A 144,179-nucleotide genomic window follows, 5' to 3' on the forward strand; every position below is an offset into this window, starting at 1 on the left:
GAAACAAGGCCATCATCTTACTGTTTCTTTATTTTTAGATGAGGCTCTTGTAAGAGTGAACACTTTTCCCCAAAATTTCCCACTAAAGAGGTCTCAATTTCTCATTATTGATGGAGAAAGAGGCAGTGATTTGCCCCTTCTCTCAGTTGATCCCTAGGAGGATTCAATGAGTTATTTCATGGAAAGCACTCACTCAACTCAATAAAAAAAAAAACTTCAGCTATTGTGTTTTCATCACTTTTGCTGCACATACCTCATAGACACAAAAACGGAAGTTCAGAAAGCTCTTACTTGTTGACATTTCTAGTGATAAAAATTTACATCATATGGGGGCAGGATGGCATGGTAGAGGGGACAGCAGAGGGTGATGAAACTGTCTGTGGTGGTGATCCAATCAATGCCTGCTCTGGTTTGTGCTCTGTGAAGTCACAGTGACCTCACTACCAAGACCTGAGCCCAGCACATGCCCTGTTGAGTTCCCCTCTGTACCTCTCTTCCCTTTTCAGTTTCTCTGTCTTTTTAACTCTTTCTCTCCTCTAGAATTCTTCATTTTTTTCCAATGTATCCTCCTCCCGGTTTACTAGTTTTCCTCCAGCTGTGGTAGCTCCAGCTCTCCTCTGGTGTCTATGGCTCTCCCAGCCTCCTGTTTATACATTTCTACTTCTAGGTGTGAATGTAAGAGGGCACATTCAAGAAATATGCTGGGTGTGGCGGCTCTTGCCTGTAATCCTTGCACTTTGGGAAGCTGAGAAGGGAGGATCACTTAAGCCCAGGAGTTCAAGACCAGTCTGAACAACATGGTGAGACTCCATTTCTACTAAAAATATAAAAACAAAAAATAACTGGATGTGGTGGTGAACGCCTGTAGTTCCAGCTATTTGGGAGGCTGAGATGGGAGGATCACCTGAGTCCAGGAAGTCAAGACTTCAGTGAACCATGATCATGCCAGTGCCCTCCAGCTTGGGCAATGGGAAAAAGACCCTTTCTCGAAAAAAAAAAAAAAAAAAAAAAAAAGAAAAGAAAAAAAATAAGACAAGAAAAAAAGAAATATGTTGGTGCAATGTTCTATTCCAGGTATACAGCTGACTTTTTATTTTCCTTTATCATCTCAAAGATCTGAGAAATAAATTCAAAATACCTCTGACTGCCTAATATTTTTGTCTGCATTAAAAATTGATACATGATATTTCATGCATTTCTAGGGTACATGTGATACTTTGTTACGTGCATAACATGTAATGATCAAGCAGGGTATTTGAGGTATCTAGCACTTTAAGTATTTATCATTTCAGCCTATTGAATGGGAGAAAATATTTACAAATTGTTTATCTGACCAGAGACTAATTTCCAGACCATACAAGAAACTCAAATAACTCAATAATTAAAAAAATCAAACTGGCTGGGTACAGTGGCTCATGCCTGTAATCCCAGCACTTTGGGAGGCCAAGGTGGGAGGATCACTTGAGCCCAGGAGTTACAGACCAGCCTGAGTAACATAGGGGTCTCCCATCTCTACAAAATAAAAAATAAAATCCCATTAATAAATGAGCAAAGGTCACGAATAGACAATTCTCAAAAAAAGGCCTAATGTTGTATTTTAATCTACATGCAGTCCTACCTAGTAGAATACCCATAGCCTTGTAACATATTTGTCCGTTTTCTGGCCTTTGGATATATAAAAACTGCAGTTTTGCAATTGCTTTTGCACCAACCGGTACAACAAGTTCATTTTGAATTAACCTGATATTGGAAGACAACTTCGGACTGTAATAGAGTACAGAGGTGCACGCACAGGACGGGAGGTGGTAAATACCTTCCTAGCAGATTATAGTTAGGGCTTACTGAATTGGAGGCTTTACCTCCCATTGCTATTTCAACTCATACTGGTAGCTCTCTTCTCCAAGATAATGGCACCATTTTTATGTAGTATGTCACATTATTCACTGATTGATTGCTATGCTTTATGCTTAACAAAGCAACTAGATTGTAAACTCTCCAAGAACAGTGACTATTTCTTTTTTTGAGACTGAGTTTTATTCCTGTTGCCCAGGTTGGAGTGCAATGGCATGATCTCAGATCACTGCAACCTCTGCCTCCTGGGTTCAAGCGATTCTCCTGCCTCAGCCTCCCTAGTAGCTAGGATTACAGGTGCCAACCACCATGCCCAGCCAACAGTGCATTTTTAGTAAAGATGGGGTTTCACCATGTTGGCCAGTCTAGTCTTGAACTCCTGACCTCAGGTGATCCACCCACCTTGGCCTCCCAAAGTGCTTGGATTACAGGCATTAGTCACTGCACCTGGCCAACAGTGGCTATTTCTTCTCTGTGTGTGTGTCCCACAGTGTGCCCAGAAGTTTTTGGCTCACAATGAGTTTGAACACATGACAGGCTATTGTATATGGGAACTTCACCACTTTCAAATTGTTGATAATGTTTATTAGTGATTTTTGTCTGATACCTTTTTTCTACCTTGTTAAATCGTTTTTCTTTCTTGAGGCCTGAGACCCCATTAAAGCTTATCTGTCCAGTCCTGCCATCTTCAGCTCTGTTTCTTTTGCATTCCTTAATTTAATTATTGGAAAACCATGCTATCAAGCCATTTTATTTCTAAATGAGATCATTTGCCATTTCTAAGACCAGACTTCACGTGCACTCTCTGAAGCCAGATTCTCTTTATTTTTAAAGAATAATCACCACTATACATGTTGGCTTCAGAGAGAAATTCTTTAGAAATTGGGCCCTGAGAGAGCAGTCGTAAGATTCTGGGGAGTGGTGCCAGTTACAGGGTAGTTGGTTCCAAATCCCAGACTAAAGGGAGTCTCTGGTTTAGTGCAGAAGGTCTTCACAAAAACTTCACAACTGTCTATATTTGAAAGAAGATGCAAAGAAGTGGAGGCTTAGGGTTTGAGTCCCAGGTGAGTTGAGGCTAAGGTACATAAACCATTAGCTTATGTGCACCAGTGGCTCAGACCTTAGAGCATGCCAGTATTGTTGGTCAGTCACACCTGAGTTAACTGGGTCCTAGGTGTGTTCATCCAGAGAAAGCCAGACGCTTGAATGGAGAAGGGGGCTCAGGGGTCTAGTTTTAGCTTTCACTCAGCCCTGTGATGACCCAGCTGGGACAGGGGACAGGTCACACCATTTATCTGAGCCTCATTTTATTGACATATAAATAAAATGAATTTAAGATTGGGTTTTAAAACTAGGTGATCTCTAAAGTTATTTTATTGGGGGACTGTTAATAACTTATGCCCAACCAAGCTTGTAGAGAGGAACAATATTTGGTTCCAATAACTGCATGTTGCTCTCTTGGAGACACCTTGGTTGTGATAGATACAATTCAAAGATAGTTTCCAGATCATTTAATGTAAGACTTCATAGTGAAAGTTATCCAAATTCTTATAGCTGTGATTCTAAACTTTTGGAAGTCAAGGATCACTTTGAGAATTTGATGACATCTGTAGACCCCCTCTGGCCAACACACACACACACACACACACACACACACACACACATGCACACACACCTTTTTAGATAACACTGGGAGGGTTGCTCATTGTTGGACCCTGTAAAGGTGGTAGACCCTTTGTTAAGTGTTCCTGCTCTATGATGAATAATGAAGTGGGCTGCACATAAGGCCAATCTCTTCCTCTAATTTATGGTCCGTTGTTACTGTAGGTCTCTTCCTTCGGACTGAAAATCACTCTAATTCAGCAATGTAGTGTAGGAGTAAAGGAGGAGACAAAAGAAGTCTGTGAGTTGTTCTTACTCTAACAAGTTTCAGGGCTGTCCAGAGCATGGCTTAGGTAAGTCACTTAACCTGCCAGGGCCTCAGATTTCTCATCTCTACAGTAGGGATCATAATCATATCTACTTTATGGAACTGTTGAGAAAATTCAACAGGGTGGGACTAGCATGAATACCTGTGGCACTCATCTAGGTTGCAAAATCTAAAGGAATACCTCAAAACCAGTAATTTAGATAAGTAATACTTTACCCCAATATTTTTTAAAATTAAAATTAATGCAAAAAGATGAACAAAATATCACAATTTTGTTGTAATATTTTAAGTGAAGACAAGATATCAGTATTGTTGGTGTTTCCTTTTTCCTCAGTCTCCAATATGGCCAGCACAGCACTGTTACTGATTCTGAGAATGTGGTGGCTAAAAAATATGTGAAAATGTTTTATCTAACCCAGCTTTCATCTGGAGCCATAATCCTGTCTAGTCCCTACTTGCACACCGGTGGAGACAAAGCTTAACTCCTCTAGAGGCAGCACAGTTGTGGGACAGTCCTCCAAATATTTCATTCCTGCAAGTCATATTTCCACCAGGATAAATATTCCCAATCTTTCTAGCTGTTTTTCACAAGAATATTGTCAAGTCTAAGAGCTTGTAATGTTGGCCAGTGTTCATTTTAAAGGTGGATCCTAGAACTGAGCTCACTTCTGATATGATCCCCTAAAACCCAGAAAAGATATTGGGGGAAAGAAATAGCAAAACTTGGCTCTCTTCCTTGCAAAGCTTGAAAGCTTGTTTAGAGAAACCAAGTCTTCAAGACAGCACGGGTTGTAATTTTTTTTTCTTGTGTTACTTTCATGACATACCTAGACAGTCATATATAGGTAATTACCATCTGAAGCGAGTGTGAATTATGATTCTCGATGGTACTTCCATGTGATTTGTTGCAATATAAATAACGATGATTTATTGCGGCTTTGCCGACTGCTCCGTTGGTGATGGATCATAATAGTAGATCATGATAATTATGAAATCAGCACAGAGCTGTTTCCCCCCTTGTAATTCAATTGTAACACGGCCGCCGAGGCTGCTGAACATCACAGCCTGTCTGCTGGATGCTGGATTGCGTTCAAGAGGGGTACAGTGGTCTTCCCTGTGACTCACAGCAGTTCATCTCTAATAATTGTCCAGGTGGTTGTAGCATTACAGGTTGAGGGCATTTTACTCATAGATTTTTATTCCAGATGCAAATTCTAGAGTTTGTCATTTCTAGGCCAGAAGCATTAACAGAGAAATGCTGAAAGTCCGGGGAGGCCTGAGCAGGTGACAAAACCCAGATCCCCTTCCTTCCCTCTTTGCTGAAGGCCCCTCCCTGTCTCAGGTCTGGGCTTTGTCATGCAGACTGTGTCGCAGTGTTTATGAATTTTTCTGATTTATACAGAAGAACTTTTACTCCAAGGAACACAAGATAGCTGTCATTTGGACCCTGCTTTAAGCAACTCAAAACTACAAAAATCTATTTCATTTAAAACAGACATTTCTCAAACTGAGTGCAAAAATGCTAGTTCTAGGCATTCTGTGAATAAAAAGAGTACGTTGGTCAACTAACTTTGGAAAACACTGGGTTATAAAAGTAAAAAATATATACAGGTTGAAATAAGTGAAACATATTTGTATAAAGGTAAGTAAAATAACGGTCTTTACTTCAGGACTTCTTAGAAACTTCATTTTGATAATAAGCATGGTTAGTATCTAAGAAAAAGACATGGTACCCAGTGTTTCTCAAGTACAAGCGATCCTTACCTCTGGGTGGTGGACTGAAGGTGGCCATCAATTCTTTGTATGTCTTTCCATGAACAGGTAGAGCCGTATTTCTGTACCTTTGAATCTGGGATGGGCCCATGACTTATTTTAATAAATAGAATGTGGCAAAAGTGACCCAGTGTCATTTTGGGGCTGGACCTTAGGAGGTACAAAGCTTCCATCTTTTCTACTTGGGACACTCCTTCTTGAACCCAACCACCATGCTGGTGAAGCTCAGGCAGCCTCATAAGTAGGCGTTTGTGGGCAAGAACTGGGGCCCCTGGATGGTAGACCCAGGTGACGTCCCAACTGGCAGGCAGCACTAACTGCCCAGCTTATGAGTGAGGCCACTTTGGACCTTCCAACCATCTCCACACCCCAATCAACACCTCAGAAAGCAGAACCATCCAGTCAACCTACAGAACTGTGAGACATAGTAAAGTTGCTATTTTAAGACATTAAATTTTGAGGTAGTTTATTATACACAATAGACAACTGAGGCTCTGCCACTTTAAAATATGAGATTTTTACCATATGTTATATAATACACCTTCTATTGTTTGCATTTTGCCTTATTCACTCTTAGTTTTTGGGATTTATCCACCTAAAATCATATATATATGTTTAATAAATAAAATTATAACACCGTATTCATTTCTTTCACAGAATTTAGCATAATTTACTTGTTAATTTTTTCCCCAACTATAAGCTTTCAGAGTGCAGGATCCATATTTATTTCATTTATCTCTGTATGCCTCTCTTAGCCCAGTGACTGGCACAGTTTGCCTTCACTAAATATACATTGAGTATCTTTTGGAAATGAGTATCTTTTGGAATGAGTATCTTTTGGAATTGAGTATCTTTTGGAATGAGTATCTTTTGGAAAACAGTTTTGAACTATTAGTCTAAGCTATAGACAGAATCAGGGGCTGACTACATAACAGAAGGATTCTTTGCTAAGGCTGAAATTATCAAAGGTTCCTTTAAATATTGATCTTTCATGGTACATCTAAAATAGGATTCAGCGTGAAAAACCCCAAATTACCGAAACTTTACTAGAGACATGAACTGGACCTAAAGGCAATCATGTACTGCTTATATCAAAAACATAACGTTTCTACTCATGTGCCTTTACTTTTTTCCCTCCACAGAGGAAACAATATCAGTAGGTTGTTGAATATCATTCACAACCATACTTTTATTCTTTTAGTAGATAGACACAGAAACATTAAAATATGGGCTATATGCCATATATTATATTTTGCTGTGTTCACTCCTGGGTTGTTAGATATATCCACCTAATTGTATCTATCATCTCTATCTATCTATCTATCTATCTATCTATCTATCTATCTATCTCTCTATCTCTCTATCTCTCTATCTATCTCTGTCTATTATCTATCTATTATCTATCTAGTGTGTTCATTTTAAATGTGGCAGAGTATTCCATCTTATGACTAAACATCAGTCTATTTGTTCAGTCTCCTACTGATGTATAATTACATTGTTTCCTGTTTTTAGTATAGTAAACAAGATTGTGACCAACATCTTTGTACATTTTTCTCTGTGCATGGTAAGAGTTTATCGTTGCCATTTTCCAGAAAAGAAAACTGTGGCTCAAAGCATTTAAGGAGCTTGTCTAACATCAGGCAGTTAATCAGGTTAGGACCAGAGTTCAAATCCAGTCCATGTTCATTGCTTTGCTGCATTTGGCTTCCTGGAAGGCTGGAAGGCCCTCCAGACAGCGAGGGTACTGCTTGGTGGGGGATCTGAAAAAGGAAGTTTCGTGGATACTTCATTGGCCTGAAATTCGCTCCTCAGTTTCCCGGTGCAAGTTACTGAGCAATGACACATCAGAGGGGCCTATGGTGTCGGGCCAGAACAGGATTGACTCTCATAAGTCATGGAGTCAAGACCCAGCTTTGCGACCTCCCAGCTTTGGAACTTAAGACCTGTTGTTTCACCTTTCCGAAGGTCATCTCTGAAACGGGGATTATAACATTCTCAGCTCATAGGCTGGTTGTAAACTTCAGGGAAGATAATGTACAGGGGAAAATTTTATAATAAAAATGTGCTGTATTCATGGACATTGTTAAATCTGTTGGTTGGAATTCAGAAAATGTCACTCAGTTTTTGACTCTTGACAATTTGTCACCTGTAAGCTGGAGAGAATGTTAAATTTAAGGTCTGAAAGAGTAAATTTACTCTGAAAGAGTAAATCTGGTTTCCTTGAAAATGGAGAGTTAAGGTCCAAAAGCAGAAAGAGGGCGCTGTCTCAGGGACTGGCAGCCTTGAGTTCTGTGAGATGCGAGAGTATGGCTTACCCTGCAGGGGCGTCTGGTGTGGCTTGTGGCAGAATTCTGGTCCTGGCAGCATGGAAGCGTTTAACTGCAGAGACAAGTGACCAAGGTTCTGGGCTTTTCTGATAAAGTGAATGTGGGTCCTTGTTTCTTGGCTTTAAGACAGATGCTGAAAGGCAATGAATCCATTTGCTTAGAACAGGTGAGGCCTTGAGTTCTAGATTGGAAGAAAGGTGGGCTGGTTAGTTGGAAGGAGCAAGATGTGCTTGGAGGGATGCTGAAGTGAAGGGAGTTTAAGAGACTAAGTGTCTCCAGCACCACAAGGTGCATTTGGTTCCTCTGAATTTGGGGGTAAATGCTACTAGGTGTGTGCCAACCATCAAAGACAACATGGAGACCTTCACACTTGCACTTGCTTTTCTCCTATTGTCCTCAGCATTCTTCAGTTTGATCCACAAACCCAGCTCTGTGCTCCCTTAGCTAGGTACCAGAACAATCTTCATTAGCACCTTCATTTTACTGATTGGAAGAGACCCAGCCTTCGGTGGCTCCACGTGCATCCAACACCAGCAGCAGCATTGGAACATTAGACAGCAGAACTGGAGGGACCCCAGGGGCCCTGATCCCATCTTCCTCATTTGGCAGAGGGAGAAAGACTAAGGGCCAGATAGGCAAGTAACTTACTCAGGATCTCACAGCCATTGAATGGCATGCAAGGACTCAGAACCAGTTAGATTAACCCCTGCCCGGAGTTCTTTTTACTTTTTCTTGTGGCCTCCTTGCCCCTTGCAGGGTCGTGGCCTGTTCCTCTTGCCCATCCCCTGGGACTAACTCAGATGTGGTTTAGATCTGTGTCCCATCCAAATCTCATGTTGAATTGTAATCCTCAATGTTGGAGGTGGGGCCTCATGGGAGGTAATGGGATCATGGGGTCAGGTGGTTTCTCCTGGTTTAACACCATCCTCCTTGGTGCAGTTAATTGGCGATAGTGAGTTCTTGTGAGATCTGGTTGTTTAAAAGTGTGTGGTACCTCCTCTCCCTCTCCTTGCTGCTTCGGCCATGTGAAGTGCTGGCTCCCTCTTTGTCTTCCGCCATGATTGTAAGCTTCCTGAGGCCTCCCCAGAAGCTGAACAGATGCCAGCATCATTCTTTCTGTACAGCCTGCAGAATCATGATCCAATTAAACCTATTTTCTTTATAAATTACCCAGCCTCAGATTGTTTTTTACAGCAGTGCGAGAACAGACTAATACCAGCTCTTTATGTTCTTACCAGGACGCAATAATGTGTCTCATTGGGCAGGACGAGCGGGGTCAGTTAGAGTCGGGCAGTGTCCTGATTGTCCCTTTGAGATAGTGCCAAGAGAGAAAGAGCTTTTTAATCTACAGCTTTCCCCATCCCACTGGTCAATCCCACAGCATAGTGATGGATGGAGAGTTGTTCGCATGAGTTAGAAATATCAAGCCACCCACTCTCACTGGTGCTTTCCTCCTACTTGAGAGAGCAACAGTTGGTAATGCCTACCTGGAACACTGTATCAAGAAGGATTCAGAGTCTGGCGCTGAATCTGATCAGTTACTGTCTGCCATAAGCATGTGCGTGGGGTGTAGTCGTCTATGTGGCACATGCTTACATTTCTACCTTCCCCTTATCTGCTGCCAGTATTGTCTCCAGAGCTCTCCTGTGAGCCTGGAAAATGCAAAAGTGGAGTTGTGAAGCCTTGTAGTGGTTGTTAGAGGAACCACCACTCACATAAGGAATTTCTTTATCAACCCCAGGGCACACACTAGGCAGGCTGTGCAACCCTTTTGCCTTTCTCCTCCTCCCAGTAGAGTAGTTGACACACTTCCTGGCTGCTGAGATCCTGACTAATCCCCAGCCCTTCAAGTAGAACTTCACGGAATCTTAGAAGCAGAAAAATTCAGAAACAAAAGCAAGAAATAAAAGAGCTGTCAGAAAGGATCTACATAGAAGCCTGAAGCTGTGCTTTCATAACTGAATAAATACCTCCTTGAGCAATAATTTGTTTGCAAGCTGTTAATTAGCAGCATAATTAATTTCTGCAGATTATAAATAACAGAGCACAAAGTGGCATTCCCAGTAGAGTCAATGAAAAATTACCTAAGCCATTTTAAGAACCAAAAATAGTTCACAATATAACAGATTTAAATGGGCTCTAGAATCTACATGGTGCCGTTTTCTTTTTCCCATGGGTTAAAAATTTTTTTATTAATTCAAAAAACTCGGCAACTCTGAGCTCGTATCTGAAGTCAGAAATTTATTGGTGAAAAGCAGAGTTTCATTAATCACCCTGTTCTCTTATGCCTGGCATGTTGAGAAGGAAAAAAAAAAAAAAAAAACTCTGTTTATCTCTGCTTCAAACAAACAGCGGCATAAGTAGATTATTCCCAACAGAAAGATTTTCCCTACACTCTAATCTCAGAGCAATCATTCACTGCTCTAAATGAGCAGTTACTTAAAATGTTAAGAAGAGATGCTAATTAGCTCAAGGAAAACCCTGCCAAGTATTTAATTTTGAGAAAATAAAATAAAGAAAGGCCTGTCACCTTTTGCAATCATAAGGCCATCGGTTTATACCTAGACTTTTGCTTGGTTACCTCTCTAGTGTTACTATCTGTACTGTGGGATGCTGGCCGAGTGGTATGAATTGATCTCTAGGTTCAAAAACAAACTTGAAGGTAAGAGTATTGTTACAGCTTGGGGAGAAAGAGCCTTAACTTTATTTGTAATCTGGAATCATTTTTCAAAGAAGTTGCGACTTATCAAAAGCAAAAAAAAAAAAAAAAAAGATAAAAATGAATTTAAGAGAAAGTACAGGGTGGGTGGATGTTAGAAGGAAACTGACCCAAGAGGAATGAAGCTGATATTCCAATAATAGTCAATAGATGATGTAATTTAGTATCATTTAGCTCTGAGCTTCCTGGTAGCCAAGGTGAGGAACAACATGGAGCAAGCTCCTTAGGTTGTGTTATTTGAGAGGAATAATGGTGAGAAATTGAGAGCATGGCCTGTAAGTAGTGTAATGGTAGTTAACGCATGGGCTCCAGCCAGGTGAATGGACCCACCCCTTCACATTTGAGCTTTATGATCTGGGCAAGCTATTTAACCTCCTTGTGTCCATCCCAGGATTTGCTTTTGTTAAAAAACAAAAACAAAAACAAAAACAAAACACTTTATTTTGAAATGATTCTGGACCCATAGAAAGTTATAAGAAGAGTAGAGAGAGTTTTCTTGCACCTTTCTGCCAGCTTCCTAACCTGTAATATATTAGATAAATTAGTACATTATCAATACCAGAAACTGACATTGGTACAATACTATCAGCCAAACTATTAGGCAGTATTCAGACTTCACCACTATCAGGTTTGGCGTTTTCTTTTTTAATATATGTAAAATACTACATGGTTAATACACGTGGCTCACTTAACATATTATTGGCACTGGTCACATAGTATGCACTTAATAAATAGAAGCCACCACCTTCCTCCTTATGATGAGTTATGAGTTAATGAGAAGGTCATTAGCCCCAGCAACTGCAGGATGCTTCCTAGACACTAACCTAGCTTACCTTTGTTTTCAGCCCAAATTTCCAGTGGAAAAAGATATATTTGGTCAGGTATGACAAGGCTTAGATTAGAAAGAGAGTCTATTGAAGAATAAGGAAATGCAGACAGGCACACTTAATCAGGGATCTGGTAATAAAATGAAAATAATTCTAGCAACTTCATTTTTGTTTCACATGGTGGTTTATTTTCTGTTTTTCCAGCCACCCAGAAAGTAAGAGCTCCTTTCTTATACTGCGGATATAAAAAGAACAAAATCCTAATTATAGATAGTGCTTTTCTAAGATCCGAGCCAATGCTGCAGAGGAAGCGGGTATGAGTTTGCAGTTTTATTGTTGCCTCTTGCGGGTGTTTGAACATTTCTGCAGACGCTTGTGCTATCCTGTTCAATACCGTTTGACATAGCTAAGCTCTTATTATAAAAGTGTATTTCATGGTACTTGCTGGGCACTACAGGAAGCACAGCAATGAAAAAGAGTTGACTTGTACCCCCAAGGAGCTTATAATCTAGTGAGAATATGCCAAGGATTCAAATCCTAACAATACTTCCCATTGAATTTAGTTATTGCCAGCTATTTTATTCAACTGTTGAGTAATATTGTCTCGAGCACAGTAAATTGACTACAAAAGTAATACCTGTTCTAGATGGTATTGTCCTGAAGCTTCTAATAATATTTAAGGAAAAAGCAAAAATTATTTATTTACCCAGTAACTATTTATTGGGCTCATTCTATATGTTAGGTAATGTTCTACATGCTGTGGGTACACGTACAGCAATGAATAAGATAGACAAGATTCCTTTTTTTTTTTTTTTTTTTGAGATGGAGTCTCACTCTGTCGCCTAGACTGGAGTGCAGTGACACAATCTCGGCTCACTGCAACCTCCACCTCCTGGGTTCAAGCAATTCTTCTGCCTCAGCCTCCCGAGTAGCTGGGACTACAGGCATGCGCCACCACGTCCAGCTAATTTTTGTATTTTTAGTAGAGACGGGGTTTCACCATATTGGCCAGGCTGGTCTCGAACTCCTGACCTCATGATCCGCCTGCCTTGGCCTCTCAAAGTGCTGGGATTACAGGCTTGACCCACGGTACCCGATCCACAAGATTCTTATTCTAATGAAGTTTACCTTCCAATAGGAAAGAAATATGGAAAAATGAAAACAAATGAGAAAAGCAGATTGAGCTGGGTATGGTGCCTCATGCCTGTAATCCCAGCACTTTGAGTTGCTGAGGTGGGAGCATCTCTCGAGTCAAGAAGTTCAAGGCTGCAGTGGGCTGTGATTGTGCCACTGCACTCCAGCCTGAGCAACAGAGGCAGACCCTGTCTCTAAAAAGTAAATAACTAAATAATTTTTAAAAAAAGAAAGTGAGAAGATTGAAGAGTAACTGGTGGAGAGGTGGGGAATGCTACTGGAAGAGCAGAATAAAGGAAGGCTGCTCTGCAGAGGCAACACTTAACCTGACATCTGCCACACTGAGAAGATCCAACCACATGAATTTGTGGGGGAGGCAGGAAAATACAGCAAAGAGAGACCAGCAAATCAAAGGCCCAAATGCAATCTCACTTGATAGCAGAGAGTGTGATTATAATGCTTAGCACAACATGGGCATGTAATAAGCATATGTGGACTGAAAGAAATGCAAGAAGGAATATGGTACAGAAGATCAGAAACAAAGGGCATCTCTTAGGTGGTGAGAGAGAGCTTCCCAGAAGGAGACATTGAACTTGACTCTCCAGAGGACATCTTATGGCTAGCTGGAGGAAGGATGGCTTTTGTCTGAGAAATGGAATGAAATAAAGCTAATATGGGAAAGTTTGCAATGAATGGGTTGCAAGGGTGGTGAAGGTAAGTGATTATGGCAGCTGAGGGAGACAAGCAAATGTCTACTACTATTACCAGTGGCAATAGTAGAAATTATTACCATTCATTACTTTTTACTCTTAATATGAAAATATTTAAAAATATTAAGCATTCATGAAAAGTTTACTATATGCCAAGAATTATGCCTCATATCTTACTTTCATTATCTCATTGTTACCCACATTTTATTTTACAGTTGAAGCACCTGAGACTCAAAGAAGTTAAGTTACTTGTCTAAGGTCACATAATTAAGTGACAGAGTCAGGATGTGCATCCGTGTTTCTCTGACCTCAAAGTCCAGGCATATTTATTAACTATAAGCTGTTGAATTTTTTCCCCAAGTCTCTCTCTCTGATATTACAGAGCATATGGCAAATGGTGATTAAATTCTATGAAGCAGTGGAGGAACAGAGTGCCCATTAGTTAGATAACTTTAATGTCATCACCAATGGCAATCTCATATCTATGCCATAATCTTGTCACGTATCAGCAGTGGCGATGGTGGTAATGTTTTGTGTCAGGGAGAGGATTAGATAGTGTCTGGTAGACCAGCTGGGTTATACTGAGCTGCTCATTTTCTTATTTGGCTCTTTGTGATAAAGGGTAGTTCTTGGCCAAATTGGAAAATACAGTACTTTTCATTAATACAACATGTGGTTCTAGAGCAAGATTTTCTAGGCCGAGCTAACTGACTCTCATACATATTAAGTCTGTACATGGCTGAGCTCATTACCGGATGAGGCATAGCAGCTTCCTTTAAGAGTGCCATTCTTTCTGGGCATAGGCTCAAAGTCATAATGCTGAAGTAGAAGTGGGTGATGAGAGCACAGAGATAAGGGGAATGAGGTTGTGGCTTTCATCACACTGCATTCATGTCTAGTTAGCACATTCAGCCTCTGGCTACAGCTGGAGCCATGATCTTGGCACTTTGTCTTGTATATCTGTGCTGTTGTCTGTAAAGGACATTGATCAAGAGAGTAACTAATGAAGCACACTCAGAGTAGAACTGTCTTCTGTCTTGAGATAACATGTTCAAAACCGCAAGAACAACACCTCAATAAACATGGCACAAACACACTCAGTAACTTGAATTTCTTCCCTTTTCCAAACATCTCCCTATGCCATTCTCCCTGGTTCTACTGTTTACTTCTTTTGTGCTACTAGACATTTTCCCCTCTAATCCTCACCTTTACCATCTCTATAAAAAGTTGGTCAGGGAAGGCAAATTGTATTCATCTCACATATGAAGTTGGATCCATTTTTAAAGAGCATCAAATGAAAGAGAAATTTGGAGCTATATTCAGGCTCTAAAGAAGAGAGTTCTGTGGTCAATTGGTGATGTCTGCCATGGATGTGGACAGGAAGAGTGTGTGTGTGCACGCACTATGTATTGACCTGGCTGGTTTCTAAGTTTCTTCCATATCTAGTATCTGTGATTATGTCTCAACAACCCATTTTACATGCAGGAAACCAATTTAAACTACCATATTAAGAAGGGAGGATCAGTAAGGTTATCTTTATATTGAAGAATGGTATATTGTCATGGTAACTTGAACAATGTAAGACAGACTGGCAATGAGCAAATCTTAGCAGCTATAGAGGGAGTGGAGGAGGCTCTGAAAGTTGCTGCAAACACTTTTGTGACTCTGGTCTTCTTACCAAGTGTACAGATCACAAAGGTGTTCTACCTTTTAGATCTGCTGTGGAATAACAAGCAAGTGAAGACCTGGGCCTCTGCACGGTGTAGTTGATGAGATGCCCCCACTGTGGTTAAAAGTGGTGAACAGCATAGGAGGCACAGAATAAAAGGGTGGGGGGTGACCTTTATCAGACTGAGATTCACTCCTGCCCTTGACTTTGAGCCTGAATAGCCCTGCCTTGGCTCATTATTATTTACAGCTGCAGCCTCTTCTTTTCTCTTCATCATTTTCAGTTCACATTTCCTATTCTGTTCTCATTTTTGGAATGAACTTTCTCTTCTTCACTGGGCTTTTCATTGGGTTTCCAAATTCTTCTCAAATATGCTGTTGTGACAGTTATAGAATTTTGAGCAAATCAACCTGCTTTTTTATTCTTCTCCATGCCATGTTCCATTGTCTAAGGGCAAAAGTTTAGAATCACAAAGACCCTCTTAGTATGTTATAAGGATTGGCCATTTATCTGTCCTACACACATACACACACATATACACATACATATGTATGTTGCATATTTTCCTAAAATAGTGTGATTTTGATTGCATCTTGTGTATCATCACATTAATAATAAAGAAAGACAGCTCAATAGAAAAGTATATGAATAGCTTATTTAGAGAAGAGCAAATCCAAATGGTCAATAAGCATATGAAAAGATGCTTAACCTCAATACTAATGAGGAACATTTCTAATTAAAGATATAATGCAAATATTTTAAGTGTATTATCACTCAGACCTGGTGATATGCCAAAGAGAAAGAGGCATCACACATTGCTGATGGAGATGGAAATTATTTCAGCCCTTTGGAAAGCAACCTGGCAATATGCCTTTAAAGTGAAACACACGGATCTTTCTACCCTGCAATCCCACTTCTGGGAATTTGGCTGATAAAAAAAAGACACCAGGATATAATGATATCTTTATTTTAGCATGTTTTTCAGTGGACGAGAGAGAAAAGAATGAAACAAATGAAATGAGACAAACTAAATACCAAGTGATAGAGGAAGGGCTGAATGAAATATGGTACATCCACAGTGGGTAATATTTTGCAACCATTAAGAAATAGGCAGTCCCTGACTTATGATGGTTCTACTTAAGAGTTTTCAACTTTACAGTGGTGCAAAAGCAATACACCTTCAGTAGAAACTCTATCTCAAGTACTTTTACAACCATTCTGTTTTCCACTTTTGGTGTAGTATTCAATTAACTACATGAGATGTTCAATGCCTTATTATAAAATAGGCTTTGTGTTAGATGATTTTGCCCAGTTATCGATTAGTGTAAGTCTTCTAGGCATGTTTAAAGTAGGATAGGATAGGCTATGATGTTTAGTAGGTTAGGTGCATTAAGTACATTTTGGACTTACGATGTTTTCAACTTATGATGAGTTTATCAGGACGTAACCTCATAGTAAGTTGAGGAGCACCTGTAATGAATTAAGTTTGTACCATTTAACCTGAAATATTTCCATAATATATTGTTATAGGAGAAAAGCTACATGCAAAGGTAGGTATACAATATAATGCCATTGTTATAACAAGAAAAAATAGCAATAACAATATAATTTGAATAAGTCTATTAATGGTTATTTTTATTTCTTTGGTCATGAAGAAATATATAGAAACAAAAACACTGGGCCCTTAGCATTTGTTGCTGGAAGGTGGGGTGGAGAAATGAAAGTGGGGAGAGAAAAAGAGGGAATAGCAAGATGTAAACAAAATTATAGAATAAAGTGAAAAACATTTGTAATAAAAATAATACACAATATGATTGCATTTAGGAAAAACGACATGTGTATGTGTTTACCTAGAAATAGATGAAAGCCTGGTCATAAACATGTTAACTTAGATTATCTCTAAGTAGTAGGATTTCAGGTGATGTTTACATTTTGTTTGTACTTTTTTTTTTTTTTTTTCAAAATATGGTCAAATAGTGTCATCAGAATTAATGTTTCTTTCTCCACCACCAAGTTCTGCTTTCTGTTGGTTTAATTTTCAACTTCTTCTCAAATGATACTAACAGGTCAAGATATCCCAGACTTCTGTTCTGTCACCCTAGGGAGCCCAGTGCAAGAGCGCCATGTTTGTAATCGTTCTAACATAAAGTCCCAAGCATACTCTCCTTGGTCTGACCCTGAGTCACAATGTACTCCTGAACCAAGGTCATAGAGTATGCTGATTGGCCATGTTTGGGTCGCATGCCCCAACCACCTGGGCTGAGATTGGGAGAGTAGAGTTTCCCAAATGCAACACAATATTCTTTCATCAGAATACGGATAAATTACAGGGGACTGTCATCAGAATATGTCCATTCTAGAGAGTGAGGTAAGAGACAGTTGAGCAATAATATAAAATATTACAGTGACAAAAATGGTGAACTATGAGAGCATACAGCAGGCACTGAGTGCAAAGAAGAGGAAGTGAGCCTTTCTAGAGAAAGATATTGTTAAGGTAATAGTTTCTGTTTGAATGTTTGAGATTTAGTTGCATGCAACACATCCCTTCCGATATAGTACATGGTATGAGGTAGTTTATTTAAGGTCTGGGTCTGGGAGAGGTAGGAAACTGGGCATGGATACTATACACTGGGAGAAATAATCTATCTACTCTACCAAATGGCTATTCCAGCTGGTCCCCTGCCTCTGCTACTTGTTTAAGCTCAGCATCCATGAAGCTAGGGAGTGAACATGAGAAACACTGATACAACTACCACAGAAGGAAGATTTGCTTACACCATGCCAGAAAAGCCAGTGTCCTCAGACACTTGTGATATTGTTTCAGCCTTCTAATTTCATAATGATGCATCTACTTGACGAAGTAAGTCTACTTGCAGAACCATAGATGCAAGAGAGCTAAGGGAATGTCATCTTTAGCTTTGTGGCTTCTACTGCGAAGAAGGAATGCGAGAAGGCATTTGTAGTAGTAACGAATGAACTATTCTGCATTTTCTGTCTCATTCCATCATGTTTTTCACTCAATGCCATACCTACTCTTCCTATTCCCCTTAGGCTTCCAGAAAATGAGAATAGCATCAATAATATGCTCTTGCTTTATATAATTAAACCTGCCTCTTGAATGAACAAAAAAACTCACCCTTACTTCCAAAAAAGGAAGACTTAAATTCTTATCAGTCATAGCACCCTTTCCAAGTTATGTTATAAGTTTTCTCTAGTCTTAATTCTATCTTGATACTGGCAAGCTAAAGTGTAATTTGTAAAGGTAATCACCAAGAACATATCCCATATGAACAGTAGGGAAAAATAAAAATAGCTAATATAAATAAATATCTAGACACCAGGGCAAGTGAAAAATGTGGATAGCTTCTTCAGTGTTTGCTTCTGAGATGGGTCATGAGGTTCGGTTGGCATTTAAAACTTCCTTCCTCCATGTCGCATTTCATATTCCTTTGCCTCTATCAGCATCCAGCTTCTTGGGGTCTTCTGGGTGGGTCATTCATTTCTAGGGGTTTGAGCCTTGGAAGTATGATCAATTTAGTGTTCTTGCCATTTTCCATTAATACTTATCTCTACAAATGTCAGCACTAGAAATATTTGGGTTCCATTTTTATTTTCCCTAACTACCATTATGTGGCAAAAGGTCCTCCTTCTCCTTTGTAATAAGGAAAGATTATCTTAGCCAACACTTTTCTTTTTGAAGACCATGAAGTGGCCAGGAGGAAGTCTCATTTCTATTCAATGGACCAATCATTACCTTTGTGGAAGAAAGCATTTCATCCTTAGGTATCAAGACCCCTAAGCCAGTAAAATCCAGAATTGTGTAAATATAAAGGAAATACCTTTTTAGATTGTGAGTTGTGATAGTGAGAGGAACAATACACCCTCCCACTCACCGTTTCCTGCTCCTTTGTAGTGTGGCTATGAGAGAAATGACATCATACTTTGGTCTGTCGTTTGTTCAGAACACATATTACCTAGGACAATTATTCAGTCTCCTGAGAGATTGTCGTCTCTAACAGCCTACACTTCCATGGGCCACTCCATCGTTCTGCAAGACCAACTACTTCTAGGAGATAAGGTACTGGGAAAGACAAGTAAATGTCATGAACATTAGATAATACTTTACTACTTTTGCTATAAAATTAGGAGGCAGCATTGTGTGTACTACTATAGTCATGAACAAAGCATTGAGTGATTGCATGCCTTTTGGGACTGTGGGAGACATTATGAACAAAACACAAAACTTATATAGAGAATAAGTATATAGTCCAGAGGACAAATGTCTGTCCCTTCCCAAAGGAAGGTATCTAAAGTAATCAATTGCCACCAGACTGTAGGCTGGTCCTCGGGCAGTTATGTAGTGTTTAGGACCCTGGTACACTCAGTAATGGTGATCCCTGAGACTAACTTTGTGCTCTTGAACCTCTGCATCACTTCTGTCTTTGCCACCATGGCTACATTATCCATCAACCAATTCACAAGAGTGTCTGGAAAGAGGCTGACAGATATCTACAGGGGTTTGATTTACCACATGACTATTGAGAACCTCCTACACGATGGGGCTCTTTGCTGAGCTTTCATATGGGACACAAATACTTTCATATTCTGGATCCATTTAGAGATGCCCTTTCTTCATTAAAACCTCCTTGTTATTGATCCGGTAATCTTATTCTTTTCGAAAGCCTGGACTTCACATCGTGAGACTGACTACTTAAAATTCTATCTACAAGAAAACTTTCCTTTCTCCATTGTCCTTCAAGGCCATCCTTTAGTGGGGATGCAAGCCACAGGAATCAATTTCTTACTTGCACCAAAGATTAGACTTGATTTTCCTTCTCAGCCAACGGATTATAGGGATTTCTCATGAGTCTTGAGGCTGCAATGGGCAGGAGTGAATATACTGGGAGTGTCAGGCTCCTGTGGGTAATGTATGCCTTAAAGATCTGCTCAAGTCCAATTCCGTAGGTACCACATTTACTGAATGATGGAATGCAGCAAAGTCTGCTTGAGACTATAGCTTGGTGGAGCTGACAACTCCTGCTTCATGAAGACAGCTCAGTTAGCATGGCTTCTTGACATTCAGGAGCTTTGAGAAAGAACTTCCTAAAAGGAGAGCATCAACTTTCTGAAAAGAGACTGTCTTTGCTACCAACCTCTAAGGGCTGCAACTATGATTCTCCTAACATGTCTTGACTCAAGCCTTATATAGCATCTGAAGCCACCACAAATCAAACATCACTGGATCTGCAGAATCATAGGGTTTAACTGACTGAGCTGGACCAGCTGGAGAACCTTCTCTTGCTCTGAATCTTCTTCTAAATTGTCAGTTTTACAAGTTACTTAGTAAATGCTTCTGGTATTTTCTGCTAATTGAGATAGAGCAAAATGCATTAGACAGATCGATATCTGCACAATAGGTGCCAGGGGCTGTATTGATTTATTCCACTAAAAAGACTCTGTCTTAGTGAGTTCAGGCTGCTGTAACAAAAATATCATACAGTGTGTGACTTTTACAACAAACACTTTATTTCTTATAGTTCTGGAGGCTGGGAAGTCCAAGATGCTGACAGACCCAGTTTCTGGTGAGGGCCTGCTTTCTGGCTTGTGGATAGCTGCATTCTCACTCCATCTCCCATGATGCACAATCAGCTCACATGGTCAAGAAAAAATGCTTTTATTTCTTTCTTCTCTTATAAGGACATTAATCTTCTCATGTGTGCTCCACTCTCATGATTCCATCTGAACCTAATTACCTCCCAAAGACTTCACCTTCGAATACTATCCTTTTGGGAATTAGAATTTCAACATATGAATTTGGGAGGTGGCACAAAGATGTAGGCCATAACATTTCACCCTCCCAAAGTTCATGTCCTTCTCACATGCACAATACATTCATCCTATCTTAACAGCCCTGTGACTCTTAGTCTTATGTACAAATTCTCCCTAAATATTATTTAAATCAGTTATGGGTGAGACTTGAGGAATGATTCATTTTGAGGCAAAATTCTTGCTTAGCTGTGAACCTGTAAAACCAATCAAGTTATGTGCTTCCAAATACAATGGTAGAATAGGCATAAGATAGACATTCCCATTTTGAAAAGGAAAAATAGGAAAGAAAGAAGGGGTGATGATGGGCTGGGGGTCTAAAACTCAGCAAGATAAATTCCACTATATCTTGAGGAGTGAGAATAATCTTTTTTGGTTAAATGCTCTGTCCTCTGGGCCCACTGGGGAGCAGTCCCACCTCCACAGCTCTGCTGAGTGGGGGTTCACATGCCCGTGGCTCTGCCCCATGGTTCCAAGAGGTCCCATCTCTACAGCTTCTGGACATCTCTGTGTGACCCATTGGGATGCAGGTGATGGCCCCACCCACACAACTCTACTGGGTGTTGGTCTTGGCCTTTGAAATTGAGGTGGAGGCATCTGTACTCCCCCAAGGCGTGTACACTTTGGGCCTGTGGTGAGAGCGGCAGTCTCAATGACCTCTGAATTGCCTTCAAGGTTATTCTTCCCTTGTCTTGAAGAATATTTGCGGCCAAACATCCCTGTGGTCTGGTGCTGTAGAATTTAAGAATTTTGACAGCTTTTTTTTTTTTTTTTCATTTCATCCTGCTTTCACTGTTCCCTTTAGTTCAAATGGACAGTGTCTTTGCTGGTATAATCCCATCTCTATTCCTGGCCCCTGTTGAGGTGGCTGATTAGTTTAGTGGTTCATACCCACGCTAATCTCCCTATAGAAAGTTCAATCAGCCACCCGCTTGGTGTTCTTTTCTGAACACACTCTCTTACTTTTTGTAATATGAACAAGCTGAGAATTTTCCAAATTTTTAAGTTCTAGTTTCTTTTTGTTTAACAATTCTGTCTTCAATAAATTTCTGTCTTCTCACATTTTATAATAAACAGTCAGGAGGAGTCAGACTGCTCTTTCAACACTTTGCTAAGAAATCTCAGCTAAATTTCCAATTTTATCTCTTGCAAATTCTGCTTTCCACAAAACACTAGAGCACATACACAATTCACCCAAACTCTTTGCCACTTTATAACAAGGATCTCCTTCTCTTCATTGTCCAATAACGTGCTTCTCATTTTTATCAAGATCCCAAAAGTGTGGCCTTAACTGTTCATATTTCTCTCCACATTCTGTACATGATTATTTATGTATTATCTAAGAAGATGGAAGCTTTCTCTACTGCTCTACTCTCTTCTCTATGATACCTCACCAGAATTACCTTTAAAAGTCCTTTCACAGCAATATTGGCTTTTTCTTGCATGCATCTCAAAACTCTTCCAGCCTCTACCCAATACCGAGTTCCAAAACTGCCTCCACATTTTTAGGTATTTGTTGTAGCACCACCCCACTTCTCAGTACCAGTGTCAGTATTTGTCAGGGTTCTTTGGAGAAACAGATCCAACAGAAGTGTATGTATGTGTTTGTGTGTGTGCATGTGTGTGTGTATTCACATATATTTGTTCACATTTACCCTCAGTGATTACAGAGGCTGATAAATCCCACAATCTATTCTCTGCAAGCTGGTGACCCAGGAAGGCTGACGCTGTAGTTAGAAGGCCTGAGAGATGGAGAGCCGATGGTATAGATTCTAATTTGTGTCTGAAGACCTGAGAACCATGAGTGACAAGGGCAGGAGAAGATTCAAGCCCCAACTCAAGCACTAGGGTGACAGAGCCAGAGTCAAGAGCCAGAGCAAATTCTCCCTTCATTCACCTTTTTGTTCTGCTTAGGCTTTCAACAGATTGGTTGATGCCCACTTGTGTTTAGGAGGGAAAACTGCTACTCAGTCTACCAATTCAAATGCTAATGTTATGTGAAAATATCCTCACAGACACAGCCAGAAATAATGTTTAATCAGGTATCTGAGCATTCCATGATCCAGTCAAGTTTAAATATAAAGTTAACTCTTAGAAGTCCACTTCTTGTTAACTTGGCACTAATATGCATCTCTTAAATCATACATAGTCCCCAAATAGGCAATAATAAGGTCATAATTCCACATAACATGATACAACTATCCTGCAATTGAGAACACATGAACTCCTTCCCCGAAAGAGGAGGTAAAGTCTTTGAGTTATGTTTACACTTATTCATATCCAGTAACTTAAGTACTATAATGTAATATTAACAATATATCCTATAGATTTTGTTTTCTGGAGAACTTTGACTAATACAGACTACATCCGGAAGAGTAGCTATAATTGAAGTAAAAACCTTATTAAGTTTAGAATAATCCACTGTCATTATTCCAGATCCATCCATCTTCTGCACAGATTAAATAGGCAAAGTACATGGGACAATGATAAAGTAGATCTTCTAAGATTTAGTTGATGGCCCTAATCTTTGCATTCTAGTAGGAATTGGAACTATTTTGGGTTACCTATTATTATATGGCAGAGAGCTCTAGGAACTTCCCTTTGGTCCTTCTCTGACAAACCTCTCATTCCACAGGCATTCTGAGAATATTATTCCTACTATGAACTCAGGGACTGGGAAAATAACCAAATTGGGTTAATATATCCAATGAATCCACTGTTAGATGGCTCAGGCCTAAACTCTATCAGCTTCAGCCCAACATTTGGTCTGCAATTAGTCCTCAAGAATTCATAATAATTCACAGTAACTCAGTCCAATGCTACTGCAAGGGTCTGTGTATCTTCCTTTTTCCACTGCAAAGTATAATGTTTGAGGCCAAAGCTTCCTGTGGGGAACAATAGAGGTAAGACTTGCAATACATAGTTGTGATATAATTGTAGGCTTCTTCATCAAGTGTACTGGGTTTCTCTTTTATTCAAAGGATTCTGGGTCTATAAACAGAATTAGGCCACAGAATTGGGTCATAACCTTTATATTCTGTCATGCTAATGCAAGTTGAGCTTCAAATACAGGATGTGGAATTTTTCAGTGATACAGATCAAGTTGGATCTTAATGAACTATCTTAAGAACCCCATGATCAATTGGTCATTGCTAGAGATTCAATGGATCAAACCATTCTGATCATCTCCCCAGTCATGGTGCCTGCCATGATTTAAATGTGTCCCCAAAAGTTCATCTGTTGGACACTTAATCCCAAAGCTACGGTGTTGGGAGGTGAAACTTGATAAGGGGTGATTAGGACCTGAGGACTCTGCCCTCATGAATGAATTAATGTCATGACTGGGGGTAGGTTAGTTAACATGAGAACAGACTTGTAAAAGTAAGTTTGACTCCCTCTAGCACTCTTGCTCTTGCACTCTCTTACCCTCTGCCCTCCACTGTGGGATGATGCAACATTAAAACCCCGACCAGATGCCAGCACCATGCTTTTGGCTTTCCAGCCTCTAGAACCATAAGCCAAATAAACTTCTATTGTTTGTAAGTAACCCAGTCTCATGTACTCTGTTACAGTAACACAAAATAGATGAAGACAGTGACTATTATTATAGTCATGCCCATTTTGCTTCTGCTTGTTCTGCCATTCTGTCTTCTCTACTGAAATCAGAAAGTCCATTTTAATGACAGCATCTTGAATTCTCACATTTAGCTTTCAGAGTGCAGCCACTAAAGTGCTTCTTAAGAGTCCTGCCACGCCTTTCATCAGTGTGTTTCTCAATCCTTTGCTAAACAGCATGTTTTTGAACCCTCTCAAAAGTGGGTGAGTGAATGAAATGTAATAAATTTGCTCAAACATTCCATTATCTCTATCTTTGGGGTCTTCCTTCTACATTATACCAAGGAATTACATGACTATCAACTTTATTTATAATAGGCCACCACTGAGTCAAGATTTCTATCAGCTATTTGGAACCACTCTCATCTGCTTGAGTGAACCCATTGACTTTAGAATCTCTGGTAAATAAACTAATAGCATGAAACGCAGCCTCATTCAGAATTATGTTATTCCCTCTGTGATGTATGATCTTATCATATGTATTCTCCAAGTTTTTTTCTGACCTAATTTAGCATAAGCTTTCAGTTCTTTTGGTGCATCTCTTTTTTTTTTTTTTTTTTTCCTGGTTTTATTCTATAATTGATGCCTCAGGGTTTGTTGAGATCTGACTCTAGTTTTAGTCTGGATCCTATAAGAGGTAGTACATTGAAGCAAAATTATAATTAATATCCTTGTGAGAGTAAATATGTTATATGACATCTGTATTAGTTATTCTAGGAGACAGAGCCAGCTTCATCAGACAGGGAAAGAGGCGCTGCTTTTGTTTACAATGAATGGTCAGATTTGGAAGGTTAGAGGTTCTCAGAATTATTCAGATCTTCCCCAAATGTCATAATTATTGTTCTCAACATCCTATTATTTCTCAAACAATTCTCTAGTCTGTATTCAAGTCATCTAGTGAGGCTGTTTATTCAATCTATGTGAAATTTTGAGTGACCCACAGGATTAGAATTAGCATCTTATTTTTGTACCCACATTCTTTTAGGTTAAGTGATAGAAACCTTCTGATTTTCTGACTGTGTCTTAAATAGCAAATTTAAAATTGAACTTGTCATTTTAATTTTTGAGATGGCCAGTGCAATTAAAAGTAGTCAGCTATTTTGGTTATATAGTGCTGTGTAACAAACTGCTCCAAAACTTACAATAACCAGTTCTTCTCTCACAGTTTTGTGTATTGACTGGACTTAGTGGTGACCACTGGTACTACAATAATCTGAGGGTCAACAGAGCCTGAAATATTCAAGATAAATGACAACAATGTCTGAGAGTTGATGGTGGGCATTGGTTAAGTGTTCAGGTGAGACTGTCAGCTAAGGACAATTTTGGTTCTACTTCCTATAGAGTCTCAACATGGTTACTTGAGATTCCTTATAGCATGGTGGCTAGATCCCAAAAAGGAGTGCTCCAAGAAGTAAAGGTAGATATTATAGATTTCTTAAGGCTTAGCCTTTGAAGTCACAAAGAATTAATTTTGTTTTATTTCTATTCATTGGGTCAAGTAACAGGGATAGCCCAGTTTCAAGGGAATGAGGGAATAGATGGGTGAGTGACAAATAATTTGTGATTGTCTTTATTCTACCACACCAACCCACTTCACGTCTTGTCATTCCTTGTGCCTTGCAGTAGTCTATAGCAGCTGACACTTAGTCTTCCAAAACCTTACAAGAGTTTCATCTTCTAATGCTAACTGGATTTGCATTGACTTCAAACTCAACATGTTCCTATAATCAGTCTCTTATTCTTGTTTTCTTGAAGATTGATTGTCTATAATAATTTATTGTATCACTTAAGGTCCTTAATTGCAGACAATATACTCTAACTAGTTTAAGAAGCAAAGGATTTATTATAGGTTATTAAGAGCTTCTAGAAGGGCCAGAGAAACAAGATTAAAGGCACACAGCTGGGAGCAAAGAAAGCGAGTAAAAAAAGAATCACATAAGGTGGGATGCTTTCAGTAGAAACCTTGATTCTGTTATCTAACACTGAATACTCAGAAACTAAGGACCAAATACTAAAAATAGAATTATGGTTTTGGCAGAACTAAACATCTCTGTTGATGAGTTTGTAGGAGGACTTTACAACTGTGGTCTCATGGATCTCACTTCTGCTTTTCAATTGACTACAAGTAGAACTTTAGCTTCAAGAATAACTTGAAAGTATAATCTTGTTTTTAGCTCCTAGGGAAGGATCACAACTTCAACACTATTGGCATTTTAGACCAGATACTTCTTTCTTGGGGGATGTGAAGCATCTTGTGCATTGTAGGATGTTTAGCTGCATCCTTGGCCCTTACTACTAGATCCCAATAGTGTCAACCCCTACCCTCCCCGACTGGTTGTGGCAATCAAAAGTGTTTTCAGTCATGGCCAAATGTCCTCTGAGGGGCAAAATTGCCTCTAGTTGAGAAGTACTACTCTAGGTTAACAAAGGCATGGTAGGATGAAATAGGAACGGGACCAAGTAAGCTGTCACACTCTGCAAAATAGATTAATAGGGTGTTAGTGTAGTAGAAAAAGAAATTCCATGATATCTAAAAGATCAGAAATACAAACAAAAATGTCATTTTAGACATCCTAGTTCCTATTTCTAAAGTGGAATGAAAAAGTCTAACTAAATAGTGGTGAGTGACATAGAGGTGAATGCCAGGCCTTATTTTTCAATGATGTTGACAATTAGAGCTTAGAATAAGAGAATCTATGAACCTATGAAGACATCACCTGAAGCCTGAGGAAACTGTAGACTCATTTGGCTGCTTTATATAGCAAACATAGGGGTTAGGAATTAATTTTAGAGAAATCTCTTTCAACATGGTTGCCCTCAGATTAACTCACTTCAGAGCTCTATCTCTGCTTCTGGTTTTGTCAACTTGGCAGGGATGTTTTTTACTGTATAACTGAGTGCAGAGTGCCATTAATATGTCTACATTTCTCTTCATTTAACTATCTTGAAAACCTTAATATGAATGTGTAAGTGCAATATTGATATCGATGTCAACAAGTCTCCACTGTCTATCCCTCGTAACTTTTATTCCTTAAATCCATGTTCTGTTGGGATATTTTTAAAATATAGCAGTAGGAAAATGGTGGACAAGAGAAGGGAGAAAAGAGTCTGTACATACATCATTGTGGGTCAAAGGTTTTTATTCTGTGCTATAAGGATGTCAGTCCCATGGGAAATTTCTTTTGATACAGGAATCTTTGGAGAGACCAATGTGGAAGACAGAGTGATGTTATGTTGTGTGACAGCAGATTATGAGAATGCAATTTTTCATCCAGCTCTAATCCTTACATTAAAACAAGTGTTGCAGTGGGACAGGAAATTGAGTTGGCTGGGTTTAAACAGGTCCTTTCTGATACATTGGTTCATGCTGGTATATTTATTAAGCACTTACCATGAACTCAGTCCTATGAGAGATAAAAGAAAGTGGAAGACATGGGCCTGCTATTAACAACATTGTCAATTATTCATCATGACCTCCACTTGATGAGAATTCGTGACACGCCAAGCATTGGTGGAACTGCTGTACATATATTACTTTATCAAATACTTGAAATAATACTGAAAGAGATGTATCCTCACTATCTCCATTTTATTCAGTAGTATATTGTACCCACAGTCTCATAATTGAGCTAGACTTTGAAATCGAATCTATGTTCCTAACCTCTATGTTTGCTACATAAAGCAGCCAAATGAGTCTGTAGTCTCTTCAGTCTCCAGCTGATGTCTTCATAGGTTCAAGTGCAGCAGAAAGAGGGAGGTCTTCTTAACAACCCTATATTTCCCAGTTGTTCCCACAAAATCCCAATAATGAGTTCTCTTGCACTAAATTAGGTCCTTTCTTAAATAAACCACTGGGGGTCAAATTACAGTGTTTGACCTAGTCCAGTGGTAAGCTGAATCTCTAACCACACCTAGCATCAATGAGACTGAATAACGTAGCATGTATTGGAGCTAGTCAGCACATCACCTCCACTTCTCCCAACTCTCAATGTCAGCAAGGTTCAGTGGAGAGCTGAAACCCCACACCCACCTGCAGCAAGAGGACTGAATGAGGCAGTATGAAGCAGGGCCAGTCAGCACTCTTGTTTCTGCTCCCCTCTTCTGGGTCTTCACCCCCAATCGTCATCAACATTATGGAATGGAGTGGTAGACCATGGAGCTAATTGACATTTCATTCCTCATGGCTCCCCAGTAACTAGCAAGAAGCAGAGCTTCCATCCTTATATTGCAACAACAAAGTGGCACTCAGCCATCTGTCTCCTTCTTCTCCTCTTTGTCAGTGGGGCCCAACAGGGATCTGAGCTTACATTTCAACTTGAAAGCAATAAGTTGATTTGAATTGGAGCCTTATTTTTGCCAGGAAGATGTCAGTGGGTTGAGGACAAAACTGAACTTTTACCCCATCTGTCTGCAGTGAGGTAGTACTAATCATTTCTTCATTTTTTGGGGTGGTATTGAAGGAAGGAACCCAGGGGAAAGCTGAACAAACACATTCACCCAGCTCTTGCACTACACCACCATGAAAGGTCTTCCTTCTTAAAATAGAAGAGTAAATAGAATCTAGAGCCTCATAATATAATATCAAAAATGTCCAAGACATAATACAAATTACTGATCATACCAAGAAACAGGAAAATCACAACATGAAGGAGAAAAGACAATCAATAGATATTAATACCAAGATGAATTAGATACTGGAATTATCTCATAAGGATTTTTGAGCAGCCGTCTTAAAAATGCTTTAACAGGCAATTATGAATTCTCTTGAAACAAATAAACAAGTAGAAAATCTCAGCAAAGAAATTAGAAGTTATAAAAAGGGCAAAATGGAAGTTATAGAACTGAAAAATAGGGTAATGGAAGGCTCACTAGATGGGCTCAATGGTATTGCAGAGAAATGATAGCGGATAGATTCTATAAACTTAAGGATAGATCAATAAAGTTTACCCAATCTAAACAACAGAAAGAAAATAGAATGAAAGAAAAATGAACAAATTCTCAGGGCCTGTGGAGTAATAACAAAAAAGTTGACATTTGTATCATTGGAGTACCAGAATGAGAGGAAAGAGAGTAGTACTGAAGAAGTATTTGAGGAAAAATAATGGCTTAAAACTGTCTAAATTTGGTAAAAATCATAAAAGTACACATTTAAGAAGCTGGGATAACCCCAAACAGAATAAGTACAAACAGGTTCACACCAACACATATCATAATTAAGCTTCTGAAAAGTAAAGACAAAGAAAAAATCTTTAAAGCAACCACAGAGAGACAAGGCATTATTTATAGGGACACTCCAATTCAAATAACAGTAAACTTCTCTTTTGAAACAATGGAAGCTAGAATGAAGTGGTACAATATTGTTCAAGTATTGAAATAAATGAACCTTTGACCATGAATTCTATATCGAGCAAACTATGTGGATTTACCGTGGGGATGCACAGATGGGTGAAGGTTACACACAGAAAGTGTTATTCACAGAAGGGAGTAAGGCTACTGAAAAAACACACATCATCTTACAATGTAAGCACTAAAACTATTTTCCAACTAAAATCATCTAAAATATTTTTTCTTTTTTCTTTTTGCAATTATGACTGTTTATGTTTTAGAAAGACTTTTTTATGTCTTTCATCACTGATAAATCTAAAAACATTTACAATTACATATTTCTCTTCCCAGTGTGTGAAATTACCTGCTTTGCTACAAGTAGGGAATAGTTTCTGTTCCAGGCAGAGTAAGCAAGACCGAATGAGGAATGAGTGTGTGTCTCTTTGGGGCATCATATCAGGCATTTTGGAGATGAAATCCTTGAACTGTCTTTGGCCACCATGGATTGCCTGAGCAAACTAAGTTTCTGTGAAAAAGAGACTGAATTGAGTTGGGTCAGATATTCATAATGATGGCACCAAATTCTTATCAACATTACACCTTGACCATTCAATGGAAGTAAGCAATTGGTTATTGAAAGACACACAAAAATGCTGGTTCTTCTCATCCTGCAATGCAAAACCCTTAACAGTTAGGACCTACGGGGAGGAAGGGAGAGCTTCAGAAAACAGAGGTGAGAAAGAAAGTCAGAAGCATTAATAGGCATGGAAAACAGGGAGCTTTGCCATTTCGGCATAGATCAAAAGGCTCCATTTATGTCTAGATTCTGTTCCTGGAAGTTTGGAAGCACCCTTAATCATTCCAAGTTTTATTTAATAATCTTTATCTCACTTAATATTCCTCATATTCCTAAATTGATTAGCCATGTATCATTATACCTATTCCACAGATGAGACAATCCTTACACAGCTTTTATATGGTAGAGCTAACTGGCATCTAGAACTTGAAGCTATTTTAGTATCCTACCTGCTGTACCATAGACCTTTGGTATACATGTACATCTCCATATGACTTAAATTGCCCATCCCCACATCGTGGACCTTGGCCAGCAAAGGGACCCCAAATAAATTTTGTGACTCATTGAGGAGGAGGTGGTTCTGCCATGACTAAATGGATCTTGCAAAGAATCATTGAAAAGAGATCCTTTTCACTCAGGAAACCACAGCTTGAAGGCTCAAAGCTGTGAAAGATAAATTAACCTTCCCTCGGACTTCATCCAACCTGCCAAGCAAACTGGAAGTAATTATTTTATGTGGGATGCTTATTGCCATTCATATGGCAGGGACTTGATTTCACCATTTAGCAGACCCATCTGTTCCTTCCTTGGCAGGCACTCTGATCATATCTCACCTGGGGCCCTGGCACTCTTGGGCTTTGATTGCAGGGCATGTCTGGGGCTAAGGTGTGGGGTATAGGGAAAGAGAGAAAATCTAGCTTTCCTCCACAATCTAGCTGGAAACATAAGAATAAATGTGAAATGATAAATTCTCTTAAAAGGTATGTTAGTGCCCAGAGCTGATTCTGTAGTATATATTCTAAAAATTAGCAACAAGTCACCTTGGTAACAGCACAGGCCCTGGTTCTATTACTTGTTATCTCTGTGATTTGGGGCAAGTTATATAAACTCTACATGCTTCCATTTTCTCAATCTAAAATGGACATAATAACAGTTATCTCACTGAGCATTAAATGAATATGGTCACAAGTGCTTAGTATATAGCGAGTATTCAGTACATGCCAGCTACCCTAACAAAGCATTCAGAGGATGGAGAGTCGTAGGGCTGATCAAGACAGGTGTTTTTTTGATTGGAAACACTGCTTGTTTTTTCTGCTCTTCTCCCACAGCATTGTACTGCTGTGTTGGCCTCATTGGTCACAATTGATTGGTCTAAGAATGGTTATCTGACCAAAGGGTAGCCAATCAGAGTTCTTCCCCAGGAAATGTGGGGGAGAACTGGGAAAACTGAGAAGACCATCAGGTCCCAGGGGTTGAGATTGGAAGAAGTAAAACTTGGGGAAGATGGCAGTTGAGTTTTCCACTACATGGTCAAGGGAAGGCAGGAGGGGGAGGGTTTCGAAGCCCAGATAGGGTTGTTGGCTTTTCACTTGGTAAACAAAGGGTCATTGGTGGAAGTTTTGGAGCAGAGGCATGACATCTTAAAATCAGAGTTTGAGTTAGGACTGGATCTCTTACTCTACCTGAAAATTCTATTTTGTCGAAAACAGTTGCTTTTAAATGATGCTGAAAGTTAGCACTGACTGTAGATGCTGCACAAAGTTTATATTCATGGTTTAGTAACATTATAATCCCTGGCTTTTACCATGTTGACAATATTTTTCTTCTATAGGGAAGTTTCTGCAGTCCTGGCTGTTCCTTAACTACCTCTCCGATTGCACCAATCTAATTTTTCAGACTAGACAATTACCTCTCATTCCTCATGGGGAGAAGTTGCCAACAATTTTGATTTAGATCAGGAGCCATTTGGTGTCAGGTACCACGTGGCAGCAAGAAATGATGAGCACATACGAATCATCACTTAAGTTCTTGCTGAGACGGTTGTGTTGTTACGATGAGGAATACACATTAAAAAACACCCTTACATCTTCATAAGCAACAAACCAGTTGTGACAAATGACATGCCACTGTGTTCCTGGAACTCCAGTTTCTGACAGAGACTATAAAGAGATAGAAACCATTCTTCTGTCTTTACATGCTTGGTAGGCTGGATGTTGGATCACTCTTGACTTTGACACTATTTATCTACCTCATAATAATTTTGAGAGGATCAGATGACAGAAGGTATCAGTAAAGAGCTTGACAGAGGGTGAATGCTTGATAAATGATAGGAATTAGTATTTTTTTAGTGATAGCTCTCTAGAATTTGTTAGTTTTGTCTCTTTATCTAGATTACAATCTTCTTAAGAAGGGATATACTTTGGCATCTTGTGAAGTCTAGGATTATTTATTCAGTACTGTTTATTTTATTTCATCTCTATTGTGTTTGTAAGCTCTCTCTGTGTGTGTATGTAGCATGTACAGTTCGATGAATTTTAACACATGCATAGATTCTCATAACCACTCCCACAACCAGGATTCCATCATGCCCCGAGAGCTCCGTTGTGATACTCTTTTGCAGTCAAACCTTTCATCCACCTTTGGCAACTGCTGATCTGTTCTCCATCCCTATACTTTGTCTTTTTCAGAATGTCATGTAAACAGAAAAATTAATGTTTTGAGACTTTTTTCACTCATCGTTAATGTCATTGTAATCCATTCACATTGCTGCATTTATCAATAAAGCATTCCTTTTCTATGGCTGAGTGGTATGCCATTATATGGATGTACCAAAGTTTATATTTGACAATTAAAAAACATTTGCATTGTTTTTAGCTTTTAGTGATTACAAATAAATTGTCTATGAACATTTACATGACCAGCTTTTACATAGACATATGCTTTCATTTTTTGGTATGTGTGTGGCAGGGTGGGGGATGGTAAATACTTAGAGTAGAAGGGCTGGATCATATAAGTCTCTGTTTAACTTTATAAAAAACCATCAAAACGTTTTCCACAGTGGCAATACCACGTTGCATTCCCACCAGTAATGTATGGGAGTTCCATTTGCTCCACATCCTTACCAGTACTTGGTGTTGCCAGTTACATCTTATTTTTAGCCATTCTACTAGGTATATAATTGTATCTCACAGCTTCTGCCCATTTTTAAAAATAGAGAAATAATTCATATACCATAAAATTCACCATTTTGAAGTGTACAATCTAGTGGGATTTTTTTTAGCATGTTCATAAAGTTGTGCAACTGTCACCACTAATTTCAGAGCACATTAATCACACCAGAAAGAAACTCTCTACTCATTACTGGTTACTCCCCCCTCTCCCCTTCCCAGCATCCCCTGAAACCACTAATATGATTTCTGTGCCTATTTATTTATTCTGATATTCCATATAAATAGAATCATATGTAGGTGGTCTTCTGTGACTGGCTTTTTTCACTTGGCATTAACATTTTAATGTTCATTCATGTCGCAGCACATATGGATACTTCATTTCCTTTTCTAGCTGGGTAACATTCCATTATATGAATATAACATATTTTGTTTATTCATTCATTGGTTGATGGGCGTCTGGGATGTTTCCACTTTTTGGTTATTATGAATAATACTGCTATTACCACTCAGGTACAATGCTTTGCTTGGATATATCTTTTCAATTCTTTTGGACGGAATTCTTTAGTAGTAGAATTTCTAAGCCATATGAAAACTCTATGTTGACCTTTATGAGGAATTGACAAAATGGAAGCGACAAGTGATAAGACTAGACATCCTTGCCTGTTCCTGATCTTGCAAGGAAAGCTTTCAGTCTTTCACCATTAAGTATGATAACTGTGGGCTTTCTTATAGTGACTGCACCATTTTACATTCCCATTAGAAATGTGTAAGGCTTCCAATTTCTCCACATCCTTGCTGAAACTGGTTGTTTACCTTTTTGACTATAACAATACTAGTAGGCATGAAGTGGTGTTTCATGGTGGCTTTGATTTGTACTTTCCTAATGACTAATGATGTTGAACATTTTTTTCATGTGCTTATTGGCTATTTGCATATCTTCTTTGATGAAATGTCTAAATTATTTGCCAATTTTAAAATTGGGTTACTTGTCTTTATATTGTTGAGTTGTAAGGGGTTTTTTTGTGTATACTGGAGGCTAATCTCTTATCAGATATAAGATTTGCAAACATTTTCCCTCATTCTGCAGTTTTTTTTTTTTTTCAGTGTCTTGATGGTGTCCTTTAATAATCAAGTTTTTAATTTTGATGATGTCCAATTTACTTTTTTTTCTTTTGTTGCGTCTGCTTTTTGTGTCATATCTAAGAAACCATTGCCTAATCCAGTGTCACAAAAATTTGTGCCTGTATTTTCTTCTAAGTGTTTTATAGTTTTTGCTCTTACATTTAGGTCTATAATCGATTTTTAGCTAATTTTTGCTTGTGAGATGAGGAAAAGATTCAATTTTATTCTTTTGCATGTGGTTAGTCAGTTGTTCCAGCACCATTTGTTGAAAAGACTATTTTCTACTTATTGGATTATCTTGGCACCTTTGTCGAAAATCATTGCCCATCAGTTTATGGGTTTATTTCTGGACTCTCATCTATTTCATTGATCTGTAGCCTATCCTTATACAAGTCTCACGAAATCATAATTACTGTAGCTTTATAGTAAGTTTTTGAATTGGGAAGTGTGAATCCTACATCTTTGTTCTTCCTTTTCAATATCATTTTGGCTCTTGACTCCCTTTCATTTTCACATGAATTTTAGAATAAACTTGTCCATTTATGCAAATAAGCCATCTGAGATTTTGATAGGGATTGCACTGAATCTGTAGATCAATTTGGGGAGTGTTGACATCTTAACAATATTAAGTCTCCAATCTATGATTACAGGATGTCTTTCCATTTATTTAGATCTTCTTTAATTCCTTTCAACAACATTTTATAGTTTTCGAGGTATGAGTGCTGCACTTCTTTCGTGAAGTTTATTTCTAAGAATTTTATTCATTGTAATGCTATTATAAACGAAATAGTTTCCCTAATTTTATTTTCAATTCATTGCTGGTGTATAGGAATACACACTTAAATTTTGTAGATTTACCTGATATCTTGCAAACTGCTGAACTCATGTATTAGTGCTAATGATTTTTGTTTGGTGTAGTATGTCATCTGCAAATAGAGACTGTTACTTCATCCTTGTCAATCTGGATATTGTTCATTTCTTCTTTGCCTAGTTGTCCTGACTGAAACTTCCAGTGCAATATTGAATCAAAGTGGTAAGACTAGACATTCTTGCCTGTTCTTGATCTTATAAGGAAAGCTTTCAGCTTTTCACGATTAAGTATGATAACCATGGGTTTTTCATGAATGCCTTTTGTCATGTTGAGGAAGCTCCCTTCTATTCCTAATTTTCTGAGTTTCTAACATGAAAGGTTATGAGTTTTGGTAAGCAAAATGCCACAATACTTTCCAATCTAAGTTTACCTTTTTTTTTTTTTTTCTTCCTGTAAAACCCTCTCCTGGTTGCTCCAATTTTATTTTATTTTATTTTATTTTATTTTGAGACAGGTTCTCACTCTGTTGCCCAGGCTGGAGTGCAGTGGCACAATCATGGCTCCCTGCAGCCTTGAGCTCCTGGGCTCAAGCCATCCTCCCACCTCAACCTCCTGAGTAACTGGGACTGCAGGCGTCCACCATCATGATGGGCTAATTTTTAATTTTTTAAATACAGACAGGGTTGCATTATGCTACCCAGGCTAGATTCAAACACCTGGGCTCAAGTAATCCTCCTGCCTTGGCCTCTCAAAGTGCTGAGATTACAGATGTGAATCACTGCGCCTGGCCTCTAAATTTTTAAATTAGATCCCAGAATTATGAAAAAGCTAATCTGTAATCTTATGTCATCTTACTTGCTGCTCAGTGAAGGAACTGGTTCTTCATGCTCCCTACCCCATCTCTATGATGTCACTCAACAGTGTCTTTTGCAGAGGAAAAGTTCATAGTTTTGAAGAAATCTAATATATCAAGATTTTATTTTACAAATTATGCTTTTTGGTTTCATGTCTAAGAACTCTACCAATACCTCAACATCAAGATTCTCTATGTTCTTCTAAGAGTTTTATAGTTATATATTTTTTTGTTTAAATCTAGACCCATATTTAGTTAAGTTTCTGTATAAGGTGTGAGGTTTAGGTTGACATTAATTTTTGATTGGATGTCCAGTTGTTCCAACAGTATTTGTTGGAAAGTCTCTCTTTCCTCTATTGAATTATCTTTGCATCTTTTTTTAAAATCTATTGGCCATATTTGTCTGAGTTTACTTATAGGCTCTGTATTCTTTGCCATTTACCTATGAATAGATCCCTTTACCCATACCACACTGTACTGATAACTCTAGCTTTTAGCAGTGTTAAAATTGAATAGTGTAAATCCTCTCATTTTATTTATTTTTTCAAAAATATTTTGACTATTTTAATTGTTTTGCCTTTCTGTATAAATTTTATAATTAGCATATGTGTATCTGCCAAAAAATCCTGACAGGGTTTTGATTGGAATGGAATCAAATCTATAGATCAGCTTGTTGACAATTTGTGTCTTAACTATATTGAGTGCTCTAATCCATGGATATAGTCTGTCTCTGCATTTACCTAGAACTTCTTTATTCACAATAATTTTGTAATTCTCAGTATATAGAGTCTGTATGAGCTTTGTTAGACAGAGATCTAAATATTTCATATTTTGAAACTATTTTAAATAGCTTTACTTTTCAAATTTCAGTTTCTAACTTTTCATTGATAATATGTAGAAATTTAATATATTTTTGTAAATTAACCTTTTATCTTTACTGAACTCTCAAAGAACCTTTTTTCTGGATTCACTACTCTTTATTTTTCATAGACCAACATGTCTTTGAATGGGGACAGTTTAATTTCTTTCTCTCCAATTTGTGTGCCTTTTTGTATTTTGCTTAACTTATTGCACTGTGTAGGATTCTCAGTATAATGTTAAATAGGAGTGGTGAGAGTGGACATCCTTGACTTCTTCCTGATCTTGGGAAAAAATAGCTTTCAGTTTTTCTTTTTTATGTGGTCAGCAGTGTTTTTTTTTTTTGGATGCCCATTATCAATTAATAAAGTATGTTTTCTACTCCCCAGTTTGATGAGAGTTTTCATTTTAAATAAATGCTGCTCTTTCTGCTTTTTTCACACAAATTTATATATTTAGGTGTTTTTTCTTCTTTAGTCTATTAATATGATGGATTTTTAAAAATTATTTTTATATGTTGAACCAGGCTTACATTCCTGGGATTAACCCTATTTGATCATGTTGTATTATTATTATTTTTTATATTGCTAAAGTTGATTTGCTAACATTTCGTTAAGGATTTTTACTATGTTCATGATGTGTATTTGTCTGTAGTTTTCTTTAACCATCTTCGTCTGGCTTTAGTATGAGAGTAATTCTAGCTTCATAAATGAGTCTGGAAGCTTCCTCTTTTTTTTTTTTTTTCTGGAAAAGATTGTTTAGCATTGGACATGTTTTTCTTCAAATGCTTGGCTGAATTTATCAGGAATCTGGACCTGTATTTTTCTTTGAATAAAATTTTGAACTAGGAATTTAATTTTTAATAGATAGAATACTAGTCAAGTTATCTATTTCTTCTTGGGTGAGTTAAGGTAGTCTGGGGCTTCAAAAGAAATTGTCCATATCATTTAAATTGTCAAATTTATGTGCATAGAATTATTTGTTGTATTTATCTAATACTCTTTTAATGTTTGTAGTTCTGTTGTGATAGTCCATCTTTCATTCCTGACTTTGGGAACTTATGTCTTCTGTCTTTTTTCTTTGCCAATATTATTAAAGATTTATCAATTTTATAGAACTTCAATTTTTTTCTATTAGTTTCTTGTTTCAATTTCATTAATTTTTTATCTTTGTTATTTTTTGTTTTGATTTTATTTTGTTCTCTTTTTTGAATTTCAAATGATAGAGGCATAGACTATTGACTTGGGACTTTTCTTATTTTCTAACACAAGCACTAAAATGCTCTGTTTATTTCTTCTATTTTTGTTTCTCTGTTTTCCTTTCCTGCCTTTTTGGGATTATTGAAATATCTTCCATATGCCATTTTAAATTTACCTATTACACTTTTTATCATCTCTTTGTATAATTTCTTAGTGGTTGCTTGAGAGATTAAAAAGTGAACACTTCACCTTTTTTCTTCTTTATTTATTCTTTAAAAAAACGAGATACATGTGCAGAATGTGGAGGTTTGTTACATAGGTATATGGAGCACTTCACTTTTTATAGACTACTCAGAATTAATATTTTCCCACTTCAAGTAGGATGTATAAACCTTACCATCATAAAGAACATGTTATTCCATTTATGTTGTAGTTTTCATATATGCTACTTCTATATACACTGAAAATGTCATAAACATATTAAAATTTTTGCTTTCAACATTCATATCTATTTTAAAGAACTTAAAAGGAAAAAAATCTATTCCATTTACCCATATGTTTACCACTTCTGTTGTTCTTTCCCCATTCCTGGTCTTTTATATTTCCCTCTGGGATCAGTTTCTTTCAGTCTGAAGAACTTCCTTTAGTATTTCTTTAAGAGCTGGTCTTCTGCAGACGAACTATTTTAGTATTCCTTCACCTCAGAATATCATCATTTCACCTTTATTTCTAAAAATATCACTCAATATCAAATTCTGGGTTGACAATTATCTTTTTTTTTTAGCACTTTAAATGTGTTGTTCCACTGTCTTCCAGCTTCCCTGAGAAGTCTGCAGCCATTCAAATCATTTTTTTTCTGTGTGCAATGCCCTGTTTCTCTCTGGCTGCTTTCAGAATGTTTTCTTTGTCATTAATTTTCGGCATTTTGATTTTGATGTCTCTGACTGTGGATTTCTTAAATTTCACTCCATTTGGTGTTTGCTGAACTTCTTGAATCTATTCTTTTATCTTTTTAACCAAATTTGAGGAGTGAGCCTTTATAATTCTTTTTCTTTGCCACATTCTTTATCAACTCATTGTGGGATTCCTATGGCATAAATACTAGACCTTTTGACACTGTTCAATAGATCTCTGTAAATCTGTTCACCCTTTCTTCCCCCAATCTCATTTCTCACTGCTATTTAGATTTAATACTTCTATTGATCTATCTGTAAGTTCACCAACTCTTTCTTCTGTCATCTTCATTGGCTATTAAGCCCATCAAGTAAATCTTTTGATTGGTTTATTAGCTTAATATTTCTATTTGCTTTTAAAAATCTTTTCTATATTTTATCTACTGAAATTTTCTAACTTTCATTTTTAGAATATTATTCACCTCAGACCAGCCTGGGCAACATGATTCACCATTACCTTTGGGGACATGTTTGAAAGAGATGCTTTCATGTCCAAGTCTGGAAATCCCAGCATCTGCCTTGTCTTCAGGTTGCGTGCATTGTCTTTTTCTTTCCAAATCTTGAGATTGTTTTGGTTCTTTGTACCCTGGATGAGATTGTTTTGGTTCTTTGTACCCTGGACTTTTTGAATGTTATCTTAGACACTCTTGCTTTTATTAAATTATATGAAGGATGCTATTTATTTATTTCTTTGTTTTAGCAGGCATTCAACTAGGTTTTGTTCAGGCAACATGTTTCTACCTGCCTCTTCTGAGCTCTTGTTTCAATGTTAGTCCAGTTTTCAAAGCCTTTGCAGTGCCATTTTTATCCACCCCATGTGAATGCCATGTGGTGCCAGTTTGAGGATGGAACAGTGGTCTCCAATTCATTTCAGTTCTTAAAGTTTTTGGTATGTTGTTTGAGATCAGATTCAGGTATGCATAGCTCAGGGTAAGCACAGGAGTTTATACAAAATGTCTTGGTACTATTCTCTCAAGTCTACTTTCTGTGATCTCCCAGATACTAACTGGGCCACAGGAATTCTCTTTCCTGGTTTTTGGACTTAAAAGCTGTGACTTAATTTCTTCTCTCTGCCATTCTTTCCCCACAATATGTCTGCTTCTGGGGCTAAGTGCAGGATAATATATAGAGAAAAAGAGCAGTGCCCAGTCTCCTTACGCCCTTGGTATCAGCCTCTCTGGTCTGAAAGAGGTTCTCCCTTCCAACTGAGTTTCAGGCAGTTGTCAAGCTTCTGTTGCCACCGCTACCACCACCACTGTGTAAGTGCCCTGGGGGCTGGGCTGAAATAAAATAAAAAAACATAAACAAATGGTATTTTTCTCACTATTTCTTATCCAAAGGACCTCCTCTTTTCCACTCCTTGGACTAGAAATAGAGATATTTTTGGAATCCTTCCCGTTTGCTCTCCATATGCAGTTCTGGATCTCAGGATGCCTTTGACTCTGGGTCAGAAGGTACTACAGGGAGGAAATATGGGGATCTCATCACTAACCTAGTGGTACTCAGAGTCTAGTTTTCTGCCCTAACCTGCCTGCTACCATTTAATTTTCAGAGTACTAGCTGCTTTGAGCATTTTCTTCAGGGCTTTTAGTTTTGTTGAGTGGGAGAGACAGAGTGGAATGTGTCTACTCCGTTTTGAACAAAACTTGAACTCTGTTCCTTAATTGAGAATTTGTGAAAGAGAAAAAAATCTTTTGAGGCTTTAGTTAAGAAAGCTCTAGTGCTTTATAAAATTACATAGAGTGGAAATTAAGCACATGGACTCTGGAGCCCACACACGTGTTCAAATCTTGATTTTACAACTGTCTATGTGTGTAGTTTTTGGCAAGTTACTTGATCTCTTCGACTCCAAGAGACATCTTCGAATAGAAGCCATTTCATAGGGCCCAGTGCAGGTGGCTCACGTCTGTAATCCTAGCACTTTGGGAAGCCAAGGTGGACAGATGGCTTAAGCTCAGGAGTTCAAGACCAGCCTGGGTGATATGGTGAAGACCTGTCTGCCAAAAATACAAAAATTAGTTGGGTGTGGTGGTGTCATGTGTCTGTGGTCCCAGCTACTCACAAGGCTGAGGGAGGAGGATTGCTTGAGCCTGGGAGACAGAGGTCACAGTGAGCTATGATTGTGCCACTGCACTCCAGCCTGGGAGCCTAGGTCACAGACTGAGACTCCATGTCAAAAAAAAAAACAAAAAAAAAAAAAAAAAAGCTATTTCTTAGGGTTTTACTATATGAATATATATAGTTTGTTTTGTTTTGTTTGTTTGTTTGAGACATAGTCTCACTTCGTCACCCAGGCAGGAGTGCAGTGGCTGGAACACGGCTCACTGCAATGAGTTAATATTTGTAAAGCATTAGAACCATGCTTGGCACACAGCGAGTGATATCTAAGTGTTTGTTATATAAACTGATGCTCATTGGCCCTATAGATAAGAAACATCTTTGAAGAAATAATTGATTCTTCTGCATATCTTAGTTTTCTTGGTTTCCAACTTATCATCTGGTTTGTAGAAGGCCACAGAGTAGAGTTAAAAGGCCATGGGCATTGCAATCAGGATGATCTGATTTTAAATCAAGTCTACAATATGTAGCTTAATGTCAGTCACACATGTAGAGCAAAGTAAATGTTCCCTCCCCTTTAATTTAAAAGAAAATGTACAATGCCCGAAACCCATTATTCTTGATTATTACCCTAGTCCTCCTTCCTCATCCATTCATCCATCAATTTATTCTTTTATGTGCTTAGTCATTAGTTCACTCATTTATTCATTTACTCAAAATAGTTATGAAGTACTTAACTTTGTGCCAGGCCATGTGCTGGGTGCTGGGGAAGTAATAGTGAGCAAAATAGACATGATTCCTGCCATCATGGAGCTTACATTAATCAAAGAATCACCTAAATGTAAAATCACAAATATGGTGAGTACATTGAAGAAAAAGTACATGGTATATCTTAGTCTGTTTTGTGCTACTCTAACAGAATACCACAGACTGAGTAATTTATAAGGAACAGAAATTTGTTTCTCACAGTTCTGGAGGCTGGGAAGTCAAAGTTTGAAGGACCTGCATCTGGTGAGGGCTTTCTGGTTGTGTTGTCCCATGGCAGAAGGCTGAACAAGGAAGAGCGACAAAAGAGGGCAGAACTCATCCTTTTGTGAGAAACCCACTCCCAGAGTAAGGGGTACTGCCAACCTATCAAAGATGAAAATCAGAAAGCTTTTTTGGCATCAACATCTAGAAAGATGATTGACGTAACATACACTGTGTAATGTTTTCCCCATACTTTCTGAGTATATTTTGTTTGTTTGGAGAAATTATCTTCCTCTGGAAGCTAACATAAAAAACTACAGGGACGAATTTCTGTAGGAAGAATGAAACAGACCCACTAAGAGAGGGACAAATGGAGAGGGAGGGGGGTCCCCTACAAATATTTGAAGCTCTGGATGTTATCAGTCTTGAAACTATTTCCACTCCTCCCTTTTCCATGGTTTGGGCTTCCTGGGCTAAGTTGCTCTTTGTGCTTAAGCCAATTTGCAGCTGGAAGAGTCTTGTCTCATATGTTCCTTTGGGAAGTTCTCAGTGACCAAGTTTTGCTTTGTGTGCTAATTAATTTAACCCAAGGATAAGCTGAGGTCACTCTGCCCTTTGGATGTATATAAAATTTGGCACAAATTCCCATCCCACCTGCAGAGGGAAAGGGCAGTGTTTCTTCCTTGGGATTCATGTTTGTGTTGTGGGGGACAGGAGCTAGAGGAGGGGGAGGGAAGGGGTGTGTGAAAATTCTCTGTCAAATTAGTGGAATTAGTGGACTCTAAAACATATTCAGTTCTCACTTCTGGCTCCTGTTCTCTTTCTCTGCCTCCCAGATTAGGAATATAGCCCTCTTACCTTGCTTACCCCAAGCTGTTCTCATCAGGCTTTGGTGGGTTGCGCAGATTTTGCTCTAAGCCTGAGTGGCAGAGATGCTGATGTTTTGAAATTGCAAACACCTTAAAAGTACATATTAGACATCAAATCTTTTAAAAACATGCCAGATTTTCTCAATCATTACTCCTCGCTGTATGCTCTGCCTTCCACCATGGTGTTCTCACCTTACCCTTGCTGCTCTGTCCAGTTCTAAATTCCCATTAACTTTCTTTGCAAAAACATTTGGCTGTCTTCTTAATTCATTGTTGCCTTATAGAACCTTCCACCCAAAGCAGCCCAGAGACATGAACCACTTACATATACAGTGCACTCCATGAGCAAAATTCTCTACCAGCTATTAAATGACAGAGTTTCTTTTTTCACTCTATTATACTATTTGTTTTTACCTCTTTAACATCTTTACTTTTTATCCTGAATTTTTACCCCCCTTCCAAATGCAGCAAAACCACCACCAAACCTTGGCATTGATTCCTAATGGTATGCTTTGGTTTCGTTGAGTAAATGGCTTTGAAAGAAGTATTTTCACTCATCTACTGAGATCTGGGGAGAGGCCCCAATACCCCCGCCTTAACTCGGTAATTCTAAGGTACCAAATTGGCACCAGCTCTGAGCAGTCTCTTTTGTGTCATGCAACTCTTCCCTTTTCCTCCCTTCCCCCATGGCCAATAAGAGCTTTGGCAAAAGAAAGACGGGGGGTTTTGGGAAAAAAATGCTGACTGGATTCCAGCTCTTCTCTTGCCTTTTTCTCCCAGGTCTCATGTTACTTGAATGAGAGCCCCTCTGCTGATTAAACCTTCTGTGTTCAGCTATTTAAGCTGACAGCTTCCCTTTCTTCTCCTGCCATGAGAAAGCTTTTTGCGGCTTAGGCAGGCTACTTCTCCCCTGGCATGGAGGTGGGACAATGGTCCCAATCAGGTGGACTCAGAGGTATAGGATGACTCAGCCCCTAGCCCCACAGTGTCTGGTCCAGGCACCTCTGTCCCTCTGCAATCTACTCAGACACCTTCTCCGAGGAAACACCAATATAGGTGGGTGATCTTTTCTCCTTGACACAGCTTTCTTCCCCCTTAAACATAGGTGAAGGAAATGCAGAAAGGGCGAACAGTGAGATATGCCTTCTACAACACAAATCCATGGCTTCATAAATATCAATAGTAGAGGGGACTTTCCTAACAGCTATAGCCCCAAGAAGAATGCTTGTAGAAGACAGAATAAGACAGTAAATGCCCCCTTCACCTTTCCTTCTTCCCTTTAAATTGAAAACTCTCAAATGTAAGCATTATGCATTATTTTTACATTTCCTAGTTCATACATTTCACATGCCAGCCCCTAAAAAACATTGAATTCGATATAAAAGGTGACAAAATGTCAGGTATCACTAAAAATGTTAATCATAGTAACCGTCATTATTAATAACTGTAATAATTATAAGCATTATTACTATTTAATGAACACTTAATTATGCTCCAGGTACCGTGTTAAGTGCTTCATGTTGAAAGTCTCATTGAATCCTCCCAATAATTCTATGATTTAGATTTGTGCATTCTCTCCAGTTTATGGAGAGAGAGAAGTTAAGCCATTTAAACCCAGAAAATTTGTGGTGGAGCCAGAATTTGAATGCAGACCACCTCTGGACTCTGTTCTGGGTTGCATAATGTATTCATGCATGTCGTGAATGTATTAGGAGAGTAGTATTGACTCCTTGGTTGCTATTTTGCAGTTGTTAAGGAGAAGTTCATATTTATGCAAGAAAAGGCAAAGAGAACTTTTCTTCTTTGTATGATCTTTGTTTTGTGTTTTCCTGCAACCACGTCAGGCTTCTTTGTATGGTATTAGCTCATGCCATGCTGATGCCAGGTACATTTATGGAGTTCAGATGCTCTGAGAGGTATCTTTGAAGCAAAACTGGAATCTTAGTGTCTCCTTGTCTCATCTTTAATACTGTGTAAGTGTTTTAAGGAAGAGGAAAGCCAGAGCTTTGTTGTATAATGCAGAAACGTGAAGCAGAAGGCTATAGAAAGATTCAGAAGTTGGATTTTTGAAGGAAACTGAAGGCTTGGCAATTCCTCACTGTAGAGGGAAAATTTGTAACTCTCTCATCTGGCCAACATCAAATAATTCAATTTAGGGAGATTTACACCTTAACATACAAATCTTTCAATCCGTGAACATAGAACATATTTCTCCGTTTATTTAGGTCCTCTTTAACGTTTCTAAACAATGTTTTGTAGTTTTTAATATATAAGTCTTGCACATCTCTTGTCAGATTCATCTACAAATATTTAATCTTTTCAATGCTGTTGTAAATGATGTTGCTTTTAAATTTTAATTTCTGATGGTTTGTTGTTAGTAAAGAGAAATAAAAATGATTTTTTACATATAGTCTTATATCCTGCAAGCTTGCTGAATTCATTTATTTGTTCTTTTAGCTTTTTGATAGATTTTATTATATTTTCTCTATGGACTCCCATGTCATCTGTGGATAAAGACAGTTTTACTCCTCCCTTTCCAATCTGGAAGCCTTTTATTTCTTTTTCATGCCTTATTGATAACTTGACTATGCAGTACACAGTTGAACAGAAGTGTTAAGAGTAGACATTTTGTCTTATACCTAGTATTAGAAGGAAAGCAGTCAGTCTTTCACTCTTAAGTGTGAGGTTTACTGTAAGTTTTCCATGGAATCTCTTTATTAAGTTGAGGAAGTTCCTTTATATTTCTAGTTTGCTGAGAGTTTTATCAGGAATGGATGTGGATGTGTGATTTTGTCAATTTTTTTTGCATGTTTAAGTTGATTACATATTTTTGTTGTTAATATAATGAATTATATTGACTGATTTTTAAGTGGTAAACCAATCTTGCATTCCCATAATAAATTCCACATAGCCAAGAGGTATTATTACTTTTATACGTTATTTGAGTCAATTTGCTAAAATTTAATGAGAATTTTTACATCTGTATTCATGAGAGATTTTTCTCTGCAGTTCTCTCATCTCTTATTATTCTTGTCTGGATTTAGTATCAGGGCAATGTTAGCCTCATAAAAGAAGTTGGGAAGAATTCTATCTTCCTATAATTTCTCCAAGAATTTGTGTAGAATTGGTATTATTTTTTCATTATAGACTTTAGTAAAATTTTCCAATAAAGTCATCTGGGCCTGGAGGGTTTTTGTTTGAAGGTTGTTAGCTATAAACTTAATTTCGTTTATAGATATAGGCCTATTCACGATATCTATTTCTTCTTTGTGAGTTTTGTTAATTTAGGTCTTTCAAGGAATTTGCCTATTTCATGTAAGTTGTTAAAAGAATTGGCATACAATTATTTATAATATCATTATAATATCCCCTTATACTTCTCTTAATGTCTGTAGACTTAATAGTGACATGATCTGTAGACTTTTTTATACCCGCTACTAGTAATTTGTGTCTTCTTTTTTTTCCTGATTAGTTGGGCTAGAGATTTATCAGTTTTATTGATCTTCCCAAAGAACTACCTTTTTGTTTCATTAATTTTTCTCTTTTTAAAAATTAAACTGATTTCCATTCTAATCTTTATTATTTTCTTTCTTTTCCTTTACTTTGGGTTTCATTTGTAATTATCTTTCTGGTTTCATAGAGTGAAAGGTAAGGTCATTGATTTGAGACCTTTTTTCTGCTCTTATATAGCCATTTGGGGCTATAAATTTCTTTCTAAGTAATGCTTTAGTAGTATTTCATGAAAATGATAATATGCATGCTTTTATTCTCGTTAGTTTCAAAATAATTTGTACTACACCTTTCAATTTTTTTAATCCATGAATTATTTAAAAATGAATTTGTTTCCAAATGTTTGGGGGTTTTCTACATATCATTGTGATATTAATGTTTTATTTAACTCTATTGGAGTCTGGGAACATACTTTGTATGACTTAAATCCTTTAAAATTTATTTATTTGTTTTATGGCTCACAATATCATCTGTTTTGGTAAATGTTCTGTGTGAAGTTGAAAAGAATGTGTGTATTCTGAAAAATCAGCCATATTTCTTTGAATATATTTTCTCTCTCTGTAATCCTTCAAGCACTCTAATCACACATACATGACACTGCTTGAAGTTGTCCCACAGCTCACTAATGCTCTGTTCATCTTTCTCTTATTCTTTGTTTCTTTCTCTTTTCCATTTTGGGTAGTTTCTGTTTTTATGTCTTTAAATTTACTAATCTTTTATTTTGCAATGTCTAATCCTATTCAGTGTATTTTTTTCTCTTATACATTATAGTTTTTATTTCTCTAAATTCAATATGGATGCATTTTTATGTCCTCCATATTTCTACTTAGCATGTATAATCTTTCCTCTACTTCTTGTTTTATATCTAGATTACAATTATAATAATTTTAATGTACCTTTCCATTAGGGCCAATTCTGTGTTGGCTTCAACGGACTGATTTTTCTCCTTCTTATGGAATCTACTTTCCAATTTCTTTGCAAGCCTGGTAAATTTTGATTGGATGCCAGATATTTGCCAGGTACTATGCTGAATACTGCAGGGTAATTCTCTGCAGATGGACTGAATGTACTCTATGTAACTCTTTCCTCTTTGGTGCTCTGTCCTATGAACTCTAGCTGTCTTGCTCTTTTTGGACTCTCGTGTCTTTATCCTCAATCAGTAACTCAACCCAGCTCTACCTGGGCTTCCCTTCCTGTGCTCTGGGCCGGAAATTCTCTCAATGGAGTAAGCCTGGATAACTTTGGCGCTCCCTTCATTTGTTTCTTCCTCCCAGGGACCACTGTCCTTTGTTAACCAATGGCCAATGTCTTGAAAACCATTGTTTTACATATTTTGTGTGAATTTTCTCTGTGTAGGAAGCAAGGGTCTCTGTTGCTGCATCTTGGCTGGAAATAAAAGCCTTGAAAGTTGCTTTTTAACAATAACTGATAATAACAGGAAGGGTTACTAATTTGTGTGGTCCCTATGGGGTTCAGATATCTCTTGGGATGACTTAGCAGAGTAGAGGAGGGCATATTCATTACATATTTATTACAAAAGATAGCATTTCTCTGTAAGAACGTTATAATTTTAAAGTGCAAGGTGTGTGAATGCAGCAGTAAAGTGTTTGAACACTGATCAAGGAATCTTTCGGAAATCTGAGTTAGACTTGACACAATGTCAGTGAAAGCATTCACAGTACACTGGGCACTTACTCATGACAGCCCATTTGTTGGGCTAATGGAACAAATAATGATTCTGTAAAGTTTCAGAACAGATGGACAGTTATTTCTGTTTCTACAAAGTCGATGCACAAGATAAGAGTAAACTCATTTTCTCCTAACCAGGGGATTTTGTTAATGATTTGGGAAAACTCACTCTTTATAAAGAACAGTAGTTCGCCTGTTTTTAACTTTGAGGGCCTAGAAAATTCCCAGGCAAACAGTAGTCATTTTAATATACATTTATCAAATAAATGAGTATTTTCTATCAATTACAGCAATAGCAAACTGGTAGCTTGTGATTCGTAGTCTTCCTATCCACAAAGCATTTTAGAAAACCAGGTGAGTTCACATATAACCCAGATCTCCCATTTCTCTTTGATGAGGAAAGCTCCTTGCTAACATACTTGGCCCCTCTCATTCATTTACATTAGCTGCATGGCCTGTGTATAACTTTGAGTTTGCAAGCCCCTCCTCAATACTTCATTATTCCTATTTTTTTACCTTGAAATTTCCTCCTTCATAAAGATAATACTTAGAATACTGTGAGTAGTAACAATACATCATTAAAGCAGAATTGCTCTAAGAAGCACTTTTTAAAAATTTAATTGTATCTTGTGGTGGTTTGAAATAACGGCCACCGAATCTTTGACACTCTTCCCAGTGAAAGAGAGTATCTATGTCCCTTCCCGTTTTTCCTCCCTCCCTTTGAATCTGGGAAGGTTTGTGAGTCAATTAGCTACAACAGAATGTGGCAGAAGTAACACTGTGTGACTTTGTAGTCTAGGTAACAAAAGATAACGGAGCTTCTATCTTGTTTGCTGAGATGCCTACTTTTGGAGTCTAGGACTATTATTTATTTATTTATTTATTTGAAGCAGAGTCTAGCTCTGTTGCCCAGGCTGGCATGCAGTGGTGCGATCTTGGCTCACTGCAACCTCTGCCTCCCCGGTTCAAGCGATTCTCCTGCCTCAGCCTCCTGAGTAGCTGGGACTACAGGCGTGTGCCACCATGCCTGGCTAATTTTTGTATTTTTAGTAGAGATAGGGTTTTTGCATGTTGGCCAGGTTGGTCTCAAACTCCTGACCTCAGGTGATCCACTTGCCTCGGCCTCCCAAAGTGCTGGGATTGCAGGCGTTAGCCACTGTTCCCAGCCTAGAGCTACCATTTAACCTGAGGCTGCCAAATATATGTAGGGGAAGCCCAAGTCACATGGAGTGGAGACCGTGGTCAATAGCACCACCTGAGGATCCAGCCAGCAGCCATTATGAATTTCCAGAAAGGAGTAAAGATGCCCTGAGATGATTTCAGTCTGCAGCCATCATGTCATCCTCAGACATTAAGAACTCCAAGCAGAGGCCCCAGACATTTTGGAGCAGAAACAAACCATTCCCTGTGTGCTCTGTCTGGATATTGACCTGCAGAATAAGTAAATATATTTTAAAAATTGCTTTAGGTTGATAAGTTATAGGGTAGCTCTTCAGATAGCAATAGTAACTTGAACATAACTGGATTAGTCAGGATTCTCTAGAGGGACAGACCCACTAGGATAGATTTGTATAGAAAAGGGAGTTTATTAAGGAGAATTGACTTACATGATCAGAAGGTGAAGTCCCACAATAGGCCGTCTGCAAGATGAGGAGCAAGGAAGCCAGTCTGAGTCCTGAAACCTCAAAAGGAGGGAAGCCAACAGTGTAGCCTTCAGTCTGTGGTGGAAGGTCCAAGAGTCCAAAAGCTGAAGAACTTGGAGATCGATGGTCCAGGGCAGGAAGCATTCAGGAAGGGAGAAAGATGAAAGCTAGAAGACTCTGTCAGTCTAGTCCTTCAACATTCCTCTGCCTGCTTTTATCCTAGTCACACTGGCAGCTAATTAGATGGTGCCCACGCAGATTGAGGGTGGGTCTGCCTCTCCCAGTCCACTGACTCAAATGTTAATCTCCTTTGGCACTCACAGACCCTCCAAAGGACAACACTTTGCATCCTTCAATTCAATCAAGTTGACACTCAGTTTTAGCGGTCACAATAACTATTTATTTCAAATATTATTTGAAGTACCCCTGTACTAAAGAACAGATAAACTGCCTGAACCTGAGTATTTATCTGTAAAATGGGAATGATAGTTTGAGATTAAAGGAACAAAAGTATGTAATATGCCAATCCCACGGATAGATCCTTGCGTTTAAAGACACATAGTCAGTTAGGCCAGGTGTGATGGCTCATGCCTATAATCTCAGCACTTTGGGAGACTGAAGCGGGTGGATATCTGAGGTCAATTGTTCAAGACCACCTTGGCCAATGTGGCGAAACTCCATCTCTACTGAAAATACAAAACTTAGCTGGGTGTGGTGGCACTCGCATGTATTCCCAGCTACTCAGGAGGCTGAGACAGGAGAATCGCTTGAACCCGGGAGGCAGAGGCTGCAGTGAGCCAAGATTGTACCACTGCACTCCAGCCTGGGTGACAGAGCAACAGTGCAAGATTCTGTCTTGGGGAAAAAAAAAAAAAAAAAAAGACCAAAGAAAGAAAGAAACAAAAAAAACCACATTGTTAAAACAAGAATAATTTTCTCTGGGTAAGGCTGCTACTACAATACAAATTTAGAAGGATTACTAGTACTAAAATGATTTGATCTTTTCCTGTTTGTCTTCCTCCACCCCCAAATTCTAACCATTTGTTGCCAGATGGAACTGATGTTGGAGAAATTATTTGGATTCTGGATGAAGAACCTGATTACATGGAAGGCTCACTAAATAAAGACAACTTTCTTGAAAATGACCAAAAAAAAAAAAAAACATGATTTTTTTTTAACCTTTCATCAGCTGCAACAGGGACTTTTAGGTTTTTCAGGTACTTGAAAAAGTCACTTAATTCTGGGAATCATAAATCTTTTGATACCTTAGATGCCTTAATGTCTTTATTTTACCTAAATACAACCCCAACACACATGCATATGTAAATTACATTTACCTTTCTTCCTCTCTAGGGCCAAGTCCTTTCCTTTAGGTATGAGTTCCCTAATTGGGATTTCATATTACCTTTCTTGCATTAAACCATACTTACAGTATATTGGCTGTGATTTTGACTTCAGCTTCTTTAAGACGAGTGAAAACTAAATGGAACTCAAGCAATTGAGTGAAGACCCCTTTTATATTTCTGCAGCCTTTTACAGTCCTCTTACTGATTCCTAATCAGATGGTCACTTTTAAAGTTACTCACCATGTATTGATTATTTCTGAAGTATCTGCCTTAGTTTTGAGCATCTATTCTCTTTTTACGCATATTAGCTACACTTATGAATTGGTCACGGTAGCTCCCTCAAGGCCCTTACATTTTTGTATATATATATTATAGTTAAATGCCATAAAAGGGTTATAGATCGTGTTCAGTGGGAAGAAGGAAAGAGTTAGAACTTTCTGCTCTAGAGCTGAAAAGTTGTCAACAAAGACATCTTGACACAAAAGGTCCTCAGCACGACCTGGAAGAGTTGCAGAATTGGAAAAAGTCAAGATACAGAGGTGGATACTCTTTGCAGATGAGAAATACTGTGTAAAGATGGAGGCAGCCAAGTTCAGGGCATGTTTAACAAATGAGTATTCAAGTTTCCTGGGGATAAGATGTATCTATAGAGAGAGTGATTCCTACATCCCAGTTTTCCTAAGACATTCTGACTTTTGCCCGTTGTTCAAGAATCCCACTCGACTTGTATTTGCCCCACATGAAAGTGTCCTGATCTGAACAATAAATTATATGACCCCATATCTACAGGGAATAGGAGGTAAGGAGAAAATGCCAGGTAAAGATTTTCAATGTTAGGAAGCAACTGAGAGTCATGGAAGATTTGGGTAGTTGAGAGAGTCAGGACTTAGTTTTAAGAGGATTACTTTGATGACACTGCAGATTATACAATGGTTGGGGAGGGGAAGGAAAAAGGGGTAGAAGAGAAGAAATTGAAGTTTCTGGTAATAAACAGTTCAGTAAAGCAGTCAGGAGAAAGGCAGGGATTGGGAAAATTCAAGTGAAGGCATGGAAAGGAGCAACAACAATTAGACTCTAATGTTGAAGCATCCACTCCATTCATAGGTGAGGTGAGCAAAAAATTGGCAGGCGATAGGATTTCCTGTTCTTTTCCTTGAGTCTCTTAGTGGCATGATTTAATGGTAATTCAGATCGCTCTTGGATAAAGGAAATAATAAATCACTTTAGGTTTTATCACTCTTCTTACTTGGAGATGGACCTTGTAGGTATACACCACTTTGCTGTTAAGAATAAATTTCCTGACTGGACGCAGTGGCTCATGCCTGTAACCCCAGCACTTTGGGAGCCTGAGGCAGGCAGATCACGAGGTCAGGAGTTTGAGACCAGCCTGGACAATATGGTGAAACCCACCTAGACAATATAGTGAAACCTCGTGTCTACTAAAAATACAAAAATTGCCAGGCGTGCTGGCTGGCGCCTGCAGATCCAGCTACTCGGGAGGCTGAGACAGAAGAATTGCTTGAACCCAGGAGGCGGAAGTTGTAGTAAGCAGAGGTCTCACCACTGTACTCTAGTCTGGGCAACAGTGAGACTCCGTCTCAAAAAAAAAAAAAAAAAAAAGAAAGAAAGAAAGAAAAAAGAAAAAGAAAAAGAAAAAAATAATAAATTTCCTTAAGATTCTTTACCCCACTGGCATTGTGGAGGATGAGCAGATGTGAAGTAGTCTTGAGGCCTCACCTGTATTTTGGATTTACTTCCTGTCTTTAGCTCCTCAGTGGAAACTTGAGAAAAGGTGGACATTCTTGTGTGTGTTGGGAAAGGGAAGAGGAGGAGACCAGGAAAAAAAAAAAAGTTGATTTAGCAATACATGAATGGAGAAAGAAAATGTGGTATATACCCACAGTGGAATAGTATTCAGCCTTTAAAAAGAAGGAAATCTTGTCATCTGTGACAACATGGATGAACCTGGAGGACATTATGCTAAGTGAAATAAGTTAGTCATAGAAAGACAAATGCTATACTGCATGATCTTACCTATTTGTGGAATCTAAAAAAATTCAAGCTCAGAAGTAGAGAATAAAAGGTGTTTCCCAGATAGTTGTACAGCGATTCTAGATCCAATCCATCATAATCTCTACATTTATCCTGGTTAGGGCATCTGTGGATTCCCCTTTTCAGGGCAATGAAACGCTGATACCAATGTAGTTAGTGTTGGATTCAGTTATTTTATCATTACCGTGGTGATGACTGGTTGGGGTGGGGGAAAATTCAGGTGCTGTTTGTCAATGGGTACGAAATTTCAGTTAGACAAGAAGAATCAGTTCAGGGGATCTATTGTACAACATGATGACTAGAGTAACCAGCTACCTATTGTATACTTAAAAATTTCTAGGAGAGTAAATCTTAAATGTTCTCACCACAAAACACATGAGTATATGAGGTAATACATATGTTAATTAATTTGAGTCAGCCACTCCACAATGTATCAAAATATCATGTTGCATACCATAAATATATATAGTTTTTATTTGCCCATTAAAAATTATTAGAAAAATTGGGGGGGGGGGTGGTTGCTGAACACTTGCAGAGGTAATTGCTTTTTATCTTTTCCAAGGCAGAAAAGTCACCTTTCCTCCCAGTCCTCTTTTGCAAAAGCCTTTGAGATTGTGTTTTCATCTTAGTATCTGGAAAATGTTTGGATAATACTAAGTTTGCTACACAGATGTGGGGCACTTTGTATAAAAGACACCTATGCAACCTCTCCCCTCCCTTAAGCCCTGCCTGTCCACCTTCAGCACACATTTTTGTTGGTGCTTTTCAAACCTGTTAGCGAGACTCTGAAATGAAACAGAAACTTGTTGGTGAGTTGACAGGAAGCTCTTTCCCTTTTTCCTCTCTAAGAAGCAGACTTTACAGAGGCTTTGTGTTCTTGTGGGTCTGGTTGCCGAGCCGGAGCTCACTTACACAGGTGTGCACTCTTTCTTCATCTTCCTTCCAGATCACAATGAGCTGGCCTCAGGCTCTGCTTTGGCCAGCGTCTTTCCCTTCTCAGCCTGAGCAACGTTTTTTCAGGTGGTCTTCAAGCAGGTAGAAATCTGTTTGGATGCAAGAAAGCATGTGCTGGGGTACCATGTAAAATGTTGACTCACTTGTTGGAAACATGGATCCTAACTGTAAAGATCAAAATGACTCTTAGCATCCACCTGTGAGAACAGGATCATTAACTACCGTGAAACACAGCCAAGAAGGCGCTTATTGTCCCAACAAATATTTAACCACCTCATCTATGTCAAGGACTATTTCAGATCCTGGAGATATTACTGCCTCATGGAGTTTACATCCTAATGGAGGGGAGATAGAGATTGATAGAGAGAGAGAGAGATAGAGATAGATAGAGAGAGAGAGAACACAATATAGTAAATACAAAATATAACATATTCAAGGGTGACAAATGTGAATGAGGGAAAAAGAAGTAGAGGAGAGTAGGAGGAAATGATGGGGGTGAGGGAGTTTAAAATCTTAGACAGGGAAGCCAGGGAAGGCCTCATGAGAAGGTGACATTCTAGGAATTATGAAAAAGAAGCCAGAGACCAAGCTATGTCGTGTGGAAGTATGTCCCAGTCAAAGGACACAGCAAGTGCAAAGGCTCTGAGATAACATGTTCAAGGAACAGCCAATGGACCAGTGGACTGGAATTCACTATTCATCCATAGTTGCTGCTTTCCGCATTTTCTCTACGTTGTGCAGCATAGTGGAGTGCCCAAGGTCTGAACTAACATGGTACGTAATAGTGGTTCCGTATACTTGAGGTATTATCACTAATCCTAGGGAGCATTTGAAAAATACAAGTGTCTGAATTCTTGCCCAAACTATTTCAGTTAAATGAATCCGGGGTAAATGGTGATCAGGCATCTGTCTTTGTAGACAGCTCCCAGGTTGTTTAGATAATCTGTAGGTCAGAAGATGATCTGTAGGGGATCTGCTATCTACATCCAAACCACCATAATATCCACATTTACCCTTGTTAAAGTATCTATGGATCCCCTCTTCAGGGCAATAAAACACTGAGACCCATATGGTTAGTGATACAGTTATTTTATCAGCAGGGCAAAGGCGTGATGTTGACTGGCTAATGTTTTAGTATCTTGTTGCTTGGAATTGCAACACCATGTGGGCTTACAATACTTTCCAATAGTCCTATAGATGTGTTCTTTGCACTCCTCCCATGAGGCCTAGCCTCTGTATTCAGCAGGTTCTAGCTACTCGATTCCATGCTTCTCTACCCAAGGAAGGGTTAGATAAGCTAACTGTTGGAATGGGTGGGGGGGATTCACCAGGAGCTTTAAATATTCTGCTCTTGTTTTGCTGCTCTCTGTTCGTTAACCTCACCCTCCATCATTTCCACAAAGTAGAAAACATGACCACCCATGACTCTTGAGTTTTGCTCCTGAGAGCTTGTGTCATGAGAGAGAGAGAGAGTCTGACATATTCTCTGACTCTCAAGTCTACAAAGTTCTCAGGGAGGAGACTCAGTCACTTGTTCTTAGTCAGGTGCCTCCTATTGAGTGGATCAAACATGGCCAGTGTCATGTAAGAACATGGCAGCTTCTTTGGGAGCCATCAATGGGGACCGATGACAGTTCCCAAAAGAAGGAAGGGATGGGGTATGGATGAATATTTTCTTAGATGTTCAGTCCAGAGCTGAAACTTGCCTTGGAACTCTTCTTTTGAAATTGATTTAATTCAAGACCAAAGTCCTTAAAATTGGATAAATGGCTCTACCAGATCTAGTGAGTCTTTCCCTGTCTACTTTACTTAAAATTGTACTTCTTTCATCCCAGAGCTCCCAGTGCCCCCTAGTATTTTTACTCACAGCACTCACTATCATATGACACACTGTGCTTTACATATTTGTTGTCTTTTTTATTCACTAAGGCATCAGCTCCACCAAACCATGGATTTTTGTCTGTTTTGTTCAGTGCTGTATTCCTAGTACCTGGAACAAGCCCAACACATAGTAGGCACTCAGTAGTGACTGATGAGTAAAGTTTACATATCTTTTTAGACACTCACAGTTATTTCACAGCCGTGCTTTTCTATGACTCTCCCTGATTAGCCCACCTGAGCCTCCTTTGGAATGAATCCAGTGATGATTCCAGAAAACAAACAGAAGGGCAGGGAGGCTGGTGTTGTCATAGCAGCTGCTGAGTTGGGAAGGGGGCAGCATCTGTATTACTCAAACACAGCAGCATCCCTGGGGAGAGGGTAACCCTGAGGCTTTGCAGGTCTTTTCAATATCTTGGATTAAATGAACTGTGAAATATTTGTTTTATTAGAATAGCTTTGGTTTGTTTCTGAGGCCTTAAATTGTGTCTGCTCTGGGCAGCTGATATGTAGCAGAGTGGAGCATGTATGGTATTTAGAGAACTCATGGGAGCCTCCCCCATCATTTGGGGCCTGTCTTCAGGGCCCCTCTTATTTCCCCTCCAAGACTAGCAATTCCTTTGTTGGCACAAGGCATGAGGGAAAGACGAGCTCACAGTCGGTAAAGGAATGTGGAGAGGAGCGGCCTCATGTAGCACTGAGTGCAGAGGAACTTAGGAAATTCTTTTTGACAGAATGGCTGCAGGCTATAGAATTTCAGACTGGGGCCAGTGCACTAAATGAGGATTGGACTAGGGGTTCAGGAAGAGTCAGTTCGTAACGTTAATAGAAATTAGAGAGCTTTTAGGGGACATGGAAGAAAGCCCCTCATGTGTACAGATATGCCAAATACAGTTCCAGAGCATCTCCTGTCAAATCTGTTCTTAAATCACATTTTCCACCTATGTCTAGGAAAGCTGGGGGCCGAGCCCCTACTTTACAGGGTTGAGAATGATAAAGCTCAAATTCCATGGTGATCTTCCATGGTGAATGCAGAGGGAGCTTCTACATTCTTAGGTATGGTCATTGAGCTCCTTTCTGCCTGCTGGAGATTTATAATTATGTATGTATGTATGTGTGTGAATGTATGTGTTTATATTCATGGATGTATGCATATGGAAATGTGTGTGAATGCATGTGTGTACATATGTGTATAAATGTATGGGAGAAGTTTGGAAATACTGCATATAATTTCCCAATGATTAAGTGTTTAACTCTGAAGAGAAAAGAAAGAATGGGGTAGGATGAAATAAAGAAAGAGAGGAGAGTAGGTTTTTATTTTGCCTTGTACAATATTAAAATGTTTGCATCATTTTGCTGTCAAAATGTACTCATGTGTGGTGAGTTTTAAAGCATCTCAAAAAATTGTAATTGACAAATGAAGTCACGAACCGATGACAGATTGAATGATGTTTCATTTTCTACTCTACTCTATTTTCTGTCCATCCTGAATGACCACAATGATAAGAGGCTGGGGAGGGAATCTATCACATCATGTAGGAGTCACTGTTTCTCTAAGGCCACTGACTTACCTTCCTAGGTATATGCCATTTTTTTCATGCTGTCCCTTATACCAAGAATACACATTTCCCCAGGCCTGACTGCGTTCAGTTACCAAATGTTGCTCATTTTTCAAGACCTATCATGATTAAATCACCTCCATGAAACTTTTTCTCAGTTGTTCATCATCCATCTTATCCATCCATCCATCATTTAGTGAGTGCCTACTCAATGCAAATACTGTGTGAAACTTTAGGTAATTCAGATATCATTCTTGCCCTCTTGATGATAATACTGTAAAGAAAAGAGACAGAAAATCTATAATCAAGCATACAAGTGAATATAAAACTTGAAATTGTAATAAATAGTAGAGAGAAAATAAGTATGATTTCCTGATAGAGAATAGTGAAATAATACCCAAATTAAGTAGGGCGGTCAGAGATAGCATTAATTATAAGACATAGAATGGAAAAATGAGAGATACGTTTTGCAGTGTGAGAGAGCGGAAGTAATGGGATGATTTTAGGCAGGGTGAACAATACATATGGTTCCTTCCACTTCTGAAATCCTATATTTGTTGACCACATTGTTCACTGTATTTAACATTTTATGCTTATATTTTTTTATTTCAAGGTTTGTTAAAAAATCTTGTAGTTGCCTGTCATGTAGTAGACTCTCAAAAAGCTAAATCAAGCATCCACAGACCCTACAGCAGGAAGAAGAAGTTCCCTTATATAGTCACAAAGAGAATTTACATTTCACTGATACCCTCTCTAGAGGGTCTCTAAAGATGCAGAGATAATTTCCAAAATTATCTTCTGGGCTAAATACTAAAATGTTTCTTATTTTCCAAGTCACTTCCCTGCTAGACCTTTGCTCTGCAAGAAAGATCACCATTATCTACAAATCCAGCTCTGGTTGGGTAGAGTCAAATCCTTATGCTGAAATGTCTTTTAAAACCATTGAAAGTCCTGTCAAAGGGGAATACTTTCTTCCTTTTGTGTTTCCTTGAGCCTGTGGTTGTTTTTTATTTGTAGAAGAGAGAAAGTATATTTTTGGTGGACCAGAAACTATTTTCTTTATTGTTAATATATGAACTGTAGACTATACCCAGTCTATAATCATGTCTCCATGCCTGTAAATTGAACTGGTGCTCTTTTCCCAGCTTAATGAGTTGCTTGTCAGTCATTTTGTGATTTTTCTCTAAAGTCTGGCCTTGAGGCATGGAAAGGCTTTTATTTTCTAAACCAGTAACTAGGAAAGGTCTTTGCTCTGTCCCTCAGGGATAACATCTTTAAGACGGGGGTACTGGAAAGAACAATTCCCATCTTAGAAACATTTGGTGACCAGAATAAAGTGGAAAACACCTTGCCATATCTAGAAAGTCATAGAATCTCAGAGGTAGAAGAAACCAAAGAAATCATTTAGACCACTCTCTTACTCAATGCTGGAATTTGTTTATAACAGCCCCCCAAAATTACCATATGACCCACTTACACATCAATACTTCCCTTGATGAACCACTCGTATCTTTAAGAAAGATTATTCTGCCTTTTAGTTATCTCTGCATCTTAGATATCCTTTCTTCATATGAGTTTCATCCTATAAATGTCAATGAGTCAGAAACCTACATTTCTAACCTCTCCCTCATAATCCTAAGGATGCTCACAAAGGGTAAAAAACATGTCTTATCTATGGCCTGATTAAAACTAAATTGGGCTTTTAATCAGAAGATTCAAATTGTGACTCCACAAATTAATTGACTTTAGACAGGTTTTGAATTCCTGTGTCTCAATTCTCTCCTCTCTAAAATGTAGATAGCATGACATCACTGAGTAATTGTGAGGATTAAATAGGAAAATGTGAGTAAACATGCCTAACCTATGCTCAACACATAGTAGGTACTCAAAATTTTGTTCTTTTCTGTCCATTTTTTCTCTTTTCATGATTACTTAAAGAGCTTGAGAATAGCTAGCTATACAGATAAAGAGTACATTTGGCTACAAGTAACAGGAAATCAAAATATCATTGGCTTAAATCATGAGGATGTTTATCGTTTATTTAGCAGGAAGCTCAAAGATAGACAGTCCTGGGTTTGGGCCCGTAGCTCGCTGTTTCATCATGAACCCGAGCTCTATCTCTCTGCTCTACTCTTCTTAGTGTCGTTGGCTTTTTCCTTCTTGCGTTCTGCAGCATAGCTGTAAGATGACTGCTATTGTTCCAAGTATCATGGACAAAGTCAAGGCAGGAAAAAAGGGAGACAAATGGTATCTGTAAGCTCTTCTTTCACTCCCTTCCCCTTTCTGAGGAAGTGAAAGCCTCTCTGAAGCCTCCCTGTAGACATTTCCTCATCTTTCATTGGTGAAACTGCATGAAATGGCTGTCTCCCACTGCCTGGTGAGCTAGGAAAGGGATATAGGTAAGACGGAAGGAGGTTGGGGATGGCCATGCATTAACCAATTGACCGTGGCTGCCTTAGAAGATCTCAGGTCTCCCATAATTGTCACCTCTCTAGGGTTATTACTCCCTGTGCCCTCAGCAGCCCTGAACATGACTTGGATTTGCACACTTCTTTGCCCCTTTGATCTCTTCCTTTGGATAAATTATGGTCAGAACCAAGCAATGGCTGAACCACTTGGGGTTCAACCAGGAGGCAGAACCCACTCTAATTATTACGGACTATAGGATTTGTTGTGGGATTAGATCTTACAAATGTTGGGGGAGTTGGACAAATAAGGTCTGGAAAGGGGAGTTGTTGAATCAGAGAGAAAAATCACTAACCAGCTCTTTCAAATAATGGGCACAGGGCAACAAGTTAGAACTTGTACGAAAATCTGGGAAGCCAGGCGTGTCCAGCTGCAAAAGTGGGACTGCAAAAGGGATCTGGTGAGGAAATTTCTGGAAGGCTGTTGCCTCCATGTCTAGAGATAAACTAGGATCATTGTTGGGCAGTTGGACCAGCAGTCAGTAAGAAGAGAAAACTAGGCCGGCTGAAACCTGTTGATGCCCATCTAACCTCAGTGATCTTCAGAGAACAAGGTCAGAGTGATTTGAACAGGCTCAATGTGGCTTCTCCAAACCCGGAATGTATCAAAGGGTAAGAGAATGATGCTGGGGTCCCAAATGCAGTTTCACCATCATGCCTTTTTGCACATTTTCATTGCAATGAGAAGCACTGTTTGAGGGTGTATCCGATGACGGAAATAAGGTCTGTTCCAAAGGCAAAAACAGGATTATCATGGGATGTGGACACAGGTTGCTTTCAGGAATCCACGAGGGAAAGAAAAAGCAGGAACGAAGATTGTTAGGATAAAGAAGAAAGAGAATGAAATGTTGAAGTAGAAACTATGCCCCCACAATTGTGTTCCTATATAAGCTCTTCAAAGCTTCATTATTAATTTTTATCTCTTTAACTTCTGTTTGAAAACCCCATGACAGCAGTTTTTCCTTTGGACAATGTATTTTTCCTTTGAAATTAAATCTTTTTTCTTTGTCTTGACTTCTATATCAGTAAATGTTTAGCAGTATGTTAACTGTTATCTTTTGTGTACTATAGCGCAAGATTGTTTAGAATAATTAAATCATGAAATGTTTCCTGTGCCCATCTTAGCACTGATACTCTTTTCATCTAGGTGATAAAAGCCAGCCATACATTAATCCACATCAAATTCTCTTATAATAACTTGAAAAATTATGAGAGGATGTTCTTTAATAGGGAAAATAAGTTAAATTCCTCATTTTGTATAACAAAGAATTTTTTTTCTATTTACTGAGTAGGCGGAGGATCAGTGAGTAGGGCCATTTTTTATTCCATTGTGGAACACATATGATATATTTATTGTTTCTAAGATCTGTTCTTTGGGGTCAATTTGTCAAAAGGACAGATTGACCTATGTCTTCTCTGTATGGCAAGATGAATGCCAAACAAATGTCCCCTTCATTCCAAAGGCACCATTCTACTCTGTTAAGCAGACAATGATGCTGTCTTAACTTAGCAGCAGGAAATTGATTGACTAGAGTACCTTCTAATGATAAACTAATTTCACAGACCTTTGTAGAGAAGGTAGTTTTGATGTCAGTTCCAGTTAAAACAATCGATCCAACCTAATTTTCAATCATTAAAGCAATAGATTCAACTTAATTTTCAATCATTATTGTCCAAATGAGAATATTCAAGTTCTGGGATATTTTATAAAACTTGTAACCCTAGAAAAGTCATTTTTTTTTTTTTTTTAGATGGAGTCTCACTCTGTCACCCAGGATGGAGTGCAGTGGCGTGATCTTGGCTCACTGCAACCTCCACCTCCATGGTTCAAGCTATTCTCCTGCCTCAGCCTCCCAAGTAGCTAGAATTACAGGTGCCTGCCACCATGCCTGGCTAATTTTTGTATTTTTAGTAGAAACGGTATTTCACCACATTGACCAGGCTGGTCTCTAACTTCCGACCTCCGGTGACCTGCCTGCCTCAGCCTCCCAAAGTGCTGAGATTATAGGCGTGAACCACCGCCAAAAAGCCACATTAAAAAAATAAATAAATAACATGACTTAAGGGTATATACAAAAGCCAGCATTGTAAATTCCATATTGCTCTCAACGTGGAGAAATAAGCAGATGGAATATATTGGAAGGGCTGAGGGCACAGATGTCTTCTTGGCTTGGATTCAGAGTGAAAGAAGAAGCCCATTTTGTGGCTAAGTCTGTGATAGGAAACATCTAGATAGAGGGCTGAAAAATCAAGTGCACAAGGTTTAATGAACTGTTTTTCAAGACAATTATTACAACATTTAAGCAACAGGTTATTGTTTGGGAGCATGCTCTTCTAACTAATTCAAGCATGTGTTTTGAGTGGAAAAAGCTTTTCAATGGCGGTTGAGCTACGTAAAGTGTCCTTAGATCTCCCACTTACAGTAGGCTCTGGCCAAAAAAAAAAAAAAAAAGACAAAAAGCCCCGCTTCTTCTACTGAAGCCCTAAGCCCTTTGTTCATTACAAATACTGTCTCTATGATGTTTAATAAAGTGAGAATGGGTATTTTCTGTGTAAGCCTTTCCATAAAAAAGTTAAAAATAAAATCAACTGCCATAGTCAGTGCAGAGGCCATATTCCTAAATGGCCTAAATAAAAATAACATCTATTATTTAGTTCTACAAAATTATAGAAAGTATAAGAAGATACAGACAAAAAGTTGAAATCTTGAGAAATCTTTCTATTGGGAAATAATCATAGTTAACATTTTATAATAAAACTTTTCAGTCATATATAAAATTACTAGTTTCTTTTTCATATTCCTGTTCTCTTTTCTTACAGAAATATGTTATAGAGGTGGCTTTTTGTCAATAAATATAGATAAAAGTTGCCAATTTTATTGGGTGCCTATATTTTATCTAATCAATAATTTACTTGACCTATCCAACCATCATTCAGCTATCTAATCTATCTACCCATCCATTTATTTACTTTCAGCAACGTAGCAACAACTATCTTAGGACATAATTCTCTCTGTGCTTGCCTGATTATTTCCTTGGGTTGAATTCCCAGAAGTAGAATTGCTGGATCAACGGGTCTGCACAAGTTTAACTTTTGATAGATATTGCCAAATTGCCTGCCAAAATTTCATACCCATTATACTCCCTTCAACAGGGTATGAGAGTGTCTTTTCCCCATATGTTCCTTAACACTGGGCAATATCAATCCAATTAATCTTTGCCAAGCCGAAAGGCTAATACAACCATAGTAGCAATACTTTTCTTATTTGTCTATTTAAGGTTACTATTGAGTTTGCACAGCCTGTTAATGTTATTTAGCCTTTTGCACAGAACACTATACATTTTCAGACTGTGAACTTCCATTTATTGCATTTGCACTTTCCTTGTATTTTAAAGAGATTATATGAACATGGAAGTTGTAGGTTTGACATTTAATCTTTCCTGACAGTAGCTAAGGGATTAATTACTACTTCTTTCTCTAGATGCACCAGTAAAATGGGTGCAGTTTAACCCAAGCACAGCCACAAGTACTACTTTGTACTATTACGTGATTGAAAAGGAGATGTTTTGTGTTTGGTGTTTTTGTTTGTTTGTTTGAGAAAGGTTCTCACTCTGTTCCCCAGGCTGGAGTGCAGGAGTGTGATCACAGCTCATTGCAATCTCAAACTCCTTGGCTCAAGCCATCTTCCCACCTTGGCTTCCTGAGTAGTTGGGACTACAGGCACACACCATCATGGCTGGTTAATTTAATTTAAATTTTTTGTAGGGACATCTTGCTATGTTGCTTAGGCTGGTCCTGAACTCCTGGTCTCAAGTGAGCTTCCATTTCAGTCTCCCAAAGTGCTGGGATTACAAACATGAGTCATTGCATTTAGCGTTTGCTGGTTTTTAAAATTTCTGCCCACTCCTGTGGCAGGCAGTCTATAAAATACCCCTGCTAACAGTCCCCAATTCCTGGTAATCACACCCTGTGTAATCTCCCTTTCTGTGTGAGCTGGACCTAGGGAGTCTCTTCCAAGGAATATAATTCAGCAGAAGTGAAGGAATGCCACTTCTAAGATTAGGTTACAAAAAGACTCTGGCTTCCATGTTGCCCAACTGCTCCTACACTGTTTCGCTCCCTATCACTCTCTTGGAGTCCTTGCTCTGGGAGAACTAGTGCCATATTATGAATACTCTATGGAGAGGACCATATAGCAATAAACTGATGTATTTGATGTCTTTGGTCAACAACCAGCAAGGACCTCTGGCTTGCAAACAGCCATGTGAGTGAGCTTGGAAGTCCATCTTGTCCCATCCAACCTGAAGATGACTGCAGCCCCAGCCTGCCATACTTTGATGCAGTCCTGTGAAAGGCCCTGAGACGAAGACATCCTATTAAGTCATGCCCAGATCCTACTGCCTAAGAAACTCTGAGAAAATACATGTTTGTTGTTTTAAGCCACTAAGTTTTGGGGCAATGTTCTGCAGTGATAGATAACTAATGACTCCTGATTTACCCTCTGGGCAGTTACTACCACACCCTGTGTGCTCCAGCCTCCTGCTAATGGTTCAACCACGTATCGCCTCTCTGTCATCACTCGTCGCCACCTAGAGCTCTGAGGCTCTCAACTCCATGTACTTAGCTTATCCTCAGCAGGGCGGTTGGAGAAAAGCTACCCTCATGCATTAACCATGTCTTTAATTTTCTGTATATTGATGCTTTGACATCTGCGGCTGAAGGGACTGCCCATCCCAAGGCTAACCAATTTCTAGTAAACAGCTCATCCATGAGCACGCTTTTCAAATGCAAACCCCAATCCAGAGCCCGCGCCCTCAACCACCTCCCTGATGGGGTTTTCAGATTCCAGGCCACAATCCACTTGCTCTATTCATCCCAGCACCAGGTACCAGCCCCTGTGCCCCAGAGCCTGCTGAAATTATTCAGACTATGCAATCCTCTGCCTGTTTACCCTGCCTTGCTCATTTCTTCCTGAGAAAAACCACAATTGTGGCATTTGTCAGAGTTTCCCCTCTCTCCCTCTGTCTTCTGGCTGACCCCACTGTTTCTCCATGTGGCCCCCTCCCTCCATGGCATGCCCTCTCTTCCTGAAATCTGTAAGCCTAACAAGCCATCTATTCAATGGCAATCATTTCCTGATCTGTTGGTCTTACCATACTTGACTAATAATAAAACCTATGTTAAGACAACTACCCTTAACACCTGCTTGCCTTATTTCCTATACTCTCTCCTTTCAATACATTATTCAATTGTTCAAGTAAGTTAAAGTCTATGACCACACATAACCAAAAGCACATACTATTACACAGAGACCCACATTAGCTAAAACACAATAAGAAAGAGAACTACTTTTGAAAGTGCACTTGATCTGGATGGATTCCCTTGCCTATTAATATGCAAAATCAGCATCAGTTTTTCTTTGTTTATTACAACATTCAGATTCTGCCTTAGGCTCACCCACATTTAAGAAACAGGCTTGCTAGAGAACAGGCTACCCCATGATGGTTACCCTGAGTTACATAAAGACCGCTCTGGAAGTGATACTTTAAAAAGTAAAATTATTTCCTCTCTACATCCTCCCTGCCTCTTCCCTCAGCAAGTGAAAGGGGGAAAAGAAAGAGGTTGGTTTTCCAATTACTGTATTTTGTCCAAGGGGCTTGACCAGATGATCTTTACAGGGTCCATTTAGCCCTTGAGGATGATTGCTTATTTGCGGATTGGTTCTGCAAATGGCAGAATGAAGGAGATCGTGGATCCCTCCATTTACTCATTTGTTGGTATTGCTGTTTATTTTTCGTTCTTTTCCTTTTAAAGAAAAAGCTCTCCAGATTGACTGTCCCATAATCCTGTCTCAACTCCTTACTTTCTAATGAGGTGGGGAACACACATGAGCATAATTCACGTAGACTGTTTTCCAGATTTTCCACACACTTGTTTTCCTGAGCAAGATGTTACCTTTTGTATGTAAAGAGGATGGAACTTTAATTTTATCCCAGAGAGAGAAAGTGAAAGGTTTTGCTTTCCTAAGGTGCAATTGAATTTTGTCACAATTTGTGTTTAATGAGTATATTTGTCAACACTGCATTGTATCTAAAGATGCTTTTATCTACTTTTATTTGTCTTAGGTTGAACTGAATAGGATGTAATTTGCTAAATCACTAAAACATGAAAAAGAAAAGGGAAATGTTTCTTACTCTTTGTTCTGCATCTCAGCTGTGAGGAGCAAAGAATCTCATACTTCAGGACTGTCAATCACTTCTGGTTCTAGAACTGTTTTAGCAAAAATTAAGATATTCTGACAGGTTAAATTCAGACTCTTTTTTGAGACTCTTCTCTTTGTTTAATGAACTGCCTCTTAAATAATGCTGTGACTCTGTTGAGGAAGGGAACTATTGAATTGTCGTGTGTGTGTGTGTGTGTGTGTGTGTGTGTGTGTGTGTTGACTAGCAAACACATATAAATGGGATGGTGGCAGGGCTTCTGTAACCAAGAGAAGTTTACGAAACATTAAATTGTTAAGGGAGTCACAGTGTTACAAAGATTGACCTTGAAGTTTTAAAAAAGTGAATTGATCCACTGGAACAAGTACAAAGCCAGCTTTGGTGCTAAATGTAAATTGTTAAAAATGGTACGGAATAACATCTGCCTTGTAGTATGCCTTAATCAGTGCTGTGAAAAATGAAAGTTAAACGATCTACTATAGTGGCTTCTAAGTGAAGGATAAACAAAGGATGAAAGAGTTTCTTGCATGGTTTGTAACTGATGCCATGAAAAATGTCAAGAACCATCTGCCTCAGACTTATCCAAACTGTCATCAAGTATTCTAATCCAGTCAAACGAGATACAACTAGAACAACCTATGTAACTTGCTGAAGGCTTATCAAAAGAGTTGTAAATAAAGAAGAAAAAAAACCCATCAACTGTGTAGCCGCAGATTGCAGCCAGCTTGCCTGTGGCTTTGAAATTCAATCCCATTTCTCTAGTCTGACAAACTGTACTAAATAGCAAAATGGATTTTTATTGCTCTTAGTCATTTTCACTTTAGTTGCTATCAGGAGATAAATACAGTTTCCTCATAGAATCGAATCATGGCTTATTTTTAAAAATGCACAAGCTGGTTTAGACCTTACCATTCAATCCATAAGTATGTACCAAGTGTGTCCACAGGAGCTTAGCATTGCATTTTGGTCAGTAAGAGATCATTTACCTGGGTAGATTTCCATGGCTTACGACCCCATAACTATTTTTGAATTAGAGTTTCTCTTATGCAACTTAATAAATAAATTTTTCATAATCTACTCACTAAGACTACAGAATTCAGATTCAGACAGATGGGCTTTAAATCCCAGCTATATCACTTACTGGCTGAGTAACCCTAGGCAAGTTGCTTAACTTCTCTGATCTTATTTTCTTCATCTGGAAGACTGAGATAATGATAGCCACCTAGATCACAGACAGACATGAGTTGATGCTTGGGAAATTCCCAAAACATTGAAGCCAAGTATGGCGGGGGCAAGTAATGCTCACTGAATCTCAGTGCACTTGCCTCAGTTTCCCAGTCCCCTCTGCAATTGGGTTGGGGCCATGAGATCCCAGTGGGATCAGTTCTGACCAATGGACTGTGAAGAGAAGACATGCATGTCATTTCTGAACTAAGATCTCTGTCTGTGTACCTCCTTCATCTTTCTCCTTTCTTGCAAAGACAATTTTGGAATTTGTGTATTCCATATGGAAGAGTTAAAAGATGGAGAAAGACCACTGGTCCTATGTTGGACTTCCCATGAGAAGGAAATATATATTTGTTGGGTTTGGCTGCTGACATTTGGTGCTAATTTGTTCCTGCACGTAGCTGAGCTAAGGCAAATACATCAGTTAATGTGTTGATATTTATAAGTACATATACCCCCTTTGTTGTCAGTAGATATATAATAAGCATGCATTTAAAATGGCATGTAATCTTCTGACTCTTCTATTCTCTTGTTCAGTATTTCTAAGTGAGTAGAAACTAAGGACTTTTTTTTTGCAGGGGAAAGAAAGATGATAAAATAAGTAACTATAGAACAATGCAAAGAGTTGTTAAAGTCATGAGAATAGCTGATACCAATAAAGGATTGGTTAAAAAATATATGATATACATGAGAATATTACATTAAATGAAACGATACATATATAAACCCTTTGACATAAAAAGATTTACAATATATAGCTAAAGAAAAGGATATCTCAAAACATTAGGGACTATATGATCTCATTTGTACTTCATAAAATGACCTCTAAGAAGTTAGAGGAGAAGATCACTGATGGCTGAGGAGCTCTAGAAAATCTTCATGGATGTGGAGTCCCTCTAGCTAGCATTAAAAGGGAATAGTGAAAAAGGTAGGTCTAGAGGTATGGAGGGCATTCCTTGTCCCTGTTACCAAAACACCAGCGGTCGGTCTAGGTCCTACTGCTTGCCACACAGAAAGCCAATCACTGAGATGACACGTGTTGCCAAGAAAGAAGGCTTTAATTGAGTGCCACAGCCTAGGAGATGGGAGTCTAGTTAAAACTGTGGGAGAGATATTTACAGGTAAAAGCTTATGGTATAAATTTTCAATTGTTTTCAATCCATCTCCCTGACTGACTAAAACTGAGGGAAAAAAAATATATATATATGTAGCAGGGAAAAATGTAACAATGTTTAAGAAAACAAGAACTAGGGTGGGGCAAGGAGGCATCTAGTGCATTTATCTGGTTAGTTTCAGTACTTCGATAGTTTTTTGAGAGGCCTGAAGGTCCTTTCCTGAGGAAGAAACTCAGATAAAACAAATACAGGTTTCAAGCTCTGACAGCAGAAGGGTCAATTTGTATGTTTATCCAAAAACAATGATCTATGGGACTATTGGGCCTATTTCATCCCTTATCCCTACCTCTAAAGATGGAGAATAATGCATAAGTATTTAGGCAAAAAGAAAAGACATACAAATGACCAGTTTATACATGGAAAGATACTAATCTTCACAAGTACTCAAAATAATCAAAGAAAAATAGATAAAAATAAAAACAAGGAAGAGATATTATTTTTTCACCTTCACATTGGCTAGAATAAGAAGGCTGATAACCTCCAGGGCAGGTGATAAAGCCTATGGCACTTTCACTGCTTTCCAATGGGAAGGTAATTGGTTACATCACCGAGGATTCTGGCAATTAATATTAAAAGTCTTAACAACGTACTTGTCTTTCACCCAATGATTTCACATCTAGGATGATTTCATAAAGATAGCTGTATGGAGATATTAGTCACAAAACAAAATTTAAAGTGGTAAAACCAAACAAAACATTTCACAAAATGGGAAACAATCTAAATGTCCATCAGTAGGAGACTGGCGCAAAAAAAAATATATATATATACACACACACACACACACACACACACACACACACACACACACACGGCCGGTGCAGTGGTTCACGCCTGTAATCCCAGCACTTTGGGAGGCCAAGGCAGGTGGATCACTTGAGGTCAGGAGTTCGAGACCAGCCTGGCCAACATGATGAAACCCTATGTCTACTAATAATGCAGAAATTAGCTGGGTGTGGTGGGATGTGCCTGTAATCCCAGCTACTCAGGAGACTGAGTTGGGAGAATCGCTTGAACCTGGAAGTCGGAGGTTGCAGTGAGCTGAGATCATGCCACTGCACTCCAGCCTGGGCAACAGAGTGAGACTATATATATAAGAATATTATATTAAATGAAAACAATACCTATCTAAACCTTCTGACATGAAAAGATTCACAATATATATCCAAATAAAAGGATGTCTTAAAACATTATGGGCAGTATGATCACATTTATGTTTGTATTTATGAAGTTATCTATTGTCTGTTTTATATTTTTAGAACTTGGAGTTATAATTTATAATTATATCATGTCTGATTATATTTGCATACCCATTATGTTGTATATATTTATATGGACTTAATTAGATTTAGATTATATATATACATGCATATCTTTTCTGAATTTTCATTCACCAAAATTTTAACAATGTTCATACTTGGTGATTTTAGGTGGTAGAATTGTGAATGATATTAACTCTTACCCTAATTTTCTGAATTATTTTCCATGTGTATGTGTTACTTTTCTAATAAGAAGAAAGCTATTATAATATTTCAAAAAAATGGAAAAAGAAACATTGTTTGGGAATGGTCTTCATTTTGTGACCTGGACAAGGATCTCTTCTAATGGCCTCTTCTGTGTATGATGGATGCAATTATTTTTAACCTGGCTATGTCTACTCTGTGTAAGGAGATGAACCATACCATCAAACGAGCCATTTTCTGCTTATATAAGTCATATTGGATTGAGGAATACTGCCCACTACCATAATTTTTCATCATTTTAGTATTGTCTGCCATTTCTCTAAAAGTAACTATACTCTAATTTTATAACAAGTCTGTGGTGATTGGCAGACCCCAGAAGAAAAGAGAAAGGATAGATTGATATTTTAAGTATTAAAAGAAAGGAAATCTCTTGCCTTGTATAGTCAAGGCAGAGAATTCTTAGTTTTGTTGCATTTTTAAAAAACAATAGCTACCATTTATTAAGTGCTTCCCATTTGATATGTGTGGGCTAAGCACTTCCTGTGCAATATCTCATTTCAAACCCAATGAGATCAGTTCAATATTTATTTTAATTTTATAGTTGAGGAAGCTGATTAAGTGACTTATTGAAGTTCGACAGTTAAAAAGTAGCAGAGTCATTGTTTTGTCTGATAATTAGAGATGATCAGATTCCAGATGGTGGAACAGCTTGATAAATGGAAAGGGGTCAGGTGTAGGGATTAGATGATCTAGGTCATATTGTCACTAAATCTTGGTAAGTTTCTTCCTCTTGGGTTATAGCAAATATGGTAAATAGAGCATATGTGTGTATTTATACTCTGTTACTCACATGGGACTAAAGGAATAAAAATTATATAACCATGTATCTAAATCTATACCAACAAAGACATAAAATGAGAGAGGAAGGGCTGCAGATAAGAGATGTCAAAGTGTTTTTGAAAGATTGAAAGCAGAAGAAAGGATAGTAATTAGCTTAGCAGAGCAGAGAGAGCTGAAATCTAAGAGATTACAGTGTAAGGAGATGATGCAAGAATATTTAGAGATGGATGCAAGGATATTAGAGATATTTAGAGATTCATGTAAAAGTTCAGAGATTAAAGGCATCCCAAATAATATGTATTTGTTTATCTGTTTGGTTACTTTTCTCAGAATATTTTAATCCACTTCGTAGAATTCATACTTTCCAATGCATTATTTTATGGTTTGCTTCCTTTTTCTTCCTTGTATATTTTGTTTCAAATTAAAAAGGTGTGGTGTCTTGAAATTATAAAAGTGTGATGTTCACATTGAAAGAATTTCAAACAATACAGAAATGTAGAAAGTGATATACAAAACTTTTGTACACCTCCATCTGATTCTCTAGCTGTGCTACCCTATATGGTATCTACTAGCTACATGTCACTTTTCCAATTTAAATTAATTAAAATGAATTACATTAAAAATAAGTTAGTTGCACTAGCCACATTTCAACTGCTCAAGTCACCTGTGATTAGTGGTTACTATATTGAACAGTGCAGAAATAGAACATTTTTATTATCATCAAAAGTGTGTTGAAAATTTTATTATAGAGATATTCACAGTTAAAAGTTTATTGTATAAATTTTCAATTTGTTTTCAATTGTACATAGAAAATAAGGCATCATCATTAGAGATATGCAAATCAAAACCACAGTGAGATACCATTTTACACCAGTCAGAATGGCTGGTATTTAAGTCAAAAAATAACAGATGCTGGTGAGGTTGCAGAGAAAAAAGAATTTTTATTCACTGTTGGGTGGGAGTGTAAATTAGTTCAACCATTGTGGAAGACAGTGTGCTGATTCCTCAAAGACCTGAAAAAAGAAATAACCATTCAACTCAGCAATGTCATTACTGGGTACATCCCTAAAGGAATATAAATCATTCTGTCATAAAGACACATGCACGAGTATGTTCACTGCAGCATTATTCACAATAGCAAAGACATAGAATCAACCTAAATGCTCATCAATACTAGACTAGATAAAGAAAATGTGGCACATAAACACTACGGAATGCTATGCAGCCACAAACAGAATAAGATCATGTCCTTTGCAGGGGCATGGATGGAGCTGGAGGCTATTATCCTTGGTAAACTAATGCAGGAACAGAAAACCAAAAACCACATGTTCTTACTTATAAATGGAAGCTAAATGATGAGAACACATGGACACACAGAGAGAATCAACAGACACTGGGGCCTCCTGGAGGGTGAAGGGTGGGAGGAGGGGAAAGATCAGGAAAAACAACTAATGCGTACTCGGTTTAATACCTGGGTGATGAAACAATCTGTACAACAAACCTCAGTGACACACATTTTTCTTTATCACAAACCTGCACATGTACCTCTGAACTTAAAATAAGAGTTAAATTAAAAAAAGAGAAAAGAAAATGAGTCATCATACCATACGTGCTCATGGTTTTTCACAAACAGTCCAGCTGCTTTTAAGGAAAACCAACATTGTCTTGCTCTGTCCCTCCCTGTTCTCACCTCAGCTTCCCAGGAGCACTCACTTAAATTCTAAAAATCAAATTATAGTTTATGCATTATAACAAATTAAATAACATAGACACGTAAGAAAAGAACTCCTCATCGGCCGGGCGCCGTGGCTCACGCCTGTAATCCCAGCACTTTGGGAGGCCAAGGCGGGCGGATCACGGGGTCAGGAGATCGAGACCATCCTGACTAACACGGTGAAACCCCGTCTCTACTAAAAATACAAAAAAATTAGCCGGGCGAGGTGGCGGCGCCTGTAGTCCCAGCTACTGGGGAGGCTGAGGCAGGAGAATGGCGTGAACCCGGGAGGCGGAGCTTACAGTGAGCTGAGATCGCGCCACTGCACTCCAGCCTGGGCCACAGAGAGAGACTCCGTTTCAAAAAAAAAAAAAAATAAAGAAAGAAAAGAAAAAAGAAAAAGAAAAAGAACTCCTCATCACCTCCAGTTCTACACTATAGAGACAAAATCTATTTAACATTTGTCTTTAGTTCTTTTGGCGGCTACTTTCACAACTCCATTGCTTGATTTATCACTCAGTCAGTATCTATTAATTCCTTAATATGCAAGATGAGGATTCAGTGCGTTCGTGCTGACCTGTCCCCGTTATATCTTCCTCTTGTTTGAATTTTATACAATTACATTCTATTAGTTGCCTCTCTAACTCTAAATAACATTGTTTAACTTCTATTTCTTATTTCCTCCACTTTCCCTTGACTCGTAAAATTTGGTATCAGCCCCTAAAGCTTCCTTCATCACTGAATCTTCCCATTTCCAGATCCCACCCTCTGCTGCCATACTTTGACCCGTACATTGTGCATTCTGTCTGCCCATCAACGCTGCCTTTCCTATGCTTTTCTCAGAGGTTGACAGTAAAAGTCCAAAGGCAATCAGCACATTAATTTGAAATATGTGGCTTGAACTAAGTGTATTCCAATGTTCCTAAATTTGGATATTCTACAGTCCATTTAGCTAGATTTGATGTTAGACCATCTGATGTAAACCTGACTCATGGCTGGTGAAGAGAGTCTTTGTGTGTGTGTGTGAGTGTGTGCGTGTGCACACATGCTCATGTTTGTGTGGGCAAATGCTCTTCCTACTCTAATCATGTGACATGGAAGGTGCATATATAGGAGCTTTGGAGGTCCCTGGGAGACAAGCTACAGCAGTGTGATTCCAACCCCTTTGATTGTATGCAAGTTTCACATCCTCGGTCTTTATTCAGACACTGTCTCTCCGGAATGGCCTGAGGGCTGTGGATATCATTTAGCTTTCTGATCTTCCAAAGTGTAAAAGATTCTCTTGGCTAAGGTAGAAGCACATGAACTAAAAGGTACAGAGTGCAAGATTTCAATCTTAGAGATCTACACGAACACATGGAAGACATCTCTATTACATACGCCATGAAAGTTGACACAAGTTATTCATAATTTCAATGACCATATTGGATTGCCTTTAATAGACACTAGTTGAAAGAGGGTACTAACCAAAAGCTAATATTGGAGCTTGCTCTCAGGCTGCTGGGAGGCCCCCAAGAATCTCATTGGCAGTCTCTTTTGAGGATCAGTTCTCTACGTCCATTAAACCAAGATTAAATTAGTTTGTGGGAGCTGCTTTTAGCATTTGCACTATTACATTATGCATGATTTCTGACTGCACATCGCATGAACAGACTGCACTGAGCTCCATTAGTGATTTTTTAGGGCTGTGCTTAACTTGGAAATGGATTGATTTTGTGTAGGTTATGTATAGCAGTGATGTTGCCATGGCCTTAAAAATACCCTCTTATGTTTGATATCAATAGGGAAGCACTCTTTGGGGATTATGGCTCATTTTAAAAGGATAAATTATGTAGATTGCATGATTAGAGAGAGTAAACCCTCTAACAGTGCATTGTATATCAGGAAAAGCAGTACTCTCGTCCTCCTTGCCTTGGTGAGGTCAGGCTACCTTATTCAATGTGTTTCCTACTGGGACCTTCCCCATGAAGCTAAAATGATATTCCCAGGATTATTCAACAAGTCAGGGCAAAGCCAAAAATTGAATGCATAGCTTTTAAATTTTGGTTATGAGAATCAGGAAACTGGATTTTAGGGGCCTTAGCTCATTCTCCTTACCAGAGGGCTGCACCCATCTTTCTATCCTTCCCAGAGCCGGACAAGGTGCCTGGGAGGGTATAAGTGTTGGTACGTACCTGCTGAATTGAACTAATGATTCACCTTCATTTTATAGAGAAGGTGACTGGAACATGGTTTAAATATTTAGTCAAAAAGTACCTTTGCTAAAGTGTACCCTAGGCCAGGCACAAAGGTAAATCAGCCGTAGATGCTTGCCCTCTAGGAGATGAGAGTTCGGGGATGAGGGTGGCATAAGGGGAGAGGCAGGTGGTGCACAGACAATGCCCCTGCACAGTAGCAGAATGCAGCAGGTGCACTGGGAAGCGAGAGGGTGGTCCTCAGCTTCTTTGGGGCGATGATATCTGTGGTTAGTCAGGTAAATGAATTGACAGAAGGCATCCAGGCAGAAGTACAGGCCTGAGTCCAAGCCCAAAGAGACAAAGCAACCTAGAATGAGCAAGGGTCCATAGGCCATCGTGGGTGGTGGGGAGATAAATCAGGGTAGGGAAGTGACAGATCAGGGAGGAACCTCCTTGCCAGGTGAACTTACTTTGCCCAGGGACACCTGATATTTCATGGCAGAAGCAGGACTCAAATTCACTTCTCTTGATTCCCAGAACTGTACCACCCTTTGATGTCATTCTACAAGGCTCCTTCCCCTGCCTCAAACCTAGAGTGTCTCTTTTGCTGCTTTTACTGAGGGAACTTATGCTGTAGCCCTTTCTTTTTATTGGTACTTTCTGATTAGAAAAGTAATATGTGCTATTTTTTAAGGGGTGAAAGATGAAAAGAAAAAAATTATCCACTTGTCTACTTTCCAATCCCAAACTACTAATAAATAATTTCTTTTAAATCCTTCCAGATACATTCTATGAATGTAAGAAGCATGATAAACAAATGGCATCAGACAATACTTACTGGTCAGCAATTTACTTTGGTTTATTTAATAATAAAATTCACATATTTTTCATGAATGTATAGTTCTGCCTATGATTTTTTAAATTTCTATGTAATATTTAACAGTGTGGGTTAGCTTTAATTTACTTGAATAGTGTCATGTTGTTAAGCATTTAAGTTTTTCTCTTATTTAGGTATTTTATATATGCACACACAAAAATACATACATACACATAAATAAATATATGTGCATACTATATATATATCCACACTCTACTATATAATGTGTATATGTACTCTATACATTATTATACAAAAGGACTTTAAAAAGTTTGTGAAAAAATGGAATTAAAAGATTAAAATATAAAATATAAACTTTATTTCTCAAGATAAGCTGCATCAAAATCAAGACAGTTTTGTAAGTAATGATAGTGGCCACTTAGTCCATCCTTAAAGAACTGAGGGTCCTGTGAATTTAACCGCATCAGTGCAGTCTTCTTTACAATATTAAGTGAGAAAAAAATGGGTGCCTTTTACAGGTTTTTTTAAATTAGGAAACAAAAGAAGTCAGAAGTTGCCAAATCAGTACTGTAAAGTGGATGCCCAAAGATGTCCCATGAAAACTTTTGCAAAATTGCCCTTGTCTGATGAGAGGAATGAGCAGGAATTTCATTATGTGGTGAAGGACTCTCTGGTGAAGCTTTCCTGGGTTTCTTTCTGCTAAAGTTTTGGTCAACTTTCCCAACACACTCTCATAATAAGCAGATGTTACTGCTGTTTGGCCCTCCAGAGAGCAACAAGCAAAACGTCTCAAGCATCCCAAAGAATGATTGCCATGACCTTTGCTCTTGACTTGTCTGCTTTGGCTTTGACTAGACCATGTCCACCTCTTGGTAGCCATTGCTGCGATTGTGCTTTGTCTTCAGGATGCTACTGATAAAGCCATGTTTTGTCTCCTGCTACAATTCTTCAAAGAAATGCTTCAGGATCTTAATCCCACTTGTTTAAAATTTCCATTGAAGGTTCTGTTTCTGTCTCTGGCTGACCTGGGTGCAACTGTTTTGTTACCCATTGAGGGAAACTGCTCAACTTTGATTTTTCAGTTGGAATTGTGTAAGTTGGACCAGTTGAGGTGCCTGTGATGTTGGCTATGGTTTCTGCTGTTAATAATCAGTCCTCTTCAATTAGGGCATGAACAAGATTAATTTTTTCCTTGCAAATTGATGTGGATGGTCTGCTGCTGTAGGCTTCATCTGTGACATCATCTCATCCCTTCTTAAAATGACTTATCCATTTGTAAACCGCTGATTTCTTTGGGAGCACTGTCCTCACAAACTTTTTGTAAAGGATAAGTGATTTCTCCATTTTTCCACTTCAGCTTCACCATAAGTTTAATGTTTTCTTCTTGCTTCAATGTTTGCAGAATTCTGTTGCTTTGATGGGGGATCTTTTCAAACTGATGTCTTATCCTTCTTAGTGCCTCATAGTAGATCCTGTTCAGAAATTTAAAACAAGTTAGCATGAATTTCTTTTGGTGCTAAAAAAATTTCAAAATCCATGCATGCATAGTTCACTATAATATGCAGTTTCTTTGAAATTTTTGAAATACCCTTGTATATATACACCTACTATTTGTGTGTAGGTATCTATACACACACATAAACCCATAATAGGAAAAGTATGAAACATGGACTACATACATTCAGAATCATGGGAACAGCTGCCTCAAAAGAAGAAATAGGGAGGAGAACATAAGAGACTTCATCTTTGCCTGTCATGTTTTATTACTTTAAAATATATATTATCACAAATAAGGTAGATACTTCAATAGTTCTGACATCATCCGTTACATACACAGATAGTTATAACATCACCCTTTGTAACTTTCTGAATTTTTCAATTCTACAGGTTTCATAAAAAATACACACACATACAAAGCAGGGTGACATTTTCATCTTATAACACTCACCCTTTTATCTCCTGTAGGTGATTGAAGAAACCACCCACGGGATCATGACAGAAGCCCCGGTGATAGTCTTCTCAGATTGAACCACAGTACTAACGGAGATTACCAAAATTTCTATGTTGTTTTATCACATTGAAATCAATGGAAAGCAAAGGACAGGAAAGAGCCAAACAGACAATTTTCCCTTCTCATCTCTATGATGTGATCCCTCCTTACAGTTCTTCTGGAAAAGTCCAGAGTGCCAAGCAAATATACTGACTGTGGGGTCCTGCTGTGCTGCATCATGGCTCATTTTGAACCGGTGGTCAATCTAGGAAGCCATCTCCTTAGATACTTTGCATCATTTCCTTTCCCTCCCCTTCATCACTGGGGGCTTGTACTTCCCAAATAAAATATCAACAATTCAATCCATATCCCTGCATTCTGGACCCTTAGCACACTCCCATGACCCACATGCTGGTGAGGATGTTGAGTTCATGTGGAACCTTGGTAATTTTGGTTGGAAGTATGTTTCTAGAATCAAGGCAATATGGTTTAGTCAAATTCAGATAAGATTGTGGAGCAACATGTCCTAGATTCCAGCTTTGGCTCTAGACCTTATAAACCAATCCTGTGACCTTTAATCTCTCTCATCAGTCTAATGGAAATCATATTACCTGCCTTCCTTATCTGGAAATGTCATCATCAGGATCAAGAGAGATAAGGTTTGGGAAAGTAATGTGTAAGCCATTAAGTAGTACACAGATTACCATTACTGCTGTCAAACAGGAATTTGGTGCAATGAACTCTGTTGCCATTTTCTGTCAATACAAATTCAGTGTCAAACATTTATACAGTTGTGAAAACTTCACGTAGGTTGTGTGTGTTTTTTGGCTTTTATACAAATGATATTTTACCAGAGCAGTGGTCAAAAAATTATGACTCACAGGTGAAATTCTAAAGGCAGTCCTTTTTGTAAATAAAGTTTTATTGGAACTCAGTCACTTGCATTTTTTTATATATTGCCACAGCCACTTTCACACTACCAGGGCAGAGTTGAATATTTTCAGTTGTGGCGGAGACTGTCTGGCCCAAAAGTTGAAAATATTTACTATTTAGTCCTTCATAGAAAAAGTTTGCCAATACCTCTACTAGAGGAAATGCTACATACTGTGTCCCTTTCAGTTAACACTATATATGAGAGCTGTTGTCTTCAAATTTTGTTAGAAGGTATAAAATATATTAGTATGTTTGAACATGTATATAATTTATAAATACACACGTACATAATTATATCACAGTACACGTGTCACTAAATGTGTACAATTTAGCCATGTTACTCCATATGGATCTAGCTATTTTGCCTGAACGCTTTGCGCGGAGCTGCGTTACTTGAATTCACCACAGTGTAAGTATCAATTCCCCTTCCAGTAGTATTTGGGGCACCCCCAGTCTTCACAATTGCAAACAATGATGCAGTGAACATGCATGATTTGCTTTTGTCCAGACGCATGGCTACTTGGTAAAGCCGGGTGATAGGAACTCAGTCTGACCTTGTCCAGGTTGGAGAACTGCATACAGCTAGTCAAATGCAGACCCAGACACAATTGGACTATTGCTACATTATTCTTGGCTGACTGCAGATGTGCTTTACCTGCCTTGATGACAAGTGCATTACACTGAACATTTTCATGAGTTTCAGAAGACAAAGGGGAAAAAAGGTCTCAAAGATTTTAAACACATAGAAATCTATAGGAAGGAAAAACAAACTAATCTGAGGTGCCTCTGACTCTCCCTACTTCTTCCCTGTCTCCATTGTTCTCTGACATCAGCAGAACCTTCTCCCTGGCATTTTGCAGGGGGAACTCCCCTCACCCCTTTCCACCTCACCCATGCTGGCTGACTTTTGTGCCCTCTGACTGTACCTTTTCCTGCATTGTGTATCTTAGAAATTAATGCAACATTCTGGAAGATCTTAGAACCTGTACTCTGATCTGAATTATTAAAGCAGATCAATGCTTGTGCATTTAGAAGCAATATTTTTTTTCAAACATCCTCTATGATATGAAAAAAGGTAATATTGCAACCAAGAGTTGCTTGCATAGATGGGCATTCCTTTCATTCCCTCTTTTGTTCATTTTTTCGTGATTTATTCATCCTCTCTCTCTCTCTCTCTCTCTCTCTCTCTCTCCAGTAATATTTACTGGGTTCTGAGACACGGAGAAGTCTATGACCTGTAGGAATTGATTGAACTGATTCACATCAGGTATATAAACACTGTTTTTTCCTTCTTGGCTTTTCAGTTTTAGGTTGATTTGACCAAAGTCATTTCCATCTTTAGCACTGAAAGTGAAATGCTGGTTTGACCTGCAGGGCCAATGCTTTACCCACAGTGAAATGTAGGCTCTGTAAGGTCTTGTTTTAGTCATTATTGGAACCCCATACATAGCACATAGATGTCCAACAATATTCACTACATGGATGAGTAAATGAATGACCAAGGACTGAGGTGCAAGGTAGCTATAACCCTGCACTTGGGACCATTCAGATTCCGTGTATAGGAGAATTCCTCAGTGAGAGATTCCTCAACCAAAAAACCTGGGCACTAGAGTGTAAACAGATTGGAGGATCATCCTCCACTGATCAGATTATATCTTTGATGTTGCTGAGTTGCTAAAATGATGGGACAGTTTTTACACACAGCGTTTACTAGAGAATTAAATTGAAAATAAGAGCCTTCTTGGTGTTTTCATTCAAAACACGAGTATTAGAGTCCAAAGTTCTCCCATTCATGCTGAGTCTTTAGGCATGACCCTTTACTATTTGAGCTTCAGGTTGCTCATCTATAAAACAAACAAAAACAGTGTTTATAGGTTGTTTGTGATGATTAAATAAAACGATTATTATAATCTTGGATGATGAAACAGGCTGTAAATGTAAAAGAAAATGTGAATTCCTTTCTCTATTTTTTCCTCTTTACCTTTTACTTGAGATGATTTGGTTATTGGAATGTTGAAAAGTCTTCTTTAAAAGGACGGCACAGACTTAAATCACTGTTATAGAGCTAAGTTTTGATATATTTGGCTCAGGGGATTTTGAACTAAAAACGTGGCAGTTTTAGCATGATGATGAGAAATTTCTAAGAGCGAGATTATTTTGCTTGTTAAAAAGAATTGAACTTCTCTTCATGATGTTACCTTCATAGATCCATATGTTGAAGACCTAACCCCAGGTACCTGTGAATGTGACCTTATTTAGAAATGTGGCCTTTGCAGCTATAATCGAGTTATGATTAGGTCATACTGGATTAGGGTGGGCCCTAAATCCAAGGAGAAGTGTCCTTAGATTGGGACTTGGTGACACAGACATGCCCAAGGAGATGATCATGTGAAAACGGAGGTGGAACTGAAGTTACACTGCCGCACCCAAGGAACACCTGGGGTTACTAAAAGCTGAAAAAGGGGAGACTCTAGTCTTTAGAGAAAGTATCCTTGATTTTGGACTTGTAGCCAACCAAACCATCAGATTAAAAAATTCCTGTTGTTTCAAGCCACCCAGTGTGTTGTACTGTGTAACAGAAGCCCTAAGAAACTAATACGATGCAGTACAAGTTTTAATAATTTTATAAACGTTTAACATTTGTGTTGAAAGAAAAGGGCAACAGAGTTCATTACACCAAATTCCTGTTTGACAGAAGTAATGATCATCTGTGTACTACTTAATAGCTTACACATTACTTTCCCAAACCTTATCTCTCTTGATCCTGATGATGACATTTCCAGGTAGGGAAGGCAGGTAATATGATTTCCATTAGACTGATGAGAGAGATTAAAGGCCACAGGACAGGTTTATAAGGTCTAGAGCCAAAGCTGGAATCTAGGACATGTTGCTCCACAATCTTATCTGAATTTGACTAAACCACATTGCCTTAATTCTAGAAACATGTTTCTGACCAAAATTACTAAGGCTCCACATCAACTCAACATCCTCACCAGCATGTGGGTCATGGGAGTGTGCTAAGGGTCTAGAAAGCAGGGATATGAATTGAAGTGCTGATATTTTATTTGGGAAGTGCAAACCCCCAGTGGCGAAGGGGAGGGAAAGGAAATGATGCAAACCATTGACAAAGATGAGTCCTTGGACTGGTCACCAGTTCATGATGAGCCACGATGCAGCACAGCAGGACCCCGGAGTCAGTGTATTTGCTTGGCACTCTGGACTTTTCTAGAAGGACTGCAAGGAGGAACCATATCATGGAGAAGAGAGGGGAAAATTATCTGTCTGAGTCCTTCCTGGTCCCTGCTTCTAATTGGTTAATGTTTACTCCATGATGAGCTGACTCTTCTTCCACCCACTTCCAGGTGACCTCAGCTGCCCTCTGCCACTATAAATATATCTTTCAGAGTGAAGAGATAGGGTTGTACTGCTTATGTATGCTCAACTTGGTGATAGGTTTTTTTATTAGAGGATTTTTCTCCTTCCTGTCCACTAAAAAGGTTTTGCAGAAATGATAAGAAAACCGACCACAGTTCTCTGAGAGCCTCCTGTTCACAAGAAAGATAGAAAAAAAGAAATGTTTTTGAGTCTCTGGCCAAAGCCAATGTACATTCAAGAGCCACTCACATGTTAAGAGTTTGTGGTTCCTCTGCTAAGTGTCCAACATGCATTGTTTCATTGTCATCACTATTATGAAACAGGCACCTGCATTTTCTAGATGAGTAACTGAGGCTTCGAGATGAGTAATTTGAGAAAATTAATTGGAAGAATACGTTGTCAAGCTCAAAAGTTGTGCCTAGCTTATCCACCATCAAAACCAGAGTTCATAAACACAGTGCTATACTACCTGACAATTATCATATTTCATTGCATCTAAGACCTCACTGATTAAAGGGAAACCATTACGTTATGTAGGATTAAGACACTTAAAGAAAAAGACTGCCAATTACATAGGCTCACTGCTTTCTTATCACTCAGAATTTTGACTTTTTGCCTGGTAAAACATTTATTTTAAACACATTTAAACATACCGTTATTAGAAAGGTGAAATATAAGTGAAATAAATGTGTTGAGATATTCCTAAAACCTTGACGTTTTACCTACTAAAATTTAGTTAAAACTTATTTAGACACATCTTTGTAGAAAAAGAAATAAAAGTGAAATTCATTTGTTGGGACATTCCCAAAGCACCTGCACTTTTGAATAATGTTTCACCTGGGTTGTCAATGTCTGCAAGCTCGATACCACTAAGCACCTTGGTGATGAACTGTGGGAGAATTTGCCATTGTCTCAGAAATGTTTTTTGCAAGCCATTGCAAGCCATTCTGCACATGTTAATATCCATATGCAGACAATGACAACTCCCTCATGACTGACACCTGGCCAACAGTGATTATGATATGCATTCCAATTTCTGGGAGGTGGAAAGGTGAAAATACTCATTTTAGAATCTATGAAGTATAGAAATTTTATCCCTGGTCATAATGTCGATGTTAACTTCCATTTAGAATAAAATGTTTTCCTCTCATAACCTAGGGGATTTCTGCTGGCTATATCGGCTTCTTTGGGGGAAATAATGTAGAACATTTTCCTATTGCTGGTTTCAGTAATCCCAGCCACAGCATTGATGAATTGGATTATTGTATAGGCAAACTCAACTCCCTCCATTCTTCACAAGCTATGAGATTTAACCGTGTTTGAGAAAGTTTCTGGTGAAAACTCCTGGGCTTTTAACTTATGTGGAGTTTTAAGTACAATTCATCATCTTATCTAATCTGATATCCAAGGATAGCTTTGTCAAAGCAGAGTCAAGTATTGGCAATCCCTCAGAAATCTCTGAAGAATGAATAACAGAAAAATGATTTAAAGCTGAACGATTTAAGTAGAAGTTTGAAATCTTTTTAAAAACTGAACAACAGACCCCTTCTTGAGTCTGCTAATGCCAGCTTTGGAATATGAATAGAAAACCAAACTCTGAGAGCAGAGATGGATCTTGGATATCATCATGTCTCCTGTAAGAGGTGTATCCAGCTCCATCCTGGGTGGATAATAAAAGAATGTGTTGATTCCATGGGAGATTTCACACAAGAACAAATTCTCTAACCTGTGGTAACCTGCTCAGTGCCTCCCTCCCTCCATAAAAAATGATCTCAGATTTTCGTTGGTATTATTTATATTTGACCTTGGAAGATATGGGAGAATACAACACTGTTCCACATGTAGCGAAGGCATTGCACAGTGTCCGGGGTAAAGGTATGGGTTCAGACCCAGGTTCAAATCCCAGCTTTGGTGCTTAGGAGCTATTTGACCCTGGGGAAATTATGTAACCTTTCTGTGCCTTTGTTTTTTCTATGTACAATGGAGAAAATAGCTGTGACAATTGAATGGTATAGTTTTGAGGACTGAAGGTTAATAGTTGTTAAGCCCTACCTCATAGGAGGTGAACTTGATAGGTACTGTTTTCTTTTCCTTTTCTTTTTCTCTCTTCTTCTTCTTTTTCTTTTTTTCTTTTCTTTTTTTTATTTTTTTACAGAATTTTGCTCTTGTTTCCCAGGCTGTGGAGTGGCACAGTCTCGGCTCACTGCAACCTCCGCCTCCTGCATTCAAGCCATTCTCCTGCCTCAGCCTTCTGAGTAGCTGGGACAATAGGTGCATGCCACCATATCTGGCTAATTTTCTATTTTTTTAGTAGAGACAGGGTTTCACCATGTTGGCCAGGCTGTTCTCAAACTCTTGACCTCAGGTGATCCATCCACCTCAGCCTCCCAAAGTGCTGGATAGGTACTTTTAAAATAAAACAAAAGTAACAACTGCTCTTATTAATTCGAGTTCTATATAAACTAAATTGGGGTCCTTTATTATGTCACATACCCATTGCTTTCTTCAGTTTCTAAAGAAGAACAGTGAATTGGCATCACTGGACTATTTTTCCTTCAGATGTTATCTACTTCAGAAGATATACTTACATGATTTTCCTAAATTCTGATAAATGGAAATGAGAATTTTTCTTCTTTAAAGTAAGTCAGTACAATTATAGTGGCCATTCCAGTTGCCTAACCAATATTTTAATTGAAAACATAAGTAACATCCAAGGAAACAACACATTAACTCACTGAATATGGAATGAGGGTCCATCATGAAATAGACAACATGTGAATACAGTATGTATATTCGATTTTCTTTTTGGTTGACTTTGAATTTGTGCTTCTTACACCATCAGGACAGAGGGAACCTACAGGGTCTTCCAGCAAAGGCAACCTGGACATTGCATTAAAACAGAAAAAAAATATCGAGCACCAAAGTCTGAGCTCTTTACCTGCAATGCTCTTCCCTGCAATGCTCTATGATTAGAGGGACTCAGCCCTACTCCAAGGGTTGCTTCCCTTTACCCTGTTATCTTCTGGCAAAGTCCTTTTTAGATTTGGATTTCTGATGGAGAGAATCTATATGCCCAGAACCCTTTTCTTTCAGTCAGGCTGCTTATTAGGCCTTCAGCCAACCTTGCCCCAACCATAGATAACCCCTTGTCGGAACCACACAGTGCTGGCTCCATGACCAGGCATGAACAGAGGCCATGTATGCATTGATTGGAGCATAAAAGGCAAAATTTCCTGTGGTAGCAAGCAGATTGACGTGTCTGGTGCAGACACTCTGTGCCTCCTTTACTCGTTCATGTAGGCAAAATTTAGCAAATCATGATGAGCACATTTCTTTGTTCTAGAAGTTTCCTATTCTCAACTCAGAATTTTCAACCTAGATTTGCAGTAGAATATGGTCTCTATCAGAGCAAGGACATGGGACTGAGTCAGCCCTCTTTACCTCTATATCCCCAGTGCCTTTCATATTGCGCATGAAGGACCATCACTCCATATTTAATGAATGAATGTGTTGTTTCTCTGAATGTGACTTATGTTTTCAGTAAAAATACTGGTTAGGGAACTGGAGTGGCCACTGTGATTGTACAGATTTAGTTTAAGGAAAGAAAGAATAAAAGACAAGTGAAATGGAGGACGAAAAGAAGAAAAGGGAAAAGGAAAGGAAGAAATAAAGGCCCCAGTTTCTCTAGATTGGGAGTGACTTCCTACTTGTTTAAATGGTTGACTGTGGTCTGGACCACACTTACGTGCTGAGTCATCTGACACCTCGTCCTACCTAGTAACTGTCAAGAAATTCATGTTAGTAGGAGAATCCATTGGATTATAAATGCAAATGAATATCCAAAGTGTTCTTGTTTTTTCCCCTCTTTTAAAAAAGTTTAATAGTAATGATTGACTATCACAAATCTTTTATCTCAAACAATAGAAACTGCAACAAAATGAAAATCTCCTTTTGGCTTCTTGCCCTTATAGACTCTCTCTCAATTCTTTAATGTAGCCTATGTTAACAGGTTGGTATCTGTGGCTCCAGTATAGTCTTCAAAAATAGAATGCAAATATAGGGGTGGGGGTGTGTGTGTGCATTACATATTTACAAGAATCTGACATGTTTATTAAGCATAGATCTCAGAACACACACTCAAAGGATACATTTCTTTTTTTTCAATAAATGAACATGATTTGCCACTGTACAGGAACTCAATCACAGAATATGGAATGAGGGTTCATCATGAAATGTCCCCCAGCTTCCAAGAGTTCTACCAAGGCCAAAAGGTCTTATGAAGCATTCATCAGATGTTTTCCGTGATGACTTACATCATGGAAGCTCCTGGGGTCTTTTCTTTACCCAGGTTCCTGCTGAGATGTCCATGGTCTCTGTTTATATTGTCCTTTCCAGAAAGTCTTGGGAAAGCCTTTCTTGGTGGTGAGGACACATGGATGGGCAAAAGGAATGGTGATATATCATCTAAAAGGCATTTCTATCCTACATGTGTTCATATTGTTTCAGAAGAACCAGAAATGAGCATATCTGTATAAAAACTAATTATAGTGAACCTAGAAAACTATCCCCATACTAACTATGAAGTTACACTGGTCATTTTATCCTTTCTTTTTGATAGTGAATTAATAGATTTCAATAAGCACAAGGAGAAAGCTGAATAAGCCTCCTATGTGGTTCAGTCTCCATCTATATGAAGTTATTTGCTAATGAATCCTTTTTAGTATTGCTCAGAACTAAGCTGCATAATTCAATATAGGCACAAAAATACCCAACATGGAGTGAATCATTACTTGAATTGTGAGAAGGCACTGTCTGCCTTGTAAAATGACCTCTAGAGTCTCCTCATTATGCTTTCTCTCCCTGTCCTCATTACTTCTCAGGTGTATTGATTAGGTTTGCACCTTTCCATTTTCTTTTCCTTCTGTTTGTTCCACTCTTTGTCCATATTTTCCTAACTGCAGCAGATGTTCAGCCCACTCCTTTGCAAGGGATGAAATTTCTTAATGAAACAATTGGTGATAAGGACCCGGGCTCTTCACATGTTGTCAATATCTGTCTTTCAAATTTAAAGGAGAAGCATGAACCTTGTGAGCTTGAATGAGACAAGTCACTTTGCAATTTAAGCTGATTGGTTTGAACAATGTGTTTGAGGCACTGAAGGAGGGGGTAACTTGATTCATTTCACATCACATACCCCACTCGAGTTCCATCCAATTTCTGAGTTTTCAGCTGAGTCAAGGAACTTTTAGAGATCCAGGACTTACAAAGTACATGTGCAGTCCAAGAACATTCATCATGTTATCTTATCTGATAGTGCTGCTTCCCCTTCTGTTCACAAAAATAGAAAAGTCAGTGCATGTGGGTGATGTGCCCTTCCCTTCGTACTGTGGTATAAGGCATTTGGCCAAGTTGACATGCACTGTTGGGTGTGAGAAGTCAGTTTTATCTTTCAGCTTCTAACATTTCTATCAGTTGAAAGTGCAGCTGCAATCTGAAATCTCAATATCCATTTAGGTAACATGTCCTAAACACCTCTAAAATTTGTATTAGAGTAGCTAATAAATCTGGATATCAATTAACTTCTGTGCTAAGGGTCAAGGAGGGAAAGGCAAGACATTGGAATGCTTCATCTTTTCAGTGTGTGGTCCTGGTGGCTCGTTGTAATTATCCATTCCAATCTTTTCCACGATCATAGATGTAAGGCTATGGAATTCTGACACATTTGTAGCCTGTGGAACTCTTTCTTTGACATATAAAACTCTCTATATTTAATGTGTACACCATAGCCAGTTTGGGGATAATTATACACCTATGAAACCTGTATTAGTCTGTTCTTGTGCTGCTAAAAAAGACATACCCAAGACTGGGTAATTTATAAAGAAAAAGAGGTTTAATGGACTCACAGTTCCACATGGCTGGGGAGGCCTAACAATCATGGCAAAAAGCAAAGGAGGAGCAAAGGCACGTCTTCATGGCGGCAGGCAAGACAGCATGTGCAGAGAAACTGTCCTTTTATAAAATCATCAGATCTCATGAGACTTACTATCATGAGGACAGCACAGGAGGAACCCACCCCCACGATTCAATTACCTCCCACTGGGTCCCTCCCATGAAACGTGGGGATTATGGGAGCTATAATTCAAGGTGAGATTTGGGTGGGGGAACAGCCAAACCATATCAAATCCATTACCACCATTAAAGCCATAGACATATCCATCACCTCCCGAAGTTTTTTCCCACCTCAGCTTGTGGTGCTCTTTCCTTTCTCTTTTATAATTTCAACTTTTATTTTAGATTCGGGGGATACACGTGCAGGTTTGTTACATGGGCATATTTTGGGTATGAATGATCTCATCACCCAGGTAGAGAGCATAGTACCCAATTGGTAGATTTTTAACCCTTTCCCCCTTCCTCCCTCTCCCCTTGAATAGTTTCCAGTGTCTGTTGTTCTCATCTTTATGTCCATGTGTACCTAATGCTTAGCTCCCGCTTATAAGTGAGGACATGTGGTATCTGGTTTTCTGTTCCTGCATTAATTCACTTAGGGTAATGGCCTCCAGCTGTATCTATGTTGCTGCAATCAACATGATTTTATTTTTTTTATGGCTACATAATGTTCCATGGTGTATATGTACCACATTTTGTTTATCCAGACCACCACTGATGAACACCCGGGCTGATTCCATCACTTTGCTATTGTAAATAGTGCTTCAGTAAACATATAAGTGCATGTGTCTCTTTGATAGAATTATTTCTTTTCCTTTGGATACATACCTAGTAATGAATTGCTGGGTTGAATGGTAGTTCTGCTTTAAGTTCTTTGAGACATCTTGAAACTGCTTTCCACATTGGTCTGCTTCTCAAGTGATGACTTTTCTTATTTTCTAATCTTGGACCAGAGCCTAGAGATAGAACATTTTCTTTTTTCTTCTCATTGTTTTTTCTAGACCATCTCCCCTTTCTTCTTCCCTAAATACCAGTTCCTTTGAGATGCATGCTGTCAGCACAGCTCCTTTTTGATACAGTCATCTATTAATGCTCGAGCCACTCCACATCCCATTTATTGACAACTTAAACAGCTCAATAGGTCTCTCACATAGTCACACGTTTATTATTTGGGGGATATTTTATATCTACAAGAATGATCCATCCAGTCTGTTGACCTCTCACATTCTTTCTTCTCTCCCTTCCAGTGGTCGTTTTCCTTCACAGTGCCTGTCTAGCCATCTATTTCTGTGATATTACCCCAGATTCTAAGACCGTTCCCATTCCTTTCATTTATCTGGGATGTTTTCTCCAAACCTCTCATGACATGTTCTTTCAGTTATTCAGGTCTCTGTTAAAATGAAACTTCCTTAGAAAGCCTTTTGGAGTATCCTAAGATAACCATCCCGTCCTAACTTCTTTCCTCCCTTTCTCTCACACTGCTTCATTTTTTCTCTGTACCTTTTATTACCATCTTGACCATACATTATAGAGGAAAACATTTCCTGTCTCTTCCTGTAATGTATGTCCACAAGATAGGATTTTATCTGCTTGTTCACCACCATGTTCCTTGCACCAAAACTCTGTCAATTCATATTAGACTCTACATAGGTATTGAGAATGAAATAATGAATAGATTATGTGTGTTTATAGTTATGTACCAATTTACCATGAAGACTTTCAGGCCATTAATGAATTATCACACCATCTCAATCCTCATATGGTAACTTTTCTATATTAAGAGCGTTCCTGGGAATAATTTCCATCAGAATTTTTATATTTCCCCACTTGAAATTTTTCTGATGTGTTCTAATTAATCTGGTAACATTCATAGCTTATCTTGAATTGCTGTGTAGATTCCTCTTGGGAGGAATTTTGAAACAGGCAGGCTAGCTCTTTATAATATTTCTAGCATAAGTTTTGATAATTATTTTGCTGCTGGATGAGCAAAATTGCATTGGTATCAAAGATGAGGGAACATGTGTCATTCTTGTGAATGAGAAGATTTATTGCTTGCTTAACTTTCAAGGAATACCTTTAGCTCCTTCTTAAACTATGGGTCAGTAGCTTTTCCTGTGTTTATGTAGCAGCTTTATTCATGGGCCTGATGTTTGGCCTCTTCTGGGGAGTTCTGAGGTTCTGCATCAGAAAAATGCTCTGCTTTGTGTACAGAGATGATCTGTTGACCTGCCGCCACAAGGCTCTTGCTGGGCTGTTTCACTGAGATGAAATTTTTTCTAAGGCATTAATAATTCTTTTCTGATTTTTCCTGTGATCAGTGGCCTGAATTTGTAATATGTCTGGCAGTACCCAAAGACATAGACCAATGCCGGAAAAAAAAAAAAAAGAAAAAAAAAAAAAAAGATTTTCCCCTTCTGCAAACCTAGTTAAACTTTATATAGACTTCAGCCTGATTAACTCCCTTTTGCTTTCTAAGCAATTCTGTAGTACACTCTTAAGATTAAGATTAAGATGCACTGAGTCCAGGAGTTTGAGACCAGACTGGCCAATGTAGTGGGACATCATCTCTAAAACAAAAAAATGAAAAACAAATTAGTCAGGCATGGTGGCATGTGCCTGTAGTCACAGCTACCTGGGAGGCTGAGGTGGGAGGATCGCTTCAGACCTGGAGGTTGAGGATGCAGTGAGCCATGATCTTGCTACTACACTTTAGCCTGGATGATGGAGTGAGATCATGTCTCAGAAGAAAAGATAAAACAATAAAAAATAAAAAGCTTCAATGAAAGCCTTCCCTAAGGTAACCTCCTCTGAAACTTAATTTTATATTTTCACAAAACCGTAAGGTCTCTGAAGTTGAGTAGGAAGGCTTCTTCCTATACTTTGTCATAGTTCATATTCAACAAATGCTAAATAATTGATTAAGTAAATAATAAAAAAAATTGGATGTAAAGAGAGAATACATTGTTTTTTTCACAGAGAGAGAATCTTTTTATGTTCTTTGGGAACTTTCTTGGCAGAAGTTTTAAAAGTTCCAACTGGGAACTTCTCTGCCTTAAACACGAATCACTGGCCTCGTAAGCCAGGTAAGATATTGATAGCACAAATTCCTATGCAAATGTGAAGGGGAAATGCACGCATATTAGCATCCCTCCATGATTATTTTGAAAAAAAAAAGAGAGAATGACTCACCGAAGTGGAGAAAAGTGACCAGAGAGCAAAAAAAAAAAAAGCTAAGTGGGGTTATGTTTTGGTTAGAAACTGGTTGGTATTAAATATGAGAAATATAAGAATACAGAATTTTTAAAAAAGAATTCTTGTAACGTCTGTATGGTTTTCTTCATTTTCCTAAGAGTGTGTACTGATAATATAAATTATTTTCAGACTTTTTGAGTATTGCTATTTTATTGAATATATTTTGTTATCCTGTGGGGCCTGTTTTACGTGGCTTGCCTATTGTGATTCATCGCTGGTGTGATGGGAGGATCACCTAGGCTGGCTCTGGATGTCCTAGTAATCAAAGAAGGCTTCCTGGAAGGGAGAGTATTTTACCCAAGCCTTGAAGGATGGGTGGACTATGAACTAATAGAGATGACAGACAGAGCTTCCAGATGGAACCAATGATTAAAGTGACCAAAATGGTAAAGATTAGGGAGCAGGGAAGAGCTCAGTGTGGCTGGAATCTTTTGCCTGGAATGTGTCCTTTACACCTGACCATCATGCCAACACTCTCACACATACACTGCAACACCTTCACCTGGTGAACCTCACTCATCCTCGAAGTGTCAGTTTAGGCTCCACTCCCTCCAGGAAGCTTTCCCTGATTTCTCTCCACACAGTGCTATGTGAAGGGCTCATGATGTAAACTCAGGGGGACCCAGGGCTTCTATTATCGGAGCACTCATCACCCAATAATGCCAGTGCCCATTGCCTCTCATTTCCAGGAGGACAGACAACTCTTGTTTATCCTTATATTTCCCCCAGCATCTATCACAGTACCAGGCATATCATAAATCCTTAATAATTTTGTGTGTGTGTGTGTGTGTGTGTGTGTGTGTGTGTGAAAGACAGAGAGAGAGAGAGAGACAGAGAGAGAAGAATGGGGTAGAGAATACTTCTGAAACAAATCCTGAGAGACACAGTATGGAAGACACTGGTCTTCTTACCTGCCAGGTGAGTCAACTGTTCAGTCATAAGCTCCCGTTGTTAGAGGGAGTCTTTAGAAATATCTAAATCATCCCCTCCTTGTAGCAGACATTACAGAATTGAGGATAGAGGTAATGAGAAGGAAGGTATTTAAGAAAAGCACACAATTTGTTCCAGTTGGATCACTCTTTTGGTTACCCCTCTGGTGCATTTTCCCCTGTCCCACGTGGTTACTTTGCAAATAAAAAAATGTAGCATTATTTTTATTTGAGAACCAGAAGTTTGCAATCCAAGATGCAAAAAAACTGAAGGAAAAAACCATGGCTAAAATGTCATGCCCTGAAGCATAGCTAAGTCTAACAGAAGTGACAGAATTCATTTGCTTGGAAATATTAAATATAGAATCCAGTCAGCAAACGCCCCTTGCTTCTTGCTCCACAGTCTATTGTCACTGTTGTCAATCACAGCTGCTCCATCCCTCGCCCACTCACATTTATATTGAGTGCACCTGTATGACTTTAAGGTACAAGAAGCCATAATAATAAGGGATTTGGAGTAAAGTTTTTCTCACACTGAATACATAAACCCGGTAAAATATTGGTTTAAAATAAGAGATTGACGGGTGATGAATACATTAATCATATTGGTGAATATATCAATCAGCTCTACAAAAAGATGTGTTCTTTCAATTTTCTTGTGAGTTATAAGAGCAAACAGATAATATGAACTTCTGACTTCACAGGATCTTCCATATCTATTCATCCAACACTAATTTAACGTGATAGTACCTTGGGGTGTGGCAGTAAACAACAGACATGGCCATTTACTCTAGGACATCACCGTGTGATGGGTGGATGTATGGTGAACATATAATCACAAATGTAACTATTTGTTCCTGCAGGTGCTGGAAGGAAACATGCAGACATCCCAAGGACCCATTATGGGAGAATCCATTCAGGCAAGGGCACCCTCCTAAGGAAATTACTCTTAGGACAGTATATTTATTAGGGTTCACTAGAGAAACAGAACCAGAAAGATGAGATAGATAGATAGATACATAGATAGATAAATAGATAGATAGATAGATAGATAGATAGATAGATAGATAGATAGATAGATAGAGCTAGGTAACAGATATTTTAAGGAATTGGCTTACACAATTGTGGAGGCTTGGTAAGTTCAAACTCTGCAAATCTGTGTTAGTTTGCTAGGGTTGCCATAACAAAATACGACAGTCTGGGTACCTTAAACAACAGAAATTTAGAAATTTATTTTCTCACATTTGTAGGGGCTAGAAGTCCAAGATCAAGCTGTCAGCAGGTTTTTTGTTGTTGTTGTTTGTTTTTTATTTTTTCCTGAGGACTCTCTCTTTGGTTTGCAGATATCTGTCTTCTCAGTCTGTACTCGCATGGGCTTTTCTCTGTGTGTGTGTGTGTGTGTGTGTGTGTATGTGTTGCACGCACACGTGCGCATGCATCCCTGGGCGTCTCTTTGTATGTCCAAATTTCCTCTTCTTGGACGAACAGCAGTAAGATTGAGTAAGGAACCATTCCAGCGGCTTCATTTTAACTTAATCACCTTTTAAAGACCTTCTTTTCAAATACAGTTTCATTCTAAACTACTGGAGTTTAGGGCTTCAGCGTACAAACTTTTGGGGGAACACAATGAAGCCCATAACAGATAGGACCTGATGGGTAAGTAGGAGTAGGGTTTGCACTGGTGTGTTCTGACAGTGAGACTCATCACAGGCACATTCTCTGTGGGCACTCGGGATGTATTCTGTCTGGTCAAAGTGGAGCATTCACTGTGGTGATGAGCTCCTGGTGAATCTATCCGAGGTACGAAGGAGATGGGGAAAGAAGGTCCCTTTTTCCCAGAGAGAAAAAAATCTTAAAATGCCCTCCAGCCTCTTGCTAGTGCAAACCTGTTGAAGTTATTTTAACCCGCATAATTCAAAAATGAGCTTAGGAGCTAAGGATCAGTATTGCCCATGCCTCGGCAATGAGGCAAGTAACTCATCCAAGATCATATAGCTAATCAGGTGGGGAGCCAGGATTTATAACCACTACGCAAGAAGGCTTGTCTCCAGGCCAGAGCTCAAGATCAGCAGAGTATGAGCAAGGAAGGGTGTGTGGTGAGAGATGAAGGTGGATAGGGGCCTTATAGGATTCTAGAAGGAAATTGGGCTCTACCTTGAGATCAGTGGGGAGCCTCTGAGAGATTTAGGAGTGAGAACGATAGGATTAGAAGAGTCCTCTGGCTGCTATTTGAAGAATAGATTATTTAAGGACAAGAATGCAAAGCAGGAGACCAAGGAGGAGGTTTCCACCATTTTCTAATGAGAGAGGACATTGACTTGGACTATAGGAATAAGTAAAAATTCCAGATCTATTTTGAAGATGGAAGAAACAAGACCTCATAATTAATTAGATATTGAGAGATAAATCTTTAAAGAGCTATGATGACATGATTAATTGCATATAATATTCAGTTATATATTATCAAGCAAAATACTTTCAAATTAGAAAACATCATGATGATGACAAATAATTTAAGATAGGCTGAATATATTTCCTTTGGTCTAAATAAAATGCCCTGCTGTCAGTTTGTCTCCTTTGCCTCCACTCCCCATCCTCCATCAAGGAAAATGTTAGAGAAAGAAAATGTGCTACACAAAAGTCAGATTACAGCAAAGTCTAGGGTAATTGGCTCATACTCCAGTTCAGTTCCCATAGTTTCTGTGCATGTACCTTTTTTTAAACATCTACAGTATGTGGAGATATAAAATGAGTCCATTTACAGTGACACATTTAGCTCTAAGATGTGTTATCCTAGCCAATATGTTCATAGATGAACTGCCTTTTTGTAAAGTGTGTTTTCTTTATTACTGTGAAAAAGAGGTTTGGGGCCCATCATGAGGAACTGGGGTACAGTGAGATTCATCCTGGGCACATGCTCTGTGGGCATGGAGGATGCATTCTGTCCAGTCAAAGTGCAGCACTCCCTGTGGTGGTGAGCTCCTGGGTCCAGTTCCAGACTGCTTTGCAGCCAAGCTTCTTCTTTGGCAGGGTTTGCCAGTGCTTTGTCATGGGGGAAGGAGGGTGGGATGTGAGCTCTGCATTGGGTCCTAGGTGAGAACTGTGCCATTAGTGAAAAAGATCTGTGCTGAAGAACATTAACTGGAGTGAGAAGCAACTGATTAAAATAAAAGATTGAAGAGCCAACGGAATAGAGGCTCCCTGCTCCTCCCCACTACGCTGCATGAATAACCTGGCCCTGAGGACATGCCTACAGGACTGGGCACCACTGGTCCTTCAGGCAGACCTAACTGCATGCCCATTCCTGCCTGCATCCTTACCAAATGGCATTTCCCGCAGCAGAGTCAAAACCATTCCAACCCTGTGAGGACAAGCTCCAGTGTCACTGCCTCCAGGAAGTCTTCATCAGTACCTCTTTCCTGGCTTGTCTGTCCTGAATTCCTCTAGCCTGCTGCTTCCTCCAGCCTGGCATCATGGGTGGTGCTCTGGGATCGCTGTAGGTAGCACATGAACAAGGGATTAAACAATGTCTTACAGTGAGGAAGTCACTGCCTTTCAATTCTCTTTCAATTCTTACCTTTAAAGCGAGGGAAAAAGTTCAAGTTTGGTGCTAATATATCTTTACTAACTCTCTGATACTTGCTAGCCATTTTTTCTTAATAAAGAGAGAGCAGGCCTTGGGCTTAGAGGCTTGGCAGCAGTATCTATCCGGAATTTAATAAGATTGTTTTATTTTTCAGATACTTTCTATTTACGGCAGAGATACCAGTGTTCCACTTATGTTTGCGACACAGATCTTCCTTTAAAAATAAATGTACTTAAGTAAAAAGGGGAGTTAAAGGAAATGTTAAGTGATACGAGCTGAGTTAGGAAAATATAGCAAACACAGTGAATGACAAAAGTTTAATCAACACAGATCTAGATAGCTCTCATACCCTGATTCACAGATAGGCAGGTCTCCACATTTATAGACAACCGAGTCCCGAAAGGTTGTGAGAGAAATACGTGCAATAGGCAGACTTATTATGAAAGCTAACAAAATTACATTTCCAGAGTCCAGCATCTATTCTTTCATTGTCTTCCTTTACATTTGAACTCCTAGTCAAATGTGGTCCAAAGAACATTCAACTGAGGAGGGAGACTTGCTAATTTTCCCTCACCGAGTGACGCCCATGCTTGAACTTCATGGAATTTAAGAGAACTATTATTATACAGTGATATAATTATTTCATGTACTATCTTTTTCTTCTTCTTTATTTTTATTTTTTAAACGCAAAAAACAATAAAATGGCCATCAATCGCATGAACACTACTCTAAAAAGATAACAGTGAAGTGGAACCTGAACTGTTGGCTGCCTGGCAGTGCCATATTGATAGCTTACAAGGATCAGATACAGAAATATCAATCAGAGGTGTCTGTGTACAGAGCACAACATTGTATATTAAAAGAATGTTGAGCCTTTATAATTATTGATATGGTTTTATACAGTGTAATATGCCCATGATAAATAGGAGCTCATACTTGATCTTAATGAAGTGCTATTTTATATTACTTATTGATTTGTGTTTTTTCCCCAAAAAGTTTTAACCTTCTGAGACTTGGAGACTAATCTAAATACTTTGACCCCCAGCCCCTCTTTGCAGGATGCAGGAGGATGTGTGTGTTCGTAACCTTTATAGCAAATCTCCTTTTTTGGATGGAGTATTGCAATTTTCTTTTTTTTTTAATTTATTTTTTATTATTATTATACTTTAAGTTCTAGGGTACATGTGCATAACGTGCAGGTTTGTTACATATGTATACTTGTGCCATGTTGGTGTGCTGCACCCATCAACTCGTCAGCACCCATCAACTCGTCATTTACATCAGGTATAACTCCCAGTGCAATCCCTCCCCCCTCCCCCCTCCCCATGATAGGCCCCGGTGTGTGATGTTCCCCTTCCCGAGTCCAAGTGATCTCATTGTTCAGTTCCCACCTATGAGTGAGAACATGCGGTGTTTGGTTTTGTGTTCTTGTGATAGTTTGCTAAGAATGATGGTTTCCAGCTGCATCCATGTCCCTACAAAGGACAGCAATTTTCTTTTAGAGGATCACACTTAGTCCAGTTCAATGTAGTTTAGAAGGGGCTGACTTCATCTCTGGTTCCACGGGTGGATGCTTGATCCCCTCTGGTTAAGCAAAATACTGCATCAGTGCAACTCATTCACGAATGGGTACATGATCCAAGCTGGACTAGTAAGAGCCCTACCTAGAGTTTTGCTTGAATTGTTAGGATAAAGGAATTTTCTTTCCTGAAGCACCAGGGTTATTTTCTAGAAAAATCATGACCAAGAGTGAAGCCAATGCATAGAAAAGCAGAGTCATGAGTAATAAAGAAAGCCTGGATGATCCTGTTTGTGCTCTAGTTCAAGCCATTTCTGGAAGTATTACTCTAGAACTTTTCAGTCATATAAACCAACAAATTCCCCCTCCACCTCTTGAGGTGTAAGCTAGTTTCGACTGGGTTTTTGCATTTTGCTCTGGAAGAGTCCTCACTAATACATCTCTTCTTCCCACAAGTACAGTGCCAGGCATGTGATGTGTATTTGGTAAATACGTGTTAATTTGAGTGCTGCAAGATCCCCTATACTTAGAAAACAGGATAGTGTAATCTTTTTTTTTTTTCTTTAATATACTTTAAGTTCTGGGATACATGTGCAGAACCTGCAGGTTTGTTACACAGGTATACACGTGCCATGGTGGTTTGCTGCACCTATCGACCCATCATCTACATTAGGTATTTCTCCTAATGCTATCCTTCTCCCATCCCCCAATCCCCTGACAGGCCCTGTGTTGTGATATTCCCCTCTTTGTGTCCATGTGCTCTCATTGTTCAACTCTCACTTATGAGTGAGAATATGCAGTGTTTGATTTTCTGTTCTTGTGTTAGTTTGCTGAAAATGATGGTTTCCAGCTTCATCCATGTCCCTGCAAAGGACACAAATTCACAGGATGGTATAATCTAAACGTCACTTGAATGTGCGTGCAAAGATTTAAATCATTGTCTCATTCAGCACATGTTTATCAAGTATTTCCTTAGTGCCAGACACTGTTCTAGCTTCTGGGAATATTGTAGTGAGCAAATAAAGCCCAATTTTAATGGAAAGAATATTCAACTAGAAGAATATATAGTATGTCAGGTGGTGATATATTATATGCAGCTATGAACAAAGACTTGCTACCAGGTAGGTGTGAGACCTTGAGAAAGCCACTTTATCATTCCAAGTTTCAGTTTTTTCATATATAAAGAGTTAGAGTTGCAATTCTCTCTCTCTCTCTTCTTCCCCAGGAACACAACCACCACCCACACGAACAATATTTCCATTTCTTAACACACTTTTATAAACCTTAATCCTGAAGCACACCTGAAAATATATTTGTTGGTAGCTGATATTTCCAGGAAATTTTATTTTTTCCTGTGTTTATTGGTAAATTTCTCTTTGTACAATTTTGAGATCTATGAATCCGTTCTTGTTCAAGTTTCCCAGAAATGAACCGGATTCCCATGGGGATTTGGGGCTGCCTCAACTAGCTGAATTCCCTTGAGGTCTTCACCTGAGAGTGCTGTCTGAGTCTACCTGTTCTGTCTGCAAGCTTTTCCTGAAATCAATGATAGTCGGTCGCTCAGTCACCTTTCATTTGGGGAAAAGCTTCTGTTATCTCTGAACCTTGGCTAAGTTGAGACATCTTTCTCCCCCCACACAGCTCCTCAGTTAATCACTTTACTTATCACAATCTCTAGTCTTGCCTGCCTCTTCCTGTAAGTTTTCAGAGTACTCAGAACTTCTCTCCCAGCGGAAATGGTCTCAGTGGCACTACTGCTGCTGCCTTTTAAAGTGATACCATAAATAAAATTTGGCTCTGAAGAGTGAATCACATCCTGTGCTTCTCAAGTGTTGTTTGTAGACCTTATTTCTATATTTGTATATTATTTGTAAAAATATTTATTAAGCATATACTATGTGCCTGTGGATGCTGCATTGCTGTGTTTTCCCCAAGCCCCTTGTTCTTCTCTCCAGTAGGAGTAGGAGAGAATTAAATTTGCTTTTGGGCACCCACCTCCTTTTCTCATCACACTTACTGTTCTCTCCATTTTGCATACTACATGCACACTTAGCCCACCACTCCTTATTCCTATATCTCATCACAGCTAGAGGTCCAGTGCCTCCTTTCCAGACAATTCCCAGGATGTCTTCCAGGCCACTAAGACATCAGGCTCTTGGAAAAACATATCCTTTAGTTTTTTCTAAAAGCCTTTTGGAAGACGACTGTGAGCCCTTTGGGAGGGACTCCTCAAGAGGTGATTTTGATCTTGGGCATATGGTACACCCTTCATAAACCCTTCCTGGGCATTCTGCTCATAGTATTAGCTTATTTCAGGCTGAAAGCCCTTGAATGGTGTGCTGAAGGGATTCCTCCTCCACTTATCCCCCACCTGCCATGACATTGGTAGACTGTAGTTTGGGAATCTCCAGCAGCGACAGCATAGTTTGTCTAATCCTAGGTAGCCCCATTTTAGTTCCATCCTGCTGATTAAGTCACATGGCCTCCACCATGTTTGTTTGCAAAATGCATGTCAGAATCACTGCTCTGGTTCCATGACCATGCTATTTTTTGCCATTTCTCCTAAGGAGGGGGACTGCATCTGATTTCTCTTATTCTTCCCAGCACCTTCTCACTGCTTTGCATGCAGAGAGTGCCCAGTGAATGTTTTCACAATTGGATTTTGAATCAGTTACTTGGATAGCTGTTGACAATATCCCAGCTTCTTGATAAAGTAAAACCTTATGTTAGTCATTGAATTTCTATCAAAGGCATTGCAAACTGGTTATTGATTTTCTTTTATAAAAAAGAGAAATAAATCTACCATTTGATACTTACTCTGGCACTAAAATGTGAGCTAGGGCAGTCAGCTATAACTCAAAAGTCACATGAAGCACTTATTAAATTAAAAACAAAAATAAGAGAATAAACATCAGATCGGTATTTCGTTAACTTTAAACAATAGCTAACTGCACGATCCTGAAAGTCTGGAGCTCTCTCCATAATTTGGGGGATGTTTTGTTTGTTTGTTTGAGATGGAATTTCACTCTGCCATCCATGCTGGAGTGCAGTGGCATGATCCTGGCTCACTGCAACCTCCACTTCTTGGGTTCGAGCAATTCTCCTGCCCCAGCCTCCCTAGTAGGTGGGACTACAGGCATCCATCACCATGCCCAGCTAATCTTTGTATTTTAGTAGAGACAGGGGTTTTACCATGTTAACCAGGCTGGTTTGAACTCCTGACCTCAAGAAATTCACCTGCTTCGGCCTCCCAAAGTGCTGGGATTACAGGCACGAGCCACCACCCACAGTCAATATTTGGGGGTTAACTCCTTATGTTTTTTCCTCTTTCTCCATTGCTCATTCACATAGGCTACCTTAGAGCTGTTCCACTCTATGTCAATGTCAGCATGAAGCTCAGTTTCTTCAGTGTTTCCACCAAAATTCATGTGCATGCAGGCATTTTGTGAATTTTGTAACATAAAAGAACTGGGATAGTGTGAGAGAGAGTGCATGGAGAGCATACATTTGTCTATCTTGCTGGATATGCCCATCCTCTTTCCTTTTATTTTCTTCCTCCCTCCTTCAGTGGAGAAACCACTTAATTCTCCCCCTTGTTTCACAACCAACTCTTCCACCTATATGTGTGCCCTCTTCAATCCAAATCATTTTTCTGAACAGTCCACTTCCTAAGAGTACTGGTACAATAAAAATGTTCCCATCTTATGATGCAGAAAATGGGTTTCCCATATTTAATATGGGCTTCAAGTGGAGTTGTTGCCATCTGAAACTTCACTTCTCCAAAGGACAATACACTAGAAATGGGGTGAAACTTGCAGATGGAGTGAAACACTAAAACACCAAAAAGTTGGAGGAACTGATCTTCAGCACCCAAGCTCCAAAAGAAAGCTACTCAACAGCTGCTTCCCTTGACTTCTGCTTCCACTGGGCAGGACCTGAGAGACCTCTGGAGACTTACAGCATGAAATCTAAAGAGCCACATGTCAAGAGTTAAGTGCCTGGCCTGGGGCAAGTGCCTTATGATGGGGATATCTCTTTACATCCTACCTGTGCTTTGAGAAAGAAGTCAGAAGCTTTCCACGAAAGGTTATATAATGAGTCTCCATCAATGGCCCTATGGAATAGGCTGTATTAAAACAAATGCAGTAACTGGAGGCCCTATCTTTACCCACCAGAAAGGTCTTTTCCCTCCCAAATGGTAGTGTCCCAATGCAGAAGGCTAACTGCCCGAAGTTTATTGCATGCAAGTGTAGCAATTTCTAGTTTCCACAGGATGAAAATTAGATGAAGGGTACTCGATAAATGCTTGTAAATTATGATGCTCTGGCAGCAGTAGTGCATATCCATGCTTGATCCCAGCATGGTGCTGACTTGTGCTCTTCCAGTGGAAACCCAGCTACTCTGCCAACACTCCTTGCTGTGCAGCCTTCAATAAGGGCTTCCTCTTAGCTGCAATGCAGTCTTGCAGTGGCTTGCTAGAAGTGTAGAGTGAGGCAGGCAAATAAATAGTGGAGAATCATCAACTTGGCCAAAGGAGTATTGGGTAAATGTGTTAATTGGATTCTAGATGAAACCAAAAAATATATTAGATCATGGAACTTCCAGAGCTATGGTCTCTAGACCAGGGATCAACAAGCAATGCGACCTGTGGGCCAAATCTGGGCATGGCCTGTTTTTGTACAGCCTGTAACCTAAGAAATATTTTTACATTTTTAAACAAACAAAGAATATGTGGTAAAATATGTAAAGCCTAAAATATTACTAACTGGCCCTTTACATGAAAAGTTTGCCAATTCCTGCTCTAGGTCAATAATATTCAATTTTGGCTACACTAAGATCACCCAGGGAATCTTTAAAAACAAAACAGCACAGATAAATAACTCTGCCTTTGAATAGGGGAGAACATACTTTTCTTCTGTCTATATGCACACTTGACACAGAATACCTCTGTGCCCAAACGTGTAGGGTCCACACCAATACTCTATGGATACCAACTGGGTTTTTTATGATTCAATTCAATTCTGACACTTACCAGGCTTACCAGCAGACCCCACAGGTTAAGGGCTCAATCCCACAAGACTGCTCCCACTTCAAATGTTGATGGAAAGTACAGGTTGTCATGTGTGTTTCTTACCAATGGCTGTAAATCAGAGGTTCATACCATTCTCTCCTCGGGTTTGACCATTTGCTAGAATGGCTCACAGAACTCAAAGAAAGTTCATTTGCTACATTATTGCTTTAATATAAAGGATGCAACTTAGAAACAGCCAGAAGGAAGAGATAAGTAGGGCAAGGTATGGAAAAGTGGTATGGAACTTTCACACCCTCTCTGGGCATGACCTCTATGTGGTCAGCAACCTGGAAGCTCTCTGAAGTTCTTCTGTTAAGTTTTTTTTTGTTGTTGTTTTGTTTTGTTGTTGTTGTTTTTTGTGGAGGCTTCATTACGTAGACATGATTGATGAAATCATTGCCCGTTGCAAATTAAGTCAATCTCCAGCCACTTTCCCTTCCCCGGAGGTCAGGTAGGTGGGTGGTGAAAGTTCTAACCCTCTAATCACATGGTTGGCTCCCCTGGCAACCAGCTCTCCCCATCCTTAGAGGTTTTCCAGAAGTCACCTCTTTGGCATAAACTCACCACTTAGGACATTCCAAGGGCTTTAGGAGCTCTGTGCCAGGAATAGAGACCAAGAGCAAATATATATTTATTATAAACCACAATATCACAGCTCTAAACTAACCTACTGAATTAGCCTTTCCAAAATGTCATTTGCATTTTTGTAAACCTCCTCTCCAGGTAATTATGATATTTACCTGTGTTGAGACTGATGTATATGTTTTATTTTTAAAAAGATCCTCATTACAGACCTTTGCACTGTTCCCCATTTAGTGGAGTGTCAGATCTACGTGGATTAATTACAGCTTGTTTCAGCAGAAGGGATGTTTGAGGCAGGACTGATTAAGAGAAAGGCTCCAAGAAAGCTTTTACCTTGCCCAGGGAAAATCTGAAGAGTTACAACAAAGCTGACATTTATTGAGCACTACTGTATTTGCTAAACACTTTATGTACATTTTCACATTGATTCTTGCAGCAACTCTATAAAATAAATTATCATGAGGTAAATGAGGCATAAGAAGGTTAAGTAATCCATCCAAGATCTCCTAGTTATTAAGTGGCAGATGCGGGATTTGAACCTGGGCATGCTGTACCGCCAGGCTGTCACTGAGAGGAACCTCCAATACCTGGAGATCTGATAGACCATCTTGGGAGTCACGGGCCACAAAGCATGAAATTCATTGGCTGATACTCTTGCTCTTACACAGGGCCTCAGATGCTGGAGATCTGGGGCCTCCTTTCTTGGAGAGGATCAACAGGGCAGGGGGCATCTTGATCTTAGCCCCTTACTCACCTGCAATATTTATCTGGTTTTGTAGGCTCCCATCCTTTCCAGGCCTAAAATGCCACACACAGAACTCTACCCCTTTAGACCTCAGGACATTGTAGAAAGCACGCACCTACTCACTGCAGTGAAGGTTAGGCAAACATAAAATATAACCCAATGGTGCCCTCTGGAGTTGTCCAATGCAGAGGCTCTGATATTGCTTAATTCTATGGAGGAAACTGAGCCTTAGTGAGATTCATGAACTTGCTCAAAGTTGCAAGGATTCTACAGGGTAATGACTGTCTAAGGCCCATCCTCCTCCTGTGATGTCACCACTGCCCTGACTGCTGCCCGTTCATGGACTCATCTGATTCCGAAGGGTCTCTTTTCCCTTCTCCATTTCATTGGAAAGTCGCTGGGGGTTTTCCCAATAAAGGAACTGTCCAGTGATTCCGGTAGCCTCCTCGTGAGGTTTGGTTATGAGCTGTCCTTTCTTCCATCTCTCAGTGGCCTGGTTCCTGTTGAAGATTTTTCCCCTTCAAGGAGGCCCAACTGCAGCCACATTGTCAATTGCTCACCGGTTACCATGGAAACAGGTCTCAAGAGGGACTGCTTTTCTCCCTCCCTGAATGAGGCATATAGGGCTTTGTGAGGGGCAGCGCTTCCCCTTTCGTGGCCAGGAGAAGAACTGGCCTTGGGTGATGAGGTTTATACTATTTTACCTAGGGACTCCCCACTCTTTGTCAGTATGACATTGCCAATTTCTCATTCTGGAGAACAACTGTTCTTACTTGGAGACCACATCCCCTCTTTTTTGATGGTTAAAAGGCCTTCTCTTTTACAAAATGATTATGATGGTAGAAAGAATGGTTTAAAAGATATCATCACTTTAGTAAAGTAAAAAGTTTGTTGCCACACACAACAACATGGATATGTCTCAAAATTCTTCTGATGGGTGAAAGAAGCCTTGCCAAAAAGAGCACATACTCTGTGATTCCATTTACATAAAATGTGAGAAATTGCAAATTCATCTAGAGTGACAAAAAATCAGACCAATAGTTGCACAGGCTAAGGCGGAGGGAAGGACAGATTACAAAGGGGCACAAGGAAATTTTTGTAGGGGGTAAAAGTGTCTTGATTGCAGTGATGCTTTCACAGGTGTATGCATATTTCATGGACACAGGGAGGGTAATAACACACACTGGGGCCTGTTGAGGGTTGCGGGGAGGAAGAGCATCAGGATAAATAGCTAATGCATGTAGGGCTTAATACCTAGGTGATGAGTTGATAGATGTAGCAAACCACCATGACACACGTCTACCTATGTAACAAACCTGCATGTCCTGCACATGTATCCTGGGACTTAAAACTAAATTAAAAATAAAACAAACCCATCGCATGGTATATGTTATGTAGATGCAATTTAGTGTACTTCTGTTAGACCTCAATAAAGCTGAAACAAGGTAGCAATCTTTTGTTGGTTCTCAATTTTTATTTTTACTTTTTTCTTTTTAAAAAAGTTTTGTAGAGACAGGGTCTCACTATTTTGTACAGGCTGGTCTCAAACTCCTGACCTCAAGTGTTCTTCCCGACTCAGCCTCCCAAAGTGTTGGGATTATAGGTGTGAGCCTCCACACCTGGGATACCAACGTCTGGAAAGCACAGGGCCCTGATATAAACAGTTCTGGATACAATGATCAAGGAGGTGAAGTTTGCTTCTGTTGTCTTCTCTAGACTCACCCCAACTCCCAGGATTCTCCATTACAGCAGAAGGAGATTCCATAACTCATTAGGGTTAAGATATCTGGAGACTTAATGGAGTCTGTCTCCTAAGAGTATTTACGTTTTACAAATAATTCCTGGGAATTGTCATGTTCTCTTTGGAAGCAGCAATCTTCAGTGGTGGAATTTTAAGTTGCAAGTTACCTAGTCTAAGTAGTACTTTGAGACTCTTTATATTTGATCGTCTTTGTCAAACATGGGGATTGATGATTCCTTCTGTGTTCCTGGGGCCTTTTGCTGTGTTTTGACCTATTTATTATACTTACCATTTCTGTTTCCATAGTTATTATTCTGCCCAGAGTTTTTTATGTAAATATGATGTACTGTAGTCATAAACATAAATAAATATGTAGGTAGTTATAAATATGTATGTATGTGTATCTGTATGTATGTGTAGTGTGTGTATATGTATGTGTGTATATAAAATGGCATAGTATTTGAACATAATTTACATAAATTCTCCCCCATTATTTAAATCATCTCTAGATTAATTAGAATATCTAATACAATGTAAATGCTATGTAAATAGATGTCATACTGTATTTTTTATTAGCTTGTATTTTTTATTGATTTTTAAAAATACTTTTTATCCACAGTTTGTTGAATCAGAGGATGTGAAATCCATAGATATGGAGGGCCAACTGATTGTATGCACACACATATATATGCATTTATACATTTATTTATATTTATAACGACAGTTTTGACTCATGAAGGCAAAATCTGAATGGATAAAGTATTGAGTAAAAATATCTTTGGAGGTTGTACATATTTGTTCAACATCAAAATAAACCTCATCACCTACTGTGCACTCAGAACTATTCTAGCAACTAGACATACAAACAAAAATAAGACATAGTCGTTGACTTGGAGGCATTAATAATGTAGTGTGGAATGTAACTCAGTAAGTGGGCCATTGAAATGAATTGGGATATACAAGCATCCTTGGAGATATTGTGGGTCCTAGTTCCAAGCCACTGTAATGAAGCAAATATTGTGATAAAATAAATCACACAAATATTTTTGGTTTCTCTGTGAGTGTAAAAGTTATGTTTACACCATACTGTAGTCTACTACATGTGCAATAGTATATGTCTAAAAAATATGAATACTTTCACTTAAAATACTTTATTGTTCAAAAATGCTAACTATCATCTGAGCCTTCAGTGAATCATGATCTTTTTGCTGGTGGAAAGGTTTTGCTTCGATATTGATGGCTGACTATTTGGGGTGATGGTTGCTGAAGACTGGGGTAGCTGTGGCAAGTTTTAAAAATACAACAATAAAAAAGTTAGCCATATCCATTGACTCTTCCTTTCACAAAAGATTTATCTGTACCATGCAATGCTGTTTGAAAGCATTTTACCTGCAGTAAAACTTCTTTTAAAAGTCAAGTCAATCCTCTCAAACACTGCTACTTCTTTATTAACTAATGATATAATGCTATAAATCCTTTATTGTCATTTCAACAATATTCACAACAGCTTCTATTTTATCTCATGATAAACCTTCTCATTCTTCCAAGTTTTATCATGAGATTATAGCAATTCAGTCCCATCTTTAGCTTCCACTTCTAGTTCTACTTCTCTTGCTATTACCACCACATCTGCAGTTACTTTCTCCACTGAATTCTTGAACCCTTCAAAGTCATCCATGAGGATTGGAATCAACCTCTTGCAAACACCTGCTAATGTTGATATTTTCACCTCCTTCCATGAATCATAACTGTTGTTAATGACATCTAGAATGGTGAATCCTTTCCAGAAAGTTTTCAATTTACTTGGTCCAGATCCATAGAGGAATCACTATCTATGTGTGGCAGCTATAGGCTTATGAAACGTATTTCTAAAATAATAAAACCTGAAAGTCAAAACTGACTTGATATATGGGCTCAGGGCATAGGCAAGACTGAGGAGAGGGAGAGAGATGGGGAAATGGCTGGTTGGTGGAGTAGTCAGAACACACACAAAATTCATGGATTAAGTTCCTTGTTTTATATGGGCGAGGTTTGTGGTGCCCCAAAACAATTGTAATAGTAACATCAAAGATCACTCATCACAGATCACCACAACGGTTATAATAATAATGAAAACATTTGAAATGTTGTGATAATGAACAAAATGTGATATAGAGACATGAAGTGAGCATGTGCTGTTGAAAATATGTCACTGATAGACAACACAGAAACACAATATCCACGAGGTGCAATAAGGTGAAGTGCGATGAAAGGACATGTGCTTGTATGCTGAGATCGTAATAAGCACAGGAAAATAGGACCTACAGCTGCCACTGGGATGTCAGCAAACAGCTCCGGAAAGAGGTAATAGCTATGCTAAATTCCAAGGAGCTGAGGAGTTAGTCAGCAATGAAGTGAGAGAAGGAGTCACCTGGAAGTGGTTCTTTTGTGAGCCTGAAAGATTGCATTATTTTGGAATGTCACCTGGGTCCTGGGAAGAGACCAACCTGAAGTGATATTTAGAAACTAGATTATGATTATGTGTTGTCATATGGCCAGTGGGCAGCCTTTGTGAGGTTTCAAGCAGGGTAGTACAGAAATCAAAATTTAAATTTAGAAGAATCATTTTGGCTATTGTAAAGCTGTTTATGTGCAGACAAGGTAGCAGTTGAGAATCAGGTGAGGAGACTCCTGTGGCAATCTAATGAAAGGCAGTGGTGTCTTGAACACTAGGATACTGGGAAAGGGATGGAGGCCAAGTATATATTTGAAAGGTACTGAGAAGGTAGAATCAACAGGACTAGATTCAGTGGATTGATTGGATATAATTGTGGGAACCATATTGAAGGGAAAGCTAGGAAAGACGCCCAATGCTTGGCCTCATGTAACTGCATGGTTAGTTAATGGAGGACGGGCTCAAGTTTAAGTAAGGTTAGAGGAGATGATGAGTTCTACAGGGACTGTTGAGTTGGAGGCAGGAGAGACTCATCTAGAAATCAAGAAGAAGGTCACATTTAGGCATCTGGAATTCAGGAAGCAGGTTCAGCCTGTAAATATAGATTTAGCATATTGATGGAACTTGAAACCATCAGGAGAGGATGAAACAGTAAACGCATGTTGAATTAAATTCTCCGTGATAGGTTGTTTTAGTCAAGACTTTGTCGTGTTTCACAGGTGATTTTTTGTTTGCGCAGCAAAGAAAGAAGTCCCTAACTAGTGGCAGGTATAACTGAGAACTATTCTTTTTTGACTGTAAAGATGGGCATGTCTATTGGGGATAGAAATGTGGCATTTGGATTAGAGTTACAAAAGTTCCAATCCATGAATTTTTATCTGATTATACATATTTAGGCTTTTAGGAAATGTTTCCTTGTCAATCTTCCCACTGCACTTGAGACACACCTCTATGAGAGGAGTCAAGAACCTTGGCTGATATGATATATTTACATTATGTCCCTGTTCTATTAAGCCCCTTGAGGCCAGGTGCCAGCACGGCTTATTTAAGTTTTGGCATGCATTGAAAGATTGGTCTGCTAAACTGACTGCTTCCTCTCCACAGTTCCCATGTTGAGTTTCCTTGCAAATTACTCTTGACTCCCACATTGACTTTTGTGTATTCACGAGAGCAAATTTAAATGGAGAGGTATTTGTATCCAAATGAAAGAAGAATTCTACTTATTTTTTACATAAGGAAAAAATAACAATAGATTTTGTATAATGTGTTGAATGCTGAATTTATACATCTGTCTTTGTTGCTTATTATAATCTAAACCACTGGACAGATGTTCCTGTTGGTTTTTGTACAAACACTGAGGAGATCCCTTTAAATTTGGTCCATGGACTCTGTGATTTTCCTTAGCTTGCCAGACCAAGTATTCATTCTCCATAATCACCCGGAAAAGTAACCAAAGGTCTCTTTGTTTCTGTCAAATGCTAAGATATACCAATCATATCAGAACGGTGTCCGTTTGTGTTCACATCTTAATTTTCAGCCAACTGTTTTTGTGTTTACAGTCTGCATTAATTAATTTAGGGCATCATGAAAATGGTTTGTGTTTGATGGGTGAGTTTCATAATGAGCAGAATTTCTGCATGGATTTCTTACTCATTTAACAGTTGAGAACATGCCATTATTTTATAAGCACTACTGATAAATCATTTGGCAAATACTTCTCAGCCGTTTAAAATAATTTTTATTTCCTATGATTTCAATTGTCTCTGCATTTTTCCTTGTAAATAGTTGAAGAGTAAGCACATTTTCAAAGAGCTGTAGGGAGGCTGAGATGCCAGTTGCATTTTAACGATATAGGGCATTATCGTTCTTACTGTAGCCAATTCTCTTTTAAATCATTGCAGTTTCTGCTCTAGCCTCCAGCTATAGAATTCTTTTCAAGCTGGCAGTGAACTTGGCAGGTTGCCAGAAGAAATATAAAGGTGTTTTGGTCCACCAAAGTATTTTGAGTGGTTCTTAGTGATACAGTTTTCTTCAGTACATCTGCAAAACATTTTTCTGAAGTGAATTTTCATGTGAAAAGCCTCCTTAATCATCACCAGTATTGTTTGTTTCAATGCAGTTATTTAAGTGCCCCCCTGGGTGCCTACAAAATAAACAAGGGAATCTTCTAAAGAGTTTTAAAAGTGGCAGGTGCTGAGGCTGTGCCCTATTCACTTAGTTTGCAATGACATTTTTGTGCTAATCTATAGACAAACAAGAGACAGGTGACACACCAAATCAAGAACAATGCACAAGAGAAGAAGGTTTTAGCCAATGGGGTCAGCTCTAGATAAGATGCTTTTGAGGCAAACACATACAAGAAGTAACTGCTTTTTAACCCCCTTGCTGTTTGCATTCTGGCTGTAAAAATCTGATATTGAAACTTGAGATGTTAACTAAACTTTTCAAATTTTAAATAAAAACAAAAGATTCAAGATTAAAAAGTCTATGTGTCTGAATTTCATGTGTATGTATATGTTCACATATGTATATCCACTCACATAGACATACATTTGTATTTTAAAAAAAGGAATACTATCGTTAAACATTAAAACATGTGAATATAGCCATTTGTTTGCTATTTTGCCATGAATTCAATTCATGTATGTCATATTTTCACAACAAACCCATGGTATTTGCATGCCAAACACCAACACACATGACGGAATTTAAGAAATAAATGATCAAACACATTCATATATTTTTGTCTTCTTTATTGATTGCCATGTGTATGTAAAAAAATTGTTTCTGGTGAACTTGTGTTAAAAGTTGGATTAGTCATTAATTTACAGATACTTGATGGGAACTTGATTTTGTTAAGCTTTAATGCAGGCACATTATTAACCACCAGCCTCCTATTTCTTTGTTAAAGTAATCCTACTCATAAGTTGGTGAGCAAGTTTTATGGAAGATTCTTTAAAGCTTATTTTTTGGTAAACATTGTAAATAATACTAAATGCAAAAACAAGAAAAAAGAAAAAAAAAAAAAAAACCACTGTAAAAGCATCAAAATATTCCACTAGGCTAAAAGGTAGTATTTTGGGGACATTTATATACTGCTTAGGAAAAGCTGAAGATTTTGCATATAATCCCTTAAAAAGAGAATCAGACGATAGCATTTTATCCAGCCCTTTCTACTTTAAGAAGCCTTGGCAAGGTTCATTTTGATTATCGTGATCAAGAACAAGAAGTACTCACTGTGCTGATGGTTAGATCTTTAGTATCACTACATTTCAAGCTTTGTATCTATTGTTTGGGCTCAGCTGCTTCTATGACAATCAGCCTTGGTTAACAAAAATGTATTATTTACCAAGTGAAAATAGAAGGCAACATATACCTTCTTATAGCAAACATGGCAATCCTAGTATTTAGGAACCAAAGGAAATTTAGATATCAATGTTGTGATATTGGGAACATACAAACGTCATTAAAATTGAATTGAGAATCCATGAACCAAACAAAGCACTTCAACAGATTTGGGTTGAGATTTGTTTGTGATGTGGTAGGGTCCTCCTCTCAACTTAGAGATGACTGCTGTTGATGCAGCAGCTGTGGAAGAGAGGGCCTGTTGCCATCACTGGAGGGGTTATTATGTTCTGAGAAATATCAGGAAACTCTCAACCAACTAGGTAATAAGGCAGTTGAGGGTGAGGTACTGTCCATTGGCCAGTCTGCATCAAGGCTGCAACGAAAGTGTTTAGCTTTTATATTTGTAGCCTGCTATTTTTCCTACTGAACACATTGTGATCATTTTTCCTATCAAACAATGACTCGGGATTTATCAAAACCACAAGCCTTCAGCTTGCCAGGTTGGCATCTTGGCCTTCAGAGTCAACCCCCAACCTTCATACACTATTCCAATGCCTGCCAGAAATGGGAGTAAACAGAACAGAAATTTAAAGAAATGATAACCTTTAAGGAAATAAATATGTTTAGGGAACACATTGTCTGAGAGTAGGCTGTTCAGTTTAAATATATTGCGGGCCTTTTTTCCTCATAAAAATGGGAACAATTACAATGAAATACAGATTATGTAGAGGATGCATAACTACCAAAAGGAGGTGATGCTTTTCACAAGAGAAGCATGGATCCCTTTGGTATTTTGACAAAACTCTGTGTGCGCATGTACATTCACACATATAAATAAACACACATATATGATAGAACTTTAGAGGAAACAGAGACTCCATTGAAGTGAATCCATGGACTTTCCCGAGAACGGTGGACACACCTGGTTGAGGACTCTGTGTAAGAGCATGCAAAATACTGCCAATCCAGAGTTTCTTTTGGAAGGGAGTGCTAAATATTGCTTTTGCAATATGACTACCTAATTATTTTGATGACCAGCACACAGTGGAGGAAACCAAACACTCTTGAATTGTCTGTCAGTGTAACCAAGATAACTTGCATTTCCACAGGGCTTTATATTTTTGAAACCACATTCCTATCAATAGCCTTGTACAGCAAAGTGCAAATACTGTAGCGTTATCTCCACTTTACAGGAGAATACAAAAATGTGGGAGTTAAGTGCCTGTCTGCAGACCAGAGATCCCTAACCTTGTACTCCTACAGCTCCATTGCTCTAGCAAGGGCTTTATTGGAACCCATATCAAATCCTTGTCAATCTTGACTTTTCATTCTTGGTTTTCAAGCCCTTGAAGTAGGCCTATGGTTTTGGTATAACCCATTTGTGTTCTTTCCTATGATCTTTGAGTAGATGATATCAATTTTAGATCTTTTAGGCAGGCCAGTATTTGGAGAATTTATATTGCTAAAGAAAACACATAATTTCCACCCTGAATAAGACATGCGTCATTATCTAAACTTTATAGCATCCTTTATAAGTTGTCTTCAGAATCCCTCCAAAAATGAGTATGTAGTCCCTACCTACACTGGTTAATCATTTTATTTCAGAATGCCCAATAAAAAAGAAAATGAAATCAACAATAGTGGCAATTTTTCAGCCAACTCACATGAAATTAAAAAAATAAAAAATAATAAGAAAAAGCCTCCACAACCTCTCCTTGAAATATCCAAGTAATGGAGACAATAATACAGTCATTTACTTGACATTGTTGCTAAGAACTGGTGTTTCTTTGTCTCTTTTATCAACGTATGACAGAAGGGTGCTGTCAGAATGCTCATAAAATATAACCACACCTGATATTTGTACCATCTTTTTTAACTTTGCAATGTGATTTTGCAGCTATTTTCTCTTGCCCTCCTCATAATGCCTTTAAATGGTTACAACCATTTTATATGACAATCTTAGGCCCTGAGAGGTCAGTTGTAGTTCAGTCTGTTGCTTTCACTGAGTCTAAGCCACCTATCTAGAAGCCAACTATCTAGAAGGTGACTGTATACGTTTATGGTGCGGTGTCATCTACGGATATTTTCCCATTTGTAATTCCATTTCATCCTCATCTATGGAATCATTAAACAGGAAGCTGCAATCCAGTGTTACAGATCGAACAACTGAGGTTGAGAGACACAGGAAGAGAACTAAACAGGAAAAGAGCGCTTCGTAATCCCAACATTTTCCGTTGTGTTGGAATCACTGGTCCATTTTACTGACATGATTGTTATGCTGGGGAAGGGCCAATGAAGTTGGTTCTTATTTTATACCTGTTTCTTCTGACCCTTCTGTGTCCTTGCAGGCAGCACCTCAATTTACTTTCAAGATTCAGGTAACCAATTTTCTTGCTGTTTGCTTAAGAGCACTCATTTTGAAGTACATGAAACTGGCTTAGACCTTTAGACAGATCCCCAGGGGATGACTTATGTGTGCAGTGGTGAAAGTCGATTTAACAAAACCATTAATTTGAGTTTCTGGGAATAAACAGTAGCTGTCACCCACCATCAGAAAATACACAATGCTTTGTAATCCAAATTGCAAAGTGCCTGAGAAGACGACTGAATCAAGGAAAATAACTTTGGTGGTTGTTCAAGTCTGTGTATTGTTTTAACTTTCTGGCTAGGATGGTTCATTTCAGTGTGGTTTTCAGAAAACTAGATATTGGGTTGTGCCTGCCACATTTCATCAGTCATGCTGCATTACGTGCATTAGGAGGCCCTATGAATTCTTTTGGTCTCAGATTTACTGCAAGATGAGGCAGAAATCCATTTATGAATCCAAGGAAAGAGACTGTTAAAGATAGTCCCCCTTCACCAGGGGAGACAGCATTTGTTTCTCTTTCACCATTCTTTTGCAACAACCCTCCTGTCAAACCTGGTCCCTCCCCCACAGTAAAATGCCTTACAACTCAAGTAAACCTAAACTCGAATAGTGAAAAAATATTTCTCAAAGATGCATGGCTGATTTCAAAATTGTCTTTGTTTTTTTCTTAAACAATTCACTGTAGACAGCATTACTATGGTAAGCATAAAAAATAGCTTCCACACCAATGATCTGATGAGCCTGCGAGGGAACACCTACTGATATTCTCAGATGCCTGGAGTGTATGCTCCTGTATGAGCCATGTTCATTGACTTTCTGTTTTGAAATTATTTAAAAAGATTTAATATAGAATGTTTCAAATGTACAGAAAAATAGAGAGCACCGTATCTGACACCATCAACCAGACAAATCTAACAATGTGAACATTTTGCCATATTTTCTTCAGATTGCTTGTTTTTTATATAAACAACACAATAGTGTGTATATATGTATACATATATGTATATATACACACATGCATGTATACACATGTATACACATATGTATATATACGCACATATATGCACATATATATATATGCATGTACATATACACATATAGATATATGATTTTATAAAATATATGTAAATGTAATTGTCCAGAGATCACACTCAATAAAGTGATTATTATCAGACATACTGTATTGGGATGTGAAGCTTTCTGTTTATAATTGGAACCCTAAACTTCTAATATAGTATGTCTGTTAATAATACTTTAAGAAAGAATATCTCTTATCAAATTCTCTAAATCTTTATATGTCTAAAAACATTTATTCTGGCCCCCTCTTTGAATAAAAATTTAGAGGCCGGGCGCTGTGGCTCACGCCTGTAATCCCAGCACTTTGGGATGCCGAGGCAAGCGGAACACGAGGTCAGGAGATCAAGACCATCCTGGCTGACACGGTGAAATCCCATCTCTACTAAAAATACAAAAAATTAGCCAGACATAGTGGTGGGCGCCTGTAGTCCCAGCTGCTTGGAAGGCTGAGGCAGGAGAATGGCGTGAACCCGGGAGGCGGAGCTTGCAGTGAGCCGAGATGGCGCCACTGCACTCCAGCCTGGGAGACAGAGCGAGACTCCCTCTCAAAAAAAAAAAAAAAAAAGAAAAAAAAAATTAGAGAACTCTAACATTCTAGGTTGACAGGAATTGTTTGTATTGCCTGTTGATTTTTTCCTTTTCAACGTGAATCTATTGTTCCGCTCTTATGATGTCCCTTGCTTTCTGACCATGGTCTGCCATCTTATGTGGGTTACATTTAGATCCAAATACTCAGTGGGAGTCACAGTGTTAGCCCCTGCTGCAGGTTCTCAATTTCACCTTATTAGATGTTTTACATTTGTCTGCCATTTCTGCCAAGGAGATATAAATTTTGTTTTTGAATCTGATCATATAGTTTAATTTTTTTTTCTTATTATGCTCTACTGTTGGGTGAAATTAATCTCATAAAGGAAACAAATAAAAATTAAAATTTTAAACTACTAATCTCATAAATGTGCATAAAATTTTTAAAAGAGCAGTATGTGTTTAAAAAGAAAAGAGGTGATTGAAGGACAAAAAGAGTTCACAGAAAAAACTGTTTATCCAAATTAAAAATGGAATATAAGCACTAAATAGCCAAACAGTGAAATAGTAAACTGGCAACAAAAGACATTTTCTTAAAATACAGAGCAAAGAGCATAAAAATTAAAATTATGGATGAAAGAGAAGATACACAGGATAAATCCATGAGATGGGATATCAAATGGGCGTTACAGAAAGAACAAACATAGATAGGGGAAAAGTAAAAAAAAAAAAAAAAAGTGATAATAGAACAAACGGATACATCCCTAAAATGAAGAAATTCTTTCTTGAGTCTTTAGATTAAAAGAGCACACTAAATTCCAGGCAGGGGCTTGGAAAAGAAACACACAGAGATCTATACTAGTGCTGTTTTTGAATTATTAAGATATGTAGAGAGAAACCTACACAATTTCAGAATAAAGGGTGTAGTATTTATTAAAGAAGGAGAATCAGTCAGGCATTGTATTATATATATAATATAAAAATGTATGCATAATATACATTTATAATATAAAATATGTAACATAATCATGTATAATATAAAAATACTAGTAATAATAGAACACTAATTCCCAACTCTGGAGGAAAATGATTCTGACTTCAGCATTTTTGGATCCTCTCAAACTATTCTCCATGTGTAAGAACAAAAGAAAAGGACGATAATATAATAACAATTATAAAAATGAAGTTCCAGGAACAATGTTTAATTAAAGGATAATTTTGTTCAAGGTTGCAGGCAGAAGTGTGTAGAGATGCTATTTAATTCTTGAAGGAGAAATATAAACTTGTTTATATTTGGTAATTTTAGAGTAGGTATCATTGGTTGTATGAGACAGACACATACTGAATCTAGCTCAAGGAAGAAAGGACTGTTTTAAGGATTTGATGGGCAAACTCACAGTCACAGCCAATGCCATAAGAACTAGAAATCAGAAGAAATGAAAACCCCACTCTCAGTTTCAGGAGCTATTTGGTCCTGTTTCTCTCTCTTAGCGTCTGTGTTCTGCCATAGTCCTGTTTTCTTGGCAGCCTCTCTTTGAGCTGGCTATATTTCTTCTTTTTTTTTTCTTGCTTATTTATTTATTTACTTATTTATTTTTATTATTATACTTTAAGTTCTAGGGTACATGTGCACAACGTGCAGGTTTGTTACATATGTATATATGTGCCATGTTTGTGTGCTGCACCCATTAACTCGTCATCCATTTTTATGGCTGCATAGTATTCTATGGAGTATATGTGCCACATTTTCTTAATCCAGTCTATCATTGATGGGCATTTGGGTTGGTTCCAAGTCTTTGCTATTGTGAATAGTGCTGCAATAAACATACGTGTGCATGTGCCTTTATAGCAGCATGATTTATAATCCTTTGGGTATATACCCAGTAATGGGATGGCTAGGTCAAATGGTATTTCTAGTTCTAGATCCTTGAGGAATCGCCACACTGTCTTCCACAATGATTGAACTATTTTACAGTCCCACCAACAGTGTAAAAGTGTTCTTATTTCTCCACATCCTCTCCATGAGCTGGCTATATTTCTATGCACACAGCCCAACAGTACCATGAGTCATGAGTCTACCAACTGGACACATGTGACTGAACGACCACAGTCTCTTTGGCTCTTAATTCAAGTTTTCAGGAAAGAGAGCCAATGATTGCCTGGCCCTGGGTTACAGATCTGATCATGGATCAATTAGCTAGAATGGGGTGAGGTGGAATCATGAGGTACAACACAGCTAAGTGTGCCTGTCTCTGCACAGAGCATAAAGATGAGAGGTTCTCATGAAAGAAGTAAGCTGATGGCAAAGAAACTTGCCTAGCAAGGTGGAAAAATGTATGACTTGCCTCTTGTAGCATAAAAATAGGATAGTTTGGTAAGTCTCAAAGAAGATAGCATCTCAGGGGAATACCTTACTTAGGAGAAAGTTCCTACTGATGTCAAATTAAAATACCTCTTGTAGGTATTTAACCAGATAAGCTTTCTTGAGCAATGCAGAGAAATATTATTTTACTCCGGCAGCAGCAGCTCAAGTGGCCAAGGCAAGATGGGTCAAAGTCAGAGCCGTAGTCATGGTCCTGGAGGTGGCAAGAAGGATGACAAGGACAAGAAAAAGAAATATAACCCTCCTGTACCAGCTAGAGTGGGGAAAAAGAAGAAGAAAACAAAGGGACCCGATGCTGCCAGCAAAGTGCCAATGGTGACACCTCACACTCAGTGCCAGTTAAAATTACTGAAGTTAGAGAGAATTAAAGTCTATCTTCTCATGGAAGAAGAAATCATTATAAATCAGGAACAAACGAAACCATTAGAAGAAAAGCAAGAGGAGGAAAGATCAAAAGTGGATGATCTGAGGGGGACCCTGATGTCAGTAGGAACCTTGGAAGAGATCATTGATGACAATCATGCCATCTTGTCTACATCTGTGGGCTCAGAACACAACGTCATCATTCTTTCATTTGTAGACAAGGATCTGCTGGAACCTGGCTGCTTGGTCCTGCTCATTCACAAGGTGCATGCAGTGATAGGGGTGCTGATGGATGACACGGATCCCCTGGTCACAGTGATGAAGGTGGAAAAGACCCCCCAGGAGACCTATGCGGATATTGGGGGGTTGGACAACCAAATTCAGGAAATTAAGAAATCTGTGGAGCTTCCTCTCACCCATCTGAATATTATGAAGAAACGGGTAAAAAGCCTCCCAAGGGGGTCATTCTCTATGGTCCACCTGGCACAGGTAAAACCTTGTTAGCCAAAGCAGTAGCAAACCAAACCTCAGCCACTAGGTTGTTGGCTCTGAACTTATTCAGAAGTACCTAGGTGATGGTACCACTCAGTGGTTGGCTCTGAACTTATTCAGAAGTACCTAGGTAATGGTCCCAAACTCGTATGAGAATTGTTTCGAGTTGCTGAAGAACATGCACCGTCCATCGTGTTTATTGATGAAATTGATGCCATTGGGACAAAAAGATATGACTCCAATTCTGGTGCTGAGAAAGAAATTCAGTGAACAATGTTGGAACTGCTGAACCAGTTGGATGGATTTGATTCTAGGGGAGATGTAAAAGTTATCACAGCCACAAACCGAATAGAAACTTTGGATCCAGCATTTATCAGACCAGGCCACATTGACAGGAATATTGAGTTCCTCCTGCCTGACAAAAAGACCAAGAAGCGCATCTTTCAGATTCACACAAGCAGGATGATGCTGGCTGATGATGTAACCCTGGACGACTTGATCGTGGCTAAAAATGACCTCTCTGGTGCTGACATCAAGGCAATCTGCACAGAAGCTGGTCTGATGGCCTTAAGAGAGTGTAGAATGAAAGTAACAAATGAAGACTTCAAAAAATCTAAAGAAAATATTCTTTATAAGAAACAGGAAGGCACCCCTGAGGGGCTGTGTCTCTAGTGAACCACAGCTGCCATCAGGAAAATGGTTGGGAGATTTCTCAGTCCCTGAAAGGGATGAGGTTGGGGTAGTTGCCCAGAGGAATCCCTGTTCCCATTGACTTTTATTAGCAAAACATCCTGTGTCTTTTGGAGTACGATGTGTAAGTGTCCACTGGGTGGCCTGTCTGTTGGTCACTGTGCAGCAGTCTGCTTTCCAATGAAGCATGCTCTTTCACACACAAAAAAGTGAAAGAAATGCTATTTTACCTTCTCTGTGGTAACTCTTTGACTATCTGACGACAGCAATTGATATCCACAGCCTTTCCTATCATATCATCTCCAGGTTAAAGTTCTACCTATTGTTAACTTTAAGATTTTTAAGGGAGAAAGAGAAAATGGCACCACTGTTGCATCTGTAGACACTTCTATCATTGCACGTGTCTCACTTGTCACAATTCATCTGCCTCACCTATGAGTTCCATTGTGAGCTTTTCAAAGTATTTTGTCCAATTAACTTTTGAACCTCCAGCAACTTGGCCTGATGCCAGGAACATAGTAGGTGCGTAAAGTAGTGAAAGCATTAGTTAAAATAACATTTATTTGGAATCCTAAGGCATTTTGTTTTAAAATTCTAGACAACTCTTTCTTGTTGCTGATGATTTCATCACAAAACAGAAGTACTGACTTAGAGAATCTCCTACTGCACAGAAACACTGTGCATTGCGTTAAATGTCTTCTTCCTCGGTGCCACTTTCTGGCAGATGCCTTCTGAGCTGATGTGCCTGGGAATCGATCACACATTCTCCAAGGCACACTGGAAGGGAAGTTAGCAAGAATGCAGAGGGACAGGGCTAATTTTCTTGATCTTGGCTCACTGCAACCTCTGCTGCCTGGGTTCAAGTGATTCTCATGCCTCAGCTTCCCGAGTAGCTGGGACTACAGGCATGTGCCACCACGCCCAGATAATTTTTGTATTTTTAGTAGAGACGGGGTTTTACCATGTTAGACAGGCTGGTCTCGAACTCCCAGCCTCGAGGTGATCTGTTTGCCTAGGCCTCCCAAAGTACTGGGATTACAGGCATGAGCCACCGCCACCGCGCCCGCCCCAGGGCTAATTTTATTAAAACTGCTTTATCATTTGGGGGGAATGAGAAAAGGAAATGGTGTACCACTGTTTGTTGTCCGCCTGAGGCATTGAATGACAGTCACTGATTTTAAATCATAATTAGCATTTCAAAAACAAAGACACAGTTGTGCTTTCTCACAGTGACCCAGGGGTTCCAGGTAGCAATGGACAGGGTTAGTCCATGAGATGTTCACCTCTGGAATCTGATGACCCAGGTAATAGCTTATAGCAATTCACCGTTTGTTTGGAAAAATAAAGTAGCTTAAGGTTTGACAGTTGGGCTAAAGGATCAGAGGGCACTGTTCAAACTGAAACTAAAATGCATTACAAGAAAATTTTCATCCACATAAATATGGGACAGCTAGAAAAAACAATCCAATCCAAACTGAGTTGGCCATTTGCGGTTCTGTAGACACAGTTAAGGGGCCTAAGAAGAAATGAACACAAATGCCTTCAATGATGGGATTCAAAGAGTGCTCCTGCTCTCAAACCTGCTTATTACAGCTTTACGTTGTTCCTTATCTGACCCAGATTTTGAGTCACTACTCTAAACTTAATTTAAGGAGTGGTTCAGTGTAATGAGTTTCCAAGTCTGTACAGAAAAAAAATTTGCATTTTTCCAACTGATTAGTTTCTCTACTGATTAACTAAGCAAGGTCAACTTTTGGTCACTGATGCTGCTGATAGGCACAGCTGATATTTTCCAGTTTCGGAGTAGGGAGAACTCACTAGAAGCTCTTGTTTTCACTGCTGAAGGACAAATTATGGCATTCCAGAAGCAAAGAAAACGCTGGAATGCTCACGTCTACCTGGGTGTTTATTAGCTTCCGTCACTCAGGTCGTTCAGGGACATAGCAAAGGAGAAGCTCCCCTCCTCTCTTCTCCATTCTTAGCTTCTACTATAGAGTCTTTTCATGAGAACTGCCTGAGATGACCAATGGTTGTCACCTCATAGTTTCACCGTAAACATAGTGTGAAGTAGAAGATATGGGCTTTGGAGACACAGAAGGAACTGGATTGAAATCCCCAATTCAATTACTTTTAAAGCTATGTGACCTTGAGTTAGTCTGTGCCTTGGTTTACTTATCTATAAAATGAGGATAATAACAGGTACCTTATGTTATTAGGATAGAAAGAGGAAACATGCAAAAATGCCTAGTTTAGTGTTTGGAACAGAGGAAGCAACTAGTAAATGTTAATTGGCCATCATTTTTTAAGTCCTAGGTCAGATGTGATGGTCGATTATGAAAGCAAGCTTAGCATCACTTGCATACTACTTCGATGTCTCAACTCTTCTCTCTAAATGCCCAAATCATTTCTGCCCCTGGGTCCAGTAGTTGGACAACTATGACTATGGATTCAAGCTCTACTCAAATCTTCCATCTTCCACAAAGCCTTTCCACGAAGCCTTAGCAGATCACCAGACCCACAGATTGTTCCCTCTTCTGAATTCCTTTCACTGTTACTCTTAACTAATGTCTCCCTAAGTATGGGAAACATACTACTGGTGGTATCATGATGACTTTGGGTGAAAGAAAAGTGATTTGAGATTTTACAGATGCATAGTAGTTCTCAGCCCCTTTAGCAGGCAAACATAGCTGAAACTTTAACATTATTTTATTTTTATTAGAGTCGTGCAAAAGTAATTGTGGGTTTTGCCATTAAAAGCAATGGCAAAAACCGCAATTACTGTCGCACCAACCTGACAGTATATTTGCTTTTATATTTTCTAATTCATGGCAAATAAGGCTGTTTCCATTCATGGTAGTTATCTAAAGTTTCCTTTGATTATGAGGTTATTTAAGGAAAAAAATAAATTATTTCACTTACATAAAAACACTGAGTAAATAATAATTCCAGTGGCATATGAAAGTAACAAGAGAAAAACGGCATCAGATTATCATGCATGAGACTGAAATTTAAGAAATATCAGTCTGTTCCACTTACGCAGAAGTACACTCAAGTGGACTTCTGTCTTTTGAAGTTTTAAATTGATTTCTACTCTGAGTTCTGTCTTCCCCTCAAATGGATTATTAACTTCTTAGAAAAGAACGTCTAGTACTTTCTCTTTTCTATCCTGTGTAATAATTCTATGGATTCATTTACACAATAACTACTCATTACTTAATCGAAGAAAAAAGGAAATTATTTCTTGACCCAGCTTTGTAAATTGGTAGACACCCACAAAGATATAGTCCAAGGAAAAACAGTTATGCTGTGAACAATTAGGAATTATAAGGAAAAGGAAAACCATGACTCACTTTCTACAACTTTTCTTCCTTAGGGGTGTCTCTTAGTCCTTGCTAAAATAGAATATTAGTACGAGCCATGAAATCATAGTAGAAGGCTAGGACACATTCCTACTGGATATTAGATTAAAAATAAGTTCATCTTTACGACTCTAGGAACAGGGACTGTCTACTCTGTCAATCAGTGATGACTGGCAGCTGGAGAGAGAATTTTGATATAGTGGCCCCTGTCAGACCCTATTCGTCATAGGAATTTTTCTCTACTTTGATTCTTGAGAGTAGCTCTGGTGCCAAAGAACATGAAAGAAATTATTCCTTAAACGTGTATTGCACATGCGCTCTCACACCTCGGAAATGGTTCTCATACCCTTTCCAGCAAGCACTTTTATTTGGTTAAAATTAAGTCTTGGTCTGCTAGGGAGAATTACCGTTCATCAGTTATTCAAAGAGAGTGCCTTATCTTAAATGATCATACTGCGCTGGCAATATGGAAACTACCCAGTCACCACTAATGCAGCCAGTTACATCCATCTCTGTAAGATTCTCAGAGTACTCCACTCTAAAGTTAGAAGTGCCTGCCTCTTTCCCCTTCAATTTCTTTTTAAAAGTGATTCAGTTAGATCACTGAGATTAATTCTTTAATCAAACCTGGCCTGTAAGATGGCCTTCACTTTATGAACAGACAGCTGATCAACCTTTTAGTTTTCCAACATTCAGATGTGCTGAAAAGAGCAGTTATTCTTGTGGTGTGGTATGTGCTTTTAGATTTAGCATTATGATTTTTTTTCTTTCTCAAGGTGGTTAACCTCCATGTCATGTGCTGAGTAGTCGAACAGAAATATACTTTTTTCTCTTATGATCTAGCTGCTGCTTTGAACTGATCATTTGGTGTAGCATGGCAGGAACAAAATTAGAGTAGCATTTATGGATTGCAGCAACTTATGTTTAGCCTGGAAGAATAAAATCATGCTTTAAAGAGTGAAATTTAATCATATATAAGAAATAGATCTAAAACCAGGTATTATATGACATTGGGTTTTCTAAATCGTTTATTGTTTGCTTCTTGATGGTTCTGGGAGAAATTACAACAAAAGCCTGGGTGTTTTAAGTATAATAGGACAGTGTTGCAATAATGAAGTTAATTCCCAGAGAGTATTAATCAGAAATCTTTTATTTGCTAAGGACAGAAGCCAGCTCAAACTAGCCTATATCAGGATAATTTTGGGGGGAATTCATATGACCTGGGAAATTTAGGACTCTGGCTTAGGATAACTGGAGACAAGCACTGGGATTTGTCTTCTTCCTTTCCTTAAATCAGCCTCATTCTTTCCCACTGTAAGAAATCCTTCACAAGTCAGGGAATCTATTTCACAAGAGAGAAAGTGCCCATTCCCCAGGAAGATCCTAGGAAAGAATTCTGACTGTTCCTGCATGTGGCATGTGCCTATTTCTTAGGCAATCACTGTGATCATGGAGACAGGGTCACATAGGTAGATGCATTTCACGTTTGGAACACACGTTAAAATTCTGGATGGGGATTAGGTAGGGGATAGCAGTAACCAGAAAAAAAAGGGGTGGCACAAATAAGGTCTTGAAAAGTTAGGTTGCAATCCCAATTTGTATCTACTACAATGAACTGAGAAAGGAAGATGAGAATCAAGAGTGGGTAGAATGGTGGTAAAGTTAAACAAATGATAGGAGGAAAAACAATCTCTTGACACTGTCTGTTAAAATCGAAAGTTAGGGTAAAGGCTATATTGCTATAAAAAGATACCCTCAGTACAGACTAATGGATAAACATTTTATTTACCTCTCACCTTACAGTTTATAATTGGGCAGGAGGTACAGATTGATTAAATTACCTTGTTCCATGAGATTATTTAAGGACCCAGGTTACTTCTTTGTGTTGCTCTGTTATGCCCTACATATAGCTTCACATGATTAAATCTGGCCCACACCTTCACCTTCCCACTCCAGCCCACAAGAAGGGGCCTCCTTATTAAAAAAATATGATCTCAAGTTACAAACTTGGCTTCCGCCGGCATCTCATTGGTCAAACACAGTGCAATGTTCACACCTACCTACAAGCAAGGCTGGGAGAAGTAATCTTCAGATGAGTAATCTTGCACCCAGGTAAAGCTCAGGGGATTCTGCTATTATAGATTCTGGGAAACAATTAGCATTCCACCACACCCAAAATGTGGAAGATCTCTTAAAGCCATGTAGCTTCACTGATAGTGAAAGGAGTGTAATCAATGTTTATCATGCTGATTAAAATACATGTAACCAGGTGACTATAGACCCAAGCAACATGTAGAATTAGGTTTACGTAGCCCTATACCTTGGTGAACATCCTTGGTAGAAAAAGCATCCTTTGCTTTGCCACTGAGGTTACATTTGCTTTGCTTTTTTCCCCCCTTGTGTCTGTTAAAACAAAAGGTAGGTAGATTGCGTCTACAGTGTGATGATATTTTTCCTAATTTAAGTCTGAATAATACGGGTGAAGGGTAGAGTGAGACTTCTTCAGCTTGGAAGAAATAACATGCATTGTGGCATTTGTAATGAATCCATTTGTACCATCATCATTGTTTGTCTCCCTTGTGTAATTTTTCCTAGGCATTCTCTGGCAGTTTCCCATAGAAAATGCTGCCCCTTATAACATCTCTCCTGTCTTGGGCTAAACCAGCTTTCTCTTCCCAGGTCTCCAGGCAACAGAATCTTAAAAATGAAATATTCATTTTCTGAAACCTAATTTAATTTCAGCGATGACTGGGTTGCAGAGCTTATCAGATCACAGAATCTGAAAAATTCTCTAAATTAACAATTCTCTCCTAGTGATGGAGGTTTTTTAATTTTTTTTTCTGCATCTTGTTAAAATGTACACACTCAGTTTTAACCTTGGTTTGTCTGACAGTGATTTACTCATTTGTGATCTAGGGGTAATGAGAAACATTGCAGGCAATCATCTTGCTGTCAATAAATGAAATACATAGTTATTTTTCTAAAGCACGGATTAGTGTTTTTCCCAAATGTAGCTTCTACCCCGAGTGAGAAATAAACTCTTCTTTAGTTTTATTTTTGGAGCAAATTCTAAAGTATGGTAGTAAGGAATTCATCTTTCATAACTTCTGGGGCTGATGAGTCATTACTGACATGTAACATCCAATTAAAGCAGTGACAAATGTAATTGCGTGTCATGCACCGTGGGGGTGATAAATTGTACCACATTCTAAAAGACATGTTTTGGTAAATGCTGTTTTGCTGAAAGACTGCAATTATAGCCTGCTTTGAATGAGGTGCCTTTGTTTTAAACACAGGGTAATGGAGTTCTAAATAGAGAGTTCAGGTTAACAAAAGACATTTCAGAGCAGAGTTTAACCAAGCTAACTAGCAGTTGAAGTTTTGCTATCACTATCATTTCGACCTGCAGCCAGAATTTATCTCAATTTTTTAAAATATGGCTGTTCCTACAAAGTTTGGTCCAGATGACTTAATTTCTGTCTCAATGACATGGGCTATTTTGGCAAATATTAACTGCTTGACACTGTGGGCTCTCAAAACAAAACAGAAACTCAGAAAGCATTTAATGAAGTTGGCTTATATTCAGACAAATTGGAAGAGTTTACATTCGTTAAAATTTACCTTTATCTAAAATACTTAAACAAAGAGGGTGGACAAATTTGGTTAAATTTTGAATTTATCAGATAATTTTTCATCTGTCTACACAAACTTCCCTTTGGAGTATATGTATTTGATGACTGTTACACTGTGGTATGTATGTGTGTAGTGTAAAACTTAGTAATTCCTGATCTTAATAAGGAGATTAATATAAGTAGTAATAAGTATAGTCTGTTTTTTAGGTAAGAGAAGAATTAAGGACTTAGTTTTACATGATGATTGCTTTGTCCATTAAACTAAGTTGGCCCAATTTGATAAATAGCTAAGTCATTCTCACAAATTCTATTAGTGTAGTAACTTTCTTTATTGTTTTACTGAGAATTGCATTGGAGAAATAGAATAATATACTTATAATAGTAATGACAATAATAGACTACATTAATTGAGAACCTCTAATATGCTGAAAGTAATAATTCTAGTGTTTTTTCGCATTGCATAAATAAGTATTCAGTATCTGGATTCAAATTTATTTCTCTATGCAGATACATGGTCTCTGTGTCTAAGGAGATTGCTATATAATAGAGGAGAAATAGAATGCAATATAAGAATAATCAGGGGTTTTCCTGCAAAAAAAATATTCATAACATTATTTCAATATGAGATAGATTAATTACAGCATGTAATTTACATTTATCAGTCAGATATTTATTTTAACAATATGGACAGTATTTACATTTTGAACTAACATGGATGAGTAGAAGAAAAACTAGCAATGCTGAATAAAATTTTAAAAGATATCTTTTTGAAGGCATTGGGAGGAAGACTTGAGGGTCAAGATGCTGAAGAGAATGAAAGTGTGGAGAAGTTCAATAGTCTCAGCCACTTTTTCACTCAAAGCAATCTCCAATTAAAAAGCAGTTCAAGGCAAAAGGGAGAAAAAAACATGTAGAAAGTAGCAGAAGGAGGATGAGAATCTAAGAAAAAACTTTCGATAATTAAGATAAAATGGATGCATTAATAAATTATAGCTTATTAAAACTGACTTAGGAAGACAGAAAAAATCTAAATGGTCTTATATCTAGTAATAAAAGAAAAAAAAAAAAAAGATTCCTCAATAAAAACCTTCTCACAAACAAACCCTGGCCTCAAATGGACTTAGTATTGAATTGGTCCAAACAGTTAGGGAATATATACCAGTCTTATGCAAATAGAGAGAAAATTTATTGATTCATTTAATAAAGTCACTATGACCTTGAAAGCAAAATCTGACAAGCAGAACAATGAAGGAAACTGATAGACCAATATCTCAAAAGCATAGACGTAAAAATTTTAATCCAAAATTCTGCAAAAAAATTTCAAAAGATGTGTAAAAGGAATAAAAAACTAAGTTGGGTTTATCCTAAGAATCTAAGTGTTGTGTGTATATATATATTTATGTATCTATAAAACACTATAGTTATATACATATATAACTATAATACAAATATAGTTATATATGTATTATATACATATATAACTGTATTATATATAACTATATATAACTATAATATATATAACTATAACAATTATACACAACTATATATGTATTTTATACATATATAACTATATTGTATGTAACTATATTACATATATAGTTATATATGCATTATATACATATTGTAACTATACTTATGTAGTTATATATGTATATAACTATATATAAAATATAGTTATCTATAGTAATATAGTTATCTAGGTAACTATTACCATATTGTAACTATTACCATATAGTAAGTATCTAGGTAACTATTACCATAATAATAGTTATATTATTGTATATATTATTACATAATAACATATAACTATTATTGTTTAGACATAATAATATAATAGGTATAAACAATAATAGTTTTAAGAGATCTTCTTGGTATTGATTTCTATTTTTGTTGCACCATGATCAGAAAGTGTGCTTGGGTATGATTTGATTTTTTTGAATTTATTGAGACTTGCTTTATGACCGAGCATGTGGTTGATCTTAGAATATGTTCCACACACAGAGGAGAAGAATGTATATTCTATGGTGGTTGGGTGGAATATTCCACAGATGTCTATTAGGTTCAATTTGTCAAGTATTGAGCTTAAGTCCAGAATTTCTTTATTAGTTTTCCTCCTCAGTGGTCTAACACTGTCAGTGAGGTGTTGAAGTCTCTCACTGTTATTGTGTGGCTAAGCCTTTTTGTAGGTTAAGAACTTATTTTATGAATCTGGATGCTCCAATGTTGGGTGCATATATATTCAGAATAGTCAAGTCTGATTGAATTGTACCCTTTATCATTATGCAGTGTCCTTCTTTAAAGTCTGTTTATCTGATCTAAGAATAGCAGCTCCCACTCTTTTTTGTTTTCTGTTTGCATGGTAGATCTTTAATCACACCTTTACCTTGAGCCCATGTGGGTTTTGTTATATGAGATGATTCTCTGGAAGACAGCAGAGGGTTGGCTTGTCTTTTATCCAGCTTGCTACTCTATGTCTTTTAAGTGGGGCATTTAGCTCATTTACATTCAGGGTTAGTATTGATACATAAGATTTCGATACTGTCATTGTATTGTTAGCTGATTGTTATGTAGACTTGATTGTGTAGTTGCTTTATAGTGTCTGTGGGCTATGTGCTTAAGTGTGTTTTTGTGGTAGCAGGTGTCGTTCTTTCAATTCCATGTCTTGTAAGGGTGGTCCAGTGGTAACGAATTTCCTCAGTGTTTGGTTGTCTGAGAAGGATTTTATTTCTCCTTTGCTGATGCAGCTTCATCTGGTGGGATATTAAATTCCCTGGTGAAATTTATTTTCTTTAAGGGTACTGAAATTAGGCCTCTAATCTCTTCTGGCTTGTAAGGTTCTGATGAGAAGTCCACTGTTAGCCTAAAAGGATTTTCTTTTTATGCAACCTTACCCTTCTCTTTAGCTGCCTTTAAAATTTTTTCTTTTGTGTTGACCTTGATGAATCTGATGACCATGTGCCTTGGAGATGGTTATATTGTATAGTATCTAGCCAAGGTTCTCTGTATTTCTTGAATTTTTCTGTTAACCTCTAGTGAGATTAGGGAAATCTTTGTGGACTATGTCTTCAAATATATTTCCCAAGGTGCTTTCTTTTCTTCTCTCTAAGGAATGCAAATGAGCCATAAGTTTTTTGTCTTTACATAATCCCATATTTCTCAGAGGTTTTTTTAATTTCTGTAGTTTCTAAAAAAATTTTTATCTGATGAGTTGATTTGAAGAACTGGTCTTTGAGCACTGAGGTTCTTTCTTCAGCTTGGTCTATTCTTCTGTTAATATTTCTGATTGTATTATCAAATTATTATAGTGAATTTTTCAGTTCCAGAAGCTGTTTGGTTATTTTTTAAAATGGTGATTTTATCATTCACCTCTTGAATTGTTTTACTGGATTTCTTGGATTCCTTGGGTTGGGTTTCAACTTTTTTCTAAATCTCAATAAGCTTTCTTGCCATCCAGATTCTGAATTCTATGTCTACCAGTTCAGCGTGGTTAAGAACCATTGCTAGGTAGCTAGTGGGTTCATTTGGAGGTAAGGAGACACTCCGACCTTTTGAATTTCCAGAGTTCTTGCACTGATTCTTTCTTATCTGGGAAGGTTGGTGTTCTTTCAGTTGTAGTGTAAGATGAGTACACTCAGTTGGCTTAGTTTCTGTATGCTTTCAGAGTGCCAAGGCTCTGTATAGGGCTTACATGTGGCTGGATTCTTACCCTTGGATTCACAGGTGTTAGCAGAATAATTTTGGTGGTGTAGGTCAAACTGCTATCCAGTAGCTGGCATTTAAGAGTATGGCTGGTAGATAGGCTCTTAGCCATGTGCCTCTTTTGTATTTCCTCATATTTACAGATGTGCTCTACAGTGGTAAGGAAGAGAAAAATGACCTGCTCACCAGGTCTGCCCCTGGACCTTGGGGTAGCGCCTCCAATCACGGGCACCACACCCATGTTTCTTACGTTAGGTGTTCTTGGCTATGGGACTCACTGGGTAGAGGCTGAAGCAGTGAGATAGGCCACACCATTTCTGGATTGGCCCTGTAGAGAAAGGCACACCCTGCTCCCACACTGGCTCACAAACCTGCATGTCTCACCCGTCAGTGCTCTGAGAGTTGGGGCTCTTCCCCAGCCTGAGTTCTGGCCACAGATCTCAGCTTAACACTGTCTAGTGTTGACTGGCCCATGGCTTAGTTTTGGGCTCTGGCTGTACTGGGGGATCCAAAGTTCTCCCAGGTCACTGGAAAAGTACTCAGGTGGAGCAAAGCACCCAGGCAGGGAAGCAGAGACTGTACTGGGCACATGATCCTGCAGGAAAGCCAAGCAGAAGCATAGCAAGGGGCTGGTGAGCAGGATGGCCTGCAGAACACACATGCCCCAGTCCCATGGGGAAGCTAGTTCTCTTCTCTCCTGGCCCCGCAGTCAGTTGGGGCTAGAGCTTCTCAGAGGGAGATGGGGAGCCCTGGGGGATGGGTGCCTATGGCCCCACTCCACCGGAGCTGTTCCACACACAAAAGTCCCTGGACTCCACACTGGCTGAAGGCCTGTCTGTGCTTACTCTCTCAGCAGATCCCCTTTCTAGTTCAAATGTTTATGGGAGTCACAGGAACCTCCATATCTGGGATCCCAGAGATCAGTGGTGAGAGTGCCTGTGCCTCAATCCCTTCACTCAACCCTTTCCCAGGAGCCTTTTTGCTAGGAACTAGCCCTGGAATTTGAGTACACCATGCAGGGTTCCAAATTTTGCCCCATTTCAGCCTCTGAGTCTGTGTCACCTCTCCATCCACTCTCAGTATTTTCTCTCTGAAGATCTGCTCAAATTACATTGGTTTACCTGATATTTTGGTCCCTTTCCATGGGAGCAGTGTTTCCTGGTGTATCTAGTCACCCATCTTGTCCCCCATCTCTCCAGTTTAGCATTTTAAAATTACTATAATTTGCCATGTGAATAGAACAAAAGAGAATAATCTGAATATATTATATAATTATCTCAACAGATACAGAAGATACATTTAATTAAATTCAATATTTGTTCCTTAAAAACTAGAAAGAGAAGGGAAATTATACCTAATAAAAGGTATGGACAAAAATGCCTACAGCAAATATGATGTTTATTATATTACATTATAAAATGTAAAAGGTTTCCTCCCTGAAAGTAGGAATGAAACAAAAATGTTGACTATCATTACTTGTATTTGTCACCATATCAGAGGCTCAGTGCAATAAGAGGAGAGAAATAAGTATTTGGGTTGAAGTAAAAATAAAAGTGCCAACTTATTCTTCTTCATTCTGTTCATATAGTAAATTACACCACATTCTAAAAGGAGTTAAAATCTGAAAGCTCTCTGCAGGCAGCACTCCCAGCATTTTACAACTGCCTCAGTTAAGGGAGTCACCCTGCTCTAGGCCATACTCTTTTCTCAGAGCAGCCTTATTCAATAACTGGTGGATGTACATGTGCAAAATCCCAGCTCTGTCACTTGAACTTGAGGGTTGTAGCTATAGAGTTCCCATATACAGTTGACTGAAGACTTTATTGAGACTGTATCACAGTCCAACTTTTCATGTTCAGTACCACTTTATTCACATCCCTTCCTTAATTGTTGATCCCAAAAGCTTCCTGTACACTAGTCTCCATTTCAAATTCTGCTTTCTGGGGAGTCAAATCTGCAACAGTTGGTATTAGAAGTAGATGGAGAAAGCAGATGCTGAGATAAAGTTTGGAACTGGATCACTTGCTGCTGTCCAAGTGGCAAGGAGGACTCATTGTTGGTGGTAAGAATACAGTCCATTCCTGGCATGAGGTGGCAATGCAATTATTAGAGTTTTATCGCTGGTTAACTAGGATAGCATACTAGCAGAAGGGAATTCACAAGCTGGTGCAATAGCAGGCTTTTGAGAAACAGTGTGGTAACCATAAAAAAGGGACAGTCATCTTGGATAGCTATTACTAAGCTCCTCTGATGCTGTGGAAAAAGATCATGAAAGACCGAGAGTAATTAATTGGCAGTGAAAAGATAAAGAGGAAATGCAGAAGTCCTGCTTGGTAGCAAATAAAGATGCTTACATTTTGTATAGCCTAAGGGCAGAGATAGCTGAGGACCAGACCCAAAACTTCATCACAGGAGTGACAAAGTTTTGAAAGTTAAACTTTAAACCTAGGCACATCTATTATGTCTGGACCTTGATTAGGAAAGAGGAGAAGTAAAGCAGATTAAAACCTTAAATATCAAGGTTTCCCTGAGCCTCTGAACATATGGAAATGGTGCACACCTACCTTAGTGGCCTACCACTTCCCCTTATTTGAAGACTGCAGGCATCTCTTCCCTGCAAGACACATGCCAACCACTCCTTCAGGATATGACCCAATTTTCCTCATGGCCAATAAGACTATAAATAACAAGGGTCAAGTCCAAGATAACCTGGGAAGGGATATAGTGGGCCTGAGAAGGGAGAAAAGGGTCTAGACCTAAAGGAGATGCAAGACCTAGGTAACATGTATGAGTAGAAACTAGAAAATGTTCATGGGACTGTACTCTGAAGGTGTTTGATCTAGGGAGAGGATAGAACATTCAGTAAGACACAATTTATTGATCAGGAAACACTCTGTCAAATGCAGAGTTTAACATCCTGGCAAGGACCCTGGAAGAGGGCACAATTACACTTTTAGAGTGGCTTCTACACACATGAAAATAGTGATGGCCTACACCAAATGAAGTAGAAATGCTAGGGAAGCCAGAAATGGCAGTAAAGAACCACCATGCCAGTCGTGGGAGGAGAGAACAAAAGGATTAGAGAATTGGGTATATAAGGTCGATATACGATGCAAGTCTAATAACCCATCATATGTCTATGGTCCTGAGGCAAGGACTGCTGGATACACCATTTACCAAATGAGGCAGATTACCACATGCACTACAGTCCACCCTGTGTACCACTCCAATTCACCTCTTCATGGAGCTTCTGGGAACAGCCCCTGCCAGAACTCCAATGGGCTTCTTTTCCCAAGAGAAATTCAAATGAAGGCTAATGGTATAACCTTCAGCTCCTGCCACTTGCAGCTGGTCTCAGAGCTAGAACTAATAGTCACCATTTCCCTCTTCTTTGCCATTTTAGATTCTCCTCACTGTTAGCTAGCACCTCTGCTGGACTCAGTGGCTTACCTGATGCTATGATCCAGATCCTTAACCATGAGCAGTCCGAGTTCCTGTTCACTATGCCTTTTCCAAGCCATGGCTGCTGTACTTGGGTATTTACAGATAGCATCTCTCAAGCAAGACCAACAGGCATCCAAGTGGATCATCTGGACACCAAACCTATTCCTCCCTGCTGCCACTGTGTATCCACAGCTCTATCACTTCATGAGATTTGGGTAGTTAATGATCTCTTCAAAGGCTTTGTAAAACATTAACTCAAAGGGAAAAAACATATATGTATAGAGCAAAAAATGAAACGCTAAATTAACTTAAGAATTTTTGTAGATCAAAAGCCAAATTTAAGGAAGTAAAAAAGCAGAGTGGGATAATTCATTTTCAAGACATAGATCTAATAAATATTTGTGATATATAAAGAAATTCCACAAATTACATGGAAAGGAAAAATTAACCCAATAAAAAATAGGTGAAAGACAGTCTTTTCAGAAAGAGGATATCTAAATGGCTAATAAACATATGAAAAGCAATATCTTATTAGTAATAAAGGAAATGAAAATTAAAGTCATAGTGGATATTATTGTGATTCTATTAGAAAAGCTAAACTGCCGAAGACAGAGAACATCAAGTGTTGGCGAAGATATGGAGTGACTGAATGTTTACTAACTGCTGGTTTAGAAGTGTAAGTTAGTTCAACCACTTTAGCAGCATCTACTAAAGCTGGAAATAAAAACACCCTATATATTAAGCAAATGTATACATACATATAGCAAAGGCTTGTACAAAGACCTTCATAATAGCAGTATTTTTAATAGTCAAAAACTAAAAATAAGTCAAATGCCCATTAACAGTAGAATAGAGAAATAAATTGTAGTGCACTCAATAAGAGACTACCAAATAACACCTTAATTCCATTCATATACATTTAGAAACCATGTAAACCTCAAGTGTGATAAAAAGGGGAGTTAGTCCCTGAAAAGAAGGACAAGAGGCATTTTTCGGGATGGTCGTGGCCAGTAATATACAGTTTCTCAATTTAAGTACATAGCCAGGTGTCTTCACTGAGAAAAAAATTCATTTAGCTGTAAAGTTATGATTGTGTACTTTCCTATATGTATATTATAGTTCAGTTAAAATGTTGAAAAATAAAGTGAGGCAACCAGTAGAGTCTAGAATCTAGCAACTTCTACTTAAGGGGAAAAATAAAACACTTGTACTTGTGACGAAACCTTTTAGTTTGAGTGGCTTTGTGTGTTGCCTTTGTTCCATCAACAAACCAAGCTTGTTTCCTCACTCACAGGCCCAGGTATTCTCTAGCCTGTCAACCTGGTTTTCCTCATGGTGGTAATTGCTGTTTGAAATTGTTTGCTTGTTCTAATGTAATGTCAACTGAGTGACAGCATAAATCTTGTCTCTCGTTTACAGCTGTATCCCTTGCACCTAGATCAGTGCCTGACACACAGTTGGAGTTCAATAAATTTTGCTGAATGAATGAGAGAGAAAAAGATATCAAGAATATGCATGATAAAAAGACAAAGGCCATTGCTTGAGCAGAAGTTAAACGTATTCCAACACTGGATTTATTCAGTGATACTTGCATTTTTTAGCTATGCACAGGATCTATTAATCTTAAAATTAGTGCAGACAATATAACGACTTTTGTTAGTGTGAATCTCCAGATCTCTGTCTCTTCATTCCTGTTTCATCCTTCAGAATAACAATTTTAAAAACAGTATTCTTTATAATAATTATAAACATTTATTAGGGATGCAACTACACATTAACGCAGGAAAGACTAAAATGTAATAAAGCAGCAAAGTTGAAGGACTAGATTATAGGCACTACAAAAGTTTTGAAATGGAAAAGGTCTTCTGTAACTGAAGCAACCAGGACACTTTACTGAAGATGGAGTTTGAGCTGCTGTGAAGGATGAATAGGACAGGAGGAGGGACAGAGTGTACAGGTAGAGGAAGCAACATAGGAACATGGACGCCTGTGTCCATGCTGCTCTGGCTGGGGTTCAGAGCAAAGTGATAGGATGGGGATCAGTCATGGAAGCTTGGAGGAAGAAGGAGGAGGAAATGTATTTCAAGAGCCCAATATAAATGTTTAAGCATCTGGGGAAGCATCTGGTTCAAGTTCATTGCTTACTACTTCTGTTCTCAGAACTACATTCATTATTATTGGTGATTATAAAGAACCTTGGCCTTATCTTTCCTAATGGGTCAACCATAGGATTTGGTTGTGTGATGATGATATTGTTAGGGGTGTGATGCATGTGTCTGTGTGTATCTGTGTATGTGTATGCATACATATGTATACACACATCACAGTAGTATTTATTCACTTTTCCAAATTACTAAAATTTTTCCTTTTACAAATAGCTGTATAAAACTTTCTATCCTCATTAAATAAAATTTGAGGTCCATTGTGGACTAGCGACTGGGGACAGAAAGATGAAAAACAAAGTTTTAGCTTTTAAGGAGCTATCTAATAGGAGAGAAATAGCTACATAGGCAATTACCATTCAATGGGATATATATGGTATTAGAATTATATTTAAGTTACAATAGAAACAGACAGAAATGGTAATCAAAATTCTTTGGTGCAGGAGGTACTCAGGCACAAGAAAATTTGACATGACTGACTATTTGGTTCTCCCACAACATACAGATTTGGCTGTTTTGAGTGAGTGATGTTGTCATTGCCAATCCTGAACTAATCAAAATAGAAAAATGAGGAATGGACAGGAGACACAAATAACAGTGTACAGGTTGAATTCTGCTGGAATAAAATGACTGATGTGGCCGATAGAGTTAGAAAGAGAGACAGGAAAAAAAGATTAGTTATAATGTAAAGATAGCGATATTACACCTGGATCTGGATTAAAAGCTTCTCTTCAGAAAGTGAAAGATCTGGCAACACCTGGACCTTGTTTTTTCATGGCAATCAGTGGCTTATGTTCTCTGGTTTACCATAGTCCCTATGCATCCCTTGTTACGAAACTACTCTTCCCTCCTTGTCCCCATGTGCATTTGAACTTGATCCTTAGTTAACAGGATGGTAGGGTCAAAGAACAGCTGAGGGTGGCTGTAGCGCACAATACTGAATAATAAAAATTGGTGCTTTTAGGTTATATCAAAATGTTATGTACCTGTCTTAGTTCATTTTCTCTTGCTATAACTGAATACCCCCAAACTGGGTAATTTATACAAAATAGAAATTTGTTTGACTCACATTTCTGGAGGTTGGGAAGTCCAAAACCATGGCACTGTCATCTGGTGAGGGTCATCCCATGGCAGAAGGCAGAAAGTGGAAGTAAGCACATGAGAAAGAGAAAATCAGGCCAAACTCATCCTTTTATGAAGTACCAACTCCCATGATAACTAACTCACTGCCACGATAATGGCATTAATCCATCTGTGAGTGTGGGCCCTCGTTGCCTAATCACCTTTTAAAGGCCCCACCTCTTAATACTGTTAAAATGGCAATTAAGTTTCCAACATATAAACTTTGAGGGACACATTCAAGCTATAGCAGCACCCATCAGGGAAGGCCATTAACCTGAAGTCATATGCCAAAGCATTTGAAAAGTCTGCTGTGAAACTGTGCATTCACTGATTAATTAAGATATAACCTTAAAGAGTGGAATCATTAACACCATTTGTGTCCTTAACATACTTCATTATTCCAGGGTGGCTGTGAGGATTAAAATATGATAACAAATATAAAAGTGTTCTGTAAAATGGATGTGGTTTACAAATACAAGAGAGGATGTAAAGAACAAAAAAAAAGAATGTAATAAACTTTCACAGATTTATTTCAGAATAAATCTGACCTTGTGAAAGTAATGGAAAAGAGTGGCATCTGAGGGAGTCCTTTAAATCTTAATGTTATATAAAAATTGTTGTACTGGGTAGACTGGGGTAGGGGTGGGGGTAGAGACTGTTTTAGTACCACTTGGCTGTGTTCTAGTACTGCCTTCAATATCAACAGATGGCTACTGTGGGTGAATATAATAGTAACCCACACTAGTGATGACCCCAAGACACATCTCAGGCATTCTTAATTTTCTGCTTGCAAACCTATTACAGGCCCACTCTTCATGAATGTAAGCCTTTCCTGAGCTTGTTAAACAGTAAAGAAAATAATAACTTAAAAAAAAAACCAGGAAAGCTAGTATGCATAAGCAGACTAGTGAATTAAAGCAGATTAGAAGCCCAGCAGTGAATGCATATTTTCTTGACATTTAATCCAGCAAGTGGAGATGGTCAGCAGTTAAAATGCAGGGTGGTTATTTTCACTACCTCATTAGAATCTTGGCTCTTGAAAGGCAACTCTTTTATTGTAATTAGTAAAAGAACCCATACTAACATTGAATGGTGGTCTCCTTCCAATCAAAAAAAAAAAAAAAAAAAAAAAAAAAAAGAAAGCGGACAGAAATGAAACTGGTGGACAGAGAGAGTAAGAGCAGGAGAATAATTTCCCCCTCTGAGCACATTTCCCAGAAGTTCCACCTTTTCAGCAATTTCTTCTGTAAGCTTATATGATGACATCGTGGCTGTTGAGAGCAGTGTAAAAGCATATTAGAGGAAGCAGTGTGAAAACAAACAACACAGTGATAAGATAAAGCGTGGTGCTTTTAATTTACTTATTTTCTCATCATCCAACAGAGCAGCCCCCAATTCTCTTCCCAAGTGCCCCCGGCATAATTCCCCTAATGTTAGAATCTGCCCTGGAGTAGGGAAAATTAGTATGGCTAACCAGGATGAGGGTTCTCGGGGGTTTGGTAATTCTTCCCTCTTCTGCGAGCAAGTTTGCTAAAGAATATACGCAGATGCCCTAGGATGGTAGTTCTCAATCATGGCTGAACAGAATCACTTGGGGAAGCTTTTTAAAAATATCCTCACCCGACCTCTTCCCATCCCCTCTCCAACAGTTAAATCAATCTCTGAGGGTGGAATTCAGTCTTAGAGATGTTTGAAAAGCTCCTCGGGTGATTTTAATGTGCAGCCAATGTGAGAACCACAGCCTTCAAGATTTAGGTCAGTTTCTGAAGCCCTGTGTGCCACAGCAGAGGCTTTCAGGTTGTCCATGTCGGCTCAGCAGTCAGCAACAGTCTTCAGAAGGACACCTAGGGAGAAAACGCCTGCCATGTTGCTTTCGCCATTAAGCCCCATCCTACTGCTCCATGGCCTCCTCCTTTCTCCATTCTCCGGAACGTCTGCCATTTTACTGGGCCAGAATCCAATCATGCTACTTCTAGTAACAGCACCTCCGCTCTCCCTTGCATTACCAGCTTGCCTGCTGTTTCCAACTCTCAACCCTGAACGTCACACGGGGCCTGAAATACCCTGGAACCACAGCACCACCCCCCGACCTGGCCAATCAGAATATCAGCTCCTCTCGCCCAGTGTCACTGGGTCAGGAATAGCACGTGACTGGATTCCAGCCAATGAGGGGCAAGATTCTCTGGCGCCTGGAGAGCTGCACAGGTGCTTTAGCGCACTGGAGGTGCTGCCCTTCTTCTGGTCACCATGGAGCACTAGGCAGCATTGTGCAAGAGGATCTGCTGGGAGAGAGAAGGCAGCCGGAAGATGCCCAGGGCCCTGGAGCCTGGAGATGCCCAGAGCCCTGGAGGTGCCCTGTTGTGTTCAGAGTTGGAGCCACCCCCAGCAGTTCCCGGTTTTGCAAGCTCTTGGCCTTCTTGCCTGAGCCAAGTGGTGTTGGCCTGTCATTTGCAGCTGCCTGCTCTGTTCTTCGGGAAGTGTCAGGAAGGCCCCTGTGCAGGCAGCTGTGGCTGCACCCAAAGAAGATGCCCAGAGGTCCCCTCCATTGGAAGACCCTGTCAGGCATAGCTGGCTCAAATGCGTGCAGAGTGCACCGTAGGCCGCGGTCTCACTTTCAGGCCCCGTTCCTTCTCTCCGTGCTCTTGTAACAGGGTGCGGCGTGAATAACTGTCTCAAAGCCTGCCCCGGCGAGTTACGCTTGGCTTTAGGCAGAAGCCTCTTGCTGGGATCCCACTGGGAGAGCCATAGGAGTGCGCCAAAACACGCCACCTTGATTTCATTTCCCACTGACTCAGTTAGAACTAATTCAAGCTCACAACCTTCTCTCATGATACAACATCACAAAGGGCAACCCGCCAGGAGTATTTAGTTACTGAGTCTCCATTTGACATTCTGATTTGGATAAAATATACGTATTATTGTACATATACTGTGTAAGCCTTTGGCAGCTATTAACAGCTAACATTTATTGAGGACTTTCTATCAACCAGACTCTCTCTCTCTCTATGTGTGTGTGTGTGCGTGTGCGCGTGTGTGTATATACATATGTGTGTATATATAAATATGTGTGGGTGTGTGTATCTCAGACTATATATAATACTTTCATTTCATTCTCATAACAACTGTAGGAGTCTTATTACTGTTATTTTTGTGGCTTTTACAGACATAAAACCAAGGCACAGAAGATTTAAGTAATTTGCTGACAGTCACACAGCCATGAGGTTGCAAACATGGAATTCCAACCCCAGAATGTGTATTCCACAGCCTGGATTCTTTTTTTTTTTTTTTGAGACGGAGTCTCGCTCTGTCGCCTGGGCTGGAGTGCAGTGGCCGGATCTCGGCTCACTGCAAGCTCCGCCTCCCGGATTCACGCCATTCTGCCTCAGCCTCCCGAGTAGCTGGGACTACAGGCGCCCGCCACCTCGCCCGGCTAGTTTTTTGTATTTTTTAGTAGAGACGGGGTTTCACCATGTTAGCCAGGATGGTCTTGATCTCCTGACCTCGTGATCCGCCCGTCTCGGCCTCCCAAAGTGCTGGGATTACAGGCTTGAGCCACCGCGCCCGGCCCACAGCCTGGATTCTTAAGCAGAATGCTATACCCCAGTTTCTACAAGGCCACATGCTCAACCCAGAACAAATAGTCATTTATGGCAGAAAACAAGAAAACGTTGCAGGATCCAGGATTATACGCAGATACCTTTGGCAAGCTGGTCATTTTTTCAGGTGCCTTATAGCCACCTCTCTCCCTCTCCTGAATGGAATGTTTGCTCTGCTAGATGTGGGCTAGGCTATATAAATACATGTTAATTTGTAGGGGCTTTTCTGGATGAGGAGCGGGGGTGGGTGAGGAGCAGAGTAACTGAAGAAATCAAACTGGTGTGACCATATTCCATTTCCGGATACATTACCTGATCCGTAAAACCATATAGGGTGCTTTCTTGACAAAAGGAAATATTTAGCAACATTTTCCCTTTTCATTTTAATATGCAAATAGCATTTGATTCCCGGGGCATTTTTATTTCTAACTAGAGCTCTGAAATGCAACCTAATTAGCAGCAATGCCTCCAAAGTCGAGCTTTCCTCTCCCAGGGAATGGGGGGCCATTAGAAAACACTTCTGTCTGTTGTCCCCCACTTGCCATACACTGATTGCAGTTTGTTCACCTTGTCCCTCTTTGTCCCAAATAACTCAGCGGTGCAAAGAATATAATTTAACTTCTTGCCACACCTTGCATTTTGTTCCTTTTTTCTTCTTCTTGGTAAGGTTGAAAAACAAAGCATTTCAATGTGGTTATTCTCTCCTGTGGTTGGAGGCCAGCCCTGAGATTTCAAAGAAACCTCCTTTGTTCAAGATTTAAGAAAACAATCACTGCACAGCAAACATTGATATGACTTTTAATGGCCATTTACCTGATTAATATCCTTTCATGCTATGAGGCAGCATGAGACACTGTGCTTTAATGAAAGCCAACAACAAAGAGTGAACCAGGTGTGTTACTAAGAAACAATCTCTTGTGTGATTTAATTAGTCAAAGCATTGCATGGAGCAATTAAAAGCAACCTTGCAGAAGTGGCAGTGGTATGGAGGAGCCCTCTGCTATAAATTGGTTTTTAAAAGAAAGACATCATGATTTAATAACTGTGCATCTCTAGTGAAAGAAGAAACCCCTCTTTAATTGGGAGCAAGAAGAAAAAAAAATAACACGCTAATCACGATTTTTAGATCTTCCTCCACCTTCTCTAATCTCTAATTGGGTACGAAAAAAGCTTTCAACAGTTTCTAAGAGGACTTGAAAATGATGTTTTCTGTTATGTTTATTTGATTCTTCAGTTCCTTGAGCTACTTACTTAGTATCATCTTTGAAACTGGTACTCCAATTGGCATTGCAGTTTTGGAGAAGACCTGGAATAACCCCATCTGATCAGGCTGAATGCAGGATATCTGCAATTTTAAGAGTTGCCTTTATTGTATTGTTATGTATAAAAGAAATGGGAGTTGTGATGGTTTGATGGGGTCTTTTTTTTTTTTTTTTAATCCTCATGCCTTGCTTTAATGATGTGTCAACCTGCCACAGAAAGATTGACTGGCGTAATGCTTATTACTTAAGATAAAGATAGATTTCTTGTGTGATGTGGGAGCTTTACTATAGATAGGGTCTTATCAGGGAAAGTCTGCCTAACCCAGGTAGGATTTGTGACTGACTTCTACCTTTCAGTTCTCTATGCTTCCACTTAAATTAAGGAGACAAGCATTCAACCTAGAGAGAGAGAAACATAGATTTGAGAACCAAAATTGAAACTTCTCTTCCCTATCCAGCTCTTGTGTTGATGTCTGGGGTCAGTTTGTGCACACTGAGGACCTGAAATTCCTTGAGTACAGGAAGTTGAACATCACATAGTCCCAAAGAGTCCTTTATCTTTGAGGTCATTGGGCAATGCTGGGATGGAAGCACTTTGGAGCCCTTTACTCTGTACAGATCTCTTAATGTATAAGATGTTATCTTGGATTGAGAATCTCCATCTGGTTTTGGGGTTTTGCTACTTCAGGCCAGTGATGAGTTAGAGAGAGACAAGGTATTGGCAATAGTACTTGTCAGCCTCAGGAGTTTGTGAAGCATGTCCTGCTGCAGGCTGTTTTTGTAAAGAATGTGTTATTGGAACACAGTCATACCCATTCATTTCCCTGTTTTTAGTAATGTGTTACAATGGCAGAGTTGAGTGATTTTCACAGGGACCATCTGGCCCACAAAACCTAAGATATTTACTAGTTGGACCCATATGAAAAAGTTTACTGATCCCTATAAGTTGTCAGAGATGATTTCTGATGAATAATTTTTGCTTTTGCAGCTTGTGAAGTGGGAATGACTGAAGAGGGGCCCTCTTTCCCTATTTCTCATTGTCCAAGTGTCTTAGGCTGAGAAGGAAGATTGGATTGGGATTTGAACAATAGGGGCTTAGTCTACCTTGACACATGGCGTGGCCATTTCTAAGTTGGAGGTAGGGTTCTGCTGTATTTTTGAGTCCAGATGGAGGTGTTGAACTTTTGGAAAACTATGGATTTGTGGAATGAATCAGTAGATTACAGTCTCTGGACTACAAAGCCATAAACTCTCAACTCTTTTTGTGGATAAAATACATATGCATGACATATACAATCTTTTCTATATATAATTTTTAATTTTAAAAGAAGCACATGAATTCATTTGCTAAGAATATTTGAATAGTAAAGGTAAGGCTAATGACCACGGATAATATTCAAAATACCTAACAACAGTAACAACAGTTCCACATGTGATATGGCCAATCAGGTGGACACCAGCCATAAAGGATGAGTGCTGCCTAATGGCCTGTCCCAGTGCTGTGTGTTCTCAGCTAATGGCCCCTTGGACCATTTATCCCTGACTCCCTTCCATTTCGTTCCCTTCCTCGTTGTTCTTGGCTTGGTATATAACTCTCAAGAGAGTGTTATATGCTTGTATGTAGGTGCCCAATGAATTTGGAGTATTTGGGGGATGGTTTTCATATCAATGCTTTTATAGTGTAAGTGGTTATTTCTAAAGTTGTTTCTTTTAGAAGATCTTTTAGTACTGATACAGATAGAGCTACCTCATTCCTTTTAGATGCTGCATGATACAGTGAAGTATAGGTGTTCTTAAACACCTATAAAATAAGTTGTTAAAGTGAATGCAGATGTTGTTATTAATAAAACACTAGTTCATTTAAAGTGCCACTAAATTCAGTACCTATTTTAGCATATGGAAGTAAAAATATAGCAGCTACAATGGGGGCCTGAGAAATATTTCCTGTTAAAAAGAACTACAGAAAACAACAACGAAAGTGTGTATATTCACATATTTTTATCATTGGACATTAAAAATACTTTAGAAAGATTCAGAAATAAAATCTGGAAACTAATAAAGTCATTGCCTTTATGGAATGAACTAGAGATGAGGATAAGTAGGGGAAAATTTTGGGGTAGATTTAGAATTTAGCATCATGGAACTATATTATTTGTTTAAAATAATAACCAAAGCAGAAGGAATGGTCTTGGTGGTTGATGTTGGGATTCCCTGGTCAGGTCTGTGACCCTGAACAATTGTTTTCCTATCAGACCAAATAATTGAGTACTTAAATTACTATCAACAACCTCAAGGGAGGACTGGGGCTTTCCTGAAATAAACTGCAGATTGAAAATCTTTTCTTGAAAAAAATAACATAAAATATAGATCCACTAAATTAAAATCATTTCATTGAAACTTAAGCAAATAATCCCCAGGGGGCACAGCCCAGCAAACAGCAGCTGCTGCTCCTGGGGTCCCTCCCCTTCCCAGCCTGTGTTTGACCTCTGAGTCCCAGAAGTCATCTGCTCAGATCCACCTCCCCTAACCCTTCTGGCCTGTGAGTGGCAGGGGATGGGGAGCAGCTGTTCTGAGAGGCAATGGGCCCAGATGTCCAAGGCTAGGACTTGAGGCTTCAGCCCCCATTCACTTCTAAACAGTAGGATTGAGGAAGAAGGAATT

The 144,179-nt window shown here is 38.7% G+C and overlaps 1 long non-coding RNA gene and 1 pseudogene across 1 annotated transcript; both read left to right on the forward strand.

Moving 5' to 3' along the window:
* Nucleotides 1-15,328: 15,328 nt before the first annotated feature.
* On the forward strand, nucleotides 15,329-78,249 carry LOC108583478. Its single transcript, XR_001898181.3, has 3 exons — nucleotides 15,329-17,800; nucleotides 18,903-19,018; nucleotides 77,859-78,249. It is a non-coding gene; the product is annotated as an uncharacterized LOC108583478 (long non-coding RNA).
* Nucleotides 78,250-117,265: 39,016 nt separating this feature from the next.
* Nucleotides 117,266-119,384, forward strand: LOC101004332 (annotated as a pseudogene).
* The last annotated feature ends 24,795 nt before the right edge of the window (nucleotides 119,385-144,179 follow it).

This window comes from Papio anubis, chromosome 18 (genome assembly GCF_008728515.1).
Source record: "Papio anubis isolate 15944 chromosome 18, Panubis1.0, whole genome shotgun sequence".
In the NCBI taxonomy this organism is placed as follows: Eukaryota; Metazoa; Chordata; class Mammalia; order Primates; family Cercopithecidae; genus Papio; species Papio anubis.